The sequence below is a fragment of the Chrysoperla carnea genome, chromosome 1, assembly GCF_905475395.1.
Source record: "Chrysoperla carnea chromosome 1, inChrCarn1.1, whole genome shotgun sequence".
Classification (NCBI taxonomy): Eukaryota; Metazoa; Arthropoda; class Insecta; order Neuroptera; family Chrysopidae; genus Chrysoperla; species Chrysoperla carnea.
Genome location: NC_058337.1, coordinates 53,791,562 through 53,913,000, shown reverse-complemented (window position 1 = coordinate 53,913,000; position 121,439 = coordinate 53,791,562). Strand labels below are relative to the sequence as shown.

Sequence of the window (121,439 nt, the reverse complement as noted above, 5' to 3'; positions counted from 1 at the left end):
AACACCCTTCAATTAAATAAAAATTGGTTCCTCGCATCATCATCCCCTTCGCTATGCATGGAATATTTTGTAATTCGTTTGTGTTTTGCTTATTCACACTTCTTTTTTTTGAAAGAATGAAGAATATGTACATAATTTTCAAAAAAAATAGATCTTTAAATATCATTTAATTATGGAGCACTTAGAAGTTATAACAGGCATTTTTATTTTATTTCAATTTCTCTTTATTACAAATTAATTTGTAAAGAATATCTTAAAAAGAGGAAGAACTTTTTTCTCTGTGGTGTCGTTGCTCAAGTTTAAAGTGGGGAAGTAAAATAAATCAAATATTTTAGAATGTACCTACAGTTGCTTGATTCGTCTTCAGTACCTATTCGCATTCCATGGTTGTTTTTATTCGCCAAGTATAATTAACTATATTATGTCAGCCCAAAAAAGTTGCAAAAACACGTAGAGAGAAAATTGTTCGAAAAAAATAACAAGAATGAAATAAATTTAGTAAATAAGTTTTCCGTAAGGACCCATTTAAGCATAAGGTTAGCAAAATTTTGGTGACTTCAACCACCACCGCACCTCCATAAGAGAAAAAAAACTTCAATCCTTATTCTCTCCTCAAATGATAAGACTTAAGAATTTTTCCACAACTTTTATTAAACACCAAAATTTAAATTTAAGCAAGTGAAAACAACCTATTGACTGAGTGAATTGTGGAAATGCCCTGTATAAAATGTGTTGAATATCGTTGCTTGCGTTGTTTTTATTATTAATAAGCTTTTATTTAACTTGCAATGTATGTATGTTACGGTGGATTCTTTGAACTCAATTTTGAAGTAGATATCTTCAACCGATGGAGCTGAAATTTTGCGTGCACATTTAGTTTGGATGACAATGCATAGTAAGGTTGACGCCGTCCTGATTTTACCATCGCTTCCAACATATTTTATATAAATATACATTTTTTTAGTCTTATATTAAAAATTTTAATAAAAAATACTTTTTAAGGGAAAAGCTTTTATTGTACTAAAAAGTAGAAAATATTTGTATCTATAAGTCACTCATACCCGACTATTTGTAAAAGCTTGAGGCGCTTAATATCAAGGATGAATCGAAAAGTAATTAGGCATGTGGAGTAGAAGAGGCGTTCCGATTCATATTTGATATTTTAAATTAACCGCCTCAAGCTTTTACAAATAGTCGGATATGAGTGACTTATAGATAAAATTATTTTCTCCTTTTTAGTACAGTAAAAGCTTTTTCCTTAAAAAGTATTTTTTATTAAAATTATTATTTATAAATATAAGAAGAGCTTAAAAAACCAACACAATTTAGACGGCCTTTTAGTTTTTCGAGAATATTTCACAATACCACTAGTTAAAGCTATTTCTAATTTTACCTTTTTAACCCTCGAAAAAACTAGAGAGTAAAAGTTATAACGCCTCTTTTTATGGCACGCCATTTTACTATTTAATAGGCTAATTTTTATCGAGAAAAAAATTAATTAATTATTTTTTTTCAATCAGAAATTTTATATTTTATATTTTGTAAAATAAATCTTAGTAAAAGAGAGATTGATATAAGATGAGATGAGAAAAGAGAGATGAGAATTAAAATTATGATGATAACATAATAAAAATGTATTATTATTATGTATCATCATAATAATAATGTATTATTATTATGATGATACATAATAATAATACATTATTATTATGTTATCATCATAATAAAAATGTATTATTATTATGATGATACATAATAATAAATCAGTTAATTTTATTTGAATTAGATTAAAAAAAATGATTGAATTAAAATTATGTACATAATGGAAATAGAGAATTAAAATTATGTACATAATAAAAATGATTGAATTAAAATTATGTACATAATGGAAATATATGGCACGCCGTTTTACTATTTAATAGGCTAATTTTTATCGAGAAAAAAATTAATTAATTATTTTTTTTCAATCAGAAATTTTATATTTTATATTTTGTAAAATAAATCTTAGTAAAAGAGAGATTGATATAAGATGAGATGAGAAAAGAGAGATGAGAATTAAAATTATGATGATAACATAGTAAAAATGTATTATTATTATGTATCATCATAATAATAATGTATTATTATTATGATGATACATAATAATAATACATTATTATTATGTTATCATCATAATAAAAATGTATTATTATTATGATGATACATAATAATAAATCAGTTAATTTTATTTGAATTAGATTAAAAAAAATGATTGAATTAAAATTATGTACATAATGGAAATAGAGAATTAAAATTATGTACATAATAAAAATGATTGAATTAAAATTATGTACATAATGGAAATATATGGCACGCCGTTTTACTATTTAATATGAATTAAAATTATGTACATAATAAAAATGATTGAATTAAAATTATGTACATAATGAAAATGATTATTATTATGATGATAACATAATAATAATGTATTATTATTACGATCATTTTTTTTCGGATATTAAATAGTAAAATGGCGTGCCATATTTTTTTTTAAATGGCGACCAAGTGAAAAAACGTCTATAATAAGGAAAAATGCAATTTTTGACATGTTTTAAAAACGAAAAGTGGGAAAGTGATAAAAGTTTTTTTCACAAAAATGTGCCAGGGCTTAAAAGAAAACAGTTTTAGTTTTGGAACGATATTAAAAAGATTCCAGTGCAATGGGCTCTATAGCCTAAGTGTGTCCTTCGTGGACAGCCAATATAACCTAAACTAACCTGATTGTTTTTTTCAAAAGATACAGGATTTTAAACTTAAAAGTGTGAATTTTGCCTGGAAAGCGATTATCTTGAAAAGGTTGTACGGAAATTTCTTATACTTCTTTTTCAAGAAAAATAAACAAGCTTTTGAGTGGTTTTTACAAATTTGTTGAAAAATATTCTTAAAATTTTGGTACCTATGCTTGTAAAGTTTATATAAAATTTAGGGATAGCAAATCTCACCCTTAAAGTTTTTGAGCAATAGATTCCAAAACTAGAAAATACAAGCTTTGAAACAAGCTATTGCGATTCGAAATTGCGATTTAAAAATTTTCCTCTAATATTTGATTGTGTATTATATCAGGATTATTATACTTGCATAAAAAATTTGTGAACTTGCTCATCGCGGAAAAAATAATGTATTAGCGTTGCATGCATTCTTTTCCTATAACAGTTATCTAATATAGAATCACTTGCACTTTAACATTAACAAAAAAAATACGTATCAAAATATTTAACCCAAAAACATGAAATCATAATTAGAAACGAAATAAAAATAAAAAAGGGTCATATTTACAATTATACCATATCCGTTTTTATGTGATGTGTGTTATCAAAATATAAATATCTGCATAAACTATTTCAAACCCTATACATGTACTTAAACCAAAATTATAACCCTTGGTCGGTATCTGTTAAACCTTGGTATTGTATTATTATTGTATATGTTTGTATTCGTATACAGAATGATTACCTAAAAAGTTTCAAGCTAACTTTTTCCAAGACGGATTGGAATTCAAAAGACGATAAAATAAAGATTGTCTTATTTTCGGGAAAATTGAAAAAAATTTGACCAGTAGGAAATGTTGTCCGAGGATGCCTTTTTTATTTAAAACAAGTGAAAACAAACAATTGACCGAGTTAATTTTTGAAATACCATGCATAGACAGTGTTGATTACTCTATCACATTACACATACACATATGTCACACGTACATAACTGATATCTCCATATAATACATACTATACTATTTACGCCTAATTTGCGCCCTCACGGGTAAACAGTGATGTTTACGAAAAAATGTTTCAAACAAAAGTTGGTTATTTTTTTATAAGAAATATTTTTTACTTTTAAACTTTTGTTCTATCTATAACGGTTTACAAGATGGATCCTACGGACCCAAGACCCAATTGAGCTCTATAATTGCTCATTTACGAACTCGACCTCACTTTTTACGTCCTGAGTACGATGTTAAAGTTTCAGCTTAATACCTTTTTTCATTTTTGAGTTATCGTGTTGACAGACAGACGGACAGGCAACCGAAAATGGACTAATTAGGTAATTTTATAAACACCTATACCAAAATTTTGTCCATAGCATCAATATTTTTAAGCGTTAAAAACTTGGGACTAAACTTAGTATACCTTTGCATAATTCATATATGCATGGTATAAAAAGAAAACTACCTATTTTTGTATAAGATTTTGATTCTATTTCTATTTTCTTCTAGGCCTCGATTTTCGGTACATATTTTACGTATTTTGAGGATAAAGGCTATAGGGTAGGAAGATAAAGAATCTGCACAAAAAAGTTATTATTTTGAGAATTTTTTTTTGGTAACTTTTAAATAACCTGAAATCAGGTAAGTACCGAAAATTGAGGTCTAGGAAAAAAATTTCCAAATAAAAGTTTTTTGAGGCAAAGAATCAGAATCTATTTCAAAAAGTAGATAGTTCCATTTGCATAAAACAAAGTTGACTATCGTTTAACCAGGAAAGTGCTCTCGGAAAATAAAACTAGATACATTTTTTGATGCCCTTCAAAAGAAAGATGAGCCTTATTTTATCGTTTTTATACCATGTATAAATGAAATATATCAAGGTATACTAAGTTTAATCCCAAGATTTTAACGCTTAAAAATATAGATGCTACGAACAAAATTTTAGTATAGGTGTTCATAAAATCCATTTCCGGGTGTGTTTTCGTCTGTCTGTCCGTCTGTTTGTCTATCTGTCTATCCGTCTGATAACACGATAACTCAAATACGAAAAAAAATATGAAGCTGAAATTTTATAGCGTGCTCAAGACATAAAAAGTTAGGCTAAGTTCATAAATGAGCAACCTAGGTCAATTAGATCTTCCCATTACATAAACCGTTAGAGATAAAACAAAAGTTTAAGTGTAAAAAATGTTCTTTATAAAACAATTAACAAATTTTGTTTGATACATTTTTTCGTAAACATCACTGTTTGCCCGTGAGGGCAGAAATGAGGTGTAAATTAACTTCACTTGTTTGATATTGCAATTCGTTTTTAAAACAAGTTAAAACAAACAATTGACTGAGTTAATTGTTGAAATACCATGTATAGACAGTGTTGATGCGCAATCGTTTGTTTTTTTGACGTCACGTAAATAACAAAAGATATCCACTTTTAAATAGACACACACACAACAGATATTCCTATATTAATACATACTATAAAATTTGCTCCTAATTAACGCCCTCGTGGGTAAACAGTGATGTTTACAAAAAAATGTTTCAAACAAAAGTTATTTATCTTTTTATAAGGAACATTTTTTACATTTAAACTTTTGTTCTATCTCTAACGGTTTACAAGATGGATCCTACGAACCCAAGACCCAATTGACCTATGATGCTCATTTACGAACTTGACCTCACTTTTTACGTCCTGAGTACGCTGTAAAAATATTCAGCTCGATATATTTGTTCGTTTTTGAGTTATCGTGTCCACAGACGGACGGACGGACGGACAACCGGAAATGGAATAATTAGGTGATTTTATGAACACCTATGACAAAATTTTTTTCCTAGCATCATTATTTTTAAGCGTTACAAACTTTGGACTAAACTTAATATACTATGTATATTTCATATATAAGTACATGGTATAAAAATCAATTGGAAACTTATAAAAAAATCACCTGTATAAGTTTGTATGCGTATATTTGTCATTAATAGTAACAACACACCTGCATATCAAAGAATTATTATTTTATTTTATTGATTTAATAAAAAATAATATATAATAATTGTAAATACAGTTTTTGTAACTCTGTAACTCTGTAAAGCTGTACAGCTCTGGTCAGCACTCAATGCTGGCCTACACAGAAATTTAAGTTTGACCAAATTTTAAAGTAAATCCTTCTTAAAGTTAATTGCACTTACCTAAATAAAAACAAATGAAAATAAACAATTGATTGAGTTAATTGGTGAAATACTCCGTATAGACAGTCTTGAACCTTCTATCTTGTATAGTTTTGGAAAAAAATAAAAACTTATATTCTTGTCTAATTTTTCGGCCCCGCGAGTGAACAAAAATATTTAAAAAATTACTTTATTTTTTTATAGATAGCATTTTTTTAGTTAAACTTTTGTTCTATCTTTTACGGTTTACAAGGTGGGTCTTACGGACAAGGCCCAATTGACCTAGAGGGTGAGTCGTGAGGAATGCGCCAAACTCCAGGAGTATCTTCTACACATGAAAATAATGTAAAAACCTCGAAATGTTGTTACCCGATTTTAATTTGTTTTCAAGTTATGAGCACGCTATAAAAATCTCAGGTAGATAACTCTTTTCATTTTTAAGTTCGTATTGACGGACGGACAAACGTAAATGGACTAATTAGGCGGTTTTATGAACACCTAAAATAAAATCCTGTGGGTATCCTCAATATTTTTTTAATATAAATATATTATATTTCTATACCTGCTAACTTATTTATGTTCAAGTTCAATAACCAAGACTGGCCAAGTCGAGCATACTGCCTTAACAACATTTCGGGCATTTTTGGAAAAATTAATAGCACAGTCCTGAAACTATTTCTTTAAATCATAATATCTCTATTGATTTAATTTATTTTTTCCTTAATCTTTTATCAGTTTGATCAAAACTACACACAAACTAATGCAGGGAAAAGTATTGCTTAACGTGAGGAAGTGTGGTAGTTAAAGAGGGTATTGTCCCAGGAAATGAAACGTTCGCAATTTATTCCCAATTATATTTCAATCTTTCTCAACTTTATGTTTGTTTTTTTTTCTTTTAAATTTTAGATTACAGCGGAAGGGATCTAAAAATTGTATTGTTACAGAGCTTTTTTGGCTTTAAGGTTTTCTTCTATTTTAATAAATAATGTGTTTCAGTAAACTTTTGAAATTAGAACCTTTGTCAGGGTTTTAATTTGAGCTTTTCTTATTCGCCTTGAACTATTTATTAACTTTAAAAAAAATCGTCAGTTTCCTTTTTTTTAATAAATATTTTATTACATAAAAATAAATAATTTACATTTTTTCACCAATTTTCCTTGATTAACTGAACTTTTTTTGACAATTTTTCTTTAGAGTAAGTAATACAAATATAAATTAATGGCCTCAATTTTTCTCTATAAAATTTAACAACAGTAAGCACATAAATAAATAAATAATTAATTTAAATTGCAAATTTTTCTATTTGCCTAAAAGAATTTTTCGGGTTGCACCAAAACTTTGTCCAGCTTGTGTTGCACCTTTATTTGAACCAGCTTGTAGACCGATGACAGCCTCGCCAGCACGTAACTGTTCTTCAGTCCATTCACGACGATTTTCTTCAGATGGTCGTGGTCCTAAATATGGTCCACGCCATTCTGGGTGTTTGTAAGCCTGTAAAAATATCAATGTTATAGTAGAAAATAATTAATATTGAAAAAACATTTTACTCACAGTTCTGCCAATAGCAAAAATTGTTGTTGTTACAAGAGAAATATTTTTCTTGTCCCATAAATCGGTTGTTTGGAATAAATCAACATCAGGGACGCCATATTTGACGCATGCTTTTTGAAACCTGTGTGTAGAAAAAACAACATTGTAAAATATTTATCTAAAATGTGTATCCGGATAACATAAATTTTATTAAGTCCAAGTACGATTGTTTGTATCTAAGTCCCACAGTGATATAAGATTGCCGTTTATAATGGCTCTCAAAAATAATTGATTTATAGATGCTTTTACTTTTAACCAATCAATCAACTTAAAAAAGAGGACCTAATTTCGACTCAATTTCTTTAATACGTATTATTTATCAATATCTTTGCTGATTTTAAACAGTATTTCTAATGAAAAATTTAATATAATTTAATAATATTTTCATATTTCAAATGAAAATTTCAACATGTAGAACATATATCGCATTTTTTTTTATTCATGTCAAAGATAAATAAATTTAGCGCACTCAATGAACAAACAGCATTTGTCGTTGCACATAAGATCATGCATAAAGCGAGATTGAATTCCACATTCGTGCAAAAATATCGTGTACAGCGAAGTATTTATTCTCACTTGTGTGGAGCTACGTATTCCTTGAATCGTCCCATAATAATATTGTGCTACTCAAAAATAACATGGCTTTGCTGAAATACATAAAAGATATTGCTACTTCTGTGTCTGCGGTATAATTTTTATACGGTGATAACATTCGACCCATAGTAAAAACGCTTACTTAATTAAAATATTTTCTGTTTTCCTAATAATATAAATGTAAAATTTTAATTTAAAATCATGCAAATAGATCGAAGAAAAAAAGTTCATTTAAAAAAAATAAATAAAATTTAATTAATTTAATTGCTTTTATTTAATTGCTTTTAAATTATTTTAACAGTTTTTTTTAACAAAATTCAAACAAACATACAAAATCAAATAATTAAATGAGCGTGCGCGAAATGTGTGACGTAAAAGAAATTCCATCAGACAAAACAATTTTATTGATGTTTCCATGTACTAGGAGAACATGTTGAAAACAATTTCAACTATTTCATATATGGTATTAATAAAAAAGTACCGACATATACCAAAAAATAGACTCCAAGTGTAGTTTCTACTAAATAATTTGCTTATAAAAAAAATTAATTTTTCATATTTAGAGAAAGTATTGGATTTTTATACTAAGAAAGATTATCCAGCGATAATAAAAAGAACTATAGTTTACAACACCAATAGGTATATAATATTTAACAGATATGTTTGTTTAAAATCTTGTAAACCATACGCATATACCATACAGGAGCGTTGATTCGGACTGGGTGTGCTTGGAGTAATAACTGAGCATACCTGGGTACCTGCCCCAACTCAGGGCTCATTGAGTAGTAGGGGAAACTTGCAATGGCCCGGTGTGCGAGAACAACCCTCACACAGGTATACTTCTTGCATGCTGCAAGTTAATTGCGGTAACGGATTCTTACGTGGCAGTGGTTGAAAGCCTGAATAACGCAGGCGAGTGAAGTAGTTAAGAGTGACCGAGACTAAGTTGGAACTCCGGCTCGTTACCTTTAGGTTCAATTCCTTTAATAGCTAAGAGTACTAACACGAGGTGTAACTCTGACTCACTATCACGACGTGTGAGTTGCGGATCTCAACTCGGGTGATGAGCTGCAGACTCATAAGTGCTATAGATTGGGCGTGAACCTCACCAAGGTAACGGTCCTGCCTGCCTCGGGATTTTGGTAGCTGAGATGGAAGACACACTAGAAGTTTCAGCGCGCTAACTGGGCGTATCCCAGTGGCCTGCCCTATCGGAAGGGGGTCTTGTTGGGCAGTGTTTAGGCACTGTCTGACCGTGGCGGTAAGGCTTAACAAAGATAGCTAAGTACCCCACGTACGACAAATACATTTTTTTTAATATACCATATACATGTAAAAGACGTTAATGTAAGAATTTTTCAACACAATTTTTGTTAAAAAGTTATATAAAACATTAAAATAATTATAAGGATTAATTTTTGTTGACTTCGAGTTGAGACATAGTTATTGAAATAAATACCACGATACTCGAAATAAAACTTATTTCATATAACAAAACAAATTACAAAGTTTATAGAAAAAAGGAGGAAAACTATCGCAACTATAACAGACTCGAAGAGCAAATATGGCACAGCACATTTAGATGTATAATGAAGCAGGCATCTTTAGTCTTTTTATTCAATGAAAAAATCAGCTGAGTGTTTAAGGTATGGTTTACATTTATTTACTCGTGGAGCTGACATCTTAGAGTTAAAATCAAATAACATTTCTTGCATACGAAATTAAAAAAATTTTAGCTTCGTAGACATAAGAAATATAAAATTTTAAATTTGTTTTTCGAATTGAAATGTTTGTACAGTATCAGTCTGTTATTTGTAAATGTTTTTTCATGTAAAAGTATTTATTTCAATTAATACCTGAATGAGAAATGAAAAGGTGGATTTTTTTCAAAGAATGTGCAGAATGATTGCATTAAGATCACATTCCATATGCCAATAATATGTAGCAACGATTTTTTTTATTAAAATAGTTTTTTCTTTATTGTTGTGAATGAGAAAAAGGAATTTGTGCTCTAAATAAATCATCTAAAAGACGCATCATGTATTAGGAGAATATGTTAAAAAGTAATATTTACTAATTCATAGCTTGTATGATGTATTTTAACTATGTGCAAAGTGTTTTTAAAATATGATTAAATTTTTTTTTCTCACCTCCGCATTCTACCTCCGTCGGGGAGAAAAGTAGTATACACACAACGGGAGCCAGTAAAGAATGTCTCAGATCTCATCTTTGTTAGCCCGAGGTGAAGATCTCAGACATTTTTTACTTTTGCTCTCAAGATGTGTAATATACATATTATTTCTTGATCCCCACCACAAAGTAGCCCTGCAGAAGAGCGGCTTGCATTATTGTAGCCACACATTAGCAAGTCACAAAGGACCAGATTTAAATGCAGCGGGGAAAGCCATACGTGCTTAGGAGATCATGAAAAATAGTATAATACCTACGGCCAGAATGTTGGATGCCCTCGCATATGTAGTATAAAGCTTCGGTCTTACTTTTTGTCTTCACACCAATGATATAGGCGAAGAAGTCCAACTTTCTGGCATGCGGGCGTAATCATATTTTTTAACCTCTACTTTGTGTGCTTTTCCTACGCTATCGTGAAAAATTCATGATTGCTGCATAATATACTATTCAATATAAGCTTTTAAATACATTCGCTTTAAATGGAATCCAGTAAAACAATGGCGAAAAACTAACCCTTTGCGAATTATTGCAAGTGGTCAGTTTCTATGCGGTTTCTTAAGTTTTTTGAGGTTCAAAAACCGAATTTTAATTTTGATGCAGAAACGGGATTTTTTTTACATTTGCAAAAAACAGTAAAAGTTTGTTGATAAAACGCATAGCTGTCGATATACGGGCGCCTAAATTTATTTAAAAAAAAAATAAATTGTGATGAATTCAGAAGAACCATAGACATAACAGAGCCAATTTGAAATATTGATTTTCTATGTTTGCTTGTTAATTTTGTCGTAAAATTGTACAATCAGAATGGGCATTAGAAGAATTAATAAGTAAATAAAATATTAATAATAAACAAAATTGGTAGGTGGACGGAAAAGAACTATTTTGAGAAAATTAATTTTTTCATTATCATCTATCTGTATTTTAATTATTAAAATTATATACTTTAAAATCAAATATTTCTTCTTAAATTCTCACGGAGAAGTTTGTTTCTTCCATTATTGATCTAATATTCTAATAAATACTACAGTGCTAGCCAACTCAAAATCCGAATTGATTTTATATTATTTTCGTTCGTTGTTGGCTACGTTGAAAAACATTTTGGTCGAAAACGTCTGTAACACTGGCATGTTTTATTAGGGAAACATGTTAAAACGACATATTTGCATCAGCGCTCCTCAACATATTACATGAATGTTTTATAATACAAACAATGTTCCATATGGTGTTACAATATTCGTATAAAGTTTGAAGACCACTGTAGGGTTTTGCTACTACCTGAGTATGCAAATTTTATTGAATGTATTTGTGCTTAGGCAAATTATTAATGTAATTAGATCAGTAAGTAATACAGATTGATGATATTGGGTGTCGTCATTTTTTTGCTCCAAATCATCTTGCTAGGCTGCTCATCAACTGGTGCAATATGTTCATTTTGTATTAGGAACACAGAATAAATCAGAGTGTATAGAAATCAAGGATGACCAAAATACTCACATAATATTTAATTACACAAAATAAATTGTTGAACACTATTTAATAAAAATTTAAGTAAAAACTACCTTAAAAAGTAAAATAAAGAAATTTAAGCTTAAAATAATCATTTAAATTATTTAAGAAATGGGGATTGCCATTTTTTTTGAATTTAGTCTTGTTCTTGTAACCTAAGCGTCTAAAAGGCTTCATTGATGTGACTCAGGAATAATATGTTACGGGTGATTCAGGGATTTTTTTCTTTTTACTGCAAGAAAGGAAGTATTTTTAGTTGAACTTTTAATTTAATGTAAATTTAATTTAGTTTTTCAACGCTTCCACCATATTTCCGTTATTTTCTATGTCATAATACATTATAAAGACGATTTGCGTACCTCCTTAGATTTTCACTGTCCATTTTATCGAAAAATGATATTTTATTGTCATTGATACCAAGTTTGACAAAAACATCAAAACTTTTAGCATGTTGTATTTTTGTGGGAACATGGTATGCATGCATTTTTCATAAATTTCTTAAAAAGAATTGATTTTCCGAGGAAAATAAAAATAATCTGTAGATTTTTTGTAAGACTTATCTTTGTAAAGGTTTAAGTTGTTTTATGCCAGAATAGAAACTGTGCAAAACAATTTAGATATTATTTTTTATTTGATAAAACAACTGAAAGTAGCAGTAGGTATATTTGATGTAACACACCCCTAAATACGTGCTCAAAATTTTTAAAAAATATTTCTGTGTTCCTAATACATAATCAGAGCAGTATTAATTTAACTCCTACACTTTTCAATTTATTAATTTGATGCCATCAACATCATCTGATTGATTTTTCAAAAATGATAGACATGTACACTATACTATAAAAATATTGACCCTAGCTATTATTTATTTCATCAAATCTAAAATACGTATAATAGGAGATTACAAGTTTCCTAACGAATAAATGCTTACATTAATTCTACGGAGTTGTGTGTGCTTGCAAGGTAGACTGGCATGATTCTATCGTCAATTATTTATTCGTAGTGTGCGTAGTCATGGTAGGGACAATAAAATCGATGCTAGCGCTTCCAGTGAAAAATTTTGGCGATAAAGGACGCTGTTATGACTAATTTGCAGTTCCTTACATATTAATGTATTAAAAAATGTCAAATTAAAATTATTGAAAAATACTAATTAATTAAACTTAATGCATTAAAAATTGTGAAAATAAGAAATCAAATTGCACAAATATTATTTTTCAAATATAAATTATCATAATTATTTATTTAAATTTGTGAGACAATAATATTAAATTTTCAATGTAAGTCATAACTGCAATCCATACAATTATATATGCATCCATACAATTGTATAATTAAAGTAGTGTATCGTTGTCATGGAAACGAAACTCGGGCACGGTGCGAATAGATTACAGCTTCATATTTCGCGCCACTAAATCTACAGAATGTAAAATGTTAAGCGCACATTCTTTTCAATAGAATAGAAAGAGTAAATCATTTTTATTAAAAAGTTTGGGAAATAGTTAGGTTCATTTTTTTTGCAACCGTGTGTTGTGCTTATTATTTGAAAAAAAAATCAAAATTTGTATGTAAATTTTATTATATTAATTAGGAGGTATCAATTTATGACTATTTAACATGTTCTCCTAATATTTTAGTAATATCTTAGTCAACTTTCTTAGAAGACAATAAGCAATCTGTTTTTCATTTGTCCTTTAGTGGTTTGTAAATTATGTTTAAACAATTTGGATAATTTTGAAAATATTTATTTACATTTTGGCCCGCAAAGATCATGCAGATTTTAAAGAAAAATTGGCTTTCAGCAAACGATCAATATTTTTATGATAAAAAATCGTCTGAATTACTCTCAGGCTTAATTCATACATACCCTTAAATAAAAAATACGATGAGCTCTCTAGCCAAAATATGTTGCAAGAGTAAAACTCCTAATAATTTAATTATATGTATTATAAATAATAACCACATGGAGACTAGTAGTTAAAAAATAATAATTCCCGGTATATTTTCGAGTTAAAACGTTCAGTATAATTGAAAATGGAAATACGTTTGTATCGTTTCCAAGTAATTCAAATTTTCTAATATAAGTAAAAAAATTAAAAGTAGAACAAAACGAAATGTAATTGGTTCAGGTTTATTTATTATTATAGGCTTGAAAATTCTCATCGGCCTAGATACGATTATTGTGGCCGCCTTGTTTTTGATAACTTTCCAGATCATATGCATGAAAAAGTTTATGATAAACTAAATTTACTGGTCTGACGGTAATAAATATTTAATCAGTGCCCCAAGGACTATAGTGATCCGCTTTGAGCCCAGAGACTTCAGTTAATGAATATTTAATAATGTCAGTAGAGGACATAGATGAAATGTATCTCTGTTTTAACTAAAGAGGATACAATATTTTTTCTGTTTACATGTTCGCCTGATATTTATCAAAGTTAATTAAACTTATATATGAAAAGTAAAGAACGCGCGGGAAAATTAATAAAATGAAGAAGGATCATATTTACGTAATTTAGTCTGTTATCCTAGTCACACAAAATACAAATTCCCTAGAAACAGTGTTCTTCTCCTAAAGGCAACAAAGAACACACACCAGTCAAAGAATTGAGTTAGTTCTACAAACAACCGCTGGCTTTACTTTGTTGTAGGCGTGCGTCGTTCGATAAAACATCATTTTAAATAAAAGAATTGAAAATGTCTTGGGCGCCTTTGATCATATGATGATAATAGTTATGATAAATTAATAAATAACAAACTATCGGAAAAGTTTTAAGTGAATTACCCTACAGAGGCTACACGTAGGTTTCAGATAATGTGACACGTCTAATAAATCACATTTATGGTATAAAGCAGATGGATGATACTACTTTCTACCTTCTTTGAGTGAAACTCCTTGTGTTAAATTAATGTTTAAAAATTAAACCAAAACTTAAATATTAAACCAAATCATATATTAAACATTTGAATTATTCGGCCGCAAAGATGCCTACCACGGATTTTTGAATTTTGTTTTTCAAAATGCAAAAGTCAATCCTACAGCCATACTGCTTTGACAAAATGTGACTTGCTTTGCCTAATTGAGCATTTTTTTGCATTTAAAAGTCCGGTGTCAGTGATGTTGACTGCTACACACGGCTTCTGTAAAGTACGCTTTATCACAACTAATATCATACAGGAGTTTAACTCAAAAACAGCCTTAGAACTTTATCGTCTTCTGTAATTGTATTAATTTTCAAGTATCAATAAATCGTTCCTTGATTATATTTTTAATAAATTAATGACTGGTCCGCAATAATTGGAAAATTCAATTCTAGCAGGCATCTCTTTAACCTTTTCCCTCATATTTTAGGGCACACCTTTTAGTTGGTTTATAGAAATACTTACTGACTAAGATTATCCATCATTTTGTAATCCCCACCAGAGACATTGATCTTTTGTATGATACCAGGTTTCAATTTATTCATCAATTTACATAAGAGAATTCCATCACGTAAAGCATCTTCATATGGAACACCTGGTGGAAAACGTTCTCCAGTAACAATCTCAATCCAATGTTGAGCTTCGGCTTCTTGCTCTAAATCACGTTTACCGGCAGTCTAAAACAAAAAGAATAAGTTTTATATTAATAATGAAGAGTATTTATATCATTTTCATTGGAAGTAACACAAGTTTATTACATTTTTGTATATAAAGTTGCCTATTGAAAAAAATATAAATAATACAGAACAATCAAATTAGTTTGTAATCGAGATGTAAAAAGTAAAAAATCCCTGATTAATGTAGAGGATTTCTTTGTCTTCGTATTAAAATCTGCCAGTATAATTCGTCCATAGAGAACCTTTATAGTCTTAATGGTCCACCACGATTTTATTTTTTTATCGTATATACTTTTTGGTATTCTATGAAGAGGATGTTAGCCATAAAAAGGGTACGGAATATTTGCAATTATTTTGGCTTCATTCTTATTCTTTCAATGCAAAGATTTTTATTTAAGGCACTGTTAAAGTTATTAGCCGAAGCGAGATCATAGAACACGTTCTCAACTGAAAACATTCTTACGCCTTACGCGTACTTTGCTGCAATTCACAGCATGTAAAAAACATAAACATAAATATTTTTGTTGGCAATGTGCGTAGTCAAATATATATCAATCATTTTTAAATGTTTCACTCCAAATTATCTATATTTCAAGTAATAACAAGCACTTAGCACTTATTACAGCCATTCAATCTATTCGTGTTTTTTGATGTTCCAAATCGACGTCGACGTCGGCGTACAATATGGTGCGTTTCACCGACGCGACCTACACTTTAATAACATGAGTTGTTGTGTTGAGAGCGTTACCAGTGTTTACTATGTTATGCTATTTTCAGATGATAAATGAATGGGTGTTTGGCCACATCGTTTTGTTGGGTTTTCCCCAAATATTCGCCCACATTTATTTTATATTTTCATACTCTGTATATATGACATATATATCAAGGTATATTAATTTTAGTCGCAAGTTTGTAACTAGAGCTTAGAAATATTGATTATACGAACAAAATTTTGATATAAGTGTTCATAAAATCACATAATTAGTCCATTTCCGTCTGTCCGTCCGTTGAAGAGTAGTTAGCACGTTAAAGTGGTACTTAGGGCATACTTGGGTCTGTAGGACCATCTTGTAGACTGCAAGAGATAGAAGAAAAGCTTAAAAAATGTATCTATCTATAAAAAATAAACAACTATTGATTGAAACATTTTTTTGCGTAAACATCTTTGTTTATCTGTGAGGGCGCAATTTGGAATGCCTAAATTTTTTTTATCACTTCAGATGAAGAATTCTCACTTCACAAATAGAAAAATGAAGTTGGTTTTTAAAAATCTTTACTAGTATGCAAGAAACGAACGTTTAAAATTCCTAATTAAACAAAGAGGAAGATACCCACTAGTGTCATACGTGGGTATCGCCATAGAGAATGCATATAAAACTTTGTTTTGCTAAACGGAGATTGGCAACCTTTGAATGCAATCTTTGATTCCTTATAGCTTCTTCGTTTTTTAATCAATTTTAATTTCACTTTCAAATTTTGTTATGGTATCAAGCCTAGTTTTACATCTTTATGAGTAATATGGCCAATTCGACATCAGGATTATCCCCTTTTATACTAGATCGTGACTAAAAGAACTTTTGTTCTTCCTACCTACCACACACCCTGTTTTCGTAGACATAGCTAATACATGGAGGTTGTGTGGTACTTTCACCCACATTTAGAAAAATAAATAAAAAATTTAATTTTCCTTTTTTTTTTCGTTTCGTTATTTTTAACAATGATCTTAACATACATCAAACGTATAATAAAAATTATATATATTTTTAGCTTATAATGTTAATTAGTTGGAAAATTAATTTATTTGGCTACTTTAGCCAAAATCTATACATTATCATTACATCATAATTGTTTTTAAAACAGCTACGATTATTATTTTAGCGTTAATATATTGATTTTATATATTTTGTCAAGCTTGTAATAATATTAAGTATACATTATCAAGTGGGTAGGTAATTGATTTGTGCCAAGAGGATTCAGTAAAATCAAAAGTGTAAGATAATTAAAAAAAGTTTAAAATTTAATTGAAAATTTTGTAAAAATTTTTAGAAATTCTGAGTAGTTTCGTTTTGGCCCAGCATACACAGATAAAGCGGGGGATATGCTAGCCAGTTAGTGGATGAATAAGAGAGAAGACTGCCAGTAAGTTCCTATGTGTCCTTGTCATAGTCATATGTCATAATCATATCATGCTAGCCCATGACATATAGATTAGACAAGGACACATGGGTATTAACTGGTAGTCTTTTCTCTCATTCATCATAGCGTAAATTTTGGGCCATGGCCATAGTAAGAGTAAGCTTAGCAAACTTTCCTTAGTAAAACATAAATTTCTTATCAGATCCTAGCACTACCTTAGCCCCAATAATAAAATTAAACTTAGTATTGGGGCTTATAAACTATAGTAATTTTGCTTATAGTAAATATTTCTATTTGACTTGACCGAAACCGAAACTTGAGTTGTTTTAATCTAGAACATTGAAATCGCCACTTTACTCGTATGAAATCAGTACCAGTTCGAGTTGCTCGACAAAGCAAATATAGGGTTAACGATATTTTATTTTTAGGGGCTAGATTGAGTACAGTAAGATCTCGGCAATTTCAAGTTCAAAAAAAATTCTAAAAATTTCGAGTTTACGAGTTTTTCACAGCGAAATTAACAATTCTTTTGGATTTTATTGTTATGAGTTCGGGGAATTCTAAATAATACTTCATTATCTGTTTTTAGAAATTCGAGTTATCTAGTATCTATACAAATATTGATTATAAATTCATCGTAGGGAAACAATATTTTGTTCGAGTAACAGAGGGTAAATAGTTCAAGATATCCTATATTTTAGAAAATATTTCAGTGAATATTAAATTAACCGAAAATGATTCTGATGATTTAAAGTAAAATAATTCTTCAACTGTGCTAATTAAAAAAGTTACTTAGGTTTTAATACCATCCAGTAATTTCTTAGTAAGTAAGAAATTAAGTAAGTAAGGGTAATTAAGTTCACCATCTTAGCACTCGTTTGTATCTATAAGCTTCGATATTGTTTAGTAAAAGTATTTTTGCCACTGCGCGCATTTACGTATTGTATAATTTTAGATAATAACCAAGTCTTTCATACATTTCATCATTTATGTAAAAATATTGCCTATATTTTTATATAATAATGTTAGTTATTTACTAATAGGAAATAGAAGATATAAATATTTTAGGAATAGAAATATCATTTTATTTACTTTAAAAGCGTTACAAATATTAATTTTTTAAATATTTTAAAGGTACTTAAAAATAGAGGGAACCCTAATTCGACATAATTTGATGTGATAAATAAGGATTTATTCGTTCATTGTTATAATATATCATCAATCGTCACCTATATTAAGGCCTCCTTTGATGTTCAAAAGTTTAGAATACGTGTAAATATGATACGTTTGTTATGTCTAATAAGATAAATCCTCATAAAAAATACTGTGTGGATGAACGCTACACAACCTCTGTATATAAATACTAAAATTGTGTTAGTTTTTGATATTATTTTCCATGAATTAAATAATTATAAAATAATTCAGTCGTATTTTTATGTTTCAGCACTCTTCCATAGAAAAGTAAAAGTTAATGTGCTTGCGTATGCCAAAATACAGATCTCATAAAGGTAAATCGAATCAGCTAGTTATACATTTAGTTAAATTATGGAATCTTGAAGTTTATTTTAATTGTATTATTGGCTCTTCGAAAATCACTTCTCTGAAAATCTCGACCTGTGTCTATCATTTCAAGCGGAAGTGATGGCTATTCATGAAGTGTGTGAATGTATAAGACTGAACACCCTTAGATGCAGGGACATTACAATCTTCACAGACAGGCAAGCAGCTCTTAAATTTTTCAGCTCAGTCTATCTAACGTCAAAGGTAACACAGAACTGTCGTACGTTCTTAATTGAGCTGGCGGAAAGTTGCTCCTCAAAGAGGATATCTTAAAAAAGGCCAATCTTAGATGGTGGGAGGAACGTACTTGTGGTACTACTAGACGCATATGGTCTACAATCGTAGGCGTTTCGAAGATCTTATATTAATTCCAAGGGCCTCTGTTCGCAAAGTTGTTGCGACTATTACAGGACACTGGTTGGGCGGCAAGCACGCAGAACGCCTGGGCCTGGCAGTGTATCACGACTACTGCAGGAGCTGTCACTTACCATGAGGAGATGGACTTGAGCCAGCCTCTCTTTGACGACCTCTCCGACCTAAAGTCCGTCAACGTCAAAGCTCCCTTGCTGTTCTTAAACAGATCCAAATGGTTCATGGAGTAGTGGCCGGGGATGGGCCAACCTTTTTTCGGTATCAATTCGAACCCTATGGTCTACGTGTGTCCCATCCCAGGACAGCCACTCTAACCTAAATTAAAGAACCTAAATAAAATATTTAATGTAAAATGTATACTGGCGTTTAATTTATTTTGAAGTTGTAAAAATTTCATCAAAATTGGTTCAGTAGTTTAGAGTCTAAATGTGACAATGGATGTGTAAACAAAGTTTTATTTGCAATTTTTGTGAGCGAACAAACTAATATTTTACAGGTTTATTAATTTTTAATACACTGTACTAAGTCTTGATCAGGGCGTGATATGTTTTGTCATCTCCTTTATAGGAATGCACTATATCGTTCATAAGCGAGTTCAAACTCCGATTCGCGATTTTCGGGTGCCGCGGCCATGACCTTTTGTGAGGGCTGGATCCGCGCTTGATTAATTATGATTATATTCTCCACCTGCCTATAAAGCTGCTGTTGCATAAATTTTCACTTTTACAACATCTATATACGTCTGAATATAGAGGTAAAAACACATAAACAAAATATTATTAGCTAAACAAGAGCTATAATATTTATTTAATCAAATTTATTGATTACAAAGTTTTATATTTTGTATATATTAAATTGTGAATAATGGCATCTATCCAAAAAATTCGAATTGAATAATTTTTTTAAATATATCCATTTAAAAATCTTCAGTAATTTTAATGTTTAGTGATCATAATGTTTTTTGATCCATAAATCAATTTTTTTTATAAATCTGTTGTTCTATTTTTTATTTTATAGTATTATAAAAAAAAATTAAAAGAAAATGGTTATACGGCGTTAACAGTTCATTCATATAAACAAGAATTATTTATTAGAATGAACCATTTTTGTTTTTAGATTTCTAAAAGTTGGTTTATATTAGACCATCCAAAAGTTTTTTAATTTTCTGATTTTTAGTAAATCTGAAGTACACTAACTAATTTGTCACTAAAAACAGAATCATCGAAATCGGTTGGCGTTACATTAAGTTATTCGTCCTCTTGTCATGCATACTTAATGCAAATTCTAATGGTTTTCTCATAGATGCCGTTGTCAGAAGTGGACCAAAATAAAATGAGGTCACACGAGAAGCACCAGCTTACAAATAGATAAAGAGTCATCAAAATTTGTTCACCCAGTCGAAAGTTCTGAGATAACACACATTAAAAAAAATACAGTCGAATTTTAAAACTCCTCCTTTTTTGTTTGATATCTCCCAATTTATTTTTGCAATAAATTCTCTCTACACATTTCAAAAAACCCATTTCTTATTGTTTGGAATGTCTATCTGTCCAGAGTTACCTACACATAGTTAACCACCGGTTTCAACTTTCATGCCAACTTATATGAAGGTCCAAATGATGTCACCGATGGTGAGACCAATATATTCTGATTAAATAAATTACTATTTATAATTAAATTGTAGTGAAATTAATTTTCTTTGGTTAAATATCTTCATTTTATGAATTCTAACCGCGAAATTCGAAATGTGTGTGTGTTAGAACGTTAAAGATTAGACATAGAAAACAGAAAAGTATTATAAAATGATAAATTAATTAATTTTCGAAATTTTTAATTTTCATTCTTAAAGTTTGTTTTTTTTCTTTCTGTTTTTCTCAAATTGACAAAAAATCTCTCTACATATAATAATATATTATCCAGAAATTAATGAGGTTGCATATTTTCTGTTAGATTAGGTTAGTTTCTAACATGATGGAAAAGGAAAGCCGAATGTGATCTTCTGACTGCATGATCCAAAGATGTAGTAAACGCAGAACTTATTCGGTCGCGTGAAATAGATACTCTTGGTATGAATATACCTTAACATTAATTAATTTTGTGTTTAGAAATATGTAAATTGATTAGATAAGAAAAATAAAAATTTTTTAAACAAAGTTGCATTTATAAATATTTACAAAAAAGAAATCGAAATTGTTCTATAAAGTCACCTAAATTTTTTCAGTGCCAAATTTTTTGATGTAAACAATTTGTAATAAAAAATTTTTAATTGAAATAAATTATATTGTCAGATTTCAAACGTCTATATTCACTTAATTAACTCAATGTACGGAGGTCAGATTATAAAAAAAAAAAAAAAAACTAAAACTAAAAGCATTAGGTAGGTATATGCCTAGAGGTAAAACTCTCAAACTTTTAAAGAAAGAGCAGGGGCTAAATACTTTCTTTACGCAAAATTTCAGGCCGTTCTTTTGGTTCACATTATTGTAAACGTGTATTCCAAACAGCTCCAATGATCAAGATATCGATAGTTTACTTCCAAGATATTCAAATCTTCTATCTTTTTGTCTAGATAGTAGGTATTTTTTGGAATATAATTTTTGCTCCAGTTCTACACGGAAAAACTTTTTTTGTGTATATATCACTATACCAGTATCGGCATGAACGCCATACAGACTTGGCCATTGAGGAAATAGTAACATTTGCAATGATTTGGCCTACAAGTCAATGGCACTATGGGCGTCAGACCCATACCCTTTGGCCATACACACAATACGTCTGGCGGATAGACCTATTTAATTCTGTAATATAATATAAACACTTATAGCATGTGTCTCTATACCATACCAGCATTGTATTAAACGCCCTGCATTTCTTACCGTGACCCTTACTGATGATTAAAAGACTTATTGATATCTTTTTCAAATTAAACAGTATTTAAACCATATATTTTTGAGATACAGGTAGGGACTTGAAAAATTTAAATTTCACCACTTTACAATCCCCTTAAGCACATTTTGCAGATAATTAATAAGAGAAAGACATTTTATTTTATTTCACAAAACTGGACGTTCAGATTTTCAGTTCTCTGAAGGCCCCTAAAAATTTAACTGGTTAATTATGATATAATAATGGACAACTATGCCAAGTTTCATTAAATTCTGAATGCAAAGTCTATTACCGATAGTACTACCTTAAGCGAGCCAAGCTGAAAGAAAGAAGAAGAATTAGCTAAATAGGAAAGAAAGAATCTGCCCTTTTGCTATGTAAGGATTTTTGAATTGATAATAGGTACAAAGAAATTCTTCCGAATTGCAATCCGTTGAGTAGTTAATTCTTAGAAACTTTCATGAACTTTTGTATGCTTATTTAGAAGTCCCATAGCAGACTTGGTTGGCCCCATAGTGAATGTTATAAATTAACCTCTATGATGTTACAGCTAAATTGTTAGATCGGACCCTAAGAAAAACAAATACCTATTTTTGAAATAATTGAAACTCTACTTGATTGAGAAATGTTTAATGAAGCTTAAGCGAAATTAAAAATTTTATTGGTACTTTGTCAGAAATGTCCTTTTTGGCCTCTTGCCGGATTTATAACATATTTTGTCATACAAAATATTATGAAATCATTTTGGAATTTTAAGTCCCATAGATAATAAAATTAAAAAAAAAAAATGCATTAAATTGTTACAACATACGCCCGTTTTTTTTTTTTTGGAAATGAGATACTTAATAAAACAGTTCTTTAAAAATAGCATCCATAAAGTTACATTAATGCGAGGGTGTTGTTTTCTTACATTAATTTTAAGAATTGATGGGATATTACAACGCTACATATGTAATAATTTGACGTCACACTATATAACGATATCGAAAACGAATGGAGAAAAATAACATAACGGTGGATGGGAGTGGGGAAATATTTGTGAAAACTGAGTGCATTTTAACAGTTTATGTTCAGTCGTAAAATATATATTGAACCGTAAATCTGTACGTCTTTAAAACAAAAAACAGATTTTAAAGAAATTATTAATTTTGTGTTATTTTTGGGATTTAGTTTCACTCTTTTTTTTATTCATTAAAAATGGCGGTATGTAATTTATTTTAATTTGAGCTTTTCTTTTTTTTCCTAATTTGATTTTGATGCCGTACCTATTCTTCTTCCAAAACAAAAAAGATTTCGTTAATCAAAAAATCCAAAAGATTTTTGGAACTATTTTTGATTTGAGTTGATTTTATAAAGAATGACAACAAGTTTCGTATCAATTTATTTGTCTATTTGCCTTATAGGATAAACAATTATCCTCGACTAAAGTAAATTTCGGCTAATGCAATGGTTTAATCAATTTCGACAAAATTTTCAAATTTCTTTAAATTGAAAAAATTAGTTAAATAAAAGTTTTCTTAAATTTTACAAGTAAATAATAAAGATCATTCCAGTTTTGTAGTTTTCTATAAATGGTGTAATTTCTATGTCGGTTTGTAACTTAAGATTCTACAAACGTCAGAACATTTAAACAAAATTTCCATAATGGATGGCTTACTGACGAACTGTTTTCTGGAACCACTTAATAATAGTAATTAAAATTAATGATGTTAAATAATTTTGAAAACATAAATATTTATTTAAAAATATTTATGCAAATAGGGTTACGTACACAAAAAACATACTCCAATTGAACATAGCTTGTCAAACTCTATCATTTTTTTAGTTGCATGTTTGATTTGCACTTTGACTTGTGAAAACATTAAAGCACACCCGTTCACATGAAACAATCTTTTAACAAAAAAAGAACTTAAATGTTTTAGTTTACACTTTTAATGCAGAGGTTTTCTATTTCTATCTCTTTGGCAATCACCTATACAAGAAGGGGGCTTGGTTTTTTCTTACAAATTTGGTTAAATAACGATTCTTGTAAAGAAACAGACACTGTTGTCCCAACTAATTATGTATGATTATTTGATTGTCGCCAATATATACTCACAATCCTTAGTAAATCTTGCTCGAACATCCCCGCGCTATCAGGGGGCCATATTTTGTCCATTGTCTAATATTGTTTCCACTTGCTTCAGTGTCGTCAAATTAGAGAGAATATTATACAATTTGGCTTAATAGGATAAAAAAAAGATAGTGTTATCTTTTTTAAAATTACCTTCCAGAAAAGGTCTATTATCGCGATTCATCGATTTTTGACCCTTCTTACTTTCATCCAGTGGCCAGAATAGAGAAAGTACTTATATTTACAGTCAAATCTGGATAAGCGAGAGATCAAGGGAGCACAATCTCATTCTCGCTTATAGAGGTTTCTCACTAACCCGAGTTTCTCGCTAATGCGGGTACATGGATAGCGTTTCTCCATATAGAGGTACGCAGCAATAATAAGTCACAGCAAGTACGAATGTAGTAAATTGTAGCTGTAGTTTCTCCTAAATAATATAAATAAATGAAGATCGACTGTCGCTTATAGAGGTATAGATAAGTAGCAGTCTCACTTACGGAGGTCCATGAGGGAAAAACGACTCTCTCTTACAGAGGTTTCTGTTTCTCGCTAATAGAGGTTTTGGGAAATTAAAATGACGGGTTCTGGCTATTACTCTCGCTTATAGAGTTTTCTCACTTATCCAGTTCTCAATTACCCAGGTTTGACTGTATAGTGCTCTGAGCAGAGTAATATTAAAATAAAATTTCCGTTATGATATTTCTTCCAAAATTTTGTATAAAAACTAATTTTTTCTGAAGCTTTCAATATATTCATTCTTTAACTCCCACTTGATCGATTTTTTTTTTTAAATTTATTTCAAGTAGTAAAGAAAAATAATACACATATGTTTATTTTGTAAGTGTGCCAAAAAAACCTACATCGTTCGTTATTACATGAGAGATATTATGAGGCGATGATAATTTATGTTGTGTTTTGGTAAACCAACTTCACGAGAAATATAAATTAAATTTGGAATTCATTCAAAAAACAGATTATGTTAATTATTATCGAGCATATACAGAAATATAATTAACTAAACTTTTTGTAGCCACGTAATGCTGAACAAGAGAAAGAAGTTCTAGAATGGATTTTTCAAATATTAGGCGAACCCGTACCAAGTGGTTCTTATGAGGATATTTTAAAAGATGGTGTTGTATTATGTAATTTAATCAATAAATTAGCACCAGGATCAGTCAAAAAAATTCAAACACGGGGTACTAATTTCCAACTTATGGAAAATATTCAAAGGTACTTTAAAATATTTAACCATTATCTTCCAAACGCATGACTACTGGACCCGTTGGAAAAATTCCTTATGAAATAAACCAGAAACCAAAAAAAGTTTTTATAAGGTTATTTTTTGACAGGTCTGCAGTCTTGATGCGTCACTAAGATTCTTTTTCAATTGTATATACCTTTTTGGTACTCTTACAGATTTCAAGCTGCCATTAAAAAATATGGTGTACCTGAAGAAGAAATTTTCCAAACAGCTGATTTGTTCGAGCGTCGTAATATTCCACAAGTTACCCTATGTCTATTTGCTTTAGGACGTATTGTAAGTATTTATGAGAAATATTTACAGGATGAGATGATTTTTTTACCTACTTTAATTTTCGAGATACAGAGATGGATAACGGGATCAAGTTTAATTTGAATATGAATCCTCCTTCGAAAATTGATTGTTTATTTAGGATTTAGAAAAAAATAGATCGGAGAAAAATTTCTGTATTAGTGTCCCATTTTTGAATGAAAGGGCTAATAACTTCAGAACCCAACCAACTCTTAGTTGACAAATTCAACCCAGCCTACTTGTAATTATAACAATACTCCGAGTCTATCTACTTTTTTCGTGTCTATTTTTCCGATTACCGTTTCTTGAGGCTAGATTTTACGAGGCAACTATCTTTAAATAGAGATTTTCTGTTTTTGAAATCGATTAATTTGAAAACTAAAGTATACTTAGATAGGCATTATAATGATTGTTTTGTTCGAAATTTGATACAGAATAGTTTTTTTATAGCCTAGAACATGTTACAAAATATATATAAGATTCCCAAAAGATTCTTTAACTTTGCATTTTCGTACAAGATTAATTTAGGAAAATTTTTGTTTCTTTCTTGGCTAATTTTCTATTTTTTAATTATATAGACTCAAAAACATCCTGAATTTACTGGACCAATATTAGGCCCAAAAATGGCAGATAAAAATGAACGTACATTTACAGAAGAACAATTACGTGCACATCAAGCTGAATTAAGTTTACAAATGGGCTACAATAAAGGTGCTTCTCAAGCGGGTCACGGTGGTTTTGGTAATACAAGACATATGTAAAAATATAAAAACTTGTTGAAGAGCATTTAATTTCAAGTTTAATTAATTTATTGAGTAGTTTAGGATTTATTTTATTACCACACACAAAACATCACACTTATACAAATGACACTCACACATAACACACACACACACACACACATCTACACACATACACATACACAAACATTTAAGAGATAGTTCAAAATTAATTGAAATGAATTTCAATTGAATTTATACCAACTCTTAATACACACATTTACACAAAAACAATTAAGTTAAATAGGAAAACTATAATTAATTTATTTTAAATAATTTTTATACTAATTATGTAAAAATTATTAAATTTAAAAAAAGAATAATTCTTGCTTCTAATTCCTTCCTCACTGTTTTAATTGAAATTGTATTATTTTTTTAAATAAAAATTACTTTTTTTTAATTCATACAAAAATTCGTGTTTTCAATTTTACTTAATATACAGGTGCAGATCCAAAACTCCCACCAGAAGGTGGAATTTTTTGGAAAATTAGAAAACTGTTTAACACATTAATAAAGTATCTATTTCTCTTATTTAAGAAAACTATTGCCCAAAAAAATTATATCTTTTAGCAAAGGACAAGAGTAATAACCCTGTTTGAATACAGGGTGGAGTCTAATACCTACTTTGGGCCTCTCTTTAATTTCTAAAAGATAATGCTATCTAAAATAGACATATGAAACCAAATTTTTTACCAGAGCAGAAGTAATTGAGAAAAAAGATGTGTGTGGTTTTGCTTTCAAGTAGAATAATAATTAAAAATTTTAGTGCTAATAGTAAAAAAAATTACTTTAAGAAACTCCTGATTTAATTATAACTTGAGTTTTTTTATTTTGTGTTTTGAATTGCATTCTATTTAAATTGCTGCTTTTTGCTGGCAAATTTGTTACGCTATTTAAAATTATTATTGAGAATGTTGAGCAGGAAACGCTTGAAAAAATCGACCGTCATTTATTTTGAATTAAAACAACACCCAGACTCTGATGTTGTCCGGAAGTTCGAAAATTGCTGTCAACCTTCCCCTCAAAACTTCTGCAATGGTAGAATAGCTTTGGTACAACAAGTTTTTTTTATATAGAAACTTATAGAATATTCGATATTAGGCTATTTATCTCTTATATTGTTATGCGGGCCAACGAAATAGACCAGAAATTCAATTCCTAGGAATATGATAAGTTTTCAAAGTTTCCACAAAAATTTGCCGCCCTTCAGTTCTGACCGGGCTAGGTATGCGTCTACTCTGGCTGCATGGTAAATAGGGGCATGACATCCTGTATCAGTGATCTTTAAACAGAGGTACTTAATGTGGCAATTTTTTTGTACTTTTTTATTAAAAAATTAGAGATACTTTCGAATGTGACCCATTATGATACATTATGGTTTTGAACCATGGATCACATATTGATAAAATATACTATAATCTAGTTTTATCGATAGTTGTTTTATATTCAAGGCTTTAGGAACTACACAGTGTGCAGGAATAACGGTGCTATAAGAGAAACTAATCCCATTGTTATATTTTAAAAAAATGACGTTAATTGAATTGTGATTCAACGTACAAGACTGTCCCATATATTAATTATTTAATTAGTTCAACATTGATATATAACATAGAAAACAATTAAATAAACAAAATCACCTTGCTATGCATTTCATGCATTTATAAACATATCAGTGGTCAATAACAACCTTTTTGATTTTTTGCCGCTATATATGAAGTAACGTACCAGGTGTCCCATTCTAAACAATCCAGCTGAAAATATCTTCAAGGATGAGTTTTTGAAAAAAATGTAAAACTTTGAAGAAGGACGTTTAAAAATCAGGTCATGTTCTGAGCATGATAAGATATAGGGAAAAATTTTGAATTTAAATTTAGAAAGTTATTCTTTATTTTTATAATTATGTATTAATTAATTATTATTTTTCAATGACTTTAGAAAGAAATTACTCAAGTAAAAGTTGTTTTATCCGAAGGAAAATATCTTATGGAGGCCTTAAATTTGATCTAGTTTTTTTCAAGGTCTTCGGAAAAATTGCATATGCCATTAAGAGTCCTTTGAAAATAGCGGAAAAGTTTAAATTAGAAATTTTTTCTGTATAAAATAACAGCAAACTTTAGTTAAAAATTTTTGTTCGTCAACTTTATAATCTTGGCGGAAATCGAATGCAAAAATTTATCGATATAAATACATAGTTTTCCATTTTCTTATAACGACAAAGATTTTAATTTAAAGTATTCTCTATTTCTTAAAATTGAACGTATCATCAATCATTTGGGATTAGACTGTTTTTTGCTTTCGATTCCGCTGTATTTACTAGGTTTGCGAAAAAGCATTTCCAAGTGTTGTTTGTTATTTTTGTTATTTTTAGCTAACAAAGAAATGTCTAAGAATACGCACCTGAGCTAATAAGGAATTATTACAAAAACATATTGTTCATATCACCAAAAATGATGATGAAACTATGTCTGGTTTTTGTTTTTAATTGGTATGGGTATTAATTACATTTTATATCTCATTTTACATCTAATTATGATTTTTATAGTTATTCTACTTATCAATTGAAAAATCGACGGCCTAAAAAAAGCTACCGCATCTTTATCAGCTTATAAAATGAGTAGGTAGTTGTATATATTAAAATGTAACACCTTGATAGTTTACAGTATAAGGCAAAAATGTGGACAAATTCGAAGACGTTGTAAAAAGTTACCTCAAAATTTTTTACAAATTATCTTCTTACCACCCTAAATACATACTGGAAACCACTAGGACGTGTTTTCCTTTCGTCTATCACGTTGTACTTGCCATTGATTCAGTCTAGCATCTCGGTTACACTTTGTAAGCGTTTTATCAAAGCAATATTAGAGTGCTAAAAGAGTGGATCCGACAAGAAGTGATTCAAATGCTACTTGGGATGCTTCATTTCAACAGAATTCATTTTCTTCAGTAGATAATTTTGAAAATTGATGGTATTCCTTTTTACAGCGCTTTCAAAATCTGACATATCTTTGGTTCACCGTGTATTTTTATTACCTAATTAAATCGTCAACAAAGTTAGCATAATACAAATTATAAAAACTAATTAATCAAAGTTTTTATTTATTTATTGTTAATAGAGAAGATTTTTATCTTTCAGAAGTTACTAAAACTCACTATACGCGAGTGACTAAAGTTTCCCGCACAATCGATGTAAAAAATTGTGATCTCAGCCAAATTTTCGAAATATTTGGAAAATATTGATTTTCGAAAAGCTGAACAAAGTTCCGCTTTTTTATGGTCTCAAAGGTCAAAACTTTTTTGTTTTCGAGTTATTTTACTTAAAAGATGAGAAAAACACATTGTAAAATATCAACTTTTAAGCGTTACAGCCATTGAAATTTTTGTTCTATTCTTCAAGAACTAGTATTGATTATTGGTGTTGTCATCGCGAAGTATGTGGCAGAAACCGAAACCGCTATAAGTTTTATTTAACAAAAAGTCGTCAAATTATCCCACGAAAAGTGAAATCAAACTGCCAAATTTCCTCAATAGCTTTTGCAACAATGATATATATTCGCTATCGATTAAATCGATATCGGTAAGTATTTGTTGCTCTCAAAGTTTCCAAATTTTTAGAAGGATGCCATTACGCATATATATTACAAAATACCCACTTATGTGATAATCAGCTAGTATCTCCCGAGGCATTCGATGGACGATCCATCGGTGCTCATCAAATGCCGAAAATCTGGTGTTGCCTTCTAAGACGAAAAGAGCGATTTTTTATTTTCTTTAAATTTATTGTTTTTATTAATTTATAACTTTATAAGGCATTTATCATAAAAGTTCACTTTCAATCGTTTGTTTTCATTTAGGTATAAAGCCAGCGTGCATTTTTTGGAATTATTTGCAACAAGTCAAAAATTTAGATAGTTTAACAATACAGAGCAAGGGCGATATTGAGGAACCCGTAGGCATGCAAATTTTTTACTTACCCGTCAGCTTAAAATAGATGAATATGGCTGCCCTACGAATTCTAAAGTGTTGGAGAACAAGCTTGACGCTTTGTGGACATGTGGAATTAAAACAAGAAAGAAACAAAATATATTCATGAAGAGCTTGGCTGGGAAATTAAAAATTTGTCAGGCCTGTAACTTCAAAAGTGCACCTTTCTCAATATCGCTCTTGCATGATCTGTGTTCTTAGAGTATCTAAGGACTATTTTCACACAAATTTTGATTAGCTGAAAATAAGTTCAAAAATAATACGCTAGCTTTATACCTAACAGGTGAGGCCTATTCGACCTTTTTGTTAATAATGAAAATGAATAATAATAAACATTATTAAATGTTTTTTTCTTTTTAATAAACATATACATAATTACCTACAATATTAAAGTATAAAATAATTACCTTGATAGTAAAACATAGATTTGTAAATCAAGTTCCATATTCTTTCGATACCTTGACATTTATGACATTAAAAAAAATCTGTTAGAAACTCCAACACAACCTCTATATACAAGCAGCTTTTTTACACACAAAAAATACCTAGGTAGTTCTTCGGAATATAATTTCTTTATTTTAAACTGTGCTTCAAATGTTGAATTTGCAAAAATGTAAGATTGAAAGACGGTGCAAGTCTAAAATTTGCAAGATTTTCAGTGATTTTCATGCATTGAGCACACATTCTTTAAATTTAAATTGAGAGCTTATATAAAAATCCATTTTCTCGCGAAAATATTTGAATAAATAGTAAAGAGAACATAAAGCGAGGTACAAAATGAAACTGTCATTTATTTTCCTATTTTATCTATTTTTTAATGTTGATGTTTTTTTATATATTTTTTAAATACTTTTTATGGCAATTAATGATATTTTATAGATTATTTCAAGGTACGCACGCTTACATTTTGAATTCTCAGAGTAATGGAAATTTTTTTGTATTAGGTATTCGCTTTTGAAAAAGATTTTTTCACACACATCAACACATGTCCATTTCGAAACAAATTACACATACCATCATGCATTGCTAATTACATTGTTGCCTGTATACGGTGGTAAAATCAAGCAGCCATTTTATCCCTTTATATGTTATAAATGTGAAAGTAAGGATGTTTGCTTGTTTGTTTGTTAGTTTATTATGCTCTCACTCAAAAATTAGCGGATGGTTTTTAATGAAACTGTATAACAATATAGCTCATACATAAGAATAACACATGAGCTATAAATTATAAAGATATAGATATTAAAAAAAATAAAAATAATTAAATTTAATCTGACATTTACTATTTTGAATTTTTACAGAAATCTTTAATTTATGGTTCTAAATGATTATCACAGATGAAGCAAAGCTTTGGTCATCATTTTGTAAAATATATATTCAATGAATTATGATTATTTAACAATTGAAAACTGTGCATATCTTTTAACTGCGTAAAACCATAACTTAACGTGTTATGAAAGGGGGATAAGTGAGATCAAGAGAGATGAAGGCTATGAAGCGGTGGTGTTTACTTTTAAACCCAGTGAAGCGGGCGGGTATCAAGCTAGTTATTATTATTATTTTTTTAATAAAACGATTTAATACTTTGTTGTACTTTTAACTTAATAAATTCCTGCATTACCACAGAATGAACTTTTGATCAAGGAACAAAAATCCTTGGACTTTAAAGGGAGAACAATACATACAATTATACTTGACTGTATCGCGCCGCCGTACTCTTACACAAAATCTATTGAAGATGATGTTTAAATTAAATCCAGGAATCATTTTTGGCTACATTTGGTTAAAAGAAGTTATTCAAATCTGAAAAAAGGAAATTTCAAAGGCAGGTCGTGTTTAAAACGGTGTAGGCATTAGTTAATTTTTTTCATACCTCAGATATTATATATAAGAACAGATCCACAGGGAAGGAAACTTTCCGGAAGTTTGTGAACTATAGCATCACAATTTTTAAGCACTTTGTAGTACACTGAATAGGGCACTATTTCTTTTTTATACATATAAAAACAAAAATCGATTTTTTTTTTCAAAAACAAGTTTTTCTTATGATGGTCAAAATAAAAGTTTTTATTTCGCTTTTAAACTGTCGACATTGATAAAATAAAATAAATGATTGAAATATATCTAAAGGCCATAAATTCAAGGCCAATATTATTTTATAATCTGTTTTTATTAAAATCGGTACATCAAACTTTCCGTTTACACTCATTTTTAGTACCAAGGTAAACCAAACCAAATTTTATAATTTATCTCACCCTACTTCCAGATTTCAATGTACAGAGTGGGGCAGAGAAGTATGTGATTTTAGAAACGCTGTAAAATAAAACCTCATCAATTTTTCCTAATTATTTGTTTACAATCATAAATTCAAAAGCAAAAGAACAAAATTGACAATATATGGTTCAAATTCTGCGGCACGTATTATTCATCAACCTTTATTTTTATGTAATTTAACAATTTAAGTTGTGAATGTGTGCAACTTTCTTAATTTAGTTAAAAATACAATTTGATAAAACAAATGAAATAATGTCTCTAATGATTTTTATGTATTTTAAGATGGTAGAAAAATTGATGGGTTTTGATTTTACAACGTTTTTAAAGTCGCACACTTCTCTGCTCCACCCTGTATGAAATACATAACACAAAAATAAGCTAAACAGCAACAAAAACACGCATGTACTTGTTAGAGAAAGTTGTACGATGGAATCTGGTTGTTCGTAGGAATGATTATTTAATTAGCCAAAAATATTAGAAATCGAAATTAATTTTGAATTACTTGCATAGACTCTAGGATTAAAAAGGCTTCGGATTACCTATTTTTTTGTAATATGGTTATCAGTTATAATTGGTTGCTATTGGGTATTGAGAAACCGGTTGTCCAACTTGAGGAGACATTCTTGAATTACCTCGCACATTAAGAGGGGTGGTGAGGGGATGTTTCTAAATCTTATGATGTCAAAAAATAAATTATTAAAAATTGGCAAATAAAAAAATTGTACCCGACTGTCAAGGAGTGGTTATGTTTTTCGCGCGTATCTTGTATGTATGTATGTATATTTGCTTGTAAATTCCTTTATTACTTCGTATCTTCCAAGCGGTTCAATGAATTTTAACATTTAAGGTATCATTATTTTTGTCTTAAAAATCCAAGTGTTCTTAGATAGGTTTATAAAAAAAACAAAACTAAATGGCGAATTTTGGAGCAAAATAGTAAAACGTTCATTAAAAAAATTAAACAAAACTTATCGAGTAGGGAAAAATAAAATAAATTATAAGTGATTTACAAAAATATATAAGTTATGTGTTTAAATTTAATTAGGAAGAATAAATTGATTTAAAAGTTTTAATAAAGTATAATAAGAAGGATTTTTTAGTGTTGACGGACTAAAAAGTCTAAAATAAAATAATTTAAAAAAATAAAAAACTCGGAAGGGAGGGTCTAGAAATCTTAAAAATAAAGTTACCCAAATTTTGGACAACCCCTAACCCATATAAGAGGAATTGACCTTATAAAATACTTTATTATTTGTCGGATATACAATAAGGTACAATATTGTCTAAAGTAAAAAAAAAATTTGCCGAAAAGTGAAGACACTTCAACGTCTAATTATAAATGGTGATGTGCATTTCTAAAGAAGCGATCAAAAAGGAATCACGGGTTGATAAAACTTGTTGCTTATACTTTTTAGACACACAAGTCAATATTAATGGATAATATTTCTTAAAATTTCCAAAAAATTAAATAATTTTTAGTAAAACTGAAAAGATCTATTCCCTTTAATTTCAAAGTTTTATTATTATTATTTTTTTAAATTGAAACGTTGCCAAATTTATGAACATACACAAAATAATTTTATAACATTCTAAGAATATGTATGACCTATTAAAACGAGAAAAACATTACAAAAAAAAAAAAAAAAACTCTTTCTGGAAACATCGAAATATAAATATTTTATAAAAATTTTATTTTAAAAGCGAAAAAAAATTAATGTATTAATCATGTTTTTAATAATTAAATATAATTTATAGATATTTATAGAAGTAAATTGGGCACTTATCATGTACCTAAATTAAATCAAATAGAGCTAAAGTAGGTTTTGTAAAAACGATTCAAGTGCAGATTTGCTCTTCTTGTTAGTATAATATACTAACTAATAATATTAATTAGACAACCACTCTGTATACACTGAGTTTTATATTAATACTATAACTTATGATTAATAGTCGCGGAAACGAAGCACTGAAGTTCAAAAATTTGAACAGTATGACGGATTTGAATTTTTTTTCTGCATTCGATTCGTTAGATCGTCAAGGAATTTTGTGATCAAAATTGATTTATAAGAAATGATTGCAGTTTGCAAAAATAATAAGCATTTTATAATTGCATTTTTAATTGACTGTAAATATACTAAATTCACAATTCGGTTAATAGTGATGAAAATGATTTCAAACTTGTTCTCCGTAGGTTTTTGGGTCGCCTTTTGAGGGGCGGGGGCTTACAATCTCTTCCGAAATATAATCCGATCAGAGCGTCTAATAAATAAAACATTTAGTCTCGTCCCGATGTATATTATAATATAATTATTTTAATGCATTTTCAAAGTATGATAGTTTTAACTTTGTAATATAAGTGAAAATAATAACAACAAATACATTGTTTGAACTAAACCTATACCTTTAGTCTTGTGAACTGAGCATATTTTGGGGGATGCGGTGGGGGCGGTCAGGTTTATATAATCGCACATACATAAATTATAATTTTAAATTAATGTTTGTCTGTTTTAAACAATAAAATGAAATATTAATTTTAAAGTTGGCGTTTTAGAATTAGATAGTTAAGCTGTATAAAAAAAAAACTGGTTCCATAAATATTATGAAAATAAATTTAAAACTATGCAATTTAAAAAAATTTGCAAAAAAAAAACTGCATTTGCATATGATATTTAAAATAATTTTATTAATAATTCAATTTTTTTTTGACAGAAGATAAGTAAATTGAGCACATTTTGCCTACATAAATTATTTGTAGTCTATAACTCTATATAGAAGGCAGCTCAGACAACAAACAAACAAATATTTACAAAATACAAGTATGTGGATATTTTAATAACCCCCGAACTAGAAAAGGGGTGTTATAAGTTTAACCGCCATGTGTGTGTCCGTGTGTTTGTCTGTCTGTGGTATCGTATCGACTGAACCGACGAACCGATTTTAATTTTTCATTTCAAAGGTAATTTAACGGAGAGTGTTCTTAGCTATGTTTCAAGCGCGAGCTTAGGTTTCCGTACCCGAAAAAACTAAAAATTGGAGATTCTTTTCGATTCAGTTTGGAAAAGGCATGACATATAAATAATTACTATGGAAAATAATGGTCAAATAAACCTGAAATACTTAGATAATTCAAAACAATAATTCAAAAGAACAAAGTCAACTCAAATATTTCAATTTCAATTAAAATATTTCCAAAACTTTGTCCCAAAAAATGATAGCTCTCTAAGTATCCTTTTCATCCCATTTAATTTCCTTGACCATCACTTTGATATTGATTTAAGAAGGAGTGTTATAAGTTTAAAGTGTTTATCTGTGCGTCCATGTGTTTCGTAGCCCCTAAACGGTCAAACCGACTTAATTGAAAATATTTTATAGATAAGTTTCCAAAAATCGGTTTACAAGGAATAAATCGCATTTGCCGGGGGTTTTTTTTAAATTTTGTAACTTTCACTTGTCATAGGTTATATTATATTGGTATATACCTCCGTTTTACGTTGATAATTTTATCTTCTCAATTAATAATTTATTATGCACTATTAACTATAATATTTTAATTTACATATGTTGTGAGGGTAGGAATCGAAACCGCTACCAACAAACTAAGCCGCTACCACTAGAGTTGGCATAATTTGTCACAAAAAACCTTGTTTCGAATTAAACATAACATAAGGTATAAAATAGGCCTAGAGCTTGTAGAACTAATACAACAATCAAAATATCCATGCCAGTGATTGTCAAGACCTGGTATTAAATGATAATTTGAGTGTGGCAACTAAATTTTCCACGCTCAATGAACTATTAGTTTATTTCATTCATGTTTCTAATTGTACTTTGGCATGCAATTGACGATAAAAGCACTCGTTACACAATATACACTAAAAAATTATAAATGGCAACCATGAACTTTGCAACCTATCATTATTTGATAGGAAAATTATAACGATTAAACAAAATATATAGTCTAGACTTTATTGCATAATCTCTTAAGAGTTTAGTTTTTGTTTGTGCTTTTTGCGGTTCAATTTCGCCACTCAATAAAATGCATCTTTATAATTAAACTATTTTCTTACTATTTTTTAGAGATGTGCCGGCTATAACTTTGGCCGACTAGTCGGACAAGCCCCTCGCGGTTTCGGATATATTCGGAAATTTCCATGACGCTTCGTTGAGAATCGAAGCGAATCCTGCGAGCATATCGGAACATGTATTGTTTACTTCGCAGTGTTTGCAATGTCCCAGTAATTACTCGTTTCGCAGGTAATTTGAGTACTTCCGGGTAATTCAGATATACATGATCGCTTTTATTTTTACAGATTTGCATATATTTTTTATCAATTTTAATACGCTTGAGCATAATTTTAACAGCTGTTTTCCAAAGAAAAAAATATCTTCAATAAATTATATTCATGCCTATAAAACATAACGGTATGGTTCAAAAATGTTTGATATTGATTTGCTTTAAAAAAGCAATTTTTTTGGCTTTTGCGTAAAATCTGATAATTTTTAAACGATGTTCGGTTAATCGTCCATTTAGGCATTGGCAATATTGTTACCTCGCATTGTTTCTTGATTTTTGCTTTTGCACGACTCAGTATGACTCAAAGCGGTGTTTTTGTGTAAAAGAATAAAGGTTGTGTAAAGGAAATACGAAGGGCTCACATATAGAGTTATTTGACCAATGGGACAATGTTTTCCGTAGAGTCAAGTGTAAACAATTCCAAATGTTAAGAAGCTGAATAGTCGGCTTTTTTTGCCGAATTATCCCCGACTACAAAAGTGGCCGGATAGTTGAATTTATACCGACTAGTCGGAACATTACACTATTTAAAAATTTATTTCTAAATATCTTAATTAAGTTGTATTGGCGCTACATTTATCAAAAAAATATTGTTTGAAATCCACCTTTAATGATGATAAATTGCCTATTATCTAATTAATGCATAATTAAAAATTAAGTAATAGATACTTAAAAACATATATTTTATAATTATAATTACATACAATCACTCTAATTTTATTTTTACTGCAGTATACAGTGTATAGATTTTTTTGACAATTGTTTCATTCCTAAAATCATAGCAAATGATTCCACCCAAACTTCGACTATCCCTTTGCATCTATTGCATATCGACAAATTGACCCTTTTAAAGATTTTGCCCACTAAAATTTCAATAAAATTTTTGGTCATAATTTCGATTTTCTGCAAAATACAGAATATAATAATACAGATCGAATAAAAATTCCGTCTCGTTAAAATATCAGTTGGGGTGGACATGAATTAAACCGTTGGTTAAATTGTGTCATTAAATTTTGGTATCACCTAGCTTCGCCTCGCTTTTGGAAATATTACCCTGGCCTCGTCTCACCTCGGCCGAGGTAGAATATTGACTAGTCTCGCCTCGGTCGAGGTAAAATTTTTACTAACTTGAACTTATTTTGCATGAATGTATGGTAAATAATATAGTAAACAATAAGTAAAAACAAACAACTGACTGAGTTAATTGTTGAAATACCATGTACGACAGTGTTGATTACGGAATCGTTTTTTGTGTCATGTAAGTAAAGAAAGATATCCACTCTTAGATAACCATACGGAACTGATATTCCCTTATAAAAAATACCATATAATTTGCGTCTGATTTACGCCCTCAAAGGTATTTGTGTATGCTTGTGTCATTACAGAAAGGCTATTGCATTAGTAGTCTTCCTTAGATGGATATAGAAGGTGGTCACTAAGTCTCCCAAATGTTAAGCTGGAATAATCAGTGGCGGATTTAGAGATTTGCCGCCCGTAGGCTATTCAATTTTTGCCGCCTCTAAATTTTGATATCTTAGTTCACAATCATATCAATTATCTATCAATAAAATTGCAACTTTATGATTTGTGCTCCATTATCCTCATTACATCAACTTTTCCCGTATGGTTAGTATCATCGAGAACTATGGTACCGTGTTAGATCCTTGATTATTTTTACAGCAAAGAATTATCAAAAAACAATATTTTATGCAAAAAATATCTCAAACATGTACCAATTTTAAAGTAAGTTAAGGTATGTGTTAAAACTATACAATACTTATGTAATAGGAATAAAGCTTACGCTTAAGGCATGATCATTTGGATTTTCCAAACTTTTTCTTACTACAAATAAAATAATTAACTGATAAAATGTATCCATTTTCTAATCCGCAAATTGTCTAACTTCATATTTAGTAGAGGGAATTTTTTTATTGTCATGTTGCAATCGTTCAAATATCAGTTATTCGATTGATTTAAACAAAAAGACTATACTTATTCTGAATCTCTATAAGATATCGAACTAGTTTTTTATTTAATTAAAATTAGTCAGTATTTTTTACGCATAAAGAAATAACTTTCTGGAATAGAATTTGACAATTTGCAAACTTGCTGCAGCAATCATGATTAGACCATCGATATTGTATCAAGATTGAATTGTGTAAGGAGATCTCATAATTATTAGGTACACGGAGAAAAAATTATAGTAATTATCAGTGAAGAAAATATGTAAAAATAACTAAATTTCGACTATAATATGGAATCGCTATTGCGATATTCTAAAAATTCATGATCATTACATTATAATCAAAAGCGTTTAGCAATTGTTTATGCAGAGATTTTGAGATATTTATTATTTAGCACTGTATATAGGACTATATTTCGGTTTTTGTTGAATATTTTAATTCCTCTATAATTTTTGAAATTCGTATTTTGTGTGTGTATTATAATTTTTTCTAAATTTTGTCAATCGAAATAAAAAATTTATGAACTAAATTTGCCGCCCCTTAAAATTTGCCGCCCTAGGCTCCAGCCTACTCAGCCTGCTGGTAAATCCGCCACTGGGAATAATACAATTAATCAGCGAAATGAATCTAACGATAAGAGCAGATTCTGATTCTGAAAGTCCGTACATTGTCATATCAATTAGTGAAGTGCGAGACTTTCACACCATATAGTGATTTTGTTATATTTTGAATGGCAATGAAAAAAAATTAATAGAATTACAAAATATTACATAAAAATTACATTTAGTAGAGACATTTATATTTTTATTTAAACAAACAACATTTATTGATTAATAATAATCAGTAGCACTGAGTTAATTATTAATCAAAGCTAATAAACTTTACTAGCATGTCGCATGCGCTCACATGAATCACAATGTCAAACTACTAATACTAGAAATTTAGGTTAAAATGTAAATTTTTTTGATGCCTAAAAATATTAAATTTTTATTTTGTTAACTAAGTTTGTTCTTTTCAATTCATTTTATGAGTATAAATAAGGGGTCTAAATAATCAAAATTACTCAATTCTCATCTCCCTGATACTTCAATGTGAGAGCCCACCTGGAGCTGCCTAATCAAAATGTCAATAAATTTGGAGATTTTTCGTTCTTTTTTTAGTCTTTATAAATTGACCTTGAGCGCTTTTGTCGTATGGGGGCCCTCCTGTCAAAAAAATGCCAAGATATACTAATTATGTAGTTATTTCTATTTTTTTTTTTTTTTTAATTGGCAAATCATTGATATTATTACAGCTTATCCTGATCCTATCCTAATTGAAATTTTGTTAGGACGATGGAATATATCAAACTAACAATAACTGCCAACCCATAGGTATATGCTCATGATTTTGAGCCATAAATTAAAGATTTCTATAAAAATTTAAAATAGTAAATGTCACAATTCATAGCCACCTTTTCTGATATACTCAATGAATTATGACTACTTTACAATTTAAACTTTACAGCGTAAAACAATCCCTTCAAGTGTTATGGAAGATGGATAAGTGAGATCAAAAGAGGTCTAGGCTATAAAGAGGTGGTTTTTACTTTTAAGCCCTGGGGGCGGGTATCAAGCTAGTTTATATATAAAATAAAGAAAATTTTTTTATAAAGGATTAATTTAAAAAACAAAATTAAAAACGGCAAAAATTGGGTGATTATTCTTGGAAAACCGGAGATCACTGTAATAAGAGAGAAGAAAAGAGCTAGATACTATATAAAAAGATAATTTTTCATAAAGCTAAAATCTTTCAATTTAATGGAAAAGTTTATGGGCCACAAATTGTGGTACACAATCATCCCTTCTATATTCACAATCAACCCATAAAATTGTTAAAAAACTTTCTTTTAGGAAATTTCAAACAACTTTGATTTAAAAACAATTTCACGAGATCTTTTGTTGACAGCAACTGCACTATATAGTTTATCTTACAACATGATTTCCTTACACATTTTGTTTGTTTTAGAAGTATTGGAAAAATTTTAATAATTCTAGATTTCCATGTTGAAATGTCTCCAAAGGCGATAAAGAGCATTCCAGAAATCTAATCACCAAGAACAAATTAAAAAAAATAACATAATTATATATGCCCGTAAAAAAAAAACTTAGCATAATAAAAAATAATTACCGTCTCTAAGATATAACAAGTGATTAAGGATTAATTATTATGTAAATTAGGCTCTCTTTAATTTTATAGAAAATAATAATAATAAATAAAATAATAATAAAACTTTTTAACAGAAAATATAACGGACTATGTAAAGAAATTCAAAAATGCAAGAAAAGTAGAGAATGATATTCATGTGAATTTGTTTCCAATTAGGAATAACAGTTTTTAGTGTTTCAAAAAACAATATCTAATTTGTTTTTATACCATGTATATATGAAATATACATAGTATATTAAGTTTCGTCCCAAGTTTGTAACGCTTAAAAATATTGATGCTACGAAAAAAATTTTGGTATAGGTGTTCATAGAATCACCTAATTAATCCATTTTTGGTTGTCTGTCCGTCCGTCCGTCTGTGGACACAATAACTCAAAAACGAAAAAAGATATCGAGCTGAAATTTTTACAGCGTACTCAGGACATAAAAAGTGAGGTCAAGTTCGTAAATGAGCATCATAGGTCAATTGGGTCTTGGGTCCGTAGGACCCATCTTGTAAACCGTTAGAGATAGAACAAAAGTTTAAAAGTAAAAAATGTTCCTTATAAAAAACTAAAAAACTTTTGTATATCTATAGGAATATACAAAATAGGAATATAGGAATATCAGTTGTGTGTGTGTCTATTTAAAAGTGAATATCTTTTGTTATTTACGTGACGTCAAAAAAACAAACGATTGCGCATCAACACTGTCTATACATGGTATTTAACTCAGTCAATTGTTTGTTTTCACTTGTTACTATTAATTTATTTACAAATTTACTATATTTTTTTGAGATTTTAAGCACATTCCACTTTAAATCACTACTTATTTATAAATTAAAATGTTTAGAATGTAAAGTTAGATAAGACAAGTGAAAACCATGTATAGACAGTGTTGATTACTCTGTCACATTACACATGCATTCATGTCACACATAATATAACTTATATACCCATATAATACATACTATACAATTTGCGTATAATTTGCGCTCTCACGGGTAAACAAACAGTGATGTTTACTAAAAAATGTTTCAAACAAAAGTTGTTTATTTTGTTATAAGGAACATTTTTAACATTATGCTTTTGATCTTCTTCATCTCTAACGGTTTAAAAGATGGGTCCTACGGGTTAATGATCCAATTGTCCTATGTTTCTCATTTACGAACTTGACCTCACTTTTTACGTTCTCAGTATGCTTTAAAGACGGATAGACAGACAGACAGACGGACAGATATCCGAAAATGGTCTAATTAGGTGATTTTATGAACACCAATAACAAAATTTTTTCGCACCATTAATATTTGTTAGCGTTACAAACTTGGGACTAAACTTAATATAATATGTATATTTCAAATATACTTACATGGTATAAAAATTATTAACATCATATTTTATTTTAAAAGCACACAATTACTGACATGTAGGCCTAATAAAGAACCTTCCTTCGTTTTCGAAATCGGTAAATTAAAAAATAAAAAATATAAATTAATTAATTGTATAACATTGAAATTTTTTTAAAGAGATGTTGTATTTTTAATTTATCTCTAATAAATAATACATTTATATTGCTATCTTTTTTCAGTTAATTAATATGTAATTAATTTTTATATTATATTATCACCCCTCCTTTTTAAATTAACAGCATAATAATCCTGTACAATGGATCAGTTTTTTTTTTTTTTTTACCTCTGTATATAGATAGCAATGCACAGTGAAACCAAATTACCAAAATGTGGAAAACTTGGATTTAGCAATGTTTCAAAGCAAAATTTTACAGTAAGCTATTTTAGGATTTTAAGGTCTCGCAATTAACAGCATGCTTTTGAGTAGGATAAGTATTTGTCACTCTATCTATTTTTAGAATTTATCCATTTAGGGAAGCTATTTCTGATTAAGAGAGCGATGGTTAGAAAAGTTTAATAATTGATTAATTCTGAATAAATTAACTCTGTTCTTTTCACTTACTGCATGTCGAAAATTAAGACGATCTCAATTTCAAGATCGATTCAGATAAAAAAAATGTCCCTGGAAAATATTCGAAAATTCTAAACACTTCTAGAAAAGGAAGCAATTCCTGTTTACACGGTTGTTGAGCAACTTTAGCAAAAGATGAAGAAATCCTAGCTTATCCTATACTAATGGTATGGACTTTGGGTATACAGATGGAAGTTATGTGGAGCCTCTACTAAATATTGTTGTTGTTTTTGTTTTAGGATATAGGATATGAATTTTGTTATTTCTTGTTATATTTAATCAACTAAGTTTACTTTAATTTTGTTATTTATTTAATTGAAGTGCTTTAAGTAACATATACAAGTATTGTGTTGGTTACTTAACAATACCTCCGTTATAGTTTAAGTCATAACATCTAACTACAACAATCAAAGGATTTTAATTGTTGTGAGAGAATATAATTAAAATATACAAAATCATCATGAAATATTTAGTGTTTTTAATTAGTTTAGTGCTACCAACATTAATTTTAGCTCAAGATGAAGATGGCTGTAAGTACCCAAAATCTGATTTTTTATTTTAGACCAGAATTTTGCTCCCCAAAAATACATTGTAACACGTCCGTTTTATTACAGCAGCAAGAGACCAAGAACCATCCATATAATTGTTTTTTATACTTTACGTTTTTACTTTTACAACCTAAACTTATGGGTGAATAAAAGTTAGGAATTAAAAGTCTGTGTAGTTGTAGCGATAATTGTCACAACATTATTTTGGAGTAGTTGAGAAACAAGAACCTGAGAAAACCTTCCAAAAACATAATCTACAAGTGACCGTGAAATGTCAGCTTAATCAAATTCAATTACAAGCTGACAAATACTAGGAATAAATATTACCCAATTTACTTGACTTTGACTTTACTATTCAGTATGATATTTGAATGAAAGAAGCTTTACTAGAACAGTTCAACAACGCCATCGCCTAGGGAAATCGAGAATTACCTAATATTTACGTAATTTTGATTAAAACTAAAATATTTACTTCTGAAAGTATCAAAATACTTATTTATTCTGAAATTTACCTGTGAAGTTGTAGCTCATACTTTTTAAATGATACCACGCATGGTTTTTAAAAAACCGGCAAACACATTTTATTTTAATATTATGAAGGCTGATATCTATAATTATTAAAAAATTAATGTTATTACAGTTTTGAAATTAAAAACATTTTTATTGAGCTTTATTGTTATTCGATCTTCTTAGAATTTGGCTCATTAATTTTAATAAGGCCCACCCTTATTGCTTACTTATACCCCATTTTATTACTGAGTAATGCACAGTCAGAATAAAAATGATATCATATTCAGAAAACAAAAGTTGGATTTACAAAACTCTGTAAAAATAAAAATGGCTGTTGATTGGATAATTATGAATTACGATTTTTGTTTTTTTTGTCATAGGTTTTGATTGGCTTCCAAAATGTACAATGTATGGTAATCCAGATTTTTCAAAATGCTCAACCGATTCTATAGACCATTTAATGGGCGCATTGTTTGATGGCAAATTAAAACAATTCGGCGTTGAGGATTTAAAACATTTAACGATACCTAAAATTGCTTTTAATGAAGGCAATCCAAAAAGTCCAGTAGTATTAAATGCTGAATTAACAAATGCTGTTATTACTGATATGGAATCGATAAAAATTTTGAAAAATGAGTAAGTTTTAAAAGTCTTTCTCAAATCATAAAAACATAAAATTAATAATGCAAAATTGTTAAAATAAATTTTTTAAATAGTCTATCGAACTATAGCCATAACTATTCACCATCTGCGTGGTCAATTTTTTATTTAATTCTTTTATTGTAAGAAACTACGTTCAGTTTTTTTTAAATAGGCAACTTGTAAAACAGTGATGTTCACAGATTTGTATGACTTGAATCATCCAACTTAAAAAAAATTGATTTGTTAATGTTGGTGTCCTTAAAATTTCACCATATATTTGAGAGTTATAGAATTAATTTCAAAACGTAATAATCAAAATAAAAAGAATTTATAATTCTTTAATTATATTTAAAATTCTCAACATATTTTAATAAAATTAATTTTTCAATGGGAGATTTTTATATTTGTTATGTCTTCATTTCTAGTGTCCATAATGAAACATTACAATTCGATACCGATATTTTAATACCAAAAATGCGAATTGATGGTAATTACAAGGCCACTGGACGAATTTTAATTGTACAATTGAATGGTGGAGGTGACAGTTGGTTCGAAATTGGTAAGAATTAAGATAATGATATAAATCACTAAGCATTCAATATGGTTCGTTTTGTTTATTGATAACAAGCAAGATGGTATTACAGCATGCCGTAACGAATTTACATCTATACTGTGTAAATACGTTACTTCATATTATGATGATATCTCCAAATTGGTAAATAACAAACGCAGCCAAACGGAAACGAGATTCAGTGTGTAACCATATATCGCATCGAAAAGAATAAAGTTATGATATTAAAATTTTACAGAATTGATAGGTACCTATGATAGAAAATTAATAAAAATCCTATTTCGCAAATTTGGAGATATTGTCTTTAATGACTAATAACTTCAATAAAAAACAAAAAGTACTATTTCGAAATTAAAGCGTATAACAAATGCATTCACAGGTCATTTAGATGAATACTGAGATGAACCCGATTCATATTTGCATTTTATTATTTTTGAAAATATTTTAAACACTGTAGTATTCACTAATTTCTTAAATAATTTTTCTACACAGAATTCTGCAAGTGTGTAGATCTATAAAACTAGAGTTGATTTATCGAGGCCAAGTTTTTGAACTTTAAAGTGTGTTTTCGAGCCTACTAGTACAATTTAATTGATAAATCAACTCAAGTACAGGGTTTTATTCTAAAAGTCTAACTGCAAAAACTATTTTAATAAAAAATTATTTATAAAATGATAAAAAATTCATTAAAATACTTTTATGGTAAGAACGTTGTTTACATACTATACATAAAAAATTGATACATTAACAACAAGCCCGGGTAGCTCAGTCGGTAGAGCATTGGACTTTTAATCCAAGGGTCCAGGGTTCAAGTCCCTGCTCGGGCGATGAATTTTTTAAATATACTTTTTTTATTTTATAGGTAATATTAAATGTCATTTAAAATGTGATGCTGGATTAAAGACCAAAAAAGGCGTAGACTATTATGACGTAAAAGACTGTAGTATAGAATATACTTTTGATAAATTGAAATTTTATTTAAATAATTTGTTTAATGGCCGTAAAGATGTTGGTAAGTATTGGAACTTAATTAAATTGAAATATTTTTGATACAGCAACATAATTTCTTATAAAAAACTTCCGGAAAATCTGTACAGAGAATTTCCTTGAAAGAAAATTAGACGAAGTAATTTAACATTTTACCACGAAAATTTCTAAAGAAAGGGTGGATAGTGAGGCGGTTTTTTGCATTAGGTTCTAGAAGGAAATTTATAAGCTTTGTGACCATAGCAAATTATGGGGAGATAATTTTCCTCGTTTGTACATTAAAAATACATGTTTTGTACATATTTTGTGTATATAACATATATTGTGTAAATAATGATTAGATAATAATTTTTTATAATGAAATATCTTTACGTTTCATGATCATTACAAGCTTTTCATTAGATAAAAAAAGGTTTTGAATTTGTTTCAAAAAAGTTCTGCTTTTGAAATCAGGATGCCCGGGCTCCCAGGTAGTCCGAGGAATTTTTAAATATCGGATTTGTGTTCAGCGACCCTTGAGTAATGATTTTGTCCATTTGGTACATATGACGGAATAATAATTTTTTTCTCAATTGCCTAAAATAGTGTATCGCAAAAAATGCATTTTCAATGCATGCACAAACGTGGAAAACTATCTTCCCATAAGTTGCAATGTTCACAAAGTTTATAAATACCTTCTAGAACCTAATGCAAAAAACTGCGTCAAGATCCATCTTACTTTAACAATTTTTGACGTTTTTTGTGTTAAATTTCCTCGTCTAACTCCTAAGCATACTTAATTATAAATTATAATTTATAAGGCATGATTCACTTGTTACACATGACAACTTTAAGCCCCATTAAAGATTTTTTGTACATATATCCGATGTCTATATTACCGTGACGATTTGACACATTCCATTTCGTGTGACCTTGCTTTGTAATGAATACATCTTTTAAAATTTAATTTGTAATGGTCGAATACTGCTTTTAATTTATATACTGGGTGTTTAAAAAGCAAATCAACATTACATTGTAATCAATTTTTACGAATTCTTACACTTGTGTCTATTCGTCCACTATTAATCCGGATCAATATATTAAACTGAGCTTATTAAAATAGACCATTGTTTATTTCCACATGTTTGTCTATTTGTCTTTTAAATTCAAGAACTGATAAATAAATAACCTGGTAGATAATTTTGTTTTTAAACAAGTCTGATATTATTACTTTTTGTTTTTGTTTACTTTTAATCATGTATACGATATTTATTTACATCATGGTCTCTCGATTATAATTGATGATTTTTAATATGATACATACAGCGTAAACTAAATATTGACAAATACCTTGTCTGGTAATTTTACTTAAAGAGAATTAAAAAATTATATCTATATACTTATATATACCAATGTTTTATTTGCAAACAATAGAAAGAAACGAAAAAATTACATAGAAGTTGGGACTCGAACCCGGGCCCTCTAAATATCCAGTCTAGGACGTAACCAACTCCGTCAGTCCTGCTTTATGTGAGTGACTTCTGCTTACGTTATCGTACTATCATACAAAGTCATACAAATTACATATTTTTATTATGAAACTAAACTTTTTAGATTTATTTCTAATGTTTGTGTGTACTTTATAAGTCAAAGTCTCTCTCATATAAACTATATTTAATGTTATACATAAATTTTTTTTCCAGAGGAACAAACCAATAAGTATTTGAATGAAAATAGTCGTGAAGTTGCTGAGATAATCAAACCGGTAATTCGTGAGACAATTGAAAAAGTTTTAACACATTATTTACGATTATGTATGAATAAAATACCATCCAAATGTTTTGTTGTGGATTTAAAAAGTGTGGATTATTATAAATCAATTAAAAAACAATAATTTCAACTGTATGCTTGTTTGTTGATGCAAAGGCGTATCTTAGAAAATCGAATCTTGACTGATTCTCAACTTACTCAAGAATCGTAATAGTTTTAAGTGATATATTTAGATCCGGCCACATTTATGGCAAACATTCGTTGTGAAAAAAAAATCACGCAAACGTTTGTCAAATTTGTGATCGGGTTGTTTGGTTTGGTGTCTTTATATATAAAAAATATTGATTGTTCGTCAAACTCCGAACAATTCGGTCACATACTGAATATGCATAATATTATAAAATGTGATATTTGCCGCATGTGTGGCCCGGTTCTTATATACTTTTTAAAAATGTTATGTTTGTCTTAATATTTTTGAAAAGTTCTGTATACATGATTTGTACTTAGATGAATAATAAATATTATATGTAACTAGATTTTTTAATGAATTAAATGCAATTTTTTTTAAGAATAAATTTGTTTTACTTTAAAATTCAATTGTACTACAAAAAAGGAATTTTCAGAAAATTGAAATGGGATTTTTATGCTTTGTTACACTTTGATCGAAATGAAAATTATTTTGCAGGCCTTACATTTTTAGATTTTTATACATATAAAAAACTTGTGGGTTTCTTCTAGTAGACAAGAAATTCTTCATTGTTCTTTTTCTCGGATCTCTTGTAATAATAAGAGCTCAATTTATTAGTATCTTATAACAACTAAATGTCTAAAAAGTCTGAACATTCTAAAAATCGCCAGTAAGCGATTTTGTCTTAAAAAAACAGGGCATTAAGGAACGAAGGCGTTCACGGGTTTTATTGCAGTAATCATTCAATGAGTTATTAAAGAAGAAAAAACCGCGCAGTGTTATTAAATAAGAGGGCAAAAATTGAAGATTGGGGTGAAAAAGCACTCCTATTGGCTTATTTCAAATATCTCGTAAACTAACCAAAATTTCCAGAAATTATAAGTGATACTTTTTGTAGAGAATTAAATTTTACATCAGGATTGGCATTTTTTTAAAATTAAACGGTATATTACACATCTAGGGAGCAATAGTAAAGAATCGGCTTCTCCTATGAGGTCTGAGACATTCTTTACTTGCTACCGTGGTGCGTATACTATTTTTCTCCCCGACGGAGGCAGAAAGCAGCAACTTTCGTTTTGCACAGCGGTACAAAAGTTGACACTTTCTGCACAGAAAAGAGAAAAAAAAATTTCATACCTAAACAGTCGAAACAAACAGGAAAAAAATAAACAAACAAACAGAATAATAATTTCGATATTTTGTTTTTTTCTTCTGTATTTTTTTTTTTTTTTTTTTTTGGCCTGAGATTGGTATAGACATTGCTTCCGACAAAAGAAAGTAGATTAAATTTTCTTTTAAATAAAGAAACTAAGATTTCAACCTGGCTGGCAACCAATTATTTATTTCAACCTGGCTTTTTTATTGCTTTTCATCCCTCGTTCGCATTTTATTGTAAAAATTAGTGTTTTAATGAACGAAAAAAAGGTAATTTACGTTTATTATTCAGGAATCTATGACAACTACAACAATTTGTTAAAAATTGACCGAGTTATAGCCATTTCAACCTGGCTTTTTTCGCATTTCATACCTCGTTCGCATTATATTGTTTTAAATTTTTCATAATTAAATAAAAAACCGCGAACGCCTTTAGTTCTTTTCTATATGATATAATCGATAGTTTACATTGAATTATGCGAAACATTACATACGATATCATGGAAAAACTAGTAAAAACGGATATTTCTATTAGACTTTACACATAATTTTTTCTCAATTACAATGTTGTAGTAGGAGCAGCGGAGAGAAGGCAGAAGAAGAACAACGCAGTAAAAATGTAATAGGTGTAACGCATAAAATCGTTGGAATAATTATGATTTAAAAGAAATCATGACATGTAGAAAAATAAAGAATTAAACATGTAAATTTTTCATGATAAACAATAAATACTCTAGTCGCAGTTGGCTGAGATTTTGTAGACACGACGAGATTGCTAGAAGATAGATTTAGATCCATTTCAATTTTTTTTGAACCGTAGAATTGATATTTGATAGTTTCAGACTCAAAGTTTAACTAGACGTTTTTTTGCTTGTCAATATTGAGTTGTTCAAACCTTAGATGACACCACCCAGGCAGCAGTCAGACGAAATACTAAACGAAATGAAAAATTCAGAAAAGGAATTTTTTAAGGTTATTACAATTTTGGAATTATCGAACTTAACGAGTTATTTCTCTATTTATGTACCTTGGTCTTTAAGGATGTTTTTGCAACCCTCAAAGGGTGAGACTGACCGAGCGGACGAGTTTCAAAACATCAAAAATATCGATTTTCAAGGCAGGCAATAATTACAAGTCCGCTAAAGTCTGGAGAAATACATAATTCGAAAGCTCGATAATCCGAAAAGTATAGCAATCTTACAAAATTTCTTATTTTTCATTTGTTTGGTAGATGCTTGGTAGTGAAATCTGACCTAATGATTTATATAGAATTAAAAAGCAAAAAGTGGTAGTTTTTTTTTTGGTGCGATTCTCGTAAACGGTTTAATTTAAGAAAAATTTTTCTAAGGACTTTTGACTTAGCTATTAGAGATATACTAATTTTAGAGTCAACCGAATGAAAGGTATCCTGCGACGTCTGAAACCATCAAAAATCGATTCTACGGGTAAAAAAACATACGAAATATTCTAAATAAGGAGTAAGTCCCTTAATGTCTAAAAGCCCCTGCTAATAACAACTGTAGTACAAAGTAATTATTTATATAGTTTACATAGTTTTTAATTATTCATAGTTTTTATGCATCCTCTAAGTGGATTAATAATTACTAACATTTATAAAAAATATGTTAATTAACTATAATTAATTAAAAATTTTCCGCAATGCATCATGTATAATCATTTTTCACTTTATTACGTGTTTTGGCTGGTATAGACTGCCGTGCTGGTTTTTCCGGGTTCTTTATAATTCTTATCTATATAATGTTAATGATTTTTTTAAATTTTCGTCAATATTAAAATAATTCTAGATTTTACTTCTTTAATCCAACCAGTTTTGATTAAAATTAATTAATAGTTTAAAAAACACGCTTTTGTAACTGGTTGAAACTAAATAAAAATAATTTCTGTTCTGAATAATTAGTTTAAAAAAAATAAAAATTAAAAAATAGAGTGATTAAGAATAAAATCATTTTATTTATATAAGAAACGTAGGGTGCTAGATTTCCAGATATTAGAAAAAGTAAAGTTATTACAAAATATTCTAAAAAGCATACCAACCTTTTTTAAGATAAAATAATTTTTTTTAATCACTCTAGTATTTTTTTCGAATTAATAAAAATTATATTCTACTTTTTAGTCCAGCTAGTTATTTAAAACTATATTTTAAATTTCAAACTGAAAATCTCTCACTTGCATCACCACGATTTTTCTATTTACCAATTTTCCTAATTCTGAAGAGCCTGATCAGGATAATCGGACAGAGGTTCTTGATACTTGTGAGAAGTTTCAATTGAATCCGATGCTATGAAGCAAGTGAAAATCGTGTTCAAAAGTTCCGCTACAAATATGGTTAGGTTGGGTTAGGTTAGGTTACATTGGCTGTCCACGATGGACACTCCTAGGCTATACAGCCCATTGTGATATCATATATGTGTTTTACCACCTTTCTGCTGATAATTTCATTTATCAGCTCCTCAATTTCAGAAGTTGAGTCCTTCATGCATATACCATGCACTACACCAGCCCATCACAACTATTAATTAAATTAATTTTGTAATGGCGGCGGGAATCGAACCCGCTACTCTAAGCATAACGCGGACGGAATCGGTTACGCCTTCACCAACTGAGCTAATAGGGCGACATACCAAGCTAATAAAAGCGTGTTAATTATTCTATCCATATTGGTACCTCGGCAATGAAAATTAAACGTAAAATATGTGCACCGTTAAGACTTATGTTTTTCTTATGTTTATTCGTAATGAATACGAAATTAACTCTTTTAGTCAGCGATACAAATTTAGTGTAGACATTTTCGATCTTGTAATATCGATTTGTGGTTATGGCCATTGCTGAAAGTCTGGAAGTTTTTTATTGTATATTTAATTATTGAGTATATTAAATTTTTTGTCCTGCCACCTTTTCAGCGGCATAAAGGGGTACTGCAATCAGCTGAACATGTTGAAAAATTAGGATACGTTTCAGGATCTTGTATAAAATGTCCATCCTTAAATTGGCTTGTCATTACCATTGCATTAACTGACCAGAAAAACTCATTCTGCCGCTAATTCAATGCGTATATAGCCTCAGTAAAAGTCAATATAGGCTATATAGGCCTATATAGTCTCAGTAATAAGTGAATTAGAATTGTTCTGTAAGACCCTAAAATGCAAATTTTGAATGTTTGGTAGAATCTTTTATTCCCTGGAAATATGGCATGACAAAAAATACATATACCTTCGTAAAAAAAGAAGCTTTAAAAGTTAAAGCAATGGTTACAACTTCAAATTGATACGAACGCTATTACAAGATCCAAAATGTTTGCACTGGCTAAATAACGCTAGCAGACCTAAAGAAGTTAATTTCACTGGTCGACTTAATATATGTACGAAATGTCGAAGTCAGTAACTCAAATTATTAATGGACAAAAATAAGTTTTTTTAAACAATAATAAGAGGATTTCCGTATTCGTCATAGTTGAAGAAAATCCAAAAATTCGACCAGGTGTCGAACGATGAATCATTCGTTCGTGATTGATAAAATTATTATATTAATATTATAGTACTTATGCTATGATAAATAAAACTCTGCTTAAAGTAATGGCTGTTAATACTGACTTAATGTGTACGGGGATTAATTTATCATAGAAAAAAATAATTTTATCGTATTAAAATAAATTCGAAGAGCCACTCATGGTTTCTCATTTCCGAAAAATGCTTGGAAAAACAACTTATGACGTGGGGACTGCCATGGCATTGCCCCAATTTGCCCGAAATAAGTGCAATATCAACAAAATCTAATTCATTTCCGAGCTGAAAAAAACTCAAGATAAGACATAAAAGGCCCAACAAAAATGATTTAACGTTTCGTTGGTGGTTCTTAATGATTTATAATAATTATTGATTTTTTCCTCAATCAAAATTGAATTTTAATTTCTTGTGATTATGGTTATGAAAAAAATTTTAAATAACCTTGGTCCCATCTGTCATAATGAGAAAAAATTTTGAAATACAAGAATTTGCAATTTTTTATATGAAATTTGAACTATTGCTATTATATTAGCAAATATTGAACAATCAATAAAATTAAATTATTTTTTAATCTAAAGTGTTCTATAGACATTCAATATTTCGGTCTCCATTCAAGCCTAAATGAGTTCATTACTAATATACTATGTGAATTGTTGCAGAAGGTTACATTCTATATTTCCTTGGGATAACCTAAATTCCACCCCTACTGGCTCAGTTGGTTAAAGGGTTGATTTAATCAATTCCGTATGCGGTATGCCTAGAAAGAAAGGTTTTAAAACAACATATAAGATATCATAATGAAACAAAAACTTTAGACTTCATAAAAGCAGAGGACGAGCCACCAATATTATACTTTTTTTGTTTGAATTTCCTACCAGATTAAGAATTTATTAGCTTGCCCTTTTTAAATTACAGCATATTGAAGAAAATAAATAGCCGTGCTTTTCCGGGTTATGCTAAAACCCTTAGAGTACCTGTCAATATAAACAAAAAAATGAATGTGTCGGAAATTCGCTCCGTACGGAGACTGGTGTGTATTGTTCTCCCTCCCGCGGGATTTTTCGATACACATTTTTAATTTTGTATTGACATGACTTTAAGATTTTAGCTACCTGATACTTGCAAATTACAACATATCCCGGAAAAACACAAAAGTTTGTTTTCCGGAATATGCTGTAATTTAGAAAGGGCAGACATTTGAATTCTTAATTTGGAAGGTAACACCAACAAAAAATGTACTAGTTATAAATTTCTAATGGGGGGGGGGAGGTGTAGGATTTAATATTTTTGGCTCGTGGTCTATATAGAAGATTTCATTTTAATTTTAAAATTAAAAGGGTTGGGTGCTCTAAAGTCTAGAGGTTCCTTAGAAAGTTAGAAATTCTCATTTCTAAGGAATATCTAAACAATTTTTGAATAATTATTTAAATAAAGACATAAGGACTCTTTAAATAATATAAGCTACTGAGAATCGAATACAAGTAATGAATTTATAATAGCAGAAATGGAGTAGTATAGAAATTTGTAAGAATTTTGTCCCGGGAGAAACCCTTGAATGTCTTGGGGTGCTTTATACAATTATTATTTCTTAATTTTTTTCAAACTAATTTAACGATTAAAATAATTTTTTAATTCAAAATTAATAATATTTGATATTAAATATAATATAAATATCATCGCACAATTATACAGAGTGCGTCAAAACAAAAGTTACATTTTTATTCAGAGAGAAATTAAATAGAAATAAATATAAAGTACGTCTCTAGAATTTTTATTAATAAATAAATGTGCAAGTTATTTCAAAATAAAGCTATTTTGTAATATAATTTTTTAGTTAAAAAGTTTTGTGAAACGACGGTCTCATTGCATCAACATGGTCGAAATGTAACCGTTACATCTTGAATTGAGAACATTATTTGATTTTGGCAAATTTAACACAAATAAAACAATGGACATTGATTTCTTGGGTATTAGTTGCAAAAATGTTTGCCCATTGAAGTAATAAACTGGCAATTTTGATAATACCATTTCAAATTGGTACATTTCTCTATATGTCTCCAAATCTCCACGACCCACGATAATGGAATTTATTTCAATTAAATAAGAGAGGTAAAAAGCTACAAATTCTGGTATGTTTCGTTCTGGGCCAACCTAGTATACATATTGCTCAATATGCGTTATTAGGGGCCATTCATTAATTACGTAAGTATGATTTTGACGGTTTTTAAACACCCCCCCCTTCTCCCACGTAAGCGTACACAACATTTCTCGAACCCTCTTCCTTTCCCTGGCATAAGCACATGAATAGATTTTTAAAATACCCCCAACTTCCCAAATGCTTTCGTAGTTAATGAATGACCCCTTATAAATAATTTTTTCCCTCTTTCCATAGTTCATTTTGCCGAATATTTAAGGAGAGGTCTGGAAAAATTGTATATCTCTTAAAATCTTATTTTTAGTTTTTAAAAATATTTTTAGTTTTTAAAAATAAAGTTATTGATGCATCAATTATTACGTCATCAATAAAATATCCGATTACGCAAGTAAGCGAAATGAAATTTTTAGGTATAATTCTGGATGAAGGTATGAAATGGAATCGACATGTTGATACAGTGTGTAAAAAGTTAGGCACGGCTTATTTTTATATCAAAAAATTAAAACAAACTCATAACACTGAAGCTTTATTGGCTGTGTATTATGCGTTTGTATATGCTGCTATGCAGTATTATGTAATATTATGGGGACAATGTTCAGAATGTACACGAATATTTATACTACAAAAAAGAATTATTCGGCTCATGTTTAATCTTGAATATCGAGAATCATGTGTTAATCATTTTAAGCGGAATAATTTGCTAACATTTTATGGCATTTACTACTACGAGCTATTAATATTTATCAGAAAAAATTATCAAAACTTACAACTTAGAAATGAAATACATGATTATAACACTCGTCATAATAATGATTTGCATATTGCAAACTATAGATTGCAAAAGTTCAAAAACTCTCCGGAAATTATTGGAAGTGAATTGTACAATAATCTTCCCAGAGAGTTAAAAAACATAGAGAGCATGCCAAAATTTAAACGTGAGCTGAAGAAGCATATTGTAACGTCGTGCCCATATAGTTTAATTTAATTTATTTAATTTTCATGTTGACTATACCTATGTATATACGTTTGTATCTTATGGTGAAAATAAATAATAATAATAATAATAAAACTGAAATTTTTGAAGACTTTTTGATCTAGTCTCGAAAACTTTCCGTCCGCCCTTTTCACATTGGTTCTTACACGTAATCTATGTAAATCCGATTCAGAGGTACATGCAATTTGCTATACAATCGGTTTTTTACCAAAATACTTTTGAATTTATGCAATTTTTTAAACCAAGAAATTCTGGTTCTCTTATATTGTCATTCAATGGTTTGTATTTGTCAATTTTCATGACTTTTCAGCGTAGTTTTGATTTCCGATATTCAATCGACCACACTTTCTAACCAATATGGTTTTGTTCTTCACACTTATGTAAGAACATTTTGCGCTGGATGCCGTAAAAAATCATTTTGTATTAAAAATTTCCTACTATAATATTTTTGGTGTGTTATTCTGTACTTTTATCTTTGATCTTCAATAAATTAATAATTTATTTCAAATAAAACTAGTGTTAATTTTTTTTTTTTTTTGTTATTTGAATATTATATGGAATATGTATATGTTTTGTAATATAATACTCATTAATATTACAATTTTACATCTCTTTGTACAGAATCAAACAAGCCCAAGCCCCAGCTAGAGTCCAGCTAACCTAGCTAACTAGTCATTCAATTTACCTTGACTGAATAAAAATTGAATAAAAAAAAAACAAATTCACAATAAAATGAATACTATACATTGTGTGTGGTTGATTTTATTCAGAAATACATATTTTTACCTCTTATTAATTTCTCAGCATAGTGAAGTTATTGTAATCGGTCCGAAAATTCATATAGAAATTTTCAGCATATCTTTACGTTTCATGGTCAGAAAAATGTGCTAACTTTACTTTTAGATTGCTGTATGTGTATAGGCATGTTGTTCGTGTTTTTCTCGGATTTGCACCAATCTTTGGATAATAACATCAAAATGTGCTGAAAACGAATCACGGGGCGCGTTGAAACTGGAAATTATTATACTTGAAAGGACCCCGGAAGATTAGATAGGAAAATAGCTTTCTGTGAGACTTTTTCAAACTCACCCCAAAATGTATTTTAGATTATTCTGATCAAAAACTCACACTGGCAATCAAATCTACACATATTTTATAGTTTTAGTACCAATATATGACTAAGAGAATGGCTTTTTGTGAAACTTTTTCAAATTTTGGGGCAACCGATTTTCTTAGTAATATACTAAAATATAAAATAGTCGTAGCTTTGATCAATCGTAGCTCGAAAGCTACTCATTTAAAATTTTTGTAGATGTGGGTGCTTCTAATTTGAATAATCCAAAGAACATTTAAGGATGGATTAAAAAATTTTGATAGTAAGTAATGTTGTAGAAACTCACTTACAATAAGTTATCCCCTGATCAATTTTCCCTTAAATTTATTATTTACAGATGTTTACGATAATTGATTTTATTTATTATAACGTAAAAAAATATTTTTCTCCATGCAGGGTATAGAACGCGATTACTTAATTTCTAAGTTATAAATCTGTGTTACAATAGAATAATGTTTTAGAAAATTAAGAAAACTTATTTACATAATCTGGGAAGTTGAAAGCGCAGGAACCATAAGGGTCAAGCTCGAACATGAACGGCTTGTTTCTATTTTTATTGTTGAATACCTTAGAATAATGGATAAAAGGAAGGTTATCCTTTAAAAATTTTAAAACGGTAAGGTTTTTTAATATTTTTCGAAATATTTCCCTGAGCATAAATTTAATTTCTTCTTAAATTTTTTAACAGTTTTTAAAAGTACTGAATTGATAACTTTTAAAGGACCAATTGATGCTAAAAATTTATTTAGCTAATTAAAAGCTCCTTTTGTAATTTGTACTGTCATTACTGTCATCATCAAGGTATTTTGAAAACTATAAATAATCGTAGATAAATCTAGGTAACTTATCTGTGTTTAAATTACAGTAATTAAGTATATAATGTGAATAATTTTTAATTGTACTGTCTGGAGCATATTTTCATTACCCGATACACACAAAAAAAATTTAATTTAAAAAAATAAAATAAATAACAAATGATGTCAAGGTTGTCTGAAATAACTTTTTCATTAGCATGGAAAATTTCCATCAAAAAGTTCTTTGAACGTTTTATATCCTTATAAAAAGTTAGAGGAAAAGTTCATACTTCGGTGGTAATTTTCGATGATTTTTTTCCTGTAACTTTAATAGGGAATAATCCTGATGTCTAATTGGCCATATTATCCATAAAAATGTAAAAATTTGAAAGTGAAATTAAAATTGATAAAAAAACGAAGAATGCAATCCAAAATTGCATTCAAAAGTTGCCCATCTCCTTTTAGCAAAACAAAGTTGTACATGTAATCTCTATGGCGATAGCCACGTATGACGTCATTAGTGTGTATCTTCTTCTTTGTTTAATTAGGAATTTTAAACGTTCATAGCTTGCATAGGTACTAGTAAAAATTTCTTCATCTGAAGTGATTAAAAGTGAAACTGTATTTCGTTAATAGTAAAGAAACATTTTGGAGGAACCCTATGTACCTATTTGTTATAGCACATCGCCGGTTTTGGGTGTCAGAGCATAATGAAACACATATCTTCTGGTATTTTAAAGCTTTTCTTAGGATTTAAGATGTTTTTGGTTTTTAAAGATAGTTTATAAAGAAAAAAGCTGAAAACTGTCGATTGTCATTGAATTTTCGGATGGACAATATTACCTAAATATAACTATGGATATACAGGCTGTCCCTAAAAGATACAATTCTTTATCAAATATATAGTAGGTACAATTGATTTAGTTTAATTTAGTCGATTAACTCAATAATTTGTACCTATCTGGGTGGTTTTGTTCTATGAAAGAATGTCAACATATCTAATATTAGCAGAATAGCATTTCGCGTTTAGAGTTAAGTTTCAAAAAACAATTTCAAAATTTTAACTTTAGAACCTTTTATTAATATATCTTTATAAATTATATCTCATGTGTTATTCTGATATATCAGCTACATTGCTGTACAGTTTCATTAAAAACCATTCGCTAGTTTAAGCGTGAAAGCGTAACAAACAAACAAATAAACAAACATGCTTATTTTCGCATTTATAATATATAGAGATATTAAAAATTACAATTTCAATTAAATTGCATTTATGGTTTAAACTGACTATATCTATACCAGCGAATAATTCACATATTATTCTTTGAATTTTGTGTTAAAAAAAATAAAATATAAATAAGAGAAAAAAAACTATTATGAATAATAATTATTCCATCGCGATCAATCGTATATGTAAATATTATTAACAAAAAAAAATAAATAATTAATAAATAAAAAAACAATATTTTATATGATTTAATTTAAAATTACAACAACAAAAACGTCACATAATAATAATGACCACTTGTTGTATGGCGATATTTATATTTATTTGTGGCGGGAATTAACTATTTAATACCTTTTTCCTCTTATCTCACTTCATAATGTGTTTTAACACATTTGCATAAATGTCATTTAATTATTATTTATTTTAAATCTTTTAATAAATTTTCTTTTAATTTGTTAACTATTTAGAATTAAAATTTAAAATAATTTTAATTAATTTAGAATTATAAAAATTTAATTAATTTTTAAACAAAAACATCATGTCAAATATTTTTAAAAAATTCTGTTTAATTTTTTTAATACAATTGTTTAATTTTGGTTATGGAGCAAATCCATTTTTAAAAGAAAAACGTAAGTGAAGAATTTTTCAATATTTATTAATACTTTTTAAAGTTTTTGATAAAGTATATCCAATTTTTTTCCCGGTTGCACACAAAGCTTTTTTTCCAAAGCAATATTATAATGCATTATATAAATTATTCAAATCCGATTTATAATTAAACTCCCAGTGATGAAAGATTTGCTCACGCGTTCTGCACGTGCGTTAAATATTCTTTAACTTCGTAAATCTTTACATAATTTTATTTAAATTAATTTTTAATGCTCTTGCTAATTAAAAGTAATTTGATTGCGTGATTATTAAATGATGTCTGAGAGTGAAAATATGAAAGAAGAGTTAGTTAAATACTTAATCTAAATAATTAAATTAAATTTAACTATTATTTTAACATATTTTTTGCGTACACCTTTACTATCGTGATAAGAGAAATTCTCAAAATATTTAAAGGGCTTGAAAAAATTATGTTTTTAAGAACTGAAGATAGGTTGAAAAATACACAATTTCGATCGAATAGATTAAATTATATGAAAATAGAAAACGTTGTAACCACATATACCATTTGAAAAAATAAAAGTTATTTATACTTTAAATTTAGCATAAGCAAAATGCTCATAACGCGAGTGCAAATTGGTTAATGTAATACGGCTTTGTTAGTTATCGTTTTAATTTTGAAAATTACTCGTTTAATATTATTTATATTGAAATTTTTATAACCGCCACAGTTACGGAAACATTTGTCTACGATTTATTCGACGAAGTATTCATGTAAATATCAAGATAGATATTTATACGATCAATATTTTAAAATATAAAATTTGATTTCTTGCCGAAAAACTTTCTATTTTAGAATTTTGAATCTTAATGTAGGTACACGTAAATATTAACGCAAGAGAAAAAATTAATAGGATTAGTAGTATAAATGTTATTTTCTGTAACTTTGCTTGTTATAGAAATTTAATTTAATTTATATTTAAAAAAAAAAAGAAAGAAATTTTTAAAATTAAAATATGCTTTTTTTTCAATGAGTAAAATTTGAGATCTCCGGTGTGTGGTAATTAAGTAATTTCAAGTTGTTGTTGTTGGTTTATTATAATTTTAATTTCTTAAAATCTAAAAATGATTCAATCGTAAACAATTTTCCATAATGGACGACAAATTTCGAAAATTAATCAATTTCACCGAAATTATTTTTAAAAATAAAATAAAAAATTTGGATTAACGAAAAGAACGATTAATTAAGTGAGCACGGGTTCAAATTAATCAATAGAAAAATTTAACCAAAATACCCGACTTAGCTGAATAAATATATTTGTGGATAATTCGACTGCAAATTATAAATATTTTATTAATATATTATTAATACTTATTAATATTTTTTAATATTTTCTGATTTAGCATCATTTATAAAAACATGTCAGTTTGCTGATCCAGAATTTGTGAAATGTAATACAGAACAAGTACAAGGATTATTTGGTAAATTAAATGAAGGCCTACCAGAAATTGGGATTCAACCATTGGATCCATTAAAAATAACCAAAATCGATATTGTTAGCGGGGATGGACCAGTTAGCATACAACTCTCATTAAATGATGTTGTGATCAAAGGATTCCATGATGCAATTGTAGAACATAACAGGTTTGTTGCTTTTATTATTTACAAGCAGGTACGCGCCCACTTTGCTGGGCAAGTTTTAAAAAAATTACCGTGTTATAGCCCCACTTTCCATAGCCTCACTTATGCTCCCTTTTGTTCACAATTTTATGGATTTTAATTTTTGGTGCGGAAATCTAATTTTTTTGAAAATAAAATTTGGCCCATGAAATTCGCTGATAATGTAACTCTCTACAGGTGAAACTTATTTTTAAAATCGGCTAATTATTCAATCGGTTATTTCAAAATTACGAATATAAACTTCGATGCAAATCACTCCCAAAATAACTTTCTACACCTTTTTAACTCCGTTAGGCGATGAGTTTCAATAAAAGACGAACACATCTTCCATTAATTCTGTTAAAGAATATTTATGCAAAATTTGAAGTAGATTGGACCTAGGAATCACGTTGTCTCATACAAACTTAGACACTGTTTTTCACCCCTTTAGGGGTAGAATTTCTGCAACCCTTTCTTACCGGATGCCTACTTCATACAAAGAACACACCCTCCAAGTTTAAGGTCTCTACGATCAGGACAAAGCATTTTATATGTACCTATAGAAGATTTGCGGTTCACCTTGTAAATTACAAGTCTGATACATTTAAATGTCAGCGAAGATAAAACGTTCACCCCGGACATAATATATATCCTGCTATAACTTTTTGAGTATGTTGGCAGTACTTAAATAAAGTACATTAAAAAGAGGCAAATATTAATTTTTATTCTCGTGGTAAAATCATTAGTTTTAGTACAAAACTCAGCACGAATAAAATATAAAAGAAAGGTTCGAGAAACTTTCTTGTCATTATAGCTCCGTTAATTTTCGTGCGAATGGCATGAAACCATATTGTCATTTTCATGGTCTTTTTCGTACTTTAAAAACTCTGAATTTTAATCGCCAATAACTCGGAAAGTATTGACTTTCCGAATAAATCCTTTAATGACACTTTATTTTTCACCCCCTAGAGATGGTTTCCACCCCCTGCGCAAAATCACCACTAGGCACGGTATAGCTTTTAATCTAGAGGGTGAACAAAGTTTAATCCTAAATTTTAATCAAAATGAGTGCAATAGCTCAAAATTTAGAGATTTCGTTTTTTTCTCTTCGTTTATTGGAGTATAAGTCACTTTACTGAATTGCACTTTTAGGCACACTCACGTTGGATACTTCACTTGGAGTATCCAACGTAAGTGTGCCAAGAAGATACAAAGAGTGACCAACACTGTCAATGTAATATTTTTCATGGTGATTAAAAAAGTTTCTTCGATTAAAGACGGTTCTTTACACATTTTTCATGGCGTAAAATCATTATTTTACTGGCGTGAAACTTTATAATTTTTCTTCTCTTAAACATTCGTTGGTGGGAAAAAAATGTTTATCACGAAAAGCGGTTTTCCAGATAAGAATGGTTAAAGTTACAATTGAATTTCAAGCACTGCGATTATATTTTTCGATTTGAAATTTTGAAATGTTATAGGTATTCATATTCTATCTGCCCTGGTTACTTTTATTTTTCGAAAATCCTTTTCACAATTTTCATTGTTCACACTTAGGTACTTTTTCGTATTCCACTATACCTGGATGTGAACAATGAAAATTAGGAAAATTAACAGAATTATCGAAAAATAAAAGTAACTCGGGCAGGTAAAATATGATTACCTATAAAATATACAAACAAATCGATAGAGTAATGTTTATAATCGCAGTGCTTGAAATTTAAATGTTACTTTAACATGAAAAATGTGTGTAGAACCGTTCTTTTGAAACGTTTACCAAGCTAGTTAAATTTTGACTTCACATACCTCAATTTCATAGAAGGTTAACATGTCAGATATTATGTTAAACATCATATGCGACTATACTGTACCTAATGACTTTCGAACTATTTTATTGCTTAGCCCAGAGATTCGGAAGACATTTAAAGGGAAAATTTTACACTTTTCTACACGCTAATTTTCCTAACCGGAAGGATTCAAAATTCATCAACATTATCGAACTAATGTTGATTAGACCTTGACTCGATATTTAACAGTTTCGTGCCTTAAATTTTAGTTCATAAACGCTAAGACACGCTAAAGATGATTAAATTTAGGTACCTACTCAAAAAATAAATAAAAAGTCTGTTAAAAAATTAGCTGTATAAATGCAGTTAATTATTTGCAGTTTCCTTGATAAAAAAAACTTTTATGTTAATTAATACGGATACAATATTTGAAATAGCTTAACACCACATAAAGAAATAAAACAATTTGCAAAAAAAATATCTGTATACAGAAGTTAAGTATTCTTTGCATTCTTTGCATGCATTGGTTCCAATATCCTTATGGGCACGTGTAGCTTTAGAGTTTTTATTCTTTCGTTATATAGTTTTTTATGTTGATTTAATTTTTTTACTTTTTAAATGTATTTTGTATTTTAAAGTTTAAAGATATTTAAACAAGTTTACTATAGGTATAAAGCTAACGTACATTTTTGGACTTATTTGCAATAAATAAAAAATTTGTATGAAAATAGTCTTTCGATACCCTATTAGCACTGAGTGAAAGTGTTATTGGAAAAACTTTGCTCTTTAAGTTTCTTTCAGCTGATAATTGATGAATATTAACCAAATTTCTGTCTAATAAGATAGTAATTGACTCTATCATAAGAGACAAACAAAAATTTGTAAACCCTGACTGAAAAAGGATATGCATACGAAGTTAATTTTGAGCCTTTTTTGTTTGTTTTTTGTTTTGTTTATAACAATTGAATGATCAAAGACAAAAGGTCGCAACTTAATCTTAAACGACGTATTTTGCTTTTAATTTTGGCTCTTAACTTGTTTTTGTCTGACGCACCGTTTCCTTAAATGTCGAAAAAACTCAAAATAAGGAAAATTGTCGCTAAAAATCATAACTTTTAACAATGAAGCCCACGGTTTACGATTTTTTTTACCATCGTATTAAGCGCATTTTTATATCATGAATATACGAAATATATCATAGTATATTAAGTGTAGTCCCAAGTTTGTAACGCTTAAAAATATTGATGCTACGAACAAAATTTTGGTATAGGTGTTCATAAAATTACTTCATAAGTCCATTTCCGGTTGTCTGTCTGTCTGTTAACATGATAACTCAAAAAAGAAAAGAGAAATTAAGACATTTTTATAGCGTGTTCAGGACATAAGAAGTGAGGTCGAGTTCGTAAATGAGCAACACAGGTCAATTGGGTCTTGGCACCGTTAAACCCATCTTGTAATCCGTTAGTGATATAACAAAAGTTTAAATATAAAAAATGTTTCTTATAAAATAAAAAAAACTTTTGTTTAAAATATTTTTTTGTAAACATCACTGTTTACCCACGAGGGCGCAAATTAGATGCAAATTTTATAGTAGGTATGTATTATATGGGAATATCAGTTGTGAATGTGTGGCTATCTAAAAGTGGATATCTTTCTTTGCTTACGTCACGTCAAAAAAAGCGATTGCATCATCAATACTGTCTATACATGGTATTTCAACAATTAACTCAGTTAATTGTTTGTTTTCACTTGTTTTATATACAAATAGTCAATAAACTGGCCACTTTAAGTTCCTGCCTTAAAAAAAAGTTTACTCGTCTCGGCTAACTGTGTTTTCTATTAAATTTACGTCTTGCGTTCATTTTCGAACACTCTTTATAATGAAAAGGTATAGGTGTTAATAAATATTTATGTTCATGGATCTTAATTCGGTTCTGCACGCAACGAATGACATAAATGCATACCTTATAGCTAATATATTGATATTATGAATGCATTGAAAAATAACGGTATGGGTATCAAAAAATCTTTGGTTACTGGTCAGTGATCTTTTTAATTAGTTTTAAATTTACTTATTATGTAAAAAAAAGGACCTTGACATTTTTTTTTACTTTCATAATACAAATGTTTATGAAATCTTTTACAAAACATAATTTTTCTTTTAAAATTGTGTCTTAATTAAAATATTTTATAAAAGTAGATATAGTGTTGAAATCTTTTAATTTATAATTACTTTTATTTTAAATGTAAATTATTAAGTTTAACTTTGTTGAAGAAGAGCCCAGCATAAAATCGAGAGACCCTCAGTCTATAATCCTGAGTGAAATTTCCATTGTTTTTTATCTACCTTTTTAAGGAATGATAAAAGGAAAAGAGTTTTGTCTGGCTTATATGTAAAAGAGAGTTATTAATACTAAAATTCTTAAGTTCAGGGAAAAAAATATTTTAATAAAAAAATACTTTTTAAGGGGCAAGCTTTTATTGTACCAAAAAGTAGAAAATAAATTTTTCTATAAGTCAATCATACCCGAATATTTGTAAAAGCTTGAAGCGGTTAATTTAAAATATCAAAAATGAATCGGAACGCCTCATCTACTCCACATGCCTAATTACTTTTCGATTCATCCTTGATATTAAGCGCCACAAGCTTTTACGAATAGTCGGGTATGAGTGACTTATAGATAAAGTTATTTTCTACTTTTTAGTAGAATAAAAGCTTGTCCATTAAAAAGTTTTTTTATTAAAATTTTTAATTTGAGACTAAAAAAATTTATTTATATAAAATATGGTGGAAGCGATGGGAAAATCAGGACGGCAGAAAATCAACCTTACCATGCATTGCCATCCAAACTAAATGTGCATGCAAAATTTCAGCTCAATCGGTTCGAGATATCTACTTCAAAATTGAGTTCAAATAATCCACCGTAACATACATACATACATTGCAAGTTAAATAAAAGCTTTTAAAAAGCAGGGAATTTACAAATATTAAAAAGGTTGAAAAATAATTTTTTTTTACAATTGAACACCATTTTTCAACCTTTTCGAATTTGCAAATTTCCTGTAATTTTTTCTTACGAACTGTCTTGTCACTAACAATCAATTTACGTAACATGCCGACACTCGATGCTGCAGTTAAAACTTCAAGTTTCTTTCTTATCTTTGCCTTTATTAAGTCTCAGAAAGACAGATAAAACAACCATGGTAATTTCCGTTCATTTTAGGGTCAGGATTTATAAGAGAAAAACTTGTAAAGGAGTTATCCATAATATCTGCCGACACTGTGTAGTATATGACCATAGTAGTTAAACACGCAGTATAATATGACCTGTTCATGTCGAAAAGATCCATGCAAATTCTGTATTTTTATAAAAGATGGTATTTGTAACTGCAAAAGATAATATAAGTCTGACCTTAATAAAAATGTGTTGTTGGTTTATTAACCTTTTTAGTTTATGATAAATAAATTATTCACCTTTGCAGAAATGAAAGGTCTTACAAGGTTATTAATTATACAAGAAAGTAGTAATTTGTTAAGAAATCATATCAAGTTTATTAATAAATTTAAAATAGGCTGTGTGGCGGATTTAAATTTAAGTACCTACGAGCATAAAATGGCATAATTTGAAGGATCGGAGAAAAATTTTGAGAGCTTAATCTGTTCATTTACTTTAATTAACCTCCGGTTGGTATGCTAAAATGTTTTCTATGATACTTAATATGAAAGATACAAATACTGTTGATTCTAGTAATCGAGTTTTTATTAAAATCTATAGTTTTGCTTAAAACTTTTTAAAATCCGCCAGTGATTTAATTTAAATAATTGATTCTTAGGCAATTCCTCGCGTTAAAATTAAACATGTGTTGATTGCTATGAAACATTTGACTAATAATAAGCTGCTGCTATTAAAATATTAATTATTTTTATTTGTTTATATGCTCACATGCGGTAAAATGGTTTGAATATTTTGTTTATATTCACAATTTAAAACAAATTCACGCGGCTAGTTAATCACTCGGTTGTTAGGACCTTTATCAGTCTACTCAAAACTAAAATAAAAGTGTTCATAGCACTCAGATTCGAGAGAAAACCCATTATAGGAGTGTAGCTAACTTCGAAATTGAAAAACTTTTGGGAATTTGATTCCACACTTTAAAAGTTAAAATGGATAACATTACTTTCTAAATATATTTCTGGACAAATTCAATTTGGCGAATAAAAACGTTAATATACAAAGGTCAATTAACGATTCCACACATTTTGGAATTTGGCTTTTTTTGGAACAGAACCACGTTTAGAATTGATTGATACAATTTTAATATTTACCCATGAGTTTCATGAATCTTTATAAAGGGTGATTTTAATCTATAATAGCTAATAGCTCGTGTTGTAGTTAACCAATCAAAAAAAACTTGAACAAAAATTATAGAGTTTGATGGGGGTCATAATGTTCTGATATCAGATTGAACCTAGTTATTTGGGTTGCTCTAATAGCCAATTTAGATCCTAAACGGTAAGAAATAGAATAACACTATAAATTAGAAAGTTGATCTTCATAAAAAAAACTAACAATTTTTGTTCAAAATATTGACCTATACCTACTTATAAATTGAAGTAATATTCGAAATTCTTGAATGTGAGAAAGTCCTTCCTTTATACTTACTTACTAGTTTTTTATGTCGAATTTATTACGATTAAATTTGAAAAAATTATAACACCCGTCAAATTATTTCGTCTACATGCTCTCATATGATAGGTACCACATCTATATGGACGCACCGAGGAAATCATAGCTGCACACTGGGCATGAATTTTTCCTACATTTAGTTGTCTAAATATACGTTTTTTTGCCCAAATATTATTGAATTTATGAAATTTTTAAGCAAAAATTTCTGATGTGCCACTTTTAAATCAAAAATTTCGGTTTTGAAGCACCCCCCCCCCTTCGTTTGATCAAAAGCTGGTTATGTGCATGGCCATATCGATAAAAAAATTTTTGAAACAATAAATAAGGGAAGAATTTTTGAAATAAAGAATAATTTTTACCTGTCTCTGCTAAGTTTAGGTATAATAGGTCAAAGTGGGTCTATCAAAACATTTAATATACTTTTTATTTTTCTAGTGTTGATCCAAAAACATACGCATTTACAACCAAATTACGTGTCCCACAATTGAAAATTGATGGTTTATACAAATCACAAGGTCGAATTCTAATTGTACCATTAAATGGAGAAGGCGATGCAAACATCGATTGCCGTAAGTATCATTATTGGTAGAAGCTTATGCTCTATAGTTATTAATTCGAATCTCAGTTCGGAGTCAATATGGTACGTCATTATTGCCTAGAAATTTTCTCGCGGTGAACAAAAATCTATGTCATATCAAGATATTAAACAAACATTTCCGTTAAACATTATGTATCTGTGGGCATTGCAAACTTTAGTTCTTTTTTCGATCGCAGGATAGAGCTTTTTAGTATTAAAATCCAATAAGCTTTTTCATTTACCTCACGTAAACGAATGTATCTCGAATGTTAAGAGAGCAAATTTTTTGGTTAATTTCTTTTATTTGCCAGAGTGTAAAATTATTAGTAGTTATTAGAAGTTTTCCAAGTAAGATTTTAGAGCATTTTTAGCATAAAAATAATAAATTTAGGACATGTTTAAACATAAATAAAAAAAATTGTTTTTTTGTGTTAAACAAACAATTTTTTTTTCTTTATTATTAGCTCCAATGTTGGATGATATAAAAATAAATTAGGTCAAAAATATGTTTTGTAAACAAACTATTTTTAGGTCATGTCTGTCAATAAATTACAAAATTAAAACTTTTGTCTTTTTCGTCTTTTCTAAAAATATTATTAAAACATAATTGACACAATTACACGTTAAATTAATTTGGGAATGTATCGTATAAATCGCTCACTAAATATTTACATGAAAAGATTCATAAATAGAACATAAATTTGCCAAGGTCAATGAAATTAAACGTTATTAATGTTCATTATTGTACCACAGATGTGTGAGTTAAGATCTAGATCGTTTAACTACTTTTAAAATAAAATATAATTGCAGTTATTTGATTCTTTGTTGTATGCGTCACCGATTAAAAATTATATTTATTTTGATCCAGATTTTTAGAATAAAAAATTCGAAAACTGATAACGATAACTGAATTAGTAAAAATTTTAAATACTACATATATCCTTTTTGATCCGACTGCTGAGTTATTTTTTGTTGCAAAAAATGTAATTGTTTATAAGGCACATATTAGGTAATTATTTTTAAAACGCTGGAAATGTTGTTTGGCAATGATTTGCAGTTTTAACTGTGAAAGCGAAAATTAATACAGTCAAACCTGGATAAGCGAGAGTTCGAGGGAGCACAATTTCATTCTCGCTTATAGACGTTTCTCACTAACCCGAGTTTCTCGCTAATGCAGGTACATGGGTAGCGTTTCTCTCATATAGAGGTACGCAGCAATAACAAGTCACAGCAAGTATGAATGTAGTAAATATTCCTCCCAAATAATGTAAATAAATAAAGCTCGACTGTCGCTTATAGAAGTATAGATAAGTAGCAGTCTCACTTACGGAGGTCCATGAGGGAAAAACGACTCTCTCTTACAGAGGTTTCTGTTTCTCGCTAATAGAGATTTTGGGAGCTTAAATGATGGGTCCTGGCTATTACCCTCACTTATAGAGTTTTCTCACTTATTCAATTCTCACTAACCCAGGTTTGTATTCGCTAAAAGAAACCTTGCAAAATAGTTTTTCAAAAATATTAATTAATTAGAAAAAAAGTTATTAAGAATTCTCGTAAGAAAATAGGGAAAATAGCGCTTTTTTTCGACTTTTTCGATTATATATCTCGGATTCTAAAGAAAACAGAAAACTCTACGAAGTCCCATTTTTAAGCTACAGGTGTAAACATTTAATTTGTCATTCAATATTATTTAAAAAGATGTTACATCGGTTAAAAATTATGAAATTTTACGAAAAAATTACACGTAACTTAAAAAGTTTTTTATAAAGCGCTTTTTCCTGGTTTTATAACGAAATTTTTTTATAACTTTTATTCAAATTAATATTTTTGAAAAATTATTTTGCGAGATTTCTTTTAGCGAATAACAATTTCCGTTTTCACAGTTAAAACTGCAAAAATCATTGCCAAACAAGATTGGCAGCGTTATAAAAAATTAAATTGTGTATATCCAATTACTATATTTCGTAAAAGCGATTTTGATTTTCGGATTCACCATAAAAAAACTTATTGTTTTTGTCTCATTCTTCAATTAACAGCCATATTTCACAATAAAATGACTCCGAATCGAGAAATTCACTGTATTTTTATAATCGAATTGATCCGAAAAATTGTTAAAATAATAATTTTTTTTTAGGTGATTTAACGGTTGATGCTATTTCTACAGTTTCACTATACCAGAAAAAAGGATGGCATTTTTACAATGTAACAGAGGTTAATGTGGATTTCGACATGAAAGATTTGAAAATTCACTTATCAAATTTATTTGATGGTAATAAACAATTAGAGGAAGGCACCAACAAATATTTAAATGAAAATTGGAGAGATATTGCCAAAGCATTCAAACCAGTGTTAGCTGACACTATCCGAAGTATTCTATTAGCCATCTTATCGAAGTTCTTTAATTCTGTTCCGGCGGAATATTTTGAAAGTGATATACAATAAAATTAATTTCATAACTTGTTCACGGCGAGAGATACTTATAAAATTCGTTGAGTTTTACAAAAAATGACCTTACATAAAACGATATTGTGAGAATCATAATAAATACCTTTTAAAAGCTCCTTTTCATTAAAAAAACCTTCAGTTTAGCATAATCCTCGTAAATCTAAGTTGATAGATACTTTTTTATTTTTAATGCTAATTTCCTTCTCTCCCAAACAAAAGATCTCGAAATAATATATAACGTGTGTTGTTATATTTTCAGTTGAAGTTAATAACATAAAATTATCTTAATTGAATTTATATTAGGTTTTTGGTAGTACATACTATATTAAAATAAATAATTAAAAAAAAAAATAATAAAAAATAATTTTATTATAAGTGTATGACTACAAGTTTTTATAAAATTCTCAACTAGATCTTGAGTATCTCTGCATGAACAGGTTATAAAATAAAAAATTAATATCTTAAGTGTAGTGCTAAGACATTCAAAATTTTATTCTTTGTTCATTGTTTCTTGTAATATTTTTTATAATAATGTTTATAAGAACATGAGCAACTAACAGATAAACGTAAAATTTATATACGACTACCGAAGCAACTGAAGCGACCACGATATGTGTGCCACGAGTAATTTGCTCCAATTGTTTCATAAGAATTTCACTTTAAGGGTACATACAGGGCCGGATTAATCCTCAACGGGGCCCTAGGCAACCATCAACTTGGGGGCCCTTTTTTCACGTCCGTTCCCTTCTTTTTTCGATTAAAAAATACAAACTTAATCTGACTCAATGCAAAGTATACCTAACATCTCGAATCGCTCTTGTCGCGTTGTAGCTCTTTCAGCAGCTTTGATTTTTTTTTAATTGCGAGAAGGATCGTTCGGCAGAACAATTTGTGATCATTAATGTTAAAAAAATCCGAAGAGCTATTTCTGTGTTAGGAAATACATCGGCTAATTGATCTTCCATTAGAATCTTATACAAATGACTATAAGTTTTGTCAAAGTAGTCGGAAATGTCCTTTTTAGGAACTTTGTCTAGTTCGTCGGTCGTCGCCTTTTGAATGCGGCCAATTGAGTTTTATTTATTTGAGTAAAATTTATTTTCAGTTCTGATTATATTTCCTTTCACTCTCTAGAATTTTATGTTTGTAAGAAAATTTTAGAAGGCTTTTTCATTTTTTGGGGGCCCCCTAAAATAGGGGGCCCCAGGCAACTGCCTATTTTGCCTACTTGTTAATCCGGCCCTGGGTACATAATACCGTAGTATACGTAGATAAGAGTCTTTCTTATCAACGTATATCTTGTCATTCAATTAGTCTTTTCTTTCCACGTTCCGTGAGCAAAAAAAGTTTAAACAAAAGTCTATGTTTTAAGGAACAGATACATAAAATATTGAATGTTTTTAGGCTACAATAAACCAACATGGTATTCAATTCGATTTCGATTCGACACGGGAGTAGTTTTTAATTTATTACAAATCTAGGGTGTTATAAAATTACACCCTAAGTTTTCTTTTATAATAAATTACGGTAATCGAAATTCGAATTAAAAGCGTCTGAAACAACAAATCGAAAAAATTTGCTTTTCGTCAAAAATGTATTAAAGTTGATAGATTTATTTATATGTAGCTTTAAAAATAAATTTTTTTTTAATAGAAAATTTTTCAATTTTACTGTCCCACTCACCTTTGTTTCAAAACAAAATTTTCATGAAATCATCGTGAGGATTTGTCATCTAAACTGAACTTAATTGCTACCAGGAAGACAGGAATTTCAGTACTAAATGTAAATGAATAAGAATATTGACAGCTCAGTATACAGAATATTTCTTTCTAGTAAAGGGGATAAAAAGTTGGAATTATCCACAAAACAAACACAAACGGAAAAGGTGCTTCAATTGGATATAAAATTTGTACATATTGTAGTGTTTGACATTCAAAAAAATTTTCATCCGAATTACTAATTTTATTCATGTAAATTGCCAAAAAAAAATTGATCAGAAAGCAGCACAGCAAATTCCATAAACTATTTCTTCTTCTTCTGATTTTTAATAAACATAATTAATAGAAGAAAAACAATTTTTTCCTTAAGGAAGGCGACTTATTTTATCGTAAAAGTCCAATTGCCTCTCAATTTTTTATTTCACTCACTCTTGACTTCATCGAATAATTTTCGAAAAAAAACGCAGATTTGTTGATTAAATGTTATGTATAAAAAAAATGTTTATCTACTTTTCTATGCAATGTATTTGTATTTATGTAATATGTGTTGCATAAATTCATTGAAAAATAAAATAGAAATGAAAGTCTAAACAAAATAAAGCGAAAATTTGATACTAAGCTCAATCGTCATCAGTTAATAAAAATGGATTCATAGTTCCATCACTATAAGTCAATACCAAGATGGAAATTTTACCAAAAATACAACATTATTAAAGTTCTCAAATCTTTCAAGAAATTGATTCATATACAATATGGGTCACCCACATAAAAATTGGCGCATCAAAATTTACGCAAACAACGCTTATTGAAAAAAAGAGAATAAATAAATAAAACAAACCTGCCAAAGTGGACGACCAGGACCAGGCATTTTTCAATTTTTCACTTCAAAATAATAAAAATTAAAAAACACTTCGAAACTTTTGTTTTCACTAAAATTTTTTTAAACACTGAGCGAGGTATTCTGAGATAGTTTTTAATTATACCTGAAAATATGGAATTTCGAACAATTTATATATAAAATATCGTTTAGATGTGTGAGTGTTATGACGTCATCACTTAACGATTTCAATGTGGATTAGTCATCAAAAATACAAAATATTCTTTAAAATACTTATCGTTTTAATAATATTACTTAAGTAAGAGTATAGAAGTTGAATGTTAATAACGCTGTTCAGTGTTTGCTGACTGAGTTGTTTATAAATTTTCTGAAAATAAATATATTTTACTATAAATTGTTTTAATCTTGAAAAATATATTTATTGAAATTCGTAATTTGTAGTCCAGTTTAAATTGAAGTTTTTGTATATTATATCGGGAAATTAAGATAAATATTGTGTTTATTGGGAACTAGGTTTACAATCTATCTAAACATTTAGCACGATATGTATAACACAAAAGCACATATAAAAGCAGTCAAATCGGTTATAACGACATCAGTTACAACGACGAACCGGTTTTAACGACGAAATTGAAAGGTTCCGGTTGAATCTCTAGATAAAGCCATATATCATTGTATCGGGCATAACAACATCAGCTATAGCGTTGGCTACAGGGCTATAGCGATCATATTCATTGGAATAGTATGTCCTAAATTTAAAAAATTGGTTTACACGCTACCTTAATATCTGATTCACACCAAAACAGTATTATTTAAAAAAAAAATTACATTAAAAATTTTTCATTTTCAAAAATCAATTCAAATTTACTTGGAAAACGTCAACATGTGGAGTGTCATGGTGTCTTGAATGACATCACGACGTACCAAAAAATTATTTTTGTGTATGCAAGTTATAAGTAGTTGTAATCAATAACCTGCTTCGTTCTATTAAAATGTAATGACATGCCGTGATGTAATTCTTGAAGTTTTTTTTTTTTACTAAAATTATTTTCTAAAAAAAATAATAACCCTTAATCTTTATAAAAAATAATTTTGTGTTTTGTTATCTGCATATCATGATTAAACATTTGAAACTTTTATCCAACCTATTTATTCTTTGTGTACAAAAGTCTATTATAGTTGTTAAAATGGTATTTATAGTGATTAGTAATCACTGATTACATACGATTAAATAATTTAGGTTGGCTATAAATTTCGATTTTTGCCCCAATTTCCTAGATCAGTTTTTTGTATTTTTAAAATACGTATTTTCGACTACTAAGTAGTCATCATCAGTAAGAATTAGCTAGTGATTACTCTTATTATGAATGTTACTCTTTGCTAATTTGGTGGCGGACTGCACAATGATACTTTCGTGTGTCTACAATTTATACTGTTCACAGTATCTGTCAAATTGTAGTATCAGTGGCGCTAGCGCTAGCGGAAATTGAGGCAAAAATCGAAATTTATTTCGATATATCCTAGAGTTCTCATTTATTATCTTCGATAATATTTATAGGTTGGCTATATTTGGATATATTATTTTTGGTTTGTTTTGGCAATCAAAAATGTAAATGTTCTCTTACATGAATTTTCTTAGTCAGAACAAAAAGTAAAACGAAATGGGAAATAAACTGGGAATATGGGCAACGTAACTCATATCAAGAATGAGAGTCTGTTCAATCCATTTTCCACAAGAAAAATACTTACAAATTACAAATTATAAATATCAACAACTTTTCTTTCACTTTTTCCTGTTTTCTATCGGAATTCAACTATGTCAAATTAAATCGTTTTTTTAATTGCTGATATAAAATATACTCCCAAGCGAGGGCCTAAGCCATGATCTCTAGAAATCTGGACTGTCAAAAAGTGGTTATAATTGATCAATTTACTTATGACAAAGTAAGCAAACTCAAAACTCAGCTTAAGACTCAATTGTTTTAACTTCTAAAAATTGACGTCAAACTCGGTTGGTACCTATTCCTTTATTTAAATTATCATCAATTGACTCATATCGAGGACAAATTAGGCAGAGGAAGATAGGTACGAGAATAACCCATATATAACAAGCGCATTGCGGATGAAGATGGGGAGGGGTAGGATATTGGGCAGATAAAATTTATAAAGTTGTAAAAATGTATAAAAGTATAATGGTCTAAAAATCAAAATCGCAATCGCGATTCGCAAAAGCAAAAAATGACCCAGACTTCCGATCTTTCCAGTGGGCCAAACTTATAAAATTTAATCTTCCGTGTTAGAATTGGCAACGCCGTGACTATATAACGGAATCGTTTTTTCATCGGATCTTAAAATCTCAAAAATGGTGTATCTATCCGCCAATCCGGTTAAAACACTGTGAAATGTAAGCTTTCATACCCCCATGTTGTTCCACCTTTTTATTTAAAGAAGTTTTATTAATAAGAAAATGATCAAAGTAAGTTGACTGATTGAAGATTGACAGATCTTACTGTTGTATAACGACTAGTCTATTAGATGAAAATGTTTTGCAACTTGATAAATAATTATTTTGGTATTGAAATATGAAATGGTACCAAATTTGGTAGCATACGAACTAGTTGATATGGAAATTTATAGAATTTAACTTTGACATAGTTTATATGTTATTTTTATTGTAAAAAAAATAAACGTGATGTGAATCAGCGAACAACTTCCTTGTGCACTAGGAATCAATGTCTTTCAGTATATCAAGATAATAAAATTGATTGGCCTATAACTAAATAAATGTAAGGCTCATATATGGAAAGAAAATGAGTTTTGTACTGTAAGCTTTTAAGAAAGGATAATATCAAATATATGAAAATTTGAAACTAATAATAAGCCCGTCAGCATTTAATTTTAGATAAAGATAACCAAAGAAGGTATTTTTAGAGTTAACTTGTTAGACAAAATCATGGTAAAATTAAACAAAAATGTAAAAAAAAAAAACTGGCAGCGGTGGGATTCGAACCCACGCCTCCGAAGAGACTGGTGCCTTAAACCAGCGCCTTAGACCGCTCGGCCACGCTACCGTTATGTGCGATGCAGCAAATAATGTATAATGTAACGAAGTCTTCGAAATTATTCGTTGGAATTTCTAAAGAATTTTATAGATTGTAGAGCGGATATTTGTTTAACATTTTTAGTACTAGGCAAACATGTTTTAATATACGCTACTATTAGGACTACGTACCAATATATGTTCAGTAATGTGTGCTTATTTAAGTAATTGAGAACAAAATACAAAATTTTTTTTTTCTTAAATATTACAATTTACAAAGATATAACATTATCAAAATATGAAAGATATAATAACAAAAAAAACTAAATATTTATATCAAGTAAGTGCATAGAGCAAGATTGTATTATTATCGTGAAACAAAATAATAGACTAGGTGGTAATTTAAATAATGGAAATTCAAATGGGATCCCGCATCTGAGATTTGTATTAAATAAATTTTGCCTTTCTGATAAAACGAAACAGTCGTTAACAATAAATTGCATTTTTTGGAGAATTCCAAAAATTCAATTGATGCACATTATGAACGTTTAAATTTCGTAAAAACTATGGGCACCCACTAGAGACTTCGGCATATTCGAATCTATTTTGTACGAGTTACCGTTTACATAACTTATAGAATGTTGTAATACGCAGAAAATTGAAATTAAAAAATTTAGTTTTGCTCTGCTGCATCCTTTTTGTCAACATTTTTAATTTTTTCCGGGCTGTCAAACTTTATATTTAAAATCATAAAAGTATTACTTACTATGTTAAAAGCTTTGATTGTATTTCACTTTGATTATTATTCAGGATGATTGTAATCAAAATTTGACCCACTTCTTGGTATCTCAATGAGTTAAAATTTTGCACGCATATATAAATCGAATGACAATGCATATTTATGGCTTTTTTTTACTGAATTGTTCCGAATCATCGTTGGGATATTAAACTGAGCGCATCCAGCTTTTACAAATAGCCAAGTATAAGTGACTCATAAAAAAATTTATTTTTTACTGTTTAGTATACTAAAAATCTGTTTCCTTAAAAATTATTATTTCATATAAATTTTTAGTTCTTATTATAATTCTTATTAAATATTACAAATTTAATTAATTTAAATTTATGAAATAAGCTACGTGACCTTTTAGGTATGAGCTATGTTTCACACTTGCTACTCTTGAAATAAAATATAAATTATACATGTTCACCGGATAGAAACAAATCAGATACAACCGACCGATTGTATTGCTTTTCATTCGATTACCTATCGATAACTTCACATAATTGAAAGTTTCCAATACTCAGTTCATCTCTTTTTCAATATACTTCGTACTTTGTTGTACACATACATAGCATGCTATCTCTTTCATATTCATTTTATAGGTTAATGAAAATACTATCATCTATTCTATACGAGTGAATTTTCCGATAACAACCTAATTTCCCTTTATGTTAGTAGCTCTTTTATTATTTAAGGTCGTTGATAAAAGAAAAAATTAATTAATTCTGTATAGGCAAAATGTTTATTTAACTTTTTCAAATTTTCTATCGAAAAGAAAATTTAATTAAACTCAATTAAAAAAGTAAAAAAACTATATCGATTTTTGATTTCTTAGTAGTAATTAATTACAATAGTGAAATAAAGGGGAAAGAAATGGAGGGGTGTCAAATTTTACAAAACACGTCACGCACTGATAACGACGTCAATATTTTGCGAAAGGTAAGCGAAACGCTAGATACAAGGAGATCAGCGTTTTAAAGAATTTGAGGAATGTACACTGGCAATCCTCCATAAAGATAGCACTTCATTGTTGGATTTTTTCATTAATAATGGAACGTCGTTTTTTTCCAAATTTCATATTCCAGACATTTTTGTTTATCCGCAAATGACAAAAAAATAAAATATAGTAGCCAATATTTCTAAAATTATGACTACAATATTGCAAAACAAAATTGCAAAAAATCATCAAAGAGGGGCTATCTAAATAGAAGCTCACTAAATATTTTAAATATGTAATATTTTATGAACGCCTGATATGAAGGTTGAAGCAATGCGCGCCTGGCGTGTCTTCTTTGTGAGCAACATATAATTTAATTTACAGTAAAACGTATTGAAAGAAATAAATTATTTATTATTTGAAGAAATAAATAATTAAAAAAAAAAAAGTTAACGAAGAGTCTGAAACATTGACTCTTTGTGTTTACATAGTTAATCGCTAGTTTTTAACAATCTGTCAAGGAAGTTCATTAGAAAAAGATTGGTTTTGATTGATTAATGATTACCTCGAGTCTATAAAATGATTATTGTTAACCTGCCGAATGTTTTATAGAATTTATATTACATACACCACGAAATCTAATTTTCAGGTCTGGGCTTGTAAAATAATTTCCCCTAGATCTGCATATCACACAAGCTATTAAATACAACTTTGTGGTCTATCGTCGTAATATATAATTCATTTAATTAATTCATTTTTACTGCCTATCTGTCCGTCAGCATAATTACTGTAAAACGAAAATAGACAGTGGTCTGAACCTTTGTAAATAAATAAAATCGAGAACGAGCCGTGAAACAAATGTACTTTAAAAAAGAACCATTCAATTAAATTTTCAGCTTAACATATTTTTTTAGAAATAATATAAAATAAACAGTTTAGTTTATAAGTATCTATACAAAATTTTGAAGATTTATATTACAGGAAGTTCCCCAAGGTTGTTTCTTATGTTAATAATACCTTTTTTAACTGAACAGATGTCAAAAACTGGTTTTAAAGGGTTTTACTATAGTTAATAAAATAGTATGAATTTGCATGTTCTCCTGTTACAATTCCGCTATGATTGGGAACAAATATAAGTAAGTGCACATTAAGTTTTGATGTGACTTGCATTGCTTTGCTTGTGCATTGAGCATATGAAAAAAAAATTTCCAGAACAGTTTACAAAAATCGTTAATTATTTTAGTTTAACGACTTTATTTATTCTTAGAATTGTTGATTATAATTTAATTATAAAAGGAATGCTTTGTACGTTTTTTGAAAAAGTGATGGTCTCCTTGGAATATTTTAGTCAAATTTCGGGAATCCAGTTTTTTTTTTCTTTTTTTTTTCTTCCAAATAAGTGATGGAAGGGGATATAGATACATAAAAAAAAGTTCTTGTTTGGATTGAATTTTTGTGTTTTTTAATGGTTTCTTAACAAAAGGGTTATGAAACTTTTTTTACCGGGTGTTACATACAATAAGATAAAATCCTTAAGGAACAGCTTGACAGAATCTAAAAAATGTACTTTTTAGTGTAAGTTGAAAGTAGAATTATTGAATTTTAATCTTTTTTATTTCAAAAAGAATTTACGGATACATGTTTACAACAGAATGTATCATAAACTTTGTTTTGATATTTCATTATCTTGAAAATTTTAATTTTTAGTCCGACAGACGCGATAAATTTAATAAAGACTCATTTTATGTGGACTTAATAAAATAAATATTATTTGATAACGCATTATAAAATAATGCATGAGCGTACCGCAGCTTTTGGCCTAATGTGGGAGGCAAATGGAATTTTTTGCCTAGAACTTTCATAAATTTAACAATATATTGGCATAAACACATTCTTAGCCAACTAAATCAATGGCAAATATAAATCTAGGGTACGACATGACATTTTTATTTTCTATTATATGAAATAAATCAATATATACCTACTTAGTTTAGTCCGAAAGTTCGAAACGCTGAAAAATATTGATGTTACGAACATAATTTTGGTATATTTTGGTGTTCGTAAAATCACCTAATTAGTCCATTTACGGTTGTCCATCTGTTCGTCTGTCCGTAAACACGATTACTCAAAAACAATAGATATATCAAACTGAAATTTTTATAGCGTGCTGAGAGTGAAATTGTGTTCGTAAATGATCAAAATAGGTCAACTGGGTTTTGGGTGCGTAGGCTCATCTTGTAAACCGTTAGCGATAGAAAAAAATTTCCGTTATACAAAAATCAACAAACTTTATATTTACTTTAATGTATAGGTATATATTAAATTCAAACTTTATATTGTTTGAAACATTTATTTCGAAAACATCACTGTTTATCCGTGGCCGCAAGCTAGTTTAGAACAATATACAGTATGTACTATATCGGAATATCTGTTATGTGTGTGTGACACTACACTCGTGTTATATACATATAAACGTATGCGACTATTTAAATGAGTGACTATATTTCTTTACTTACATAATGTAAAAAACAAACGATTGCGTAATCAACACTGTTCACACATGCTTTTTCAACAGTTAACTTGTTTGTTTTCACTTTATTACTTTCTTATTTGAATAGAAAAAAACGGCGGCTGATTAGTTTTCATCTATTTAAGAATTTATCCGAATAAAAAAAATCTTTCAGAAAAGTCACAATGAAGCTCGTAGGCGATAGACTATTTTAGGCGGCAGTATTTTTTTCATCAATAAAGATCAAGGGTTATCAGGTTTATGTCAATAAATTTTTTATAAAGTTTAGTGTATTTGTTACACAGTGTACTACGTATAGTAAAAAGAATTTCAAATACAAATTCTTTGAATACCAAAATACATTATTGCCTGATACATAAAACGTTAAAAACATCTAAATAAACCCGGGAAGTAGAGAGAAAAAATAAAAACAGTCCGTAAAGATAGCATGGTTTTTTAAATTGCATTTTAACCAATAATAAATAATAAATAGGTGATATTTTGTCCGTTGTATGCGAATGCACCTTAAGTTTTATCCTGTATTATTTTATATTTTCCAAACTTCTATTTATATGCGAGTGTTTTTTGAAAAAACGATCCGAACAAATACAGCTCTACTTCATTTTACGACGTTCGTTTCCTTGGTCATGACATCAACAATGGTATATTCAATACCATACTTGTTATTCGGCTTCTCATAAAATATTTACGACTTTTTTTGGAAATAGATTTATGAAAACTGTGGTTTGAAGTTTCAAATTTTTTATAAAGAGGTGCACTGTGCACTGCCAGAATATAAAAAGAAACTCAAATGATTAAATAATAAAATAATGCAAAAAAAAATTTAATGAAAAATGCTTTTTAAGTGAAAAGCTTTTATTGTATTAAAAAGTAGAAATTAATTTTTCTATAAGCTAGTCACTTTTACATTACTATTGGTGCAGGCTTTTAATGTAAAATTCAAGAATGATTTAAAGCGCTTCAAGATTTTACAAATAGTCATGTATGATTGACTCATAGAAAAAATTATTTTCTACTTTATAGTACAATAAAATTATTGCTTAAAGTTTTGTTAATTAAAATTTTTAATTTTAAAGTTTAAAATCGTCAAATTTAACTTGCAAGATTTGATTACAGATCGGGAATCGAGACAGTTGAAACTAAATAATAGCTGTAAATAAAAAATGATCAAACTGATATAATTAACAATGCAAAAAGCAAAAATCTTCTAATGGGATCGTGCTATCTTTACAGAGTTAGTAAAGACGTAATATAAAATTTATGAATTTGTATGTTTTCCTATTACAATATTGTCCAATGCAGGACCAGCGCAACATGGCCTTCAACGGTCACAGGACGCTCTGAATGACATCTACTTTTTGAATGTTAAATTATGTACACACTTGTTCATTTAAAAAAAACACAATTTAAAAAAATTTTATTTCAATTCAAGAATAAAAAAGCATTACTTTTAATTTAAATATTTAAACTGCTATGACAACAAGAGCCATTCATGAATTTTCTAAAAACGTGACGTTCGCAGTTTAATTTTTTTCAATTTTTTTTTTTATTGAATTAAGTTCAAGATTGTTTAAAAGTGTCATGGGGAGGAAAGGTTAAGAATTGTTTATTAATATTGCTTAGAGGATTTGCTAAAAATGGACGCAGATTGGCGAAATAGAGAAAGCGTTTAAAAAGACTAAGTTTTGTTTGACTTATTTTGTGAACTATCATTAAGTTGTCAAATTCCATAAGAAAATTTAATAAATTTTGAGTTTTTGAAAGACCTTAATTAACTCTAACCAATCAGAAGTGGGAATTTTAAGCATCTATGGTGCAGAAATATTCAAAGAAAAAATAAACATGTTATTTGATTTAATATCAGTTACATATTTTATGAGTATGCGAATAAAAATTCGAACGGTATAACATGTTAACCTGTTACAAATCGGAGATGTTCGATGTTATTCCGACATATCGTGGTCAAATCAATTAATGTTTATTTATTTTAAACAATGCATCAAATTAAGAAAATATATTTTTCAAGTCGATAATTTTTTCAAGTTCGTTTCGTCCACTTTTATTTTGTCCCTTAATTAACAATCATTATTACACACTATTTCATATAATATTACCATAATGTAATAGAAAGAGAAATCCTAATTCCAATTAATGATATAAAAAGAAACAGAAGTATGAAAATAAATATGTGCTCCTAATACTTACTGCAGTGTTTAACTCCTAAGCTAAATTTGTCATTGAATAGTGTGGTCAACGAAAATGTACATACAAAGAAGAAGAAGGCATTTTTTTTATTACCTGAGGCATTTTCCTTAAAACTAGTCAGTTCTTTGAAAAATAAATTAAATTCACTCACATCATAATAGAAACAACGTTTTACATGTGTTCTAAGTGTATGATGTAATTTATTAAAAAAATTTATATGTATAATTTTGTTTATACATTTAACATTAGACGTAATTTTAGACTTTGCAATGACTAATAAATAATAAATGTAATTTAATTTAATAAATAAAGGTGTAATAAAATGGAAGGTTCGTGTTAGACGCGCTGTTTAAACAGGAGATCAGAAAATTAATCAAATTCGCTACAATCTTGTAGTTACCGTGAAATGGATTTTAACATGTGCTCCTATTACAAAATTTCATTTGAACTTTAATGATAGACATGTCTACATTACTTGTACTCCAACTAACGAGGTGGTTTCTGTTTGTTTGTTGTCAATATTCAATAATAGTTACTTTGTACAGAATGTCACACCAAAAATGTTGCACTCAAAAAACATTGTTAAAAATGTAATATTTTTTTACTTTTAAGTGTAACATTTTTATTTGGCACTCATTAGTTTAAAGATTCAAGGGGACTAAATGAATATTTAAAAAAATTTTGGAAAATTAAATTTTGATTTTATTAAAGAGATAAATAATTTTGCATGAGAACAGTTTTGTTTTGCATTGGATATGTTTTTGGCAATTCAACAATTTTTAAGATTGTTACCAAATATCTCAATGACTACAAAAAAAATAGGTATGGTAAGACCAGGAGCTTTAATTCAGGAAAATATTCAACTGAGGAGAAATGCAACTTGACGAGTTTTCCTAGTATTATCATAGATAATAAATGAGAACTGTGTAAATGACCATAGTTGTTAAACACAGAGTATAAAAAAAATATATATATATATATAAAAAAAAAAAAAGTGAGAACTCTAGGATATTTTTAGTTGAATTTCGATATTTCTCCAATTTCCTTGAGAGAGATTCCTAGATTGGGAAAAAATTGACTTACTTTTACTCTGCTTTATACATATATTCATGCAATGGGATGCTTTAGAATAAAAATTTTTTGTGAATTTTATGGTTGGGATCTTTTTGTGAATTTAATTTACACACATGATAAAATGATACTGCTGTTAGGTAATTGAAAATAGAATAAAAGTCTTCAAGTGACTTTTTATTTGATGAATATTTTTTGGATGCCGGCTACCGAATGCGTGTGTGATTTAGTCAATTTTCTAAACTGATTTTTAAATTTGATTTATGAAGGCCACCAAGTTTAGAAAATTGGCAATCACACACACATTCGGTAGCCGGCATCCGGAAAATATTCATCAAAATAAAAAAGTCACTTGAAGACTATTATTCTATTTTCAATCGCCTAACAGCAGTATCATTTTATAATGTATGCAAATTTAATACACAAATAATCATTAATGAATGGAAAATGGCGTTTCGTGTTTTTGAAAAAAATTTTGAGTTCTTCCTGTATCATTATTTTATTTTATTGTCAATGACGGCGACGACCTTTTCTAATTTACATAAAGTAAACAAACAAACTAAACTAAAGGGTAAGAAGATATTTTATTTATTCATTTTAAGTATTAGGATTGCAGACAAAATCTTAAGTTATGGTGAGTACATAACTTAGTATGAAATGGTGCGACTTATAGTTGAGCATTATTTATTTGTCTAGTATTTAGTTTAAAGAAGATGTTATTTCGTTAATGTTAATAATTGCTTCGGTGAAACATTCGGCGTCGTTTTGAAAACCTGTTTTAGCCGAGACCGAAGATGACTTTTTTTAAAAAGTAGTTTTTTTTCTAGACCAATTTCTAGAGATAATTTAAGTTACCTTTCTGTATTATACAGTTAACATAAACCTTTAATAATAAATAATTAAACCTTGTAACCAATCTTGAACAAATTATCGTAGAGGTTTTAAGCCTTCGACTTCGGTCGAAAGTTGTGATGAATTCTACTTTCGGTTGGACACTATACATGGGTAAAAGAACAACTTGCTTTATACATTCAATTGAAAAATAAAATTTTAAATTTCTCAGTTTCGATAGCAACGGAATATTTTTTTACATTCACATAATTTTCGATACTGTAATGCGACTATAGACTCGATTATTTTTGATGCAGTGTGCAAAAAGTAAGTAAAAGTTTCTACAATGAATCACTAGGAGAACAGCAAAAAATCTTAATTCTCAATGTTGAATAGTCGTTATATTTCAAGGTCGTTATATGTATAGTATAAATTGTTACAACCAAATGGCTGTAAAAGATGAACACTTACATATTACGGGGTCTAAATTGTTTCCCTATCCCAAGAATTGTTTTAGAATTCACCGTATTTAAAGAGCTAGTAAGTGAAATCGATGAAAAATTAAGTGCATTCGATTGCTAGAGCATATGTGAAATCATGACTTGCAAGAAGCGTTTGCTAATGTTATTTTTGCTAATTTGGGAGCTTTCAAATTACTTAAAAAAATTTCGAAAGTATTTACTAGAATATTTTATTGTTTTTGTAGAATGTTTCACATAACCACTAGTAGCAGTTAACCTGAAAATTTTCAACATACTTTTTTTTATAGTTTTGGAGAAAATGGACACCAAATTTTTTTCCTAAGTTGCGCTCTCACGGGTAAACAGTGATATTTATGAAATAATGATTCAAATAAAAGTTGTTAATTTTTTTATAAGGAATAACTGTTATATGTAAACCTTTGTTCTATCTCTAACGGTTTACAAGATGGATACTTTTTCATTTGATTGAAAGAGTAAAAAAATTTCATTTTAAAATTATCATATCTGGGTCAATTTTGAAGCTTGTAATTCGAAAAAAAAGAAACGAAAAATTTGCACAAATACTTCAGTTAGAACTTTTAATTGAATATTTTTTTTGTATTTAATGCATAGTTTTTTTGTAATTTGTAAAAAACTTATTAAAACCCTCAACTACCCCCCAAAAATGGGGGTTAGGTTCGCCCGGTTTTTACGAAGTTTTTACAACCTATAATAAACAACTGTGGAAAATTTTAAAGATGCATTAATTTTTTTCTTTTAACTATTTTGTTTAATTGTACTTAGACCCATTTCGTTTCGAAGTGTTTATGCTTATAGCGATTAATTTAAAATTATTTGTGTCTAATTCTCTATCAAAACAACCATTTATATTGGATCAACAATAAAAATGACCTATCGTAAACAAATTGCAAACGATCAAATTCGAACATAAAAAATAAATAAATTCTTAAAATATGGTAAAACGAGTGAAAATAAACAATTAACTAAGTTAATTGTTTAAATACTCTGTATAAACAATGATAAATATCAGGGCTTTCATTATTTTTGAAAAATTATTGAAGTAATAAACTAACACATTTATGACGATCCTTCCGGCAGCCATGGGCTCTAGTTTTCGAAAATTACCAATTATTGAAATTTTTTTTTGTTTTTCAAAAATCAGCTTGATTCCTCTCTTCGTTTATTATTGAGTTATCGTGTTGACGGACGGACAACCTGGAATGGATTAATTAGGTGATTGTATGAACACCTATATCAAAATTTTGATCGAATTATCAATATTTCTAAGCGTTACAAACTTGGGACTGAAATTAACATACTTTGACATATATTTCATGTATACAGAGTATAAAAAAATATTTTTTTTATGTAACTAATTGACCATTAAAAAACATGCAGAAAATATAAATTTCTAATAATCTGAATAAAATGAACTTTGCAAAAAGAAATTTTTGAAAATATTTCTATACCTACAATGGCTCTACTACCATATAGACTTTGTTTTATATTAAACAAGTAAAAACAAACAATTGACTAAGTTAATAGTTGAAATATCATGTATAGACAGTGTTGATGACGCAATCGTTTGTTTTTTGACATCACGTAAATATAAAAAGGTATACACTTTTAAATAGGCACACAGATAACTGATATTCCCATATTAATCCATACTATAAAATTTGCACCTAATTAGCGGCCTCGTGGGTAAACAGTAATGCTTACATAAAAATGTTTTAAGCAAAAGTTGTTTATTTTTTTATAAAGAACATTTTTTACATTTAAACTTTTGTTCTATCTCGAACGGCTTATAAGATATTGACGTATATTGCTCAATTACGAACTTGACCTCACTTTTTACGTCCTGAGTACGCTGTAAAAATTGCATCTTCATCTCTTTCCGTTTTTGAGTTATCGTGTTGACAGACAGACGGACAGACAACCGGAAATGTAGGCGATTATATGAATACCTATACCAAAATTTTTTCGTAGCATAAATATTTTTAAGCGTTTAAAACTTGGGAATAAATTTAATTACATATATGCATGGTATAATAAAATACGGCTGTGGGTCATACAGTCCGAACAAAAAAATTTATACTTGCAGGGTACTTTAAAATAATATTTCAGTTTTGTGAGTATACAAATGTACCTAGGTCCTACAAAACAGTTGTTCGGAGAAATTTTATAAGAAATTTTTCGATATTTTTGAACAGTTTATACATATGTTCTTTTTATGAAATTTTGAAATTTAATTGCAATAATTTCGATTCATTTTACTTGGAAAAAACTATAATTTCATTTCATGTAAATTCAAGTAAGTACCTAATGTTAATTCACTTCGATTGCGCCTATTGTAAAGGAAACAAAATATTGAACAAGGCACTTGTTTTTTTTCTTCAAAATTGTATAACTTATTTATTATTAAAATTGAAATCCATGCTTCGAATGTTGGTCGAAAATCAATTTACAAAATAAATCTAACGAACTTACATCGTGAAATCATTAATCAAACAATCAAATTTATTAGTGCAAAATAAAATAATAAATCAAGCATGTCAAGAAAATCAAAATCGAGTGGAAATCAACTAGGAGGATCACGAAATAATGATCGAGCACCATCGAGAAGAGGTAGAAATGATGATTACGATAGTTTTGATAGTTTTGATGGTATGTATTATTTTCTCTAAAACTTAGGACATTTCTTAATGCATTCAAAAGCCGAATACAAAAATTCTGCAAGATAGTGACAATTTCGTATAAAATTTTGTAATTCATGGAAAACGAAGAGGAACGTATTCAATCCACCACGTGTGAAAGGGTCAAATATTATTTTTTTAAATAATATATAATCTTAATTATGTTTATAAACCAAGCTGCCATTTTTATTCTGGTTAATAGGGTAGACCGGGCTAATTGAGCAGGTTTTGGCTTTTACGGCTATTGCTCCTAATGATTAATCATATTTATTTGATGTATTTATAATTTTGAAGAGAATTAGCTTTAAGTGACGATGGTTGTAGTTGCTCAACTTACCTCACTATTGGGGTAAATAAAATCACAATCATAAATCAATCATATATATTTATTTATGCTTATTTTTATAAAATAATTTTAGTAAAATAAGGTATTCAGTCACGTGACAGTAAACACCAATCAGAAACACCATAACAAACGCAATGTAAACAACATTACGTTTTAATAGAACGAGGTAGGTTAGTTGATTATAACTGCTTCAACATGCCCACGCGTACATGCTTGTATGCCAAGTCTTGATGACATTCAAGACGCCATGAAAATTTACATGTACCTATATATGAAATATATACATCGTATATTAAGTTTAGTCCCAAGTTTGTTACGCTACGAAATAAAATTTTGGTAAAGGTGTTCATAGAATCATTTAATTAGTCCTTTTTCGGTTGTCTGTCCGTCCGTCCGTCTGTGAACACGATAACTCAAAAACGAAAAAAGATATCAAGCCGAAATTTTTACAGCGCATTCAGGGCGTAAAAAGTGAGTTCGAAAATGAGTAACATAGGTCCATTGGGTTTTGTAAACCGTTAGAGATAGAACAAAAGTTTAAAACTAAAAAACGTCTCTTATGAAAAAATAAACAACTTTTGTTTGAAACATTTTTTTGTAAACATTACTGTTTACTCACGAAGGCACACATTAGATACAAATTGTATAGTATGTATTATATGGGAATATCATTTATGAATGTATGGCATGTACAGGTATATGTGTAATGTGATAGATTAATCAACACTGTCTATACATGGTATTTCAACAATTAACTCAGTCAATTGTTTGTTTCCACTTCTTAGTATTAATTTATCGTAAAAATAAGAGAATATCCAATTACGTGATTCTGTAAAGCATCGAATATAATACTTTTACAAAGGCATAAAATCCAAACTCCAATGATATGTGTTGTGTGTATGCTCAGTGCTGTGCCTTGTTAAATATATGTTTTGACTGCGGTACAATATTGCTGTAATTTATTTAACAATGTCATACTCAATATTATAAACAGTTCAAGATACTCAAGAATATATGCATGAATATTTAAACAATTAACTCTCTCAATTTTATTATAACTTGACTGATATAGCTAAAATAATAATTTATTTCAACGTATTTTTTGTGTGTGCAGATTTTGATGATTTTGGTCCAGGTGGTTTTGGATCATGTGGTATGGGAAAAATGGATTTTGGTATGGGAGGTATGGGAGGCATGGATTTCGGTATGGGAAATATGCTCGCTTCAGGATGCGGATCAGGTAGATGTGGTTCAGGTGGATGTGAATGGACACTTAAAACAAGTTCAGATGGTAGTAGCTCATGCTCATGTTCGGACTGTCGTGAAACAGCTGAAGCTGAGGTTGTAAGAAATGCTCAGCGTCCAAGAAAACGTAAAGAAAATATATTAAGTGATTGTGGTGATAATGGTGTTAGTGGGAGAATTCGTCAAGGGCGACCCTCAAAACCAAAACCAGTGAAACCAGATGACTCTGATAGTTCTTCCCGTAGCTATGGAAGAGAACATCAAAGCCGAGCCAAAGCTAGAGCTCGTCAAGAAAAGCAATATAAAAAAGATGCTGAAAGAGCTGCAGCAAAGGCAGCGGAAAAAGCTGCAGCAAAGACGGCCGAAAAAGCTCAAAAATCTCAAAGATTAAGTAAATCACCAAAACCAGAAGAAGCAAATCAATCCAAAAAACAGCCAACAACAACATCTCAAGAGCGTCCCTCAAGACCAAAACCAGTGGAACCAAATGATTCTGATAGTTCTTCCAGTAGCTATGGAAGAGAACGTCAAGGTCGAGCCAAAGCCAGAGCTCGACTAGAAAAGCAATATAAAAAAGATGCTGAAAGAGCTGCAATTAAGGCGGCCGAAAAAGCTCAAAAATCTAAAAGATTAGGATAATCACCAAAATCAGAAAAAGTAAATCATCCCAAAAGACAATCAACACCAAAAACTTCAACTCCAGCTGCAGACTTTCCCAAATCACATAAATATACTTAAAACGAGAGGAAATTTACTGGTAGTTATGGATGCAAAAATTTTTTTGGTACAAGTTGTTTCTTTTCCAGAAAAAATTTACTTTTTCTGTGTGATAATTTTATTTTTTACAACTATGCTTTTTATAATTTCTGAAAAATAATAAACAAAGTATGTATGTACCTCCTTATGGTATGGTGCATCGAAAAACTTCTAAAAACTTTTCTAATTAGAAATGTATAATTTAGGGTGAATCGACCTTTTTGCGTGCTGGCTACGCATAGCGGTAGTCCTTATTACACCACGCTCATTTAACTTTTTTGTTTCTTTATAAATTTAATCAGTAATTTTTATTTTGCGTCACCTAAAATTAGTTACCGATGACCAATTTCCGAAACGCAATTGACTCTTGAACCAATTTGATGATTTTTTTTATATTCGATTGATATTTATTAATTTAATTAATTTTTAATTTGATGGATTTTTAAATTATATTTATAAGGTTTTTTTTTGTGTTTTTTAAAATTTTACTACAAAAACAAATGTGAAAAAAGCAGCACTTTGAACAAAAAAAATTAAATGTTGCAGTTTGAAAATTTTACAGAATTTTAACAACATTTATAACTTATAGGTATTTTAATTTTAATAATCTTGAAATTTGGTTTAAAACAATTAATTTTATACATTTTCTGTTCGAAGTACATGATGCGAAATTGTATTTTTAATTTTTTAGGCATATTTTATTAAGTAACATAATGTTGAAGATAATCTAGTTTTATAATATTTGTTTACCATTTTTTTATTATTATTGTACTATTTAAAAAAAAAATTTGAAATAAAAACAAATACATAATTTGTCAAATTTCAAAGGTATTTAATTTACATATTCGTATTTACTTCAGACTACAGAGAATTTTTTTCTGCATTATAAATTACAGGAGTTATTTTATTATTTAAATAGGTTCAGTACCACGTACTGAATGTAAATGCACAAAATCCTTACAAATAAATATAAATTTAAATCCTTAAAAATATACGTGGGACGTGCCTCCATTTTAAGGAAAACCGTTTTAGGCTATATCTACATAACCGTGCACTTTAGACCAAAAATGGTCATAAACTTTATTGTAGATAATTAAAATACCTACCTTTTTTGTACACTAACTATTTTTGTATCACTAACCGTTTATGACTTACCTATACAACTATGACGATTTACTTATTAACTATTTGACCGATATGTCTTCTAATATTTGTTTAAACAAGAAAATGATAATAACTTAACTTTTAAATCTACAAATTTCCTAAAACATTTACTTTAGAATTTATGATGTTTCTAGCACTTATTTAAAGGAGTTTTTTTTTTTTTTTTTTTTTTTTTTTTTTAACTGGTTTATTATAACGTACTGAATGTAAACAGAAAACCGTTTACAACTTCGAGAAAAACCGTTACGGCCTATAACTCCACAACCATGTACTTTAAGCCAAAAATGGTAATAACCTTTTTTTGTAGATCATTAAATTTCGTATCTTTTGAGTCAATTTTTGTTTTTTATCTAAAAAAAAATTTCAAGGGGTAGTCGTTCCAACTATTAATTGCTAATTATGTCACTAACATTAACATTTTTCATATATTTATTGAATTTTTGTAATTACGCTATGTGTACTTCTTCTTTATTAATCTTGCACCCGGTGGTTGCAACATTAAACGCGTTATAAATTCATAAATATTAATTTTAGAAATAAATGTTTAAAGTAAATGTTTTAGGAAATTTGTAGATTTAAAAGTTAAGTTATTATCATTTTCTTGTTTAAACAAATATTAGAAGACATACTCTTATTGGAGGATACTCAAACTACCTGGAGTGCTAATTGAGTATAAAGAGTAACCGATGCCCACAAGTGTGTTAGTTAGAAACCATAAAGAGTAACTTTTTAAATTTTCAATAAGCTCAGGATATACGCTAACTTGTTAAATCGAACCACATTGTATAAGTCGTATTCATTGCACAATCAGAATAAAATTAAGCGAAGTAAGTAGAGTGGTTTAACCACTTGGTAGTTATTGAACCACATTGTATACGTTGTATATGTTACCGGCCAAAAAGATTTTAGGACAAACTACTTTGGCCTAGCCTAAACTAGTTCTTCCTATACGCGATAGGATTAATTAGTTTAGCCTAGTCCAAACTAATTCGTCCTAAGCCCGATATTATAAACCAGTTTAGGCTAGACCAAACCAGTTGATCCTAATATAATTACGCACAGTCCAGGATAAACTAATACGGCCTAGTCTTAACATTATAGTTTGTCCTGAGATCGGGTTTATACTTGTTGTACAAAAAATAATCATTTTTATTAAAACAATAAACATTCAGTTAGATCAGGCCAGGGTTTTGTAAGATGCAGCTGCTACAAAAACTGTTGAAACACACAATGAAACATCTGTTCCACAAACAGATGTAATTGCAAGAAGGCAATGATAGTCTGCAATTCTAAGTGCCACCAAAGCACATCATGTAAAAATAAATAACAATTTTAATAATTAATGTATAATTAATGTATAATTATGGCTTCTATTAAGTATATGTTATAATATGATCGCTTGAATTATCAATTTCCATTAGTTTTACGATTTTAGCCTAGACCAAGCTAGTTTGTCCTGACATCGATTTGGCCGGTAACATATACATTGTACAGTCAGTCATATTATTACAATTAAGACTAGTAAGTAGAGTAGTTGTTGATAGTTATAAAAAGGATCGACCACTCCCCTTAAATTATTTGTTTCATCATATATATCACAATGATTAGGAGAACATAATATTATCAACTCAAATACCGTGTGGTCTGAAACAAAGTGTCAAATAATTAAATAACTCCCAAATAGTAGTACCGAAAAATATTTTGGTATTTATTATTCGTAAATTATTTCTTTCTTAGACGGAACTATTCAAGTAATTTTTATTTACGATATTATTTCTTGTCTTTAATTAATTTATTATTTCATACTTACATCAGAATGAAAATGTTAGCAGAACGAAAGTAATCTTTTTTATTACTTTTTAAAACGTTTAATTCTTGCAATATTTGTATTGCGAATCTATAAGAAAAGACAAAACGTGGTGTCTAACCAATACAAAGTAATAAATTGCATACTTTTCCAAATAAAAAAATTGTTTTTAAACTAAAAATATCAAATCCTCATACATCAAGATGTAGTTGGCGTGCAGAAAATTGTTAAACTTTTTTTAAACCACTTTGTAATAGTTCGAGTCTGATTATGTGTTCCTAATAATTATGATAAATGATGAAGCAAAATATTTTAATTAGAGCACTTAAAAAACAACTGGTAAGATGGGGATAAATAGATATATATTTTTTTTTATATATTTTTTTCTAAACTCACTTATTTCTTTGTTTTCATACAAAAATGTCTTTATGGGGATAATAAATAATATTCGAATGTGTAGGGTTCATTCAATAAATACGTTACGCAAATAGTGGCGGGAGAACTTCCCGGAGTTACGAAATGTGACAGGGGAGAGAAAAAGTGTCGCCCGAGGAAACATGTCCTTCGCAATTCATTAACAGTTTTATTTTAATTATATTCTTGTTAGGGTATAAGTTAGGTTAGGTTATAATCGCTGTCTACGAAGGACGCACTTAGGCTATAGACCTCATGATGATACCATATATTATTTCCTTGTTACTTTTCTAATTTTAAATTACTTATAAGTAATAGATTGTAACGATATAATTCTGTAGAGGGGGGAGAAATATATCTTTACGCTCTGAGTTCACCTGATAGCAAATACGACGTCAAGAAGTAAAAGCAAATCTAGCAGATATGGAGGATTAACGTTTCAAATTTTCTGAAAATTTTTTAGTTCAGAATATCATATTTAAGTTTGTTTATTGGAATTATTAACCACAATAAACGGTAGCTACTGACATGTAGTAACGGTACTTGTATAAAATTACTTTAGACCATTTTACCCAATCTCTTAGTACCCACAGATACCTTACCTAAATTACATATATATACGACTATTTTTTGTTCTTTTTGCCTTGGTGTAATTTGAAGAAGATAAATGCTATTACAGTGATATAGAGCTATTCTTTTCTATTAAATACACTCAGTGTAAGTACTGCATACACTAGAGTAAAAAAAGAGCACGCTTGTACCTACTTACATGTGTTCCTGGTAATAGTTTGTACAATTTCATAATCGACAACAATAAATAAAATTAAGAAAAAAAAAAGAACAAATAAGGAGGAAGGACGAGCCAGCATATTTTTTGCTTACGTTTCATGCTTTCCTATTACTACATCCCGCAATTGGATATAAGATAGACGACATGTTTGTTTTTCCGAATTTTGCTTGCTAAAAAAAACACCCAAAAAGTAAGTGTGAGTGAGTAAATAATTAAAATAAAACTTTTTGAATGCCATAGGTATAATTTTCATTAATTTTGGAAAGCTGATTTTGCTTGTATATTTTTTTATTATTGCTTTTTCAATTATTATAGATAATTAGAAGAAGTAGCCATTTTTAAATATGTGCGCAGGTAATTTGGACCAAATGGCGTTATTTCTGTTTTGAATACGTGGGCACACTGGGCACTCTCAATAGCACTTATGCGCACACTGGTGTTATTTTGAACTCAACGAATAATAGGAGATCATAAAATTAATAAATATTTGTCGAAAAATTCGGCAAAAAATCGAAATTTAGTAAAATTTTATTGTATAACCTGTCATTACTATAGGTGTACCTACGTGCGTACCTACGTAAAATTTTTAATAGTGATTCCATATTTTTTTTTTATGTAGGTATAGGTACAGATAATAAAATAAGTATTTCGGAAAATTTAAGAAAATAAAATGAAGAAAAGGGCTTTATACTGAAATATCTATTTAAAAAAAACTTTTTATATGATGTTTTTAAGATTAGTGCCGAGCCCTGAGAGCCTAGCCCCATATCAGAATTTCTACCAGGCTTCTATTTTGCCACAGCTGCAGCGTTACCACCATTCGGCACCAACGATTTTTCTAAAAGTTAGTATACAGGGGGTTTCAAAATAAAAAAAACAAAAAATAACGAGCTAAGCTCGGTCATCGAGGTATTCCTATTCCTATTAAAATTATTAATTTGAAAATAGGAAAAATAAAAGTAAGTAAAATTATGGTCGATCGATGTAAAAAAAAATATCTCTAATTTATTGCGATTGAAATTTTATTTATAAATCGCCTTTGAAGTAATTCAAATATTTTATGTTAATTTTTAATTCAATTTTATTAAATGCTCTATTTGTCTTTCTGACGGATGTGAGGTTCTCATATCAGCTACAACAGATGTAACAATTTCTATGCCCTTGCTTAGAATTAAATAAGTTTTGGATTTTATAAATTTTCTGAACCCTTTTTATCTAATGAAAACGATAGATTTTTAAAAAATTTTTTATATCGTGTAACTTTCATACTTACCAACTTTAAAAATATTTATAATCAAGCTTTTCTACTTTTTATTCGTGGCTGGCCGAGGATTAAAATCTTCGAATTATTTTTGTATTTACATCTGAAAAATACGGAGGCCTGAATGTCAATTTATGAGAAAGTGGCGCTACACTAGCATATTTTTTAAATGTGCACTACCCACAAGTATAAAACCAACTTTTTTTAAAAACACTAGTTCACTTTCAACAAGTGCACCTGTGACTTGAGGTATTATGGAAACGAACCTTTTTGAAAATGTCAGTCGGTGATGACTATCTTTTAATTAGAAATTACCGAAACAGTCTGAATTTAATAATAATATGATAATGTTTATAATTTGTCTAATGTAGTTAAAAATTGTCTTTTGCATCTGCATATTCCTAATTTCTAACGTTTAAAAGTATTATTAAGTGTTTATTATGACGTTTAATTAGAAATCTGCACATGAAATAATACCGACACCTTCAAAGAGATTCGTTTCCATAATGCCACAAGTCACAAGTGCACTTGTTAAAAGTTGATTTGATACTTGTGGGTAGTGCACATTTAAAAAATAAGCTAGTGTAGTGCCACTTTCTCATAAATTGACAGTGAGCTATTTAGCCTTCCGTAGAAAAATGATAATTTCGAAAAAAAACACAAATATCGATTTCATAAAATTTGAAATATGTAGTTTTATTTTTAAAATTTTTATAAAAAAAATTTTTTATAAAAAATGTACAAGTAAAATTTTTTTTTCTTATAATTGTCTTCTTTTTATAATTTACAAAATTATTTACAAAATAAAATAAAATAATAATAATACTTTTTTATTATAATTTTTAATAAGATAAAAATTTTTATTCTATGTACAAAAAAACGAATATTCTCTTTAGAATTTTAATTCTATGTATAAAGGAAAACTTTATGTGATATACAATACTTTTAACAATTGCAGATATAATTTAACATTCCAACAGTGTTAGAGCTATAAACAACGAAGCTCTTAGCTACTAACAACCTTCGAAATGTACAACGTTAATTAGGTTTGCAATATTTGTGTTTCAGCCTTTCTTACGCCGAAAAAAAACAAGTGTTTAGTTTGTATAACTTTGTTATAATTAGTTTTTCGAAATCATAAGCTGAAATTAACGTAATGAACAATTTATGTCGTCTCTATGCCTTATTTTAATATTTTGTTCATGTCTTTTAAAACTTGAGGCATTAAAGCTTCAAAGTTTTAAAATAATAACTAATATTCAACAGGTATAATAAGTATTCAATTTGGATTTCACCTCTGTTGATAAAATAGTGAAAATTCGTAGATGGCATGTGTGCTTAGTACCTATAGTAAAAACTTTAACTAGGAATAGGCTCCGTTTAGAAATAAATATGGAAATCTAGAAAATTTGAAGATTTAATTTATTTTCTTCGAAATAGAACGAAAAGCATACCAAGAGGTATCTTTATTTTTCAAAATTTACTAAATTTTTGGGGATGAAAATTAATTCTCTCTAAATAATTCCTTTTCTACACATTTTAACTAACGCTTGTTTTCTTATTTCAAGTAAATAAATTTCAAAATTTAAGGATTTTTATTTAAATACACACTGCTGCATACCAAGTCTTATAATCCAGTCGATATATAAAAAAATAACGGAGAGGGTAGCTGGAAAGTATTCCGAAATTAATGATATGGAAACTGCAAATCACAACAATAATTTTGGTCAATTCCCCGTACCCCACACCCCGCAATCCGTGACATAACATTGTGCTTACAACGCAAGAGTATTTGGTGTGAGAGAAGATTTCTAAAAATGCATTTCTTACATTAAAATGCGACACCTTCCAGAGGGAAAATGCTTTTTTCGGCTATTTTTTGTATATTTCGGGAAACTTTGTCTAAATTTCATCGGCTGTATCTCGGTTATTATTGAGTTTCCAAAGTCGTTTTACATACCAAATTTTAAAAAATTTAATGTTCGACAACTTTGTAATGAACTATAGAACACAAAATGGGCTTAAGTAACGTGATATAAGCGAAAAATTGAAAGAAGTCCGAAAACTTTGGGGGTTTTGAACCCCCCCCCCCCTCAAGTTAGCACAGTGTCCTCGAGGTCGAAAACTGAGCCATCATAGAGTACCTCCAAATAGCCTGTAAAATTTCACTAACTTCGGAATACTTTCTCGTTAAAAAGTACATTTCTACTGGATCATTATACTTTGATTAGAAACAATTTATTACTGAAACTAAAAGTCCAAGACTTTAAAAGAAATACAAGAATAATCGTAGCATTGTCCACCTATTTCCCCTTTGTCATTGCACTCTTGTTTAAAGGCACAATCGATATGTAGGTAATTGATATCACTAGCCTTCGATGATTATTGATATTTCAATTGCACACACGTTTGCATTTACAGTTTTGAAATACTTTTGCATTTAAGACGATATTTTATTTGAAACTTTTGCAACTTTCAGTCAACGTATTCCAGTACTCACAAAATTTTTTTTTATTGACTTACTTGACTTAAATTAAAACTATAATCCATGGTTTGAGAATTTTCGATTATGGACAGTGATAAGCAGTTTGTCTGGTCATTTATTACAGATCTCACAACTTTGGAATACCACGGCAAGTAAACACATTTTCATCGAAAAGCTGCAACAAATTTGTGATAAGGAAGTTTTTTTGTTTAAAGAAAGACGGTTACAGCCTTCTTTCAGTTTTTCCATTCAGATTTTGATGTTTAACATCAGTCAATTAAGTAGATTATTTACAGTTCAAAGTCACACTTTCAATATGGCGGTGTATCACTATCAGCAGTCAATTGTTTTGTATGCATGTCATCATACTTAATGGTAAAAACGCTTTTCTTTTCAGTAATTGGTGGCTTTTTTAAAACAATACCACCCGGAGGATATGACGCAACTGGATATTGTTGTTGTTGTTGTTGCTGTTGCAATGACGTCATAGCAATACCTGAATCATAATCATCCTCAATTCGTGCAACGGAAGGCGCGGGAGTGATAACAGTTGTTGTAGTAATTGTTGTATTTTGAGCTTGATTTGTGGTAGAAGTTTGTTTAGCTGGCGTTGATTCTTGCGTGGTAACTGACGAAGCAGGTTGAATAATTATCGGAGGAGGTGGAATTTGCCCACTTCCTGGTTGAGCATCGTCTACGTATAAATGCTGAGGTATTTGAGCTGGTTGTGCGTATAAAATCGGTGGATATGGATACATATGTTCATAGCGATGCTCTGAATGTTGTAATAATGGACGTATTGTTGTGCCTGGATTTCCTGTGGGTATACCTACATCTCCGACACCTCCACCACTTCCGATAACTCCAAGTCTGGTAGTATCTGACGGAATTGTAGTTTCAACAGGATTTGCAATCACTGGTTCCGCAGGTGCGGTTTTTTTAGGTGCAACCTTTTTTCTTACAGATGCTACCTTATTTTTTGTGGAAGAAACTCCACTACTACTTTTGGATTTCGATGATGTTGAACTATCTTGCTGTTCCTTAGTTGCATCTTTATCGCGTTCTTTTTTATTCTTGTACCATTGCATGTAACGTGGAACACTTTTGGATACATCAACCGCACCTCCTTCTTGAGCACTAGTCTGTGGTTTTTGACTTGACGGTTTTGGTGGATCACTTCGATCCACTAAATGAGTTGTAATATTTTCCTTTTTACGTTTTGGTTTCGGTGGAATTTTTGGAGTTTTTGATTTATTTTCGTTTTTTAAATTCTCTTTAATCTCCGTAGAGGATCCTTGAGAAAAAATTTTTTTATTCGTTGTTTCTGATCCATTTAAACTGTCATCGGAAAATTCTTTATCGTTTGGTACATTTTCATAATAATTTGTTGATGCTTTACTTTCACTAAATTTTGCACGTTTTTCTATGGCTGAACGATTTCTTATACGCGCTTCTTCAGGTACATTTTGATCGGATGTTGATTGATTATCCACTAGTGAATCCGATATTTCTCGTAAAACTTCTTTTTGTATTCCACCACCAGATTTTATGGTGCGTTTTGGTGACGATGATGAATCAATTTGAGCAACTTTGATTGGCGACGTGGCAATATTATGATTTGTAGGTGATTGATGCTCAGACTCTTCTAAAATTGGTGTTTTTATTTTGCGTTTAATCTCTTCTACGACACGTATGACACTCATTGATCCACCGGAGGGGCCTCCATTTCCACGATGATCACGTTTTAGACGTGATTTTCGTTTCTTATAATACTTTCGACGTTTTAATAAGCGTATTGCTGTTGTATTTGCTTCCTCTGTATCCCCACCTGCAAACAGAAATTTAACTATTAAAAAAAATTTATTCTTCCGGCTTAGCAAAGATTAGCTGGAGTATAGCCAAGAGGTGTGGTTCTTAATATTTTAACAATCAGAATGATTTCAGTCGTTATAATTCATTCTTAAAAAAAAAAAGGAACTGGATTGTGAACAGGATTTTAAATCCATTCATAAAGAGTTAAAAATCAAGGTTTTTGTTTTCGATCCTGTTCAAATTTTTTATTGTTTACAAGTTGCTACTTTTAACGCTAAATATTTGTCTACTACTAGAACATGGAAGTTCCTATATCAAAATCATTTGTCTCATTTAGCTCTCTAGACTTTTTGAGCAACAGAAAAGCCTATTTTGATAGATTAATCGAGAAAGTTTGTGAAATATTTTCAATTTGAAAGCTCACCAATTATGTACACTTGATATTCATCATCATTATCACTATTCAAGTCATCCTCAGAGAAGGAATCATTATCACTTCGAGTTTGTCGTCGAAGCGGGCGTAACAACTCTAAATCAGTTTGTGTACTACTATTACAATCTGTTTGTGTTTGCACTCCAATCGTAGTCATTTGAAATGGTGGTAAGCTCTGCGTTTCCATCTTCATTAATTCGTCATCATTGTGGCTTCCTCCGGCCCGACTTCCTGCTGCAGCTACTCCTGCTTGCTGCTGTAACCGTTCTTTTTCTAGTAATATCTGACGTAGCAATTCATTTTGTTGACGTAGTGATGTTTCCAGTAATTCAGACGTAATATTTTGGGCGTGATTTGTGGGTGTACTTTTACGCGTGTGCGATACGTATGACGGATTCGTTGTAGTCATATTTGTGTTTGATGGTGGAATAATTGGAATTGATTCAGATTCTAAGTTTGAGTTCACTGATGTAACTGGAATTTGTATAGTATTTCCAACACCTCCTGGAATATTTGCCATTCCAGGTGGGATATACGGTTCATTTTGGGTAATAACACTTGCTGGATTCGAGCGCATTGCCATCATATTTTGATGAATCGGATTTAATATCGATTGTTGTTCAATATATCGTTGCATTAAAATATTTTTTCCTTCATTATCTACCATAATATATTGAGGTTGTATCATTGTTTGCGGAGGCTGAACAATAGTTATAGGTCTACCCATTTGTGGTTGTTGTAATAGTTCTTCTTGAACTCGACCATTTCGTGTAACCAGTCGTAAAATTTCTGTGTTTCCATCTTTTATGAACAATTGTTCTCGACCGTTTTGTAATATTGCTTGTTCAGTATCATTGATAACCATATTTTCTTGTCGTTGTAACTTTCGACGCAAACTATTTCGATATTCATCATCGGAGCCACGTTCGTATTCATGTCGTCGTAATGAATCGTCATCAATTACTACCTCATTACGTTGATGTCCCAAAGAATTCTCCATATCTTCAATATACATCACATTTCGTTTTGGATCATCCGCCTCCGTTTGCCGCTGTTGCCATTCTCGGGAATATATGACATTTGGTCCACGCGTATCATCCTCATCGCCACCACGTATTTTCAGCGTAGATTTTTCATCTTCAGTGCGTAAATCTTTTAGCGAACCGTTATCGTAGCCTTTTAATGACATAGTGTCACGGTGATGTTTGTTGTTTCGTCGATTGAACTGCCACTGTGTGGCTTTTGTTCTTGTATCAACTAGATCAGCACTCCAGGCTTCTTTGCGAGTTGCTCTACCACCCCATTCCACGGCTTGTACACTTTTATTTTCTTGACCAGCTCCATGCCCTCCAGCAACTAATTGTTTTTCATTATGGACTAAATGCACATTTTCCGCAACAGACGCCGTGGAGTGAATTACTCGTTTCAATGGTTTGTACAATGGACATCCTTGGCATAAACAGCAAAGAAGTAGAATTATTAATGCTAATATTAGAAATGCCAGAAGAATTAGTAGCCAGAAAAGTAGATCGCTGCTATCAGAACGATATTCTCTCTGAAAATGAGAAATTTTAATTAAAAATAATTTCTTCTGTCGTAAATGATGTAAAAGAAATTATAACAAACAAAGACTGTAATGATATCTGAGAAACGGAGGAAACTTACTACAGTTGTAACAGGAGAGTCGTCAGTCCGAACAACTGAGGAATTTGGTACTGTATTTTGAAGATGGCTGACGTCAACCACAGAATTTCCATTGTACAGGACATTAGCAACCACAACACTTCTGTAAGAATACGAGAAAAATATTTGATTAGTAAAGTAGACTCAGACAGAAAATATCGAAAAAAGTCTAGAAAATAAGCTTTCAATGTTTCTTTTGATTTAATTGAAAGTTATCTTCCAAAATGTTTTTGGATTTTTTAATTTAATTACTTTGCGCTATTTGGATCTCCAGAAGCTGTAACATCTGTAGCACCGCCAATTTCTCGCCCATTATATGGTCGTATACTTTGTATTGTAACACGACCACCAGTTAATGCTGCTAACATGTTCTCCGTTTGACGTCGATCTGGATTACTTCCAGCTACAATAAATACAATTGTTCTTGCACGAGATTCAGGCGGATAAATACGCACTTCACAGTCTGAATACAAATGTGGCACACCTAAATCATAGGCACGTGCTGTGAGCACATACACGTCTGGATTAGAAGATTGTTGTCGCTTCTGACGACGCCGTTGTGCCTGGTTCCTTGATTTACGCGTCAATGGTGCGTTTAATAAAATTTCTCCAGTATCAGGTATAATAAAAAATTTATCTTCATAATTCCCTAAACGAATTTCATACCGAACGGCATTATTTGGATAATCGGAATCTGCATCCACAGCATGGATTATTGCTGGATTTGTGAAGTTTCGTAAATCTGGAGCCAAAATGAATTCATAAAGGGAACGTTCGAAAATTGGAGCATTATCGTTTACATCGATCAGTTTTATTATTAACAGGACCGTTGCTCGGTTTCCTTCACCATCTTCATCACGTGCTTCTACATAAAAACGATATTCCTCTTGAGCTTCGCGATCAAAACCATGGTTGTCAGTTGTGACAGTAATTACACCAGTAATTGGATCCAAATTTAACGATTGATTTTGATTGCCAATAATTTGTGTATACCTCACTTTTCCATATAAACCAGTGTCCACGTCTTCGGCATATACTTGGGTCACACGCGTTTGAGCAGTCATATTTTCTGGTAACTCGATTTGATAAAATTCTTGCATAAATATCGGAGGATTATCATTCATATCAATAAGAAACACAGTTACATCAACACTAGTAGATAAATTTGTGGCCGGTCCTAATTCTTGAGCAATTATTCGAAATTGTACTGAATGTCGTTGTTCGTAATCTAAAAGAGTATTATCACGCACTTTTATCAAAAATTGAGCACGACGTTCGCCTACATTTGGAGAAATTTCAAAAGTGCCGTTATTATTTTCCAATGTCAATGCGAATACACCATTTTTCCCCATATCATCGTCGCTTACTTGAGGTATGTATGGATCGGTAAATACTAACGCTGTACCTTGAGGTGCATTTTCTTCAATTCTTGATACATAACTGAAAATAAAAATTTTGTACCATTAATCAATAATTTTTGACAAACATAATTATTCCTCTATCGAAAATGCGTTTAAAATCATGGCAAGAACTAAAAATCTTTTAATATTGCATTGTTTATACAGATTATCCTAGAATTCCTTGGCTTCCTCAAATAATATATCGAAGATGCTTTTTTTAACAACAAATCCGTTATTTTTTTTAACTAGCCCTAAAATCCCAAGAATATTTCCCCAGATTAAAAATATTCAAATAGAAATCCTGTATTGAGATACTTAAAAATAGTAATTTAAGATCTTTAACATCTATAAAGCAAAGTAAAAAATCGAAGGCAGGTATTCAACAATAACTTCTTTATTATCTTAGAAAACAATTCAATACAATACCAGTAATTCGTATTCTCGATGAGTTATTTTATTTCGTTTTAAACTTTGTAATTCGTTTAAACTTTAATATATTAAATCATTGATGTGGATTTCCAACTTACTTGTCATTTTCAAAATAAGGCGGTTGATTGCCTCGTTCACCTAAAATTAAAGCTAATTGTACTGTGGAAGACATTGCTGGTGGTTCATCACGTCCAGTTTTAATTTCTTCAGCGATTACTGTTAGCAAAATAGGAACTCCTGGATGTGAAATGGCAGTGATTTCGTCTAGTGGTCTTGCAAGAATTATTTCTCCTGTAAATAGAAATAACTTTTGTCAAGTATTTATAACATAATATAATCCATTCTTAACAGTTCTTTAGACAATTTGCAATGTTGTTTCAGTGTTCCTTAAATCATGAATTTAACTTGAGCTTATCAGATTTCTTAGAGCGAATTTCTATCAAGTGTATGAGTGTAGGTATGTGTTTTTACTACAAGTACATATACAGTAAATCTGGATGAATTAGATCTAGATAAGTGAGAAAACGGTAGAAGTGACAGCTAAAAAAAAACTAAAAGTGAGAATAATGAATTTGTAAAAGAGAATGTAGTATTTCCATCGTGGACCTCTATAACTGAGATTTCTATTTGCTTGTACTTATAAGGGACAGTCGAAAGAGCATTTTTTTTGTTTAAAGCCTCTATACCTATGTGATAAAATTTAGTCTTGTACGTTTATAAGCGAGAAACTTCCAAAAACCGTAAAAATTTTGCGGTCCCTTGAAATCTCCAAGTTCGACTGTATATATCCAAGTTCGACTGTACATATTTAATGCCTCTGCAGGCCTCGTGTGTATGGTGTGATGTTTGCCATAAAGTGACCGCGCCGCGTCTTTATTTATTCTTTATTCACTTAACATTTTTGAATTTAATTACAGTGGAAACGTGGTAATACGACAAACGTTTTGCATGGCCTTGCCGAATTATCGATTCTGTCGGACTATAGATTACTGTCACAGATCATCTGCAGTCCAGAATTTTTTGAAAAAGAGTATCTTGTAAAACAGCAAATTACATATTGAAGTAATAGGATTTAAACCATTTTTTAATTTCAGGCACGAAGCCTAATACTCTTATAGGCATGTCGGGTTACAAGGGCTGCCGACTTAGACAGGGGCCGATTTACCGGGGTTCTTCTATACAAGAAACAAATTATTATTACCGATAACATAACAATATTATTTAAAGTGAGAAAAGAAAATATATTTCTGAGACTGAAATAAAGTTTTTTTTTTATGCGTAGAAATTAACCGCCAAACAGAGTAATAATTAAAATTCATTTTTTCATGTGTTTGCCTTTTACAAATAAACGCTGTAAAATAATTTTCGTGCACAATTGAGATTTTTGTGTAGGAGTCAGTATTTAGGTTAGATTAACTGTTAAGATTAATTTTGGTCGATTTTTAGAACAATAAAAATTAAATATGTTTTTCGTACTAAAACAAAAATTTTTAAAAGTAAAAATAATAATTACTTTACATTTATTTCTATACATAATAAATAATAAACCTTTGTTAACAAGTCAGAAAATGATTTTCTATTTATGCCTTCTTATAATAAGTAGTTCTGTAGTTCATTCACTATTTATTTATCGCTGGTCATTTTCTAGAAAATATTCTTCAAAGAAAAAACAGCCAGGTAGTATTTAAAAGAAGGAATAATTGGCTTTTAACCAGAAAATTCAAAACGAAATTTCTACATTTCTTTAGAGGCAATATTTGTCTATATGTACGTTTGTAACTACGTATATACTTATGTGGGCATTATTTCCAGCACGATTTCTGACGAATGTAGAATGAGATTGGTTTCGTATTGTGTTGTTGAATAATATAACGACAAGATGCTTTTAAACGACTAGCAAACATGATGTCTATAAGAGATTTTGGAGGACTGTAATGTGTTTTTGGTCTTAAATTATCTGTCTGTCTAAACTAGAGGAGTGAACTGCCTCGTATACCGTTTGGAAGAGAGAAAGTATTTGCGGGCTTATCTCTCGTATGTGTAAGAAACTTAATTGACTTAATGGCCGACATTCCATGAGTCACCAAACTTGTTGGCCAGACTTGGATATACTAAGAGACTTAATGGAAAAAGAACCGACAACGGTGTCAAGACTGAATTTTAAGACGACAGCAAACCAGATTTTTTTTACTAAACATGGATAGCACTGCACTGCACTTGCACCTAAGAGCGGTTACTTAAAATAACGCGCTATGCGCGCTAGTAAAGCCAATAAATCATAATAAAATTTAAGACCCATAATTAAAAAATTGATTTTTTTTTTTTTGTAATTATGAGAATAATATCTGGCGTGGTGTTATTAATGGAAAAACTATTTGGCAATTTTTTATATTGCTAAATAGCTCTAGACATGAAAAATTGTCATGAAATTATTTTGATATCAACAAACTTCCCAGGTTTTTCGGGATGCGCATTAGAAAACCCAATAAACGTATCCACCCTCAGACTTATTTCAACCCTACCTAATTTGAATAAGAAAAAAAAACCAAAATTCAGCCATCTTGAAATTTGGTGACGATGATCTTATACCATTAACTAGTTATATTTTGTGTAAATCCATAGCGACGGTTTTTGGGTTGATAAAAATAAAATTAACATAATAATCATTTCTTACGATATATAAAACAATAAATTTAATTTACGTTTTATGTCCGTACAAAACGAAAGCACAATAAAAGCTAATAATTTATTATTGAAAATTTCTTTGTATAATTTTAAATAAATTAATATGTAAATGATTTCTTTGCTGCAAAAAAAAAAGAAACCAAACTAACTAAACCACTATTACAAAGCTTTATAAAGAAAAACACGCAAACAATCGGAAATAATAAGGAAAGTATAGTGAAAATATTGATTTTAATTCTGTGTGGTCAGTGTTGTCTTTATGGCTATTTTATCGTAAATAGAAGAAAACTTGGTGCAAATTGTACACAAATCCTCTATATACAAATATACGAAGTGTAGAAATTGTCTAGCAGATCATAATGGATTAATTAAGAAGTGCTTGTATATGGCTGAGCTCACACTAAAAGAATTTCTTATAAGAAATTCTTATAAAGTCTGATATAGCGCACACCGTCAGAAATTCAAGAAATTCTTACGGAGACGCACGTAAACTGCGCATTATAATATGTTTTGGAGAGACATAAAATGTTATGATGTACAGTGTATTTACGTCTCCATCAAAATTTACTTTATTTATTATACTGGTTGTTTAATTTATATCTTGGCATAGTACATCTCCCACGAGTATGAGAGGGTACGTATGTATACATTAAGCAATGCGTACAAGAAAGAGGTGTTATAGGCATTTTTTCTTGCTATGATTTGAATGCAGATTCGATACGATACGCGTTGAGTTGTACATAGCACACACAGCAGCAGTAGAAACATCGTTCAGCTTAAAAGAATGGAAGCTACAACACTTGCAAGAAACATATAAAACTTAACACCTCTTTCTCACATACATTGCTTAACGCATGTACTCTTTGATACTCGTGGGGGATGCCTTTGCGTAGATGTAAATTAAACGCATGGTATATATATTATACTAGCGGCCCCGACGGACGTTGTCCCGTAAAAACGTAACTCCAATTCATGAATACCTATACTACGTTTAGCCTGTCCGCTAAACCCATCCCGCTAAACCCCAATTTAACTCCTATTTATTGGAGTGGCCTGACCTTCGACCTTTGGCCTGACCTTTGATAGTAGAGCTCGCTGCGCTCGCATATGGCTCTAATAAATGCCTATTGACAATACCTGAATACTATTAAAAATACATAGTACACATAGTATACATAATGTGATATGATTTATATGCGCTCCCACCATTTAATGAAATTTCATTTTTTTGGTACGGAGCCCTCAAAAACAGTTGTACTGGACCAAATTGTAAATCTAAACCATTCTCGAATCTCCACGAACACACACAAAAAATTTCATCAAAATCGGTCCAGCCGTCTAGGAGGAGTTCAATTACATACACACGCACACAAGAAATATATATATTAAGATGTATCTTCAGATAAACTTAATGACCTGTATGGGTAATATTACACCTTTAACTAAAAGATTATACCAATATTAAAATTGGGTAAAGTTGCCACATTATACAAAATTAATTAATCATGCAGCACTGAATGAATGTACGAAATCTATTTCAGCTTACAATACTTTTTCACTGTTGAGTAAGATTTTGAGAGTAATGAAGGTTTGGCAGTTGCTAATTTTCGTGCAAACTAAGGTTAGAAAACTTAGTGTTTTAGTTTCATCAAATGCGATGGAATATTTAAACAAAATCAGAGAGACTAAACTATTACTGACTACTCATACCATGCGATTTAATACCTTTGAATATTTTAGTTTAGGGATTTTAATATTTTAAAGACTAAGACTATATATGCCAACTCGTTTCGCTCACCGTGTGGTTGCCTCTTAAATCCCCTTGGCGGCATTCGGCCTTAGCTCGGCGTCTCAGAAAGTAACATTCCATAAATTTATTCTTAGTATAAAAAAACCCCCCTCCAAAAATTTAACCCGCTTAAAAAATAATTTTTCGAAAAATAAATTACCTCACCTGTAAACCGCGCCCAAATTTTTCCCCCAAACAAATTTTATGTTTTGGTTTTCGAAAATTTTTTTAATCTAGAAAATATTTTGTTTTTCAAGAATCTTTTTCGAGACCACTAGTTGAAGCTACCTTCAAATTTTCAACTACCTATCTTTTATAGTTTTCATTTTTTCACTTTTTACGTCCTGAGCAAGATATAAAAAAAATTTTAGTTTAATACATCGTTTTTGAGTTACCGAGGTGATAGACGGAGAGTGGGAAAACCAGAAATGGACTACTTAGGTGATTTTATGTACACCTATTTCAAAATTTTGTTTGAATCATCAATATTTCTAAGTGTTACAAACTTGGGACAAAAATTAGTATACCTTGATATATATTTCATATATACACAGTATGAAATGATGATAAATTTTAGTAAAATAAAAGACATACACACAAAAACTTGTTTTTTTCCTAAAACGTATAACTAATAAGGTACATATATTTTCAGGAAATTAAAAATTTACAAATGAAAAGTAGTATATTATGCTGGTTCGAACATACACAACTCTGTATATGGATGGTAGTTGGTGTTTAAGGTTGTATAGCTGATTCACATCAGCGTAGCGTTTTTATCATGCATTCTTTCAAATGTTTGAATCGGAGTATTACTACTTTTATAATGATGTACTAGAGTTTTATATATGCACTTTTAAATTACTTAAAATCACTTGAACGACCTCTAAGATACTAGAAAAGTTACAATAATTGCGTAAAAAAAAAAGAAGCAAAATTATCACAAAATTGAAAAAAATTAATTTTTGTTATTATTACCAAACTTTTTGTAACAGTTCACAACAGATTATTTAGTAAGTTTGCGAATCCCATTCGGCTGTAATTTATATCTGTGAGTTGGATTAAAATTTGGTATCGCTTGTGAAATGGTTGTGTCCAAGTTTGCTATAACTGACGAGAATTGTATTATGGCTTGAACTTTAACAGTTGTTCATTTTTGGAATTCAGGGTCAATCATAGAACCTTTATCCTAGTTGAGAATCTTATTGCTTTCGTAAGCATTTAAATTCATAAGGCGAGCAAGAAGACTTCAACTGGGATAAAGGTCCAACACCTAGCTCCGAACTGATAAAATGAACATCTGCTAAAAGTAAAGCCGTAAAACTATTCTCGTCCAACTCATAGACATAAATTACGTTCGCAGAGGAATTTTTCAAACCTACTAAATAATTTTTTGGTTTTTTTATTTTTTCGATTTTGTGATAATTTTGTATTTTTATTTTTGTAAGTGTTACTGTAATTTTTGGTAATGTTTTACATATTTATTTTTAACTTTGTAAAGAATGTTTGTAATGTGTTAATATGAATAAATTTAGCTACTGACGATGATTTCGTTAGAAACACAATATTGATATTTAGCGAAATGTAAGTCTGTTGTACGTCTTTTAATTATATTTTATAAATAAAAATTTCTTGATAATTTAATTATAATTTTATAATTAATTAATTTAATTTAATTATAATTTATAATTTAATATCGAGTTCGTGGCATTTATTTCAATAATTATGTCTCAACTCGAAGTCAACAGAAATTCATTCTTATACAATTATGCATTTTATTGGCGTATGGCATATATAACCAAATTACATAATCTGATTTCGAACAAACGAGCAACATATTCTTGAAAAAACTAAATAATAAACCTTTATATAAATCATTTTGAATCAGAATATTTAAAGAAATAAGTGAAAATAAAATTTATATTATATGTGAAATAATGTAAATTTGATTTCACATTATGCATTTATGCAATAATGCAAAAATAAAATAACGCCTCTTTTGTCTGTATAGATTTAAAAAAAATATATTCTAAACTCTATAGATCTTACTCTCTTTTTATACCATAAGGCCGATAATACACTTGTTATTTGATAGCACGAAAGCAATAACTACTATTTTTGAGCAAATTCCTTAAACGTTGTTCATTCAAAATTAATACCGGCCGTATTCGGATATAACATCGTAAAAATTTTAATTGTTCGACCCGGATTATTTCGGGAAGTAAAGTTGTTCATATATTTTCCATTTTTAAAATGAAACCCAATAAAGTGAGTGAACTTTATTTCATGGTGATCTCATATGCGAGCGCGAGCCTATATATAAACTTTTTATTTTTGAATAGAATATTTCTCAATATTTTTGAAATAATCATGAGAAGAAAGCAGTACAAAATCTCATTAATTTAACCGATAATTAAAATTAGTAGTTGAAAATTGGAGATACTATAAATAAAAGTTTAATTTAATTTAGTTACTAGAATAGGGTTTATTTCAAGGCAACAAATATGGTAGCGTGTTTTCATATTTACATTTAAATAATGAGGCACTTATTTCGATTTATAGTACTACAATGTTGTATGGAAGAGCATGTTTTTAATCGTGTAGTGTTATTAGTTTTGGTTTCGGCTAATTTCGAGCAAAAACTATTTTCAGCTAAAGTTTGATAAAACATAACAAACAAACCAACAAAGAAAAAATAGATCTCAGATTTATGTCCGAACAGAGCTGTATTTGTGATTTGAGAATATTATAATTAATTTTGTGACAGTAGTTCTAGATATTTGTAAATATTAATAGATATTAATAGATATTTGACAATAGTATCCAAATATTTTCACTATAATTATGATTTTTGTTGTTGAATTAAAACGAAAAAAAAAAAAAACAAACAAACAAACAAACAAACAAAAACACAAATTTCGGTCGGGCAAAATAATTATACACTATAATTATTAAACACCGAAAATGCTTAATCAATAGCGTGTATATTACCAGCTTGAATAAATATAAAATCTAAAAAATACATACTACTTCGTTTCTGTAATGATTAGCAAAGAAAATAATTCAAGTACACGAAAGTGAACTTTTTATCAAAGAATTATAAATTACGTCACGACGAGCGAACGATGTTAGAAACTATTTGAATACATACTCGGATAGACGGACAGACATGTATAGAAAAGGTGAACATACCATAAGTAATGGTATAATCATGTTATTACACTTTTTTGTGTAAAATCTACCATTTTTATCGTTAGACATTACCTAAAAATTTATTATTTATAAAAAAAGTAATTATATAACTACTGTTCAAGAAATGAGACCGCTGTATAGGTACAGTTGACTTTTATCGACCGGCAGTTTAATGGAGTATATACTAAGTTAGTTAATATCACCGACTTTGTTTTTGAAATTGTTTTATGTATGTCTTATGAGACAATAGTTTTTCCTGCTTCACTTAAAACCCTCAATATCACCCAGTGTCTAACGAGAGAGTCTTGTAGCCTCGTGTGGGCATATGTGTATATGCGAGGGGGTGCAGATAATCATTGCTTAATATCAGTAGCGGATTTACCGGGAAGCAAAGGAAGCAATTGCTTGGGGCCCCGCTTGGATAGAGTCCCCAAAAAATGGAAAATTTTGAAAACACATTCGAAAATTTGAAAAAAAAAATAAATAACACATGAAAAAAAGAAAAAATCCATGTCAACAATATCGATACAAGCTTGAAAAACTTGACTTTGATGATGTCATTAATCAATTTGCGACTGAGAAAAGTAGAAAAAAGTTGTAATTTAGATTGTTATATTGATTATGCAAAATAGTTGTATTGATTATGCAAAATTAACTAGTTATTCATTATTTTGAAATATCGGGGGGGGGGGGGGGGTATTTTACAATGAGGGCCCCAAAAACCTGAGGTTGCTTGGGGCCCCGTCAGAGGTAAATCCGGCACTGCTTAATATGCAGAATATTGAAAAGTGGATGGGAAAGTGATGAGAAAAATGTAGAAAATACCTTTTACTAATATTTATCATCCGATATTTGCTGTAAATCTAATATTTTCCAGTTAAAGTTAAAATCACTGCCAAAACCGTTTATGACTTATACGACTATGGCGATTTACTTATTGACTATTTGACCGATATCTTTTCTAATATTTGTTTAAACAATAAAATTTAGTGCATTATGGACAAGAGTAACGAGCTTCTAAACCTACATTATTGACATTCTTTGAAGAAAATTCGATTATACTACAGATTGTTCAGAGTCAATGTCTTTAATATTTGATTATTCTGTGTATTGAATCGAAGAAAATCTCAATGAAATTTAGATTCTATGCGTGAGAATATCATTTTACAGCGTACCTACATTAAACTGTGTTTCAATTCTATAATTATAGTGGGATTTAATTCGATAAAAATTACGTACAATTAATCTTAAACTAAAGTTAGAAAATGAAAAAGACGACATAATTTACAACCATATAGATAAGAAAATAAAAGAAAGTAATAAATAATCAAGAACAATTTTTCACACGTAAAATTACAAAATTCTTGACATGAAAAGTGTCAAAAAATTTATGTTAAAATTTATACTAAAATTGCGTGCATCAAATTCATTTTATTTTTATCTATTTTAACAATTCGTCAGCAAACTTTTAACTAGTATTATGTATAGGATGTCTTAAAAGTAAGAAAACAATAGAATATTAAAAAGAGATTTTCCCGTTTCACTTTTAGCGAATTCAACGGACCTTTTGTATGATTTTTTTAATTTATATCAAATAGAAGAAGTTAAAAACTTAAGTCACCAAAAATTTACAATAATTAGACTATTTTAAATTTTGCGATTACAATAAGATTTAACAAATACTCGGCGTACGAAAACACCAAGTCTGCTTATAAAAAACAATAACTTAATTTTTACTTCAAGCACACATTTATCGAAATTTGAAGCTATAAATCAAATATCTGTATCCTTGCCGATCCAGCACATCACTAATTTCCATTCGTTAAATATGCAAATGTATCCTATTAGGTACGAACAGGTTAATCATTTGGAGTGATTAGGGGACTCATTAAAGATTTCCTATTATGCATTAGTTTTATGGAGAATATATAATTAATTATATGTGTCATAAAAATGATTAAAAATGCATAAACTGTTTGCAAACAGTCAACTTGATATTGAATATTCTTGAGGTCGAGATAGGCTCAAGATCTATGTTTCTAATAACATTGTTCTTAAAATTATTACACCGTTTCATTAATGTACCAACAGGATTTTCTTTAATTGACCCTGAAAAAGTGTACTAGGAGATTAAGCTCATCAAGACGAACGAAAAAGGTCTTTACCAAATTTCGATCTGATGCGAATAATTTGATGTTTATACAAAATTTTCATGGGTGTAAATGTGAAAGCAGTTGTTATAAAATATTATTCTTCAACATAATATAAAATAACATTACAACACTAAGTGCATTGTGATTGGACGAACGAATCTGGAAATATTTCGGAAATTGCGCACCAGATCGAAATTTGGTAAGGACTTTTTTCGTTCGTCTTTATGAGTTTAATCTCATAATAGGCTTTGTCAGGGTCTGTATTGACACCCTGTATTGACACCCTGTACATAGAGAGAACTACATTACAAATTTTAAAATTACAGATTAGATTTTATATTGAAAATATTGAATTCTACTGTTCCGTTACTTTTACGACACCATGTATAATGAGGCAACTACTAGAAAGGTGAACATGTGAAAAATATAACATCGAATAATTACACGGAGAAAAATTCAAAAAATATATTGACAAATAAATTTAACTGATTGACATCCCAAACATATTTAATATTTTTTTAAATTATTAAGACATCAAGTTTCCTTTTTGTAAATGAAAATCTGTACTTTTAATTTAAAATCTTAAAGTCTACTTTTTGTTTACTCTTACATTTACACACGCAGTTCTTTTTTTTTCAGTGTTTGAAAAGTAATTTTAACAAAATATTATTAACTAATCGTTAATATAAATTAAAAATTTTTTTAAACTAATTTCAGATAATGGATAATTTTTTCTCCGTGTACTTTTTAGCATACAAATAGCATACAAATTAGAATAAAACCAAATAATTTAAAAAACAAAATAATATTTGAGGAAGGTCATTTGAAATTGATTATATAAAGATTCACTATTTCCAAGAAAAAATAGAAAATACTTGGAGTTAAACATTAAACAAATTTTACCCACGAGCTAAACCTACTTTTTGTGTATTGAACGAATTTATAATACAGGGTACCATAAAGTTCTGCAACTCTTGACAAACTTTGCATATTTAGTTAAAATAAAATATGTAGCATGTACCTACCTATATATAATCGGGGTCTCCCTTAACTCTCTAACATTTCAAAAATTTAAGTTCATGTTAGAAAACAAAGATCTAAAGTTTTTAAATATTCAACACTTATTATTAAATTAATAGACTTCGAACTTTTTTAAGAATTGTTCTGAAAAGTTTGCTGCTTTTGATAAAAAATATGTACCTACCACCTATATGTAATTAAACCAACAATTGATTTCCAAAGTAAAAAGTTTTGTTTATTTTCCGAATTTTGCAAGGATTGCCGAACTTTATGCTACCCTGTATATCAGATTTATACAAACCAGAGAATTTTTTTTTTTACCCAAAGCCATTTGTAGAAAATAATTCAAAACTTCAGAAAGAATTCAATTCTAGCACCACTACATAGGGGAAACTCAGATACCAAGAAGAAGAAAATGAAGAGAAAACTGTAATAAACTCACCACCTTTTTCAGAGATATTAAAAAATGGTGTAAATGGATTTCCTTCTGATACAAGACCATATTGTATCTGACGTGGTGCTCCTTTATCACCATCTTCAGCATGTACACGAACAACAATATCACCAGGTACCAATGAATTATCTAATTGTGTAACAGGTGGTGCTTCTGTAAATATTGGCGGTTGATCTTGTACATCTTGTACAATTACTACAATTTGTACTGCAGCTATATTTCTTGTATCGTACTTTGTTATTGCATATGGATCCTATATTTAACAAGAAACATCACAATTACTTCTATAATAATCATGTCAATACTTCCATTCTGCATAAACACTTACATTTGCTAAAATTGACAGATGATACATTGCTTGTTTTTCATAATCCAATTGACCTAGTAAAAATATTGTGGCTTCAGTATTTTCATCGGATATTGCACGTTGGCGAATTGCAAATACTGGTGAGCCCTGTGAAAGAAAATAGTAATATAAGTTTTATTCCAAATTAGATATTCACTGCTGATATGTTGGTTAAATATTTTCATTTAAAAACTTACCCATAATTCAATATATGCGGGTTTTGGATATGATGGATTTTTTCTCGCTATAACAGAACCTAACTCAGTTCCACGTTTTGCATCCTACAATTTAAAAAAAGTTAAGTTATTATCACCATTAATTCAAGTCGATTGGTTAAACTCTAGAAATGCTTTCCAGAACGGGAAAGCTGATTAGATTTGATTATTATTCTTTTTCAAGTTGCGAATAAAGTAGTAGCTCTATCCAAGGATGGCAAAAACAAAGTCCTTGTATAATTTTATAATTTTTAGAACTATGAAGACTTGATTTAATCTCGTGGAGTAATCACCGACCGGAGAAGAAAAGTTACTTCATTTCTTTTATTAATTTAATTGTAAAGATACATCCAACGATACCCGCCATAAAGGGATGCGTGAAAACTGAAAAAGTTGATATCTCTTGTAAGTGCATCGATCATGCGGAATTGATTAAATATAGTTTCAACTATCGCATCCCACCAAAAATAGCTAATTCAGCCTCTCTAAAGACACATTTTTTCGAAAAATGCATATATGGGGCAGAAACTGATTATACAAAACTACTCGTTTAACGAAAAATTGTTTCTAACAAAAGTTATTAGTTAATTATAAGACAGATCTTTCCAGCTATAGAGATAGTCTTTGAAAATGACATTTCTTGTTGGAACCGGAAGTTGCAAATATGTTCTATCGATCTGGTATATATATTTTACTTAAAAAAGATTTCAAATTCCCCGTTCTGTGGTGACTACTCTCGAATCAACATTTTTTTTTATAAAGAAAGGGCTAATATCTTGAGTTTTATCAGTTTGAATCGCAGGTTTGAAAAGGCTGGGACAAGATAAAAATGTTTAAGCTTCAGTGGCGGATCCAGGATTTCGTCCAGGAAGAGATTCTTTTATCATCTTCCCCTTTTTTTTTTAATCTTTGAGTATTTTAATCATTTATTTTGAAGTATAAATTATACAAAATGGCATATTAATAGTCCGTACGGGGTTGAGGTTGAATCCCCTCCCCCTCGAGAAACTGCCATTGTGGATTTGCCAGCTTTGAAAGGGTGTATCTCACTCAATATTGGCGTAAAACCTGTTCAACCATCTAACTTTCATCACAACAGCAAAATCTTAACAGTTTTCTTGTAAAATGTGAACACCTTTGAAGTGGATTTAGTTTTAAAAGATGGTAAAATTGAGGGACGAGCAGGGTCTTAAAAACACAGGGTCATTGAATGGTTTAATGTCGTCTAAATGTATCTAGAACTGTTTTTGGAATCAGCTTAACCGTTTCTAGAATGTCAATATATATAACGTATTTTTTACATACTTCTGGTATCATAATTAAATCAGGTACATGTGGGAATATTACATCACGAGGTGTAGTATTGTTTGTTGCTGTAATTGTACATTTTATGGTATTCGAATTGCCTTTTGTATCTTGAACTCGAACTCGAAAATCATAATATCGTCCACTCTGTAAGCGCTTCTGTAATACTACATTTGCTTGACACACCGAATTATAACGGCTACATGCTAAAGTATCAATTTTAATCGTAGACTTTGATGCTTCATCTAGAAAAAATATACAAATATGCTCAAATTATTGTTACATTACGGACCAATTGAAAGAGTGCTTTACCAAAAAAAAAAAAAAATTTAAAAAGTAATTTTCTTAGCCTTTATTTCCTACGATGCTTGGTTTAACAAGTAAGACTAAACAAACCAAAAAATCGAAGTAAACATTACCAAAGTTTTAAAATTTAACCGAACACTCTATACATTTTTTCACCTTTCTTTGTATTTTTAGGATTTTATAAAACGATCAAAATAAAGCATAAGTTTTACTTACCAAGCAGCTCAAATTGTAATGGGTAGTCAAAATCAATATCAGAGGCACGAAGACGATATATAATTGTACCAATTTCTGTATCAGCTGGTACCAAAACTAATTCCATTAATGTTGTTGGATCGAATTGAGGATCGCCAGCGAATACCACAATTGTTATGATTAACAATGAATAGAAGAAAAAAATTATATTCATTTTGGAAGCGAAGTCTGAAACAATGTAAAAAAATTTTTATTTTATGATACGGAATTCTAAATAATAAAAAAATTTACATTAAATTTTTCAACTTGAAAATATTTAATTAATATTATAAACACACTTTTAATTTTACATGGAAGTTGTATAGTGCTTATACGGATTTTCTACGAAACTTCGGTAATACGGACGAAATATCTGGGATTAATGTAGTTTGTATACAATTGGTGACTTTAATTCTTACAAATCATTCTAAAAAAAATTTAGGAATGCAAATGTTATTCATGTTTTTTAAAAACTTTTATTTTAACTTCACTTGTATGTATGCCCTGAAATTTTACAATCTATATTTCACGCACTTCTACAGAAGCTATCGGGCTGAAATTGTATACACACGTTTGACTCTTGAGACAATGAAGTTTATGGTGTGATCTGTCTTTTAGTTTAAAATTAATGTTCGTATATGAGTGACCGCCCTATAAGAAACATTATTTTGTACTTTTTATTACAATAAATCTTGCCTCTAAAGAAGTATTTTTTTTTTTTAAGGATAGCTAATGTGGAAATGTCGGGATAGCCTCCTATAAGTTACACCAATTACCAAAATTATTTTTAGAATGACTTTTCTTCTAACAATTTTTATACCTTGTATATATGGATTATATCAGAGTATATCAAGATTGGCCTCCAGTTTGTATCGCCTTGAAATATTAATGGCACAAACAGAATTTTGATGCAAGAGTTCATAAAATCACCTGATTAGTCCATTACCTGTTCGTCTGCCTAGCCGTCCCAACGTAAAATTTATTTTGAGGGACGTAAAAGTTATTTTGAGTTCGTAAACGAGCAACATAGATCAATTAGATCATGGTCTGTAAGATCCATCTTGTAAACTGTAGGAGGTAAAACAAAAGTTCAAAAAATCTTCCTTGAATAAATAAACAACTTTTGTTTGAAACCTTTTTTCGTAGACATCAATTTAGACCAAAACGAGAATAGAGCAACTAACTAGCAAGTAAATAGCATTAAATTCTTTAAATTGAGCCCATTTGGTTTGAAATTGTGGGAGGAGGGTGCTAAATTAACATGGGTGAATCTTAATATTGTTTGTCTATTTGGCGATTTGCAAATTTTATTGCCTGCGGTATTTGTTGTATATATAAACTTAATTTTATTTTTTAGGGAAAAATTATTTCTTTTTCAAAAATACCTTTTACATAGTTTTGTTTAGTTTCTGATTAAAAAAATTATATAAATTCAAGAATTTGAATAAAATCATATTAAATTTGTAATTGACATTTTTCGTCTTTTCAGGAAATAATAACATACTTCTGAGTATCCAAATACGCTAAAATTAAAATTACATTACTTTATGCTTCGAGTATAATTCATCATTTAAATTATCTACGCTTCCACCAAATCAATATTATAAAACTGCAAAGGAAATAATTTAAAAAAAGGTAAAATATTATACTAATAACAAGCAAATAGAGTATGATATAAATGGCAACTTATAGCCATGAATTATTTATTTATTTATTCATAAGAAACAGGGTTATTTTCATTACGAATTGACTTGAAATGTATAACCAATTGATTTTAATTAATTCAATTTCAATGAAGGGGTTGTTTTTATTTTATTTTTAAATAAAAATACACATTATACGAACGCGTCTAATGAAAAGTACAAAATTTTTAATACACAATCTAAACTGAAAAATAAATACTACGGTAGAGGGAAAATTGCAATACGGTAAGTTCCTTCGATACCAAGATGTCTACTATATGATACCTTTATTCTTATTCTTTATGATAATAACAAAACTAATTCTACCATGTTGCTTATACCACTAGTTCGATTTACATCTAGGCATATAAATTTCACGAGTATGACAGAGTACAAGCGTTTAGCAATGCATCTAAGTAAGAGATATTATAGGTGTTACATGAAATTGCAAAAGTGACTTGTATCGTGGCTTCGATGCCTTTTAAACTATACAACAGTTCTTCTGTTGTGTGCCTGCGGAGAGTAGGAGTCAACACATGTATATAATACATCTCACTTAGATGCATTGCTTAACGCATGTATTCTGTCATACTCGAGATATTTATATGCCTAGATGTAAATCGAACTAGTGGTCTATATTTTTCAAATATAAATTACTTTTAAAAATTAAATCTCCTTATCTGGTTGATTGTGAAGATTATGGTTTGAAATTCGTTCATAACATGTCGGTAATATATTTACTGTGCCATGAAAATATTCAAGAATTGATGGCGATACCTAAAAGCTACATGAACCAGCTCAAACTTCAACCGTTCTATAAAAAAACAGTTTAAAAAAATTGAAAGAACCTGTTTCGACTTTAGCAATTTGATATAATTAAAATTTGATTGTTTATCCTACTACCAAAAGTTGATAATTACATTACAACATAGCATTCATAATATTGGTGGAGCATGGTCGATTTACTTCGGTCACAAGCCTAGTCGGTTATTTCGTTCTTATCGATGCAGTGACAGCTTAGTCAGTCACCTACTCCCAATGCCTTATGTAAGATTTTTAAATTGCCACTGCTGAAATATTCTTGTTATGTTAGCCGATAAAAACTTTTTAATGTAACATAAAGCGAATTTTTTATCTTCAGCTACTTTAAAAAGTTTGCTTATGATGATTTTTAAATGATATTTTTCCCGTTTCAAGAACAGCTTCAAGTGTTTTAGCAGATGTAGCTAATACACAGTGGCATGCAATTAAAATTATCCCTATATTCTCTAGATCTGTTCCAAAATCGATTTAATAGTACCTTTATTCTCTAAATTCTAAAAGAAATTCAATAACATTCGTTTAAAATCTGTACTACATCCATTTAAATAAGTGTCACATGTGTAATATTAAATGTGTGTAGATTAGATATATTTCGATGTCGTGACCTGTACACATTACATTATGCTATACGTACATATTTTTATCTTGATTATTATATAACACAATAATAACACAATATTTTACAAATAGCCTTGAAGATC

General features: G+C 29.4%; 5 protein-coding genes and 2 non-coding genes across 8 annotated transcripts; 4 read left to right on the top strand and 3 right to left on the bottom strand.

The window, feature by feature from the left end:
• Window positions 1-7,042: 7,042 nt before the first annotated feature.
• On the bottom strand, window positions 7,043-74,084 carry LOC123305972 (muscle-specific protein 20-like). Its single transcript, XM_044887816.1, has 4 exons — window positions 73,941-74,084; window positions 15,173-15,384; window positions 7,457-7,577; window positions 7,043-7,396 (listed from the first exon to the last, which is right to left on the bottom strand). Exons 1-4 carry the CDS (start codon window positions 73,968-73,970, stop codon window positions 7,205-7,207), a joined length of 555 nt encoding a protein of 184 aa, XP_044743751.1. The 5' UTR covers window positions 73,971-74,084; the 3' UTR covers window positions 7,043-7,204.
• Window positions 23,470-27,149, top strand: LOC123305973 (muscle-specific protein 20). The gene is made up of 4 exons (XM_044887817.1): window positions 23,470-23,541; window positions 25,482-25,681; window positions 25,868-25,988; window positions 26,582-27,149. Exons 1-4 carry the CDS (start codon window positions 23,536-23,538, stop codon window positions 26,762-26,764), a joined length of 510 nt encoding a protein of 169 aa, XP_044743752.1. The 5' UTR covers window positions 23,470-23,535; the 3' UTR covers window positions 26,765-27,149.
• Window positions 43,755-48,992, top strand: LOC123305971 (protein takeout-like). Its single transcript, XM_044887815.1, has 5 exons — window positions 43,755-43,990; window positions 44,899-45,154; window positions 45,586-45,719; window positions 46,594-46,743; window positions 48,401-48,992. Exons 1-5 carry the CDS (start codon window positions 43,921-43,923, stop codon window positions 48,589-48,591), a joined length of 801 nt encoding a protein of 266 aa, XP_044743750.1. The 5' UTR covers window positions 43,755-43,920; the 3' UTR covers window positions 48,592-48,992.
• On the top strand, window positions 46,486-46,558 carry Trnak-uuu. Its single transcript has one exon. It is a non-coding gene; the product is annotated as a tRNA-Lys (tRNA).
• A 2,845-nt stretch (window positions 74,085-76,929) lies between the features above and the next one.
• Window positions 76,930-77,011, bottom strand: Trnal-aag. Its single transcript has one exon. It is a non-coding gene; the product is annotated as a tRNA-Leu (tRNA).
• An 11,157-nt stretch (window positions 77,012-88,168) lies between these two features.
• LOC123305861 (translation initiation factor IF-2-like) lies at window positions 88,169-91,257 on the top strand. Its single transcript, XM_044887694.1, has 2 exons — window positions 88,169-88,484; window positions 89,974-91,257. Exons 1-2 carry the CDS (start codon window positions 88,370-88,372, stop codon window positions 90,741-90,743), a joined length of 885 nt encoding a protein of 294 aa, XP_044743629.1. The 5' UTR covers window positions 88,169-88,369; the 3' UTR covers window positions 90,744-91,257.
• A 6,883-nt stretch (window positions 91,258-98,140) lies between these two features.
• LOC123302516 (cadherin-86C) lies at window positions 98,141-118,417 on the bottom strand. 2 transcript variants are annotated; one of them, XM_044885478.1, is made up of 10 exons: window positions 118,217-118,417; window positions 117,695-117,939; window positions 116,372-116,455; window positions 116,157-116,282; window positions 115,817-116,081; window positions 104,637-104,829; window positions 102,962-104,149; window positions 102,692-102,812; window positions 101,018-102,581; window positions 98,141-100,609 (listed from the first exon to the last, which is right to left on the bottom strand). In XM_044885478.1, the coding sequence occupies exons 1-10, from the start codon at window positions 118,407-118,409 to the stop codon at window positions 99,093-99,095; spliced, it is 5,496 nt and encodes a 1,831-aa protein (XP_044741413.1). In that variant the 5' UTR covers window positions 118,410-118,417; the 3' UTR covers window positions 98,141-99,092. The 2 variants fall into 2 exon arrangements, with proteins under 2 accessions (XP_044741413.1, XP_044741424.1); XM_044885489.1 differs by having other exon boundaries at window positions 115,820-116,081.
• Between the last annotated feature and the right edge of the window lie 3,022 nt (window positions 118,418-121,439).

Excerpts from the sequence above, each read along its gene's own strand:
- LOC123305973 (XM_044887817.1), top strand. Across the intron at positions 25,682-25,867 it reads CTTATGGAAAATATTCAAAG|ATTTCAAGCTGCCATTAAAA; the intron begins GTACTTTAAAAT and ends GTACTCTTACAG. Across the intron at positions 25,989-26,581 it reads TATTTGCTTTAGGACGTATT|ACTCAAAAACATCCTGAATT; the intron begins GTAAGTATTTAT and ends TTAATTATATAG.
- LOC123305971 (XM_044887815.1), top strand. The coding sequence starts at position 43,921 with ATGAAATATTTAGTGTTTTTAATTAGTTTAGTGCTACCAACATTAATT. Across the intron at positions 43,991-44,898 it reads AGCTCAAGATGAAGATGGCT|GTTTTGATTGGCTTCCAAAA; the intron begins GTAAGTACCCAA and ends TTTTTGTCATAG. Across the intron at positions 45,155-45,585 it reads ATAAAAATTTTGAAAAATGA|TGTCCATAATGAAACATTAC; the intron begins GTAAGTTTTAAA and ends CTTCATTTCTAG.
- LOC123305972 (XM_044887816.1), bottom strand. The coding sequence starts at position 73,970 with ATGCCTGGTCCTGGTCGTCCACTTTGGCAG. Across the intron at positions 7,578-15,172 it reads ATGATGGATAATCTTAGTCA|GTTTCAAAAAGCATGCGTCA; the intron begins GTAAGTATTTCT and ends TTCTACACACAG. Across the intron at positions 7,397-7,456 it reads TTTTTGCTATTGGCAGAACT|GCTTACAAACACCCAGAATG; the intron begins GTGAGTAAAATG and ends ATATTTTTACAG.
- LOC123305861 (XM_044887694.1), top strand. The coding sequence starts at position 88,370 with ATGTCAAGAAAATCAAAATCGAGTGGAAATCAACTAGGAGGATCACGA. Across the intron at positions 88,485-89,973 it reads TAGTTTTGATAGTTTTGATG|ATTTTGATGATTTTGGTCCA; the intron begins GTATGTATTATT and ends TTGTGTGTGCAG.
- LOC123302516 (XM_044885478.1), bottom strand. The coding sequence starts at position 118,409 with ATGAATATAATTTTTTTCTTCTATTCATTGTTAATCATAACAATTGTG. Across the intron at positions 116,082-116,156 it reads ATCTGTCAATTTTAGCAAAT|GATCCATATGCAATAACAAA; the intron begins GTAAGTGTTTAT and ends TGTTAAATATAG. Across the intron at positions 102,582-102,691 it reads ACTCTCCTGTTACAACTGTA|AGAGAATATCGTTCTGATAG; the intron begins GTAAGTTTCCTC and ends TCTCATTTTCAG.